The sequence below is a fragment of the Delphinapterus leucas genome, chromosome X (assembly GCF_059928025.1).
Source record: "Delphinapterus leucas isolate spDelLeu-1000000601 "Yukka" chromosome X, BTC_Dleu_Yukka2, whole genome shotgun sequence".
NCBI classification, from domain to species: Eukaryota; Metazoa; Chordata; class Mammalia; order Artiodactyla; family Monodontidae; genus Delphinapterus; species Delphinapterus leucas.
This window is the reverse complement of record NC_143150.1, coordinates 45,945,669-46,069,497: the sequence shown is the minus strand read 5'-3', so window position 1 is coordinate 46,069,497 and position 123,829 is coordinate 45,945,669. Positions and strand designations below refer to the sequence as shown.

The window sequence follows — 123,829 nt, the reverse complement described above, 5'->3', positions numbered from 1 at the left end:
ACTGGAATAGCTATATTAATAGTAGACAAAAGAGCTTTTAAGACAAAAATTGTAATTAGAATCAAAGAGAAACATTTTATAATGATAAAAGGGTCTATTCATCAGGAAGAGATAACATGCACTTAACAAAAGAGTCTCAAAATACATGACACTAAAACTGATATAACTGAAGGGAGAAGTAGATAATGCAACAATAATAGTTGTATATTTTAATATCCCACATTCGATAATGGGTAGAAAAACTAGTCAGAAGATCAACAAGGATATAGAAGACTAACAACACTATCAACCAAATCAACCTAACAGAAATCTAGAGAACGCTGTACTTAACAGCAGTGGAATACATATTTTTTCAAGTGCACATGGAACATTGTTCAGGATAGACTTATGCTAGGCCACAAAACAAGTATTAACAAACTTAAAAAGAGTTAAATCATACAAAGGCTGTTCTGTGACCAAAGTGGAGCTAAATTAGAAATCAACAAAAGAAGGAAATTAGGGAAATCAACACTATTTGGTAATTAAACAACACATTTCTAAAAACCTCATGGGTCAAAGAAGAAATTCCAAGGGAACTAGAAAGTACTTTGATCTAAATTAAAATAAAAACACAAGTATCAAAATTTAGGGGATGCAGCTAAAGTAGTGCTTACAGGGAAATTTATACCTTTAAATCCCTATAACATCAATAACCTAAACTTTCACCTTAACAAGCTAGAAAATGAAGAGCAAACTAAACCCAAAGCAAGCCAAGGAGTGATATAACACTGCAAAGATTAAAATGACTATAGTACCCAAAGCAACCTACAGACTCAATGCAATCCCTATCAAATTACCAATGGCATTTTTCACAGAATTAGAACAAAAATTTTACAATTTGTATGGAAACACAAAAGACCCCGAATAGCCAAAGCAGTCTTGAGAAAGAAAAATGGAGCTGGAGGCATTAGGTTCCCTGACTTCAGACTATACTACAAAGCTACAATCATCAAAACAGTATGGTACTGGCCCAAAAAGAGACACATAGATCAATGAAACAAGATAGAAAGTCCAGAGATAAACCATGCACCTATAGTCAACTAATCTATGATAAAGGAGGCAGGAATATACAATGGAGAAAAGACAGCCTGTTCAATAAGTGGTGCTGGGAAAACTGGACAGCTACATGTAAAAGAATGAAATTAGAACACTCCCTAGTACCATACACAAAAATAAACTCAAAATGGATTAAAGACCTAAATGTAAGGCCAGACACCATCAAACTCTTAGAGGAAAACATAGGCAGAACACTCTATGACATAAATCACAGCAAGATCTTTTTAGACCCACCTCCTAGAGTAATGAAAATGATAAACAAAAATAAACAAATGGGACTGAATTAAACTTAAAAGTTTTTGTGCCGCAAAGGAAACCATAGACAAAATGAAAAGACAACCCACAGAATGGGAGAAAATATTTGCAAATGAAGTGACCGACAAGGAATTAATCTCCAAAATATACAAACAGCTCATGCAGCTCAATTTAAAAAAAAAAATCAAAACTGGGCAGAAGGACTTCCCTGGCAGCACAGTGGCTAAGAATCCTCCTGACAATGCAGGGGACACGGGTTTGATCCCAGTCTGGGAAGATCCAACATGCTTCAGAGTAACTAAGCCTGTGTGCCACAACTACTGAGCCTGAGCTCTAGAGCCCACGAGCTACAACTACTGAGCTGGTGTGCCACAACTACTGAAGCCCATGTGCCTACAGCCCATGCTACACAAAAAGAGAAGCCACCACAATGAGAAGCCCATGCAACGCAAACAAAGAGTAGCTCCTTCTCGACGCAACTAGAGAAAGCCCACACACAGCAATGAAGACACAACACAGCCAAAAATAAATTAAAAAATTTTTTAAATGGGTGGAAGATTGAAATAGACATTTCTCCAAAGAAGACATACAGATAGCCAAAATGCTCAATATCACTAATTATTAGAGAAATGCAAATCAAAACTATAATGAGTTATCACCTCACACTGGTCAGAATGGCCATCCTCAAAAAGTCTACAAATAAATGCTGGAGACAGTGTGGATCAAAGAGAACCTTCCTACACTGTTGGTGGGAATGTAAATTGGTGCAGCCACTATGCAAAACAATATGGAGGTTCATCAGAAAATTAAAAATAGAGTTACCATATGATCCAGCAATCCCGCTCCTGGGCATATATCTGGAGAAAAACATGATCCAAAAGGATACATGCATCCCAATGTTCATTGCAGCACTACTCACAATAGCCAGGACATGGAAGCAACCTAAATGTCCATCGACAGAGGAATGGATAAAGAAGATGTGGTACATATATACAATGAATATTACTTAGCCATAAAAAAGAATGAAATAATGCCATTTGCATCAACATGGATGGACCTAGAGATTGCCATACTGAGTGAAGTAAGTCAGAGAGAGAAAGACAAATATCATATGATATCACTTATATGTGGAATCTAAAAAAATGGTATAAATGAACTTATTTACAAAACAGAAATAGAGTTACAGATGTAGAAAACAATCTTATGGTTACCAGGGAGGAAAAGTGGGGAGGGATAAATTGGGAGATTAGGATTGACATATGCACGCTACTATATATAAAATAGATAACTAATAAGGACCTACTGTATAGTGCAGGGAACTCTACTCAATACTCTGTAATGACCCATATGGGAAAAGAATCTAAAAAAGAGTGGATATATGTATATGTATAACTGATTCACTTTGCTGTACACCTGAAACTAACACAACATTGTAAACAATTATATGCCAATAAAATTTTGTTTAAAAGAAAAAAAGATTAGTGTGGAACTAATTGCCTTAGATAATAGAAAAACAATAGAGAAAATCAGTAAAACCAAAGTTGGGTTTTTGGAAAGATCAACAAATTAACAAACATTTAGCTAGACTGACCAAGGAAAAAAGAGAGAAGACTCAAATGAATAAAATCAGGAATGAAAGACCACACATACTATCAACTTTAGAGGAAAAAAGTATGATAAATAAGGGAATACCATAAACAATTGTATGACATCAAATTAGATAACCTACATGAAATAGACAAATTCCTGGAAAGACACAAACTACCAAAACTGACTTTAAAAGAAATAGAAAATCTAAAGAGATTTATAAAAAGTAGAGTCTGAAGTAGTAATCAATAAACTTTCCACAAAGAAAAACCCAGGTTCAGATGGCTTCACTGGTTAATTCTATCAAACGTTTGAAGAATTAATACCAACCTTTCACAAACTTATAGGAGAAAACACCGAAAAACTAATTCTGAGACGAGTATTACCCAAATCAGACAAAGACTTCACAAGAAAACCACAGACCAATATCACTTATGAATATAGCACAAAATTCCTCAATAAAATACCAGCAAACTGAATCCAGCAATATATAGAAAGGTTTATACACCGTGACTAAGTGGGATTTAACCTAGGAATGTAATGTTGGTTCAACACATGAAAATCAATCAATGTAAGATATCACCTCAGTTGAAAAAAAAGACAAAAACCACATGATCATCTGACTAGATGCAGAAAAGGCATTTGACAGCATACAACACCCTTTCATGATAAAAACATTCAACAAACTAGGAATAGACGGGAATTTTCTTAACCTGATAAAGGGCATTACATCATACTTAGCTGTAAAGGCCTGAAAGTTCTCCCTAAGATCAGGAAAGAGATAAGAACACCTGTTCTCATCACTTTTGTTCAACATTGTACTGGATGTTCTAGGAAATAAGGCAAGAAAGAAGTACAACTATCTCTATTTCATATGACATAATCTTGTATATAGAATATCCTAAGGAATACACAAAACAAAGCAGAAGTACAGTAAGGCCACAGAATACAAGATCAGTAAAGAAAATTAACTGCATTTCTGTGCACAGGCAGCAAACAATCCAAAACTCAAATTAAGAATGTAATTTTATTTACAGTAGCATCAAATGAATAAAATTCTTAGAAATACCTTTACCAAACAAAGCACAAGACATATATACTAGTAATTACAAAACATTACTGAGGGAAGTTAAAGAAGATTTAAATAAATGGACAGGCATTCCATGTTCTTGAATTGGAAGACTCAGTATTGTTAAGACAGTAATTCTCCCCAAATTGATTTATATATTCAATATAGCCCCTGAAAAAATTACAGCAGAATTTTGCAGAAATTAACAAGGAGAGCTCAAAGTTCATATGGAAATGTAAGGAATCCAGAATATCTAAAATAATCTTGAGAAAAAGAAAAAAGTTGGAGGACCCTCACTTTCCAATTTCAAAAGTTAACATAAAGCTATAGTTATCAAGAAAGATAGTGTGGTACTGGCATAAGGATAAACATAATGATCAATGGAATATTATTAAGGGTTCAGAAACGAATCCTAATGCTTAGAGTAAACTGACTTTTGACAGAGGTATCAAGGCAATTCACTGGGGGAACGAATGTTCAACAAATGGTTCTGGGATAACTGGACATGCACACGTAAAAAGATTATCTTAGTGCCTTATCTCAGGCCATACACAAAAATTTACTCTAAACCTGTCAGACTTAAATGTAAGAGCTAAAAATATATGACGGTTTTAGAAGAAAATATAAGAGGATCTATGGGACCTCAGGTTAAGCAAAGATTTCTCAGACGTGACACCAAAACTATGGTCCATAAAAGACAAAAATATGATAAATTGGACCTCATCAAAATTCAAATATTTTGTATTTCAAAAGACACCATTAAGAAAATGAAAAAGCAAACAAATCTAGGAGAAAATATGAAACACATATCTGATAAAGGACTTGTATCCAGAATACACAAAGAACTCTTACAAGTTAATAAGAAGACAACCCAGTTTTTTAAATGGACAAAAGAAATGAACAGACTTTTCACCAAAGAAGATTTATGAATGGCTAATAAGCACATGAAAAGATACTTAACATCAACAATCATTAGGAAAATGCAAATTAAAACCACAGTGAAATGCCATTTTGTGCTCACTAGAATGATTGTAAGACAGACGATACCAAATGTTGGCGAGAATATGGAGAAGTGGGAACCGTCCGTCGCTGGATGTTGATGGGGATGTAAAATGGCACAGCCACTTTGGAAACAGTTTGGCAGTTTGTCAAATGTTAGACATAAAACAACCATACAACCCCGCAATTCCACTCCTAGGTATCTATTCAAGAGAAATGGAAACATATGTCCACACAGAGGCTTGTATGGAAATGTTTCCTGCAGCATTTTTCATAATAGTCAAAAATTGGAAGCAATCTAAATGTCCACCAACTGGCAAATGGATAGACAAATATGGTATATCCATACAATGGAATACAATTCAGCCATAAAAAAGAATATACTACATCCATGTTAAATCATGGGTGAACCTCAAAAACATTTTGTGAAGTGAAACAAGTCAGAAACAATAGACCATATATTGTATGATTCCGCTTACATGAAATGTCTAGGAAAGGCAAATCTATGGAGACAAAGTATATTCACAGTTGCCTAGGGTTAGGGGTTGAAACAGGGATTAACTATAAATGAACATGAAGGATCTCATTGTGGGGATGAAAATGTTCTATGATTGATTAAGTCACTGGATACACTTGAAATGGATGAATTTTATGATTCATAAAATATATCTCAATGAAATTTTTAAAAATTGAAACTAACATTTATATAGCATTTACTATGTACCATACACTGTGTTAAGTGCTTAGCATCTAGCAACTCATTTAATTCTCATAACAGCCCTACGCAGTAAGTAATATTATTTATCCCTCTTTCATAAATTAGGAAACTGAGGCATGAGAGATTAGGTGACTTGCTGAAGAGCACACAGCCAGTAATTAGTAGAGTTGGGGATCCAAACCGTCAGTCTGACTCCACAGTCTGTGGTCTTAACCATGGCTTCCATTTGTGGGAGGGAAAAAAAAAGAATATACAGATACACTTGTATACGGCAGGCAATATGTGGAAGGAATCACCAGGAAATTTCTTTTTTTTTTTTTAACATCTTCATTGGAGTATAATTGCTTTACAATGGTGTGTGAGTTTCTGCTTTATAAAAAAGTGAGTCAGGGCTTCCCTGGTGGCGCAGTGGTTGGGAGTCCGCCTGCCGATGCAGGGGACGCGGGTTCGTGCCCCGGTCCGGGAGGATCTCACGTGCTGCGGAGCGGCTGGGCCCGTGAGCCATGGCCACTGAGCCTACGCGTCCGGAGCCTGTGCTCCACAACGGGAGAGGCCGCAGCAGTGAGACGCCCGCATACCGCAAAAAAAAAAAAAAAAAAAAAAGAGTCAGCTATACATATACATATATCCCCATATCTCCTCCCTCTTGCGTCTCCCTCCCACCCTCCCTTTCCCACCCCTCTAGGTGGTCACAAAGCGTCCAGCTGATCTCCCTGTGCTATGCGGCTCCTTCCCACTAGCTATCGATTTTATATTTGGTAGTGTATATATGTCCATACCACTCTCTCACTTTTTCACAGCTTACCCTTCCCCCTCCCCGTATCCTCAACTCCATTCTCTAGTAGGTATGTGTCTTTATTCCCGTCTTACCCCTAGGTTCTTCATGACATTTGTTTTCTTAAATTCCATATATATGTGTTAGCATATAGTATTTATCTTTCTCTTTCTGACTTATTTCACTCTGTATGACAGACTCTAGGTCCATCCACCTCACTACAAATAACTCAATTTCCTTTCTTTTTATGGCTGAGTAATATTCCATTGTATATATGTGCCACATCTTCTTTATCCATTCATCTGTCGATGGACACATGGTTGCTTCCATCTCCTGGCTATTGTAAATAGAGCCTCAATGAACATTGTGGTACATGACGCTGTTTGAATTATGGTTTCCTCAGGGTATATGCCCAGTAGTGAGATTCCTGGGTCGTATGGTAGTTCTATTTTTAGTTTTTTAAGGAACCTCCATACTGTTCTCCATAGTGGCTGTATCAATATACATTCCACCAACAGTGCAAGAGGGTTCCCTTTCCTCCACACTCTCTCCAGCATTTATTGTTTGTAGATATTTTTTTTTTAAAGAAGATGTTTGGGTTAGGAGTTTATTAATTTATTTATTTATTTTTGCTGTGTTGGGTTTTCGTTTCTGTGCGAGGGCTTTCTCTAGTTGTGGCAAGCGGGGGCCACTCTTCATCGTGGTGCATGGGCCTCTCACTATCGCAGCCTCTCTTGTTGCAGAGCACAGGCTCCAGACGCGCAGGCTCAGTAGTTGTGGCTCACGGGCCTAGTTGCTCGGCAGCATGTGGGATCCTCCCAGACCAGGGCTCGAACCCGTGTCCCCTGCATTAGCAGGCAGATTCTCAACACTGCACCACCAGGGAAGCCCTTGTTTGTAGATTTTTGATGATGGCCATTCTGACTGGTAAGAGGTGATACCTCATTGGAGTTTTGATTTGCATTTCTCTAATGATTAGTGATGTTGAGCATTCTTTCATGTGTTTGTTGGCTATCTGTAGATCTTCTTTGGAGAAATGTCTATTTAGGTCTTCTGCCCATTTCTGGCTTGGGTTGTTTGTCTTCTGGATATTGAGCTGCATGACCTGCTTGTAAATTTTGGAGATTAATCCTTTGTCAGTTGCGTCATGTGCAAATATTTTCTCCTGTTCTGAGGGTTGTCTTTCCACCTTGTTTATGGTTTCCTTTGCTGTGAAAAAGCTTTTAAGTTTCATTAGGTCCCATTTGTGTATTTTTCTTTTTATTTCCATTTCTCTAGGAGGTGGGTCACAAAGGATCTTGCTGTGATTTATGTCAGAGTGTTCTGCCTCAGTTTCCTCTAAGAGATTGATAGTGTCTGGCCTTACATTTAGGTCTTTAATGCACTTTGAATTTATTTTTGTGTGTGGTGTTAGGGAGTGTTCTAATTTCATTCTTTTAAATGTAGCTGTCTAGTTTTCCCAGCACCATTTACTGAAGAGGCTGTCTTTTCTCCATTGTATATTCTTGCCTCCTTTATCAAAAATAAGGTAACCATATGTGTGAGGGTTTATCTCTGTGCTTTCTATCCTGTTCCATTGATCTGGATTTCTGTTTTTGTGCCAGTACCATATTGTCTTGATTACTGTAGCTTTGTAGTATACTCTGAAGTCAGGGAGTCCGATTCCTCCAGCTCCATTTTTTTCCCTCAAGACTGCTTTGGCTATTCGGGGTCTTGGGTGTCTCTGTACAAATTTTAAGATTTTTTTGTTCTAGTTCAATAAAATTGCCATTGGTAATTTGATAGGGATTGCAATGAATCTGTAGATTGCTTTGGGTAGTATAGTCATTTTCACAGTATTGATTCTTCCAATCCAAGAACATGGTATACCTCTCCATCTGTTGGTATCATCTTTAATTTCTTTCATCAGTGTCTTATAGTTTTCTGCATACAGGTCTTTTGTCTCCCTAGGTAGGTTTATTCCTAGGTATTTTATTCTTTTTGTTGCAGTGGTAAATGGGAGTGTTTCCTTAATTTCTCTTTCAGATTATTCATCATTAGTGTATAGGAATGTAAGAGATTTATGTGCATTAATTTTGTATCCTGCTATTTTACCAAATTCATTGATTAGCTCTAGTAGTTTTCTGGTAGAGTCTTTAGGATTTTCTATGTATAGTATCATGTCATCTGCAAACAGTGACAGTTTTACTTCTTCTTTTCCAATTTGGGTTCCTTTTATTTCTTTTTCTTCTCTGATTGCTGTGGCTAAAACTTCCAAAACTATGTTGAATAAGAGAGGTGAGAGTGGGCAACCTTGTCTTGTTCCTGATCTTAGAGGAAATGATTTCAGTTTTTCACCATTGAGAATGATGTTGGCTGTGGGTTTCTCATATATGGCCTTTATTATGTTGAGGTAAGTTCCCTCTATGCCTACTTTGCAGGGTTTTTATGATAAATAAGTGTTGAATTTTCTCAAAAGCTTTCTCTGCATCTATTGAGATGATCAAATGGTTTTTATCCTTCAATTTGTTAATATGGTGTATCACAATGATTCATTTGTGTATATTGAGGAATCCTTGCATTCCTGGGATAAACCCCTCTTGATCATGGTGTATGATCCTTTTAATGTGCTGTTGGATTCTGTTTGCTAGCATTCTTTTGAGGATTTTTGCATCTATGTTCATCAGTGATATTGGCCTGTAGTTTTCTTTCCTTGTGACACCTTTGTCTGGTTTTTGTATCAGGGTGATGGTGGCCTCGAAGAGTGAGTTTGGAAGTTTTCCTCCTTCTGCTATATTTTGGAAGAGTTTGAGAAGGATAGGTGGTAACTCTTCTCTAAATGTTTGATAGAACTCGCCTGTGAAGCCATCTGGTCCTGGGCTTTTGTCTGTTGGAAGATTTTCAATCACAGTCTCAATTTCAGTGCTTGTGTTCGGTCTGTTTAAATTTTCTATTTCTTCCTGGTTCAGTCTTGGAAGGTTGTGCTTTTCTAAGAATGTACCCAGTTTTTCCAGGTTATCCATTTTATTGGCGTATAGTTGCCTGTAGTAATCTCTCATGATCCTTTGTATTTCTGCAGTGTCAGTTGTTACTGCTCCCTTTGTATTTCTAATTCTATTGATTTGAGTCTTCTCCCTTTTTGTCTGGATGAGTCTGGCCAATGGTTTATCAATTTTCTTTATCTTCTCAAAGAACAAGCTTTTAGTTTTATTGATCTTTGCTATCATTTCCTTCATTTCTTTTTCATTTATTTCTGATCTGATCTTTACGATTTCCTTCCTTCTGCTAACTTTGGGGCTTTTTGGTTCTTCTTTCTCCAATTGCTTTAGGTGTAAGGTTAGGTTGTTTATTTGAGATGCTTCCTGTTTCTTAAGGTAGGATTGTATTGCTATAAACTTCCTTCTTAGAACTGCTTTTGCTGCATCCCATAGGTTTTGGGTCGTCATGTTTTCATTGTCATTTGTTTCTAGGTATTTTTTGATTTCCTCTTTGATTTCTTCAGTGATCTCTTGGTTATTAAGGAGTGTATTGTTTAGCCTCCGTGTGTTTGTATCCTTTACAGATTTTTTCCTGCAATTGATATCTAATCTCATAGTGCTGTTGTCAGAAAAGGTACTTGATATGACTTCAATTTTCTTAAATTTACCAAGTCTTGATTTGTGACCCAAGATATGACCTATCCTGGAGATTGATCCATGACCACTTGAGAAGAAAGTGTATTCTGTTGTTTTTGGATGGAATGTCCTATAAATATCAATTAACTCCATCTTGTTTAATGTATAATTTAAAGCTTGTGTTCCCTTATTTATTTTAATTTTGGATGATCTGTCCACTGGTGAAAGTGGGGTGTTAAAGTCCCCCACCATGATTGTGTTACTGTCGCTTTCCCCTTTTATGGCTGTTAACATTTGCCCTATGTATTGAGGTGCTCCTATGTTGGGTACATAAATATTTACAATTGTTATATCTTCTTCTTGGATTGATCCCTTGATGATTATGTAGTGTCCTTCTTTGTCTCTTGTAATAGTCTTTATTTTAAAGTCTATTTTGTCTGATATGAGAATTGCTACTCCAGCTTTCTTTTGATTTCTATTTGTATGGAATATCTCTTTCCATCCCCTCATTTTCAGTCTGTATGTGTCCCTAGGTCTGAAGTGGGTGTCTTCTAGACAGTATATATATGGGTCTTGTTTTTGTATCCATTGAGCCAGTCTATGTCTTTTGGTTGGAGCATTTAAGCCATTTACATTTAAGGTACTTATTGATACATATGTTCCTATTACCATTTTCTTAATTGTTTTGGGTCTGTTATTGTAGGTCTTTTCCTTCTCTTGTGTGCCCTGCCTAGAGAAGTTCCTTTAGCATTTGTTGTAAAGTTGGTTTGGTGGTGCTGAATTCTCTTAGCTTTTGCTTGTCTCTAAAGGTTTAAATTTCTCCATCAAATCTGAATGAGATCCTTGCTGGGTAGAGTAATCTTGGCTGTAGGTCTTTCCCTTTCATCACTTTAAATATGTCCTGCCAGTCCCTTCTGGCTTGCAGCATTTCTGCTGAAAGATCAGCTGTTAACCTTATGGGGATTCCCTTGCATGTTATTTGTTGTTTTTCCCTTGCTGCTTTTAATATATTTTCTTTGTATTGAATTTTTGGTAGTTTAATTAATATGTGTCTTGGCGTGTTTCTCCTTGGATTTATCTTGTGTGGGACTCTCTGCATTTCCTGGACTTGATTAACTATTTCCTTTCCCACATTAGGGAAGTTTTCAGCTATAATGTGTTCAGATATTTTCTTAGTCCCTTTCTTTTTCTCTTCTTCTTCTGGGACCCCTATAATTCGAATGTTGGTGCATTTAATGTTGTCCCAGAGGTCTCTGAGACTGTCCTCAATTCTTTTCATTCTTTTTTCTTTATTCTGCTCTGCAGTAGTCATTTCCACTATTTTATCTTCCAGGTCACTTATCCGTTCTTCTGACTCAGTTATTCTGCTATTGATTCCTTCTCGAAAAGTTTTAATTTCATTTATTGTGTTGTGTTGTTCATCATTGTTTGTTTGCTCTTTCGTTCTTCTAGGTCCTTGTTAAAAGTTTCTTGTATTTTCTACATTCTATTTCCAAGATTTTGGATCATCTTTACTATCATTACTCTGAATTCTTTTTCAGGTAGCCTGCCTATTTCCTCTTCATTAGTTTGGTCTGGTGGGTTTTTACCTTGCTCCTTCATCTGCTGTGTGTTTCTCTGTCTTCTCATTTTGCTTTACTTACTGTGTTTGGGGTCTCCTTTTCGCAGGCTGCAGGTTTGTAGTTCCCCTTGTTTTTGGTGGCTGCCCCCAGTGGCTAAGTTTTGTTCAGTGGGGTTTGTAGGCTTCCTGGTGGAGGGGACTAGTGCCAGTGTTCTGGTGGATGAGGCTGGATCTTGTCTTTCTGGTGGGCAGGACCATGTTTGCTGGTGTGTTTTGGGGTGTCTGTGGCCTTATTATGAATTTAGGCAGCCTCTCTGCTAATGGATGGGGTTGTGTTCCTGTCTTGCTGGTTGTTTGACATAGGGTGTCTGGCACTGTAGCTTGCTGGTCATTGAGTGGAGGTGGGTGTTAGCGTTGAGACAGAGATCTCTGGGAGAGCTTTCGCCGTTTGATATTACTTGGACCTGGGAGATCTCTGGTGGACCAGTGTCCTGAACTCGGCTCTCCCACCTCAGAGGCACAGGCCTGACACCCAGTCAGAGCACCAAGACCCTGTCAGCCACAAGGCTCAGAACAAAGGGAGAAAAAAAGAAAGAAAGAAAAAATAAAATAAAGTTATTAAAATACAAAATAATTATTTAAAATTTTAAAAATTTAAAAGTAATAAAAAAAGAAAAAAAAGAAGAGAGCAACCAAGCAAAAAAAAAATCCACCAATGATAACAAGTGCTAAACAGTATACTAAAAAAATAATAATAACAAGCAAATGGACAGACAGAACCCTAGTACGAATGGTAAAATCGAAGCTATACAGAGAAAAATCACACAAAGAAGCATACACATACACACTCACAAAAAGAGAAGAAGGAAAAAAATATATATATCGTTGCTCCCAAAGTCCACCGCCTCAATTAGGGATGATTCCTTGGCTATTCAGATATTCCACAGATGCAGGGTACATCAAGTTGATTGTGGAGATTTAATCCGCTGCTCCTGAGGCTGTTCGGAGAGATTTCCCTTTCTCCTCTTTGTTCTCACAGCTCCCGGGTTTCAGCTTTGGATTTGTCCCTGCCTCTGTGTGTAGGTCGCCGGAAGCCGTCTGTTCTTCGCTGAGACAGGACGGGGTTAAAGGAGCCGCTGATTAGGGGGCTCTGGCTCACTCAGGCCGGGGGGAGGGAGGGGTACAGAATGTGAGGCGAGCCTGTGTCGGCAGAGGCCGGCGTGCTATTGTACCAGCCTGAGGCTCACCGTATGTTCTCCCAGGGAAGTTGGCCCTGGGAGGTGTGGATAGTGACCTGTGCTCGCACACAGGCTTCTTGGTGGCGGCAGCAGCAGCCTTAGCGTCTCATGCCCGTCTCTGGGGTCCGCGCTATAGCCGCGGCTCGCACCCCTCTCTGGAGCTCCTTTAAGCGGCGCTCTTAATCCCCTCTCCTCACGCACCAGGAAAACAAAGAGGGAAGAAAAAGTCTCTTGCCTCTTCGACAGGTCCAGACTTTTTCCCGGACTCCCTCCTGGCTAGCTGTGGCGCACTAGCCCCCTTCAGGCTGTGTTCACGCCACCAACCCCAGTCCTCTCCCTGGGATTTGACCTCCAAAGCCCGAGCCTCAGCTCCCAGTCCCCGCCCGTCCCAGCGGGTGAGCAGACAAGCCTCCGGGCTTGTGAGTGCTGGTCGGCACCGATCCCCTGTGCGGGAATCTCTCCGCTTTGCCCTCTGCACCCTTATTGCTGCGCTCTCCTCCGTGGCTCCGAAGCTTCCCCCCGACCAACCGCTCCCCCATCTCCCCCATGAAGGGGCTTCCTAGTCTGTGGAAGCTTTTCCTCCTTCACAGCTCCCTCCCACTGGTGCAGGTCCCGTCCCTGTCCTTTTGTCTCTGTTTATTCTTTTTTCTTTTGCCCCACCCAGGTACATGGGGAGTTTCTTGCCTTTTGGGAAGTCTGAGGTCTTCTGGCAGCGTTCAGGTGTTCTGGAGGAGTTGTTCCACGTGTAGATGTATTTCTGATGTATTTGTGAGGAGGAAGGTGATCTCCACGTCTTACTCCTCCGCCATCTTGATGGTCTCCTTCCCACAAGGAAATTTTATCAGTAATTCCCACTCTGAAAAGTGGGAATGAGGGTGGGCAGGAAAGGGAGACAAATTTGTTACTTTATTACTTTATACCACTTGAACTCTGAATTTTTTATACATTTTATAATTCATGCATTCGGTTGGTAGATAAGAAACATCTGTTTTTAAATCAAAACATTGGTTATCTTTGATCTGTCAAATTTTTACATTTTTAATTTTCCCTAAACTTTTTGATATTTTCTGAATTCTTCTGGGTATGTCTTCAGGCCTTCAGGCCAAGTTCTCAAATAATTACCATGGCATGCTTTCTGTTAGGTTTCCTTCTGCCAGTGTCAGAGGCCCAGCATGGGCTCAAGGCCAAGAAGGGTCGGGGTGGGGGCTGAGGAAGACGATGAAAGAAGGGCCTGTGTTGCTTGTTCCCCTGCTTGGGTCAGACTGCGACTGGGCTGAATTCAAGGCTGCAGTGAGCTGTGGTGTGCAGCTCTGAACTCCCTAGACGCCCTGGGGCGCACCATGAGGCCTGTCGGTCTTGGAAATTGCTGCTGTCCAGTAGGGGGATAGATTATCCGCGTGCATGTGCGCATGTGCAAACAAACCTATTTGCCAAAAGCAAGGTTCGGATTTCTGCCTGCAGAGTTGAGAGTGAGTCTGCCTCCAGCATGTGTGTGTCTGTGTAGCGGAGGTTTGGGGGAGGGGTTCCATTTAATGTTTAAAGATAGTTGCAAGAGAATATGTTATGAAAGCAGCTGAGTGTTGTGGAGTATCTTTACTAAAGTGGGAAATATTAGCTTATGCACTTTAGGAAGCCTCTGGCGGTATGAAAAGATGCTTAAAAGACAATGGGAGGGGTTAATGTTTAGACTGTGATTAACTCTTTGTAGTCATTTCTTTGATTCAATAACGTTGTGGAGACAGGGAGTAACTACAAATGTGTTTGTTTTTAATATGTACTTATTGTATGCTAACACCCTACAAGAGCATGTTGTGAGAAAATAGGATACTCTTTTTCATGAAGTTTTCCTTTTTAAAGATTTCATATTCAGTAAAGACTGATTAAATGATACTTGGAGGAGAATTGCTTTTCTTACTCCTGTTCTCTGGCCATGGACCAGCATCACATAATCCCTAGAGCCTTTTTGTTATTAAGGTGCAGCATAATTCAATGAAAGAAGCATGGGCTTCAGAGTCAGATCCTAGATCTGCCACTTACTAGCTGTGTGACCTTGGACAAGCTATTGAACCTAATCTTCAGGTTTTTGGTGGTTTTTCTGAAAAATGGGGATAGGTCTACCTCCCTGCACAGGGTAGTTTATTGAAGCACCTTACAAAGTGTTGGGCAATTAGTAAGTACTCAGTAAACATTAGTTATCTTACCTTCCGGTGGCTGGGGATGGGGGGAGTAAGAAACTGAGTAGGAAAAATAACTCTTTGGAAAGGGTCTACCTCCTCTTAGATGCCATTTTCCTTCTAAGGAAGGTCAAGACATGCACTTAGAGAGAAAATCTCTCAAGTCCCTCACCTCTCAAAATCTTAATCTGTACCCCAGGTGTGTTGCCCTGTGTCCATACCTTTCCAACGATGATTCTGAGTATTTGTATTACCTACTTACATACTGTGTGCACCCATTCATGAATTGATTGTCTATATCCAGGCAAGCACATACCAGTTTGATTTGCTTTGAGGATGTTGCTACTGAGATTGTCTTTTCGCAGCAAAGGTGGTGAAAAACTTGTTGGAAGAGAGAAATATTTACAAGTCACTACTTCAGTTTTTTTTTAATAAAAACTTTGAGGACGTGGTAATGAGAGCACCACCAGATCAAGTATAACAGTCTTACCCAAAGAACTCATGTTCATCTGATGAGTGCATGTAGCAGAGCCAATGATAAACTCTCAGAGCAACTGGCCTATTTTCCTCGATTGCCATAAACTGTGTTATTCCTGGTGAAGGAACCAGTTCAGTCAGCATCAAATGTGCCTACTATCCATGCACTACATGTTATAGGAGGGGTTTTTGAATTTTTAAATGTTCAGAATGCTAAGCTTTGGGGTGTTGGAGGGAGAGGAGGATACAAGCAAGTCACAATTACCAACACACAACTGAAGTGTTATCTACATTCAGTTCCTCCAAGGTCAGCATAACCTAAGAGCAGAAAGCCAAATGCAAGGCTTTGGGGGGCAGCCACACTTGAAAAGTAGGAGGAAATTAAAACAGCAAAGTAAACCAGAAACAGCAGTAAAAGGGAAGAAAAGCAGGATATTACAAGGTCAAAACAAAAACCAAGAATCTTCGGTGGCCTCGCATGTAGCAAAGACTTCAAAAAAGAAAAGCAGCAAAAAGTGATTTGACAGGGAGGAAGTTAGCAGTGGTTTCCGAGGTTAAGTGGTTTCTGACTGGGCAGGTGGTTTCTATTATATAAACAGTGGCTTATATAGAATGAGATATTTAGATCAACAACTTATTTCACACAGAACATTAAGAAGCCATTGTAATTAGATTCACTCCCTCATTCATTTCATTAGCATTTGCTGTGCTCTCATAAGTGCCAAAGTCTACTAAGCTCCACAGGGTAGGGGGTACCTAATAGAAAAGCCATAATTAAATCATAATGGCTTTTCTCTCATGAGGAATCTGGGTGAAGCTTTAGACCCATGGCTTAAAAATGAAAGTCTCATTTCCCTGAAAGTGTTTTCAGTTTATGTATTCTTTTCTGATATATTCGCCTTTTGTTTTCCTTTTTGAATTAAAAAAGATTGGTTTGCCACATCACAGGCAAGGTGTCAATCTTGAAGGGCAGCAAATTTTAAAAATATCAAATCTCAACGTATCTTATGTATGCATGAGGAATGGTAGTTACAGCTTGTGTTAGATTTTTTTCCTACAAATACAAACAAAAGCCATACAGAATAGTCCAAAGGAACCAAAGTTTCCTCAGTTTCACACACACAAAAGTGCATACACTGCTTTGCTTCTCATAATTAAATCAGTTTGGCTGGCTGGCATCACTGTCAAAGTACCAACTTGGATTCTGACAGGAGGTTAAAAACATCATCTCAAAGAATCCTGTGTGAACTCTGAGGGAAAACAGAAATGGCATTTATACCTTGTATTAGGGATTTATTTTCCATAAAAGTTTGATGCCTACAACATAAACCCAACCCCTTACAGGAATAGGCCAAAGCTGCCAAGCTTTCCACATTTTCAGAAAATATACCCTGTGGAGCTCTGCTTCTCAAAGTGGAGCTCAGAGCCGCCTTGCAGTGGGCAACCTGGTGCCTGGAAGTGAGACAACCCACAGGATAGCTTTGGCACACTGCAAAGGTGGAGGTGGATTTTACAGCCCAGTGTGCACATGCACACCTTAACTAGAAGGGACTTTTGTAATTGGCCATCCAAAATAAACCCACCTTAAAAATAAATACACCAACCCACCTTAAGGGCAAGGCAGTGTGTTTTTTCTCTTCCTACTTTCCATATGTCCTGGGTTTTTTTTTCTTTTTAATAATGAGGAAAAATATTTAACTTTTAAAAAAACTAAAGAAAACTTTAAAAGGTTCTTCTAGGCCACCCTAGTGAAAAACAGCTATTTGAAAATTGCTGATTATCCTTAAAATAAATCTGATTGTCCTTTAAATCCTTCTTTAGCTTCACTTATTTCAATAACTCTGATTCACTGCATTTGGAAAGCCACTAGTTTTCAATTGTTTTATCCCTATACCTTATGTCAAAAGTTACCCATCAGGGTTTCCATGGTGGCACAGTGGTTAAGAATCCGCCTGCCAATGCAGGGGACACGGGTTCGAGCCCTGGTCCGGGAAGATCCCACATGTTGCGGAGCAACTAAGCCTGTGCACTGCAACTACTGATCCCGCATGCCTAGAGCCCGTGCTCTGCAAAAGAAGCCACCGCAGTGAGAAGCCCGCGCACCACAATGAAGAGTAGCCCCCGCTCTCCACAACTAGAGAAAGCCCGTGCACAGCAACGAAGACCCAACGCAGCCAAAAATAAATAAAACATTAAAAAAAGTCACCCATCAAATGTTTTAATGGAGAATATCCTTTCTCTGTAGTAACTCCAAGTACTTTAAAACATGTACCCCAAAATTCATTATTAATCTTTTTCAACTAGTAGTTTTTATCCACTTTCCTTATAACTGTGATTGATCCCCCTTTACCATCAAATTCAAGGACTGTGTGAATGTGTGGCAATCAGATGAGCTAGGTCCTACTAATGGATATATAAAGAAACTCAAAACCAAAGAAAGAATTCCCCCATTCCAACTCCAATTTTAATTATTAATTTCCTTACTAGCCTGAAGGTACAAGTTATACCTCTCCCTATCCAACTTCTTAATGTAAACTATACAACAAAGAGTCTGATCTCTAGGAGAATGCTAAGCATATGCTATTTCATAGCAAGGAATGTAATCCTTTCACAGGGAATAGTTTATGTAAACAGGGACTTTTTTAAAATGAGTCAAGACCTCAGTTTTATATTTCATATCTAAAACTGTACTCCAAGTAGAAATATGGGGCTTAGCTTTCTCAGTGGAAAACAACCACCCCAGATTTTCCAAAAGTTAAACACAATGACTTTAGAGGAAAACACTATTTATTGTGTAAAAGATTTATATTTATTAATCAAAGGCACAAAACAAAACTAAGACTATTAAAAGTTAACCTTAATGTTGACAATTCTTATCAACCTGGTAAGGAAATACCAGCTAAAGCTAATGAAGATGAGTTGCTTTAAATTCCTAAGGAGAATACAATAGCTCTTGGCACCATTAAGTAATAATTAGAACTTTTCAAACAATAAGGGAAATATAAATGTTAGTATAAATACCTAAATTTCGAGGCAAAGAAATGTAAAGTGTTAACTGTGTTGCAACCTGGTGTATCACAGAGGACTGGTAGTGCCTTTTATAGTCTTGGGTGCCTTAGAGGTCAGAGACTGTCGTTACTACCGTTTGGCAACTCTGATGATGGGTGTTATTCAACTACTGGCTGGAATTAAATTACACAATGTGACTCTCTGCCTATCAGCAGAACAGAGACTAATGAAAACATTTTAACTTCTTGATGCAAATTATACAATCACACCAGATAACCCTGGCTGGGAAAAGGTCCAGTTTGGAGGGATCAATTTTCGATCACACTACATTGACAGCAAACTCACAGTGACTTTCAAAAGCCACACACTGAAAAAAAAAAAAAAGTCAAGAGGAACACAGTATTGCTTCATTTACAATTTACTAAGCTCTTCCAGTGTTTCAGAGTGACATGGGGATTTCAACTATCTAACATGAATGGGACAAAAGGTGGACTTTGAACATATCAAGCAAATGTCTTGATCGAATCAGACTACTGGTATAGTTTTTCAATCTCTCTGTAATAAATGTCGGTCTTCCATCCAGGCGATCTTGTAATTCACAGGGTTGGGGGTGGGGATGTTAATATCCTAAAATTAAAGAAAAAAGTTAATTTATTTATAATCCAAATTTCAATATCTGTATTCCTTTCCACACATTTTAATCTAGTCTGCTAATGAAGACCTTCACGTGTTCCCAGTCAGTGGCTCAATTCAAATGTGAAGGGCACCCCAGGGATTAATTCTGCCAGCTACAGTTCTCACGTTTTACCATTCAAATACTGAAGTTATTGAAGCACATGTTTCTCCAAAATCTAGTTAAGCTAGATGAGTTTATGGCTCTAGTAACAGTCCACCAGAGGACTGCAATAAATGAGAATTAGGTAAAAGACCAGGGGAAAATGCCAATATTGACCAAGAGCAGAGTGTACTTGCCAGGTCACTACTGGGATTCTTCACTTCTCTACACTAGGTCCAAATCTGTTAGAAAGGGGACCACTTAGGATCTTTAGGCTGACATGTGCAGGTAAACCCAGAGAGGCCCTTCTGTCCTTTTTGGCCATGACTTGTGCTGAGACACAAGTGCCTATGCAGGGTTACACAGTAACAATAACATTTGAATGCACTGCTGGACATGACCTTCTTGGCAAACTCAGTCCATCCATCACATGTATAGGCTGGAGTAAACACTAACACTGAGAGAGCTGAGGATCAAAATGAACATACCTTAAAGTTGGAGAGGAACAGGCCCGTGTTATGCTGGTTACACTATCTCATACTGGTTATTTGTTATGGCACGAGAGAGGCAGTAGGCTAGAAAGATTCCAATCAGCTGGAAACAAAATACAAGCAAAATTAAACACACATATACATACAAAGCTTAAAGACCTCAGGATACAGGTATATTCTCCTTTCACTTCTAATTCACTACCAATTTTCTTAAGTTTTTTTCTAGAGTAAGCATATAAGTGAAGTCTAACTACTACTGTGATTGGAATTTCACAACCACCACTGACAAAAATCACTCAGGAAAATCTTGAAGTTTGGGGAAACTTTCCTTACTCTTCCTCTCAGTTATCAGAGCAAAAAGGATATGGCTTAGAATATGCATCTCATCAAGTAAAATCTCCATCTATCAAGGCAGAGATTCTCTTGGAGGATTCTAAAACAATGCTGTGATGATGAAAATATTCTGTAATACCTGTTCTGTCCAACACGGTGGCCACTAGCCACATAACTTTTGAAAGGTGGCTAGCGGCTGTTAGTGCAGATTCAGACAGACCTAGCAGGGCAGGTCTTAGAGAGCTCTGTAGTTGTAGAAAACAGTGTGGGAAAACATACGATGCAAGACAACCAAAAATTGGAATGAAAAGAGCAAAACTACTACATCTCTACTGTGATGAGCAACTGAGAGTTTTGTGAAAATATGACTTCTCTAAAAATGCCCTTGCTAACCAGGGCCCTGAAGCCAAAACTGAAGCCTTCAAAGTGGAAATCTTGTAGCTTACACCTAACAAGAGTGATGAAACATTTCCTAACTACAAGGACTTACCTGGAAGCAAGCAACTCCAAAAGAAATTCCCGCAACAACTCCCATTTCTGACTCTATAACGGTCATCACCTTTATAAAACAACCCTAATGGAAGAGAAAAGAAAAACATTAAGTACAGCTCAAACCATAATAAATACTTTGATCACACATCTCTGCGAAAGATGAGCTACCTTAGCCTTTGATTGTTCTTTTATTAAAATTTATTCTTTCATAACAAATCCTATCTCCTTTGAGGAACACAGGTTCCACCTTTTGGATTATGCATTTAAGTGTGAAATCAAGTCACCAATTTTCTGAGCTTCAGTTTCCTCATTTATTCAATGAGAATAACACCTGCTCTACCCTATTTCAGATTACATGTATTGTGAGTAAAAATTAAATTCTTTTTTTACTCCTTACTTCATTGTTCACTTTATCTGCATCTCTCTGAGGAGAACAACCTTCAAGTTTACAGCAGCTCTTGGGAAATCCTTTTTCTGAGTAATAATTAGTATCCTTCCAATCTCTATAGTCGGTGACACCACAACAATGCAACTGAAAAAAATCCAACAGAAGCATTTATAGTTCATATTACCACTTTGTAGTCAAACAATTAAACCATCATCTTAGATTATACTTGGTGATCTCTAGCTTAAGACATATTTTAAAGCAGCTGTTCTCTATTGGCATTATAATTCATGAGATTAGCACTTTGGGACTAGCCTTACTTTCACTGCTACAGTACAAATGGACAACGTCTGGTAGGCAGGGCCCTATCCTCTTCTCTGAGGGAATAAGGAATATGTTCCCCTCTTGAGAAGCCACCACCTATGACCACTTACCGTAGTTTGAATCTTGTCTACTGCATCACTTCTGTAATCTCCCGTAGCGTTATATTGCTTTAAAGCTTTCTCATAATTATTCTTAAAACTGTTCTTAATCTACAGCAAGGAAACACAAGGCCAGTAAACAAAGATTTTAGAATGTTCTTTTGGTTTCTAGGTCAAATAAGAAATTCCCACATCTGACCAAATGGTCCTATCTTTGATAGCAGCAATGTGTATGGTAATTAACTTCTATGGTCCAATCCTGTCTTCTAAGCAATGTAAGTTTAGCTAAGGGGATTCCTAAGCAAAACATTCCAGTAAACGATGATAACGACTAGAAGTTCAAAGTGCTGTGGGAACATGTATTTATTCAAGTGGCAGCTTCCTTCTGCTGTATCTCCTCCCACCCTCAATCTTTCTTCACTTTCAATTGAGTACACATTTGATGCCTATGGGATTTTTAAGCTACAAAATCTCACTCTGGGAGAATGCACTACCACTTTGCACTACCACTCTCATTGATGAGCCTTCAGTACTCATTGAATGACTTCCTAACCCCAAATTTATTAAGGTTTTGATGAATGGAGGAGAAGGTATCAATTTTCTGTTATCAATTTTGTGCTTTAAATAGTTTCCTATCACTAAAGTTATAAATTGTACTATCTACACTTTAATAGGTACTTATACACAGAAAAATGACTGCAAATACAAATAATTATGGGTACCTTCAATTTTCTTCTGGTGACTGTCAGTCTTTACCAAAAAAGTGGGCTAGGTTTTTTTTTTTTTACCAGAAAGTCATTACTGTCAGCTACAGGTTGAAAAAGGTCAGCTTTAAACACAGCTGTAAGTGATTTTTTAAACTAGTGAAAGCTGTCGCTTAACTCTATTACTTAAATTTATCCAGCTTTATCTCTTAGAGGATAAATTTTCACATATTAAGGTTCCCAAACTCAGGCTTACCTCATGTCTGAAAACAAATCCTACGATGGCAGCGACCAGTTCAACCAAAAAAATGAGAGTCAGAAACATTGCATACTGCAGGATAAGAAGAAAAGTCCAAGTCAGTTTACACATCACAGCTGCAAAGGGAGTCAATGTTCACATTTTTATGGAAAAGGGCAGGGAAAACACAAAGGTGGGAATTGGCAGCTACACTGTTACTTGCTAAGTTTTCATAAGGAAGAGGAAAAATCAAAAAGGGCCATGCCTAGTTCCAAGAAACAAAGCCTACAACATATAAGCCTTTTCAAAAACCAACAACCAATTCTAAGAAAGCAAGGACTCACCAGTTTTAGCATCCATGCAGAAGCTCGGCAGGTAGCAAAACAGCCGAAGGTGCCCAAAAGAATAATGACAGTGCCAGTGCCAATGAGCACGAAGGGGACATTGGTGGCCTTTTCATTTAAAAGGGAAAAATAATTCTCTAGGCTCACCTTGCCCCAAATGCCAACAGCAAGAAGGATAACACCAGTGATCTATGTGGGAAATCAGAGAATTGAGAGTTACACACTGTATACAGCTACATCTTCAAACCACAAACCACTAGGTGTTTAAGAAACAATAGGTGTGAGAATTGATGTAGCAGTCTGTGGCCAAAGAGCTGTGGCTGGGATATGGTAGACAAGCGGGGTGGGGCTGTACACAAGAACAGGCCTTGATAAATCCACACGCTGGATCACTGTGGCCAGGACAAAACCAAGGGGCAGCTAGAGAAGGCACCTTGACAAAATTCTTAGACTTTATCTGTTTTTTTGCCCTAGGGATCAAAACTTAACTGTTTTACACCCGCCTTAGGAAGAAAACCTTTCCGCAGGTGGGGGTGGGGGGCGGGGGGAGTGTTTCTAAGAGTTCCAGAAACTTTCCCCTTCCCCCCAGTTCAAAGATGAGCACAGGGTACAAAGGGATGGTACACAAAGCAAGCCCAAGGACAGACTGGCGGGAGTGGAGCCATTACCATACTTACCTGCGAAATACTCCCCTCTTATGAAGCAGTGGAAAGAAAAAGACTATTATGCAAGCGAGCCCTCACCGGGGCCGGGCAAGCCTTGCCTCTCCAATGGTCCGGGGACACCCTCTGTTTGCTCTGGGGGGATTCACTCCCTTACTCGCCCCCCGCATCGAATTCCAAAGCTAGGCACGTCTGGGTCCCGGCTCAGCCTCTCGGCTGCCGTCGCCCGACACCCCGACCCGCGCGGGCGAGATGCCCGAACCCGAGCTCGAGCCCCAGCACGTCGTCACCAGCGCCGGGGTCCCAGCAGCGACCGCCGCCCCAGCCCCACCAGCGCCTCCCCTCCCCACTCCCGATCCGAGCTCCCTCCGCACGACCCCAGCCCGGGATCCCCTCCCGTCCCCGGGCGTCTCCGTGTCTCACCCAGAAGATGAATGTGTAGATCAAGAGGACGCTCTTGAAACAAGTGATGACCGGTTTGGTCTGCAGCCTCCGAGACGGGGACGCCATGACTAGCCCAAGACCCTGCCCCGCCGCGCCAGGCGATCGGAACAGAGTGAGCGAGGCGCGGAGCCCCCGAGTCTCCCCGGAAAGTGCCGAAAAGTTACGAGCGTCTGCGACTGAGAAGAGCCGGAAACACTGTACAGTTTTCTAGAGGGCAAGGTCCGGGAGGCTGTCCGGAAAGTGACGGCAATTTCCGAGCGCCCCCTGCCGAAGGTTGCCGAAAACTCGACACAAAAGGTTCTAGTGTCGGAAATTTCTTAGATCTTCAAAGGGGAGCTTGCTTCATTTTTTCGCTCAAGGAATCTTTCCCGCCCGCCACCCCTCCCCCTGACCTTATAACTATCATATTGTTTCTAGCACCAGCAGCACCAGCAGCGCTCTGAGATTCGGCCTCGCCGGCCCCTGGAACCCTAGAAGGAGAAACAGAAATGGAAAGAGGTTTAAAGTGACCTAAGAATATTTTATGACATAGCAAAATACTCTCAAGATATATATTTCCAAAGAGAAACAAAAGCAGATCGCAGAGCGATACGTGCAGTCACATGTTTTTAGATAAAAACCGAAAGGAAAAGTGCAATTTACCTGAATGGTAGAATTACGCTGATTTCTTTCTCCTGTTTTGTGCTTTTCGATTTTTGAACATTGTTATATGAGGTGGGGAGGGGGCATAAGAATAATAAGAAATAATCACTTGTACGAATTCCAAAGGTAGGTATGAAAGATAATGAATTTTAGAATTTCTCTACAAGAATTTGCCAAGCTCCTTTATCCCTCTCCTCCCTTATCCTCTGAGTAACTTGGGAGTTGAGGAAAAGTGTTTTAAAGTACTTAATCCTGAAATGCAAGTTCAGCTATTAGCTACAAACTTCAAAAAGGGAAGGCACTACAGAGAATACAAGGTAAATGTGACCCCCTTTTAAATGTTAAAACTGAAAGGCACTGTATTATTCCAGCCTTCTGGTTTGTCAGATCAAGAACCAGCTGATCACAAAGAGGCTGAAATCATAGGTCATACAACTAATAGCAAAGCCAAAACTAGAGATAACTGTGCTTTGCAATCATCTCCCCTATTATACGAGCTGTATATGGTATTTGGTGTCTGCTTATCCCCAAGAAATTCTCCCAATTGCTTAGATCTTCCTAGAACTTGAGACCATGTGTTCCTAAGGACTTAAACTGCTAACAGGATGAGAATGAATCACCAGAAAGTTTCCAGTCCCTTATATCCACAGGCAGCCCGAAGTCAGACTTTGGGATAAAGTGGAATGAAAAAAAAAAAAAAAAACAGCCCTCTTCACGGTCTCCTAAATACTGGAAACCTCAGGAGAGGGATTTTTTTTTTAATCTATTAAGGCCTGGTTTCTCAACTAAAGTATAAGCTCTTTGAGGAAAGAAACTGTGTCGTGTGTGTGTGTGTGTGTGTGTGTGTGTGTGTGTGTGTGTGTGTGTGTGTGTTATTTCTAGAGGCGTGGGATTAGAAGACAGTATCAGTTTCCTAACCAACCAATTTACATCATCATTGACACAAGCTTAACATTACAAATGGGCATTTACTGTATTGCTATGACAATAAGTCCTGCATTAGTGAAGAAGAGATGGATACCTAAACTTTTTGCTCAAAACCTTGCTTTAGGGCTTCCCTGGTGGCGCAGTGATAGAGAGTCCGCCTGCCGATGCAGGGGACACGGGTTCGTGACCCGGTCCGGGAAGATCCCACATGCCGCGGAGCGGCTGGGCCCGTGAGCCATGGCCGCTGAGCCTGCGCGTCCGGAGCCTGTGCTCCGCAACACGGGAGAGGCCACAACAGTGAGAGGCCCGCGTACTGCAAAAAAAAAACACCTTGCTTTAAACATATACCACAGAACCAGAAAACAGGAAAGTTCCATTAACTTGGTCACACAGAGCTTCCCTGTGCTTCAAATATTGACCTAGGACCAGCTCCTATAGCACCATGCCAGATGTCTGAGGTCCAAGAGAGCAACTACTGGAGAATTATTGCACTGCCACACTTTATACTAAAATCTTATCCTAAAATTAGAAAAGCCTAACACATAAATGCTTGGAGAGAATGGGTAAATGATACATCTATACATCTTGTAAACACTAAGCCAAGGTCATCAGGCATAAAGCAGACATCAACTTTTAAAGTACCACATATGCCATAGCTACAGGAAATGAGGTTGAGGGGGGCTCTAAGTATAATTAAAGCTGTCGCCCTAAACTAAATAGCACTATCTGAGGGCTTCTCATATTAAAACAAAAAAGTATCAAGGGAAGTCTTGCTAAATTCTTGTCATCTTAAATGGAAGTTTTATCTGAAGCTTAGGTTTGTACCATGTCCTGAAAGGGATTTTCACTGTGAGCCTGAGAGCAAATAAATACTTCTGTGGCTGAAGAAAAAACAAAATAGTCAAAGCAAAAGCCACATCTTATTTCCAAGAATGTGTTGATTTTCCTCCTCTCCCTTCCTCTGCCACTCACAACGCTGCTTTGTTTGAATAACAGTCGGTGCCAAATTAAACCGAAAGCTGACATGGAATTTAATATTCCTATGGCCACAACACCTTGCACCAGAGCCTCCCACCCTGCTACTCGCCCCCACCCCGCCCCGTTGCCATGCCACCAAACCCAGAAGTTCAGTTTAGTTCAAATTTAGGCCTGGGTCTGGGTCCAAACCCAGACAAAGGGGCATCTCATCCCATCTAGGCAATGTAACAAGTAATTCTCTAGGTTATAAGGTTATTCTTTAAAGTATTAATAATGACTGCAATATCGAGCATTGACTATGTACCAACCACCGTTGCTAAGCAATCAACAAGCGTTGCCTCATGCTTACGTTACAAAAGCCCTTATTGTGAGGTGAGGACTACCACTGCCCACATTTTACAGATGAGGAGACAGGTTCAAAGAGGCTAAGTAACTTGCCTAGGACTAAGCCCTGGCAACTTCTGTTTCCCTCATCAGAAATGGGGCCCACTCTGTGATGAGACATGGCTGCCATTGTACATTTAAACACAAACAAGGGCTCTTTGGAGCCCCTGAAGCACAAGAACCTCAATGGTTTCCCCAATTCTGCCTCATACTTGGGGTGTTTTGTTGAATTTTACTTTTGCCTTCACTCAATAGCCCAATCACCTAGGAGGTAATCCTGTGCATCCCAGAGTGGTAGAGAGTTCAACAGTTCTTCTGGTTCACCCTCTTAATTTCTCCCTCTTTTCTGAGCACAAGAACATGTTTGATGCCGAAAATGTAGGAAAAAAGGAAGATACCTTTCTTAAGTATTGTTGCTGCTTGTTTTACATTCAATATTTAGTATAGATTTGTGTCCCTTCCCTATTAACTTCCTGTAACTTTCAAGATTAGATTTAAATGTTTTTCTTTGGCATTTAAATGATGCCTCCCCCAGCACATGTATTAACTTATTTCCTACAGCTTTTCCAAAGTGAATTTTCTGTTCCACAGTAAGCCAGTATGATTATCTTCCCCAATAAATAAGATCTGTTTCCTACTCACTTCCCACTCTCCAAACTCAAAATTCCTGCCCCCCAACTTAAGGTTCAGCTCAACCCCAACTCAATGAGAGCATCCTCCCCCCAACCCCCCACCCCAGCCCACACACATACCTTTTTCTTTAACATCAGTGCTTATACTCTGACTACTCATGTTACCTCATACCCTTAGTCCATTACTACAGTACCCGCTTTCAGTACCTGCTTTTTCTCTACTTACCTGTCTTACATCCTGTTGTTCAGAAACTACTGCGCCCCCTTTTATACTCTCCAGAACCCTAGGAGGCAATGCTCAGTTGTTGAGCTCCTTTGGTGCTCAGCCAACCCCTGTTCAGCTCATTAGTCATAGCTGGTCTCTGAGGCTAACCACTTAGTAGTCACTCAAGGTTTGATTAAGTTAAATGAAATTAAAAACTAAATGTCTAAGCCATCCCAGTGTCGCACTGACATAAACCAGAAAAATTAAGTTGATAATGTCTTGGGACATTACTACCGCTTGTCTTAGGCACCAGTAAAAAGACATTAGGCATTTTGCACAGAATGCATCTTATCTCTTATTCACATAATGATCTTACCATTTTCATTTTCTAATACCTTTTCTAGAATCCCTCCAATTACCTTTGGCTAAGTGCCTATCGTAAAATCTTAAAGCACCTTCTACTTATTTTCTTTTTTTTTTTTTTAAAGGAATTTTGCCTTTTATTTATTTATTTATTTATTTATTTATGGCTGTGTTGGCTCTTCGTATTTGTGCTAGGGCTTTCTCTAGTTGTGGCGAGTGGGGTCCACTCTTCCTCGCGGTGCGCAGGCCTCTCACTATTGTGGCCTCTCTTGTTGTGGAGCACAGGCTCCAGACACACAGGCTCAGTAATTGTGGCTCACAGGGCTAGTTGCTCCGCAGCATGTGGGATCTTCCCAGACCAGGGCTCGAACCCGTGTCCCCTGCATTGGCAGGCAGATTCTTAACCACTGCGCCACCAGGGAAGCCCTACTTATTTTCTTAAAGTGTCATATTTTACATTACAGCCATCAGATAAACATCATTTAAACACATAATTTAAACATCATCATTTAAACAGATAATTCATAGGTATAGTTTTAAAAATTAGTTTCCTGAATAGGAATATCTTTTTATTCCTCTTGTCTTTTCGGATTCTTTATGAATCCTTTCTTCCCTTTCCAGCCTTGATCTTGCCTCTTTCCAAAAGGCTCATAATATACTGTTTGAGACACAGAGAAATGAGAAATACTCCTAAATGGTATTAAAATTTACATTTCCATGTCAATTTGTCTTAGTCCACTTTCTAAGAAAATTGTTTCAAGTCTAGGCTTGTTGAGCTTTGCTGAGATCTCAACTAGGCAAGTCAGTTTCCATATCTAATATTTCTTAAAACAATATCTTATTGACTGCTGAGGGGCTTCATATTAAAAGTCTTGAAGTTGAAAATGATACTGAACTTTAAGAATCTTAAAACGTTGTATTTGTATGCATGAATGTTGCCAGTCTTTGTCTTATCTTCCCAACCAAATTATAGGGAAAGGTGTTTTGTTTAATTTTATATCCCCACAGTGTCTAACATAGTGTTACCCACACATAGTAGGTGCTGAAGAAATGTTGGTTTTTTAAATTGACCCCACCTATTTTGAGCAAGGTCTTCATGTTACCCATCCCAGTGCTTCATACAAATTCTGCCCCTCTTGTCTCATTTATCCCCTTACTTTGATCTCCCTATGATTTCCATAATCTCTCCTTCATTTTCTTCTTTAATCTCTCTCTGCCAACCCTCTGCCCTGCTCCTTCCAGCCCTAAGTGGGACATGAGGCCTTATGCAGCATCCTCACCTTAGCACGCGCTGGCCTCTGTGTTTGGTGCTGGGGGAATGAAGAAGACTAAGCCGTGGTCCCACTCACAGGCTAGTAGGGGACAGAGATGAGACTGAGATGAACAGACTAGTAGAATAGGGGACAGAGATTGTCATATATCAACAGTGACAATAAGTGTGATAAATCCTGTAATTGAGACATGTACAAAGTGATATGATAGAAAGGAAGGTGAAGTAAACCAGTTCTGGCTGGGGTGGCCTGAGGGAAGCTTCTCAGCAGCAGTGATGGATATGGTCTCAACAGCCCAGGAAAGAAGGGAAAGGGTTACAGGGTAGAGTAAATATATCTGCTCCAAGCTACCACAGTGTGAAAGGAAGAGCAAGAGGTTCAGTGTGTCCAGAATGAGGAGTCATGGGGTGAATGTTTAAAACTAGGCTGAGGACATAAGTGAGGTTTGCTTGTGCGGGGTACGGTGTGCCCTGCTAAGACCTGGGACTATACTCTTTGCCAAGAGGGAGCCAGTGAAGGGATTTTTTAGAAAGAAAACAACCCTGGTAGAATTTATTCCTCTGCTCATTCACTAGCTCTCTCTCCTCTCTCTCCATCTCTCTGTCTCTCTTTCTCTCTCTCTCTCTGTCACACACACACACACACACACACACACACACACACAATCGCTCATTTAATAGATTCACTATTTCCTAACACATAAGTTTAATGTAAACTCCTATATCTGATTTCAAGGGCCTCACAATCTGGCCCTACTGTATTTATTCAACTTTGTTTCCTACTGCTCCCCTGAACCCATCTCCCCTCTGAGCTAACAATGAGCCCTTGTACATGTCATTTCCCTTGCCTGAGAGCAGACCACAGCCCATGTCTTCCCACAGAGACCTCACAGTGTATTCCATAGCTTTTGGAAATTTATATGGTCTTGTACAATTTTCTAATTGTTTGTGTCCCCCTTCTCTCCCGTAGTAAACATAAACCCTCTGGGAGCTGGAGAGTGAACTCCATAAGATCAAGAATCACACAGTTTTTACTCATCACTGTCCTCCGGTTCTTAGCTTATAATAGACGTCCAATGAAGGTTGGTCCACTAAACACACACAATTGCAGTTAAGAACATTGTTGTTACAGCCACTATGGAGAACAGTATGGAGGTTCCTTAAAAAACTACAAATAGAACTACCATACGACCCAGCAATCCCACTACTGGGCATATACCCTGAGAAAAGCATAATTCAAATAGAGTCATGTACCACAGTGCTCATTGCAGCTCTATTTACAATAGCCTGGATATGGAAGCAACCTAAGTGTCCATCGACAGATGAATGGATAAAGAAGATGTGGCACATATATACAATGGAGTATTATTCATCCATAAAAGGAAATGAAATTGAGTTACTTGTAGTGAGGTGGATGGATCTAGAATCTGTCATACAGAGTGAAGTAAGTCAGAAAGAGAAAAGTACCATATGCTAACACATATATATGAAATCTAAAAAAAAAATGGCTCTGAAGAACCTAGAGGTAGGACAGGAATAAAGATGCAGATGTAGAGAATAGACTTGAGTACACGGGGAAGGGGAAGGGCAAGCTGGGATGAAGTGAGAGAGTGGCATCGACTATTTTTACATTTGGTATTTTACACTACCAAATGTAAAATAGATAGCTAGTGGGAAGCAGCCACATAGCACAGGGAGGGCAGCTCGGTGCTTTGTGACCACCTAGAGGGGTGGGCTAGGAAGGGTGGGAGGGAGACACAAGAGGGAGGGGATATGGGGATATAAGTATACATATAGCTGATTCACTTTGCTATACAGCAGAAACTAACACAACAATGTAAAGCAACTATACTCTAATAAAGCTGTTAAAAAAAAAGAACATTTTTGTTGAATGTGTGTCTCCTCCAATCCATGAGGGCAAGGATTATCTCCATTTTACACATTGATGTCTATCAGGTATTGATGCCTCGAAGAGTGTGTGGCACATAATAGATGCTCAACAAATATTTGTTTAATTAATTATGGATTAGAATGTCAGGGATTTTGTCCACCATCCTTAACACAGTAGATGTTTGATAAACTTATTAAATGAATGAGGCCAAGACCATGTCTTTGTCTTCTTTATACAATGATCACACTGTTGAACACATGATTAACACTCATTACATATTTTTGATCGGTGGATGGGAAATGAAATGGGCTTGCTACTGAACTTTTTATTACTGTAAACACAATTCTTCCCTTCATGACTGAGAAGGGGTTACCAGTTTGCTTACACACACAAGGAAGAAATCATTTCTACAGAAGCTAAAAAAAAATTCTTCCAGGACAATGCATTTAAAAGGATGGAAATTAAACTCTAAGGGGAGGGAAAGTATCAGGAGCTGTTCTGCACTGTGGTAGAACAGTCTCATTATCAGATACTAAAATGAACAAAGCTTGCTTAGTGAGAAGAAACACAGCCCTCCATAAGAGATCATTGGGAAACAGCTTAGCAATGGCCACAACCTTGCCATGCAGAGATAGATCATCTCAATTGGCTTAAACAACCTCCCCCTAAAGCTTCTCTAAGCATGCTTTGTCTCCACTCTTATTACAGGAAATCAGTTTTGATTCTGCAGGCTAGAAGTGCATGGTATTTTTTGTCGGCAACATAATCTTATCAGAAACTGAAGTCCATAGGAGTTAGGTCATCAGAGAGGGTTTCAAAGTGGATCTGACCCTGTACATAGGGATGGCAGGGCAACTTGGGGATGGAGAGTACTAAGGAATTACAGGGGAAATCTGCAGGGAATGTCAAAATCAGCTCCACTCTTCCCCTCTCCTATGAGTTTGTGGAATTCCTTTTCATTCAATCCTGAGGTCATGCTGAGTCATTTTATAAAAAAAAGTGTTCTTCAGTGCACCACATCTCTGGAAGCCCTTTAGCCAGCCTGTTAGTCATTACTATACTCACAGGCTTGGGGCCAGCACCATTCACACTTTCCTCTGCTCTGCAGCAGACGGATTGAGCTCCTCTCATCCTTGAGTTCCTTCTCCCCCACCTCTCTAAAACTCTTTTCCGAGGGAGGAACGGCTATAACTTTGGGGATAATATAGCTTTAAGGAAACTTTTGGCAGATGCTGATGTCCTAACATCTGGGCAGTGTTAACAGAATCCCGGAGGCCCGGACAGACCAGGAGCCACTCGTTCTAGGAATGTAAAAAAGTAGAAGTTTTTCCGACTGATGAGAAGAGCAGAGAGGAAGGAGAAAGAGAAAGAGAAGGAGAGAGAGAGAACACAAAAAAACCATACAACAGGTAAGATCTGCCGCTTCATCCGTCCACACCACACTACCCCATTTCACAACCCGGGAGGGTAACGAGAGCCAGGACTTGGGCAAAATGGCTTGGGGGGGGGTGGGGGGAGGAAGAAGTTCTTTTATGAAACCGGACCACATGCTGCTTTCCATTTGAGCCGTGACCTGGCTGCAGACACAAGTTCCCACTACCTTCCCGGCCCACAGCAGAGGGATGGCTGACCCCAGTGATGAGTCAAGTTTTCAGTCCGAGATTGGGGAGAAGGTGGGCAGGGAAGGGGTCACAGGCTGAGAGCACTGGGTCTGCAAAGGAAAGCCCCTGCTCCCAAACCAAGGAACTGGGTGGAAGCTGCATGTGGGAGAGGGGTTGATGATTAGGGCATCTAGCTGTTCATTTTCCTGAATCTCTCTTTAATCTCCTCTCTCTCATCCTTTCGCTCCCTCTTTCTGCTTTTATCTCTTGCCTTCAGCTCTGGCAGATTGTCTTTTCTTGCTAAGCTTCCTTTCCACATCTTTCCACTTTCCTTGCCTCCCCTGCTTGCTCTTACTTCTTCTCTATCCTGCTTCCTTGCCACTCTCTAGACAAAATCTGAAGCCATGGAGTAATGAACTGGAAACTGAATTTTTGCCATTCTTGGACTTCTCACGCCCCTTAGGGAGGCTGGCCAGAATCTGCCATCTTTTTGTTCCTCCATTTCTGGGACCGACACCTCCCCCGAGCATGGCATTTCATTGAAAGCCTGTGGGTGCTTGCTGAGAAGTCCAACAGCCAGTTTATACCAATGGGCAGCAAGTTTTAATACTGTGATTTATGAAGCATTTGCCTACTGGGAACCACACAACTCTCATCCCATTAGAGTGAGGACAGGACGGGAAGTAAGAGGGCAGTGGGAGCTTGCTTACCCTCTCCTCACGTACCTCAGTAGGTTCTTTCCAACCCCACTGACTTCCTGCTGGCTCAGCAGGGTAAAACTAGAAGGTTAGGCTGGACTTGAAAGCCAGAAGCCACTACTAAGCCACTAAGCCTCAAAGCCCAAAGCTAAGAACAGAGCCAGGGTATAGTCAGCACCTGAGAGACTGCAGAAAGGAGACATCCAGTCCTGTTCAAGATGGAGTTGGTAATAATAATATCTAATACACATGGATTGCTTCCCTATGTGCCAGGCAATAGTCTATTCTATAAGGTAGATACTATTATTATTCCCATTTTATAGATGAGGAAACTGAGGCTCAGAGAAGGTAAGGAATTTGTCCAAAGCCCCATAGCTAATAGGGATAGAATTGGATACACATGCAGATCTGTGTAACTCTAGAGTTCAAGTTCTCAGTCCATATATGCTAACACTTTCCCAGATTTGTGGTTAGGAAGTACTAGTTAAGTGGATGAAACCATCAACTGGTGCCTTTAGATTGCAGGATTCCCATTTGGTTCTATATGACTTAATGTTGGCCCTTTCCTGGTCTTTGTACCTCACTGTCCCTCTCTGTAACTTGGAACATAGAACATTGGCATCAGCTATCACCAGGGTCAATTGAGAACTGGTTGTTTTGTGCCCTCTTCCTCCTGGGAGGGAAAGACCAAAATTAACAAACAGAGTGTTGTTATTCCATAAAGTGGAAGATCCTTACAAGGGGGACCATATAACAGGCATTCATTATTTTAAAAATCTCTCTTCTTCCTTTCAGATCCTGCATTTCTGCTTTCTCTCACTTTTGGAAGTTCATTGATGACTGATTTCTGAAAGTCATCCTCCTTTGCCCTGGTGCTCCTGGCCACATAACACTATTCTTGTCTCCCTAAACCACCCTCCCACTCCCCCTTCTCCCCCTTTCAAGGATGGCCGTTCAACTAACTCGAAGAGGAGCTCTCTCTCTGCTGCTCTTCCTCACTCCAGCAGTGATGCCAACCTGGTATGCAGGTAAGCTCTAGGAGCTGTTGCCCATTATTTCCAGGAAGGGCAGGGCTTAGAGCAAGTGTTAGAGAAGGGAAGGGTTAGACCGCAATAGGAGACACTTAAATTAGATACAGAGAAGAACTATCCTCAACAACAAAGATGGTTAAACATTGCAAAAGGCTACCGAGGGAGGTTTTTGAGGCAAACAGATAAGAGATTTTTGAAAACAGGCTGCACCAGCATAAAAACGATGTTGGTCAATATATCCTTGTAGCTTATTTGTACTACACAGGGAATATGGCAAATATTTTATCATAACTATAAATGGAGTATAATCTTTAAAAATTGTGAATCACTATATTGTACACCTGTAATTTATATAATATTATACATAAACTATACTTCATAAATATAATAAATATAAATAAATATTAAAAAATAAGGTTGGTCAACATGGCTTTTGAGGCCACTATCTTACCTGCTTCTCCACTTACTTTCTCTCTCTTTCTCTCTCCCCTCCCAGACCTTGTTTATAGGATGAGATTTTTATAGCCCTTTTCTGCTGAAGATTGTTAATGACAATTCAGACCACATTCTCTTAAACAGGAATCCCTCAGTTTCTTCTGGCTTGTTTCTTATTTTGGAAGGGATGGGCATTTCTAGATCCCTGAATGTTTCATCCTTTGCCCCTGGGGAGACATAGGGAGCTCAAGAGAACAGACCCAGCGAGGAGATGGGAGAGGGGAAGGGGAGGAATGAAGGAAGGATAATGAGGTGCCAGACAGGGGTTTTTGATGGGGTCCAGCTGGCATTCCAAGTGCTAAGAATATTCTGTGGCCTGCAGCATCTGCCTTCACGGGGGCTGGGGGGAGTAGGGGCAGGAGACAGGCCCAACTAATGGAGTTAGAAAAACATCCAGAGATGAGTAAATAAGAAACTGCTTCCATCACAGCTGCAGTCATTGTAGCTAAAATTTTCCACATGCCCTTAGCTCCTGGTGGAGGCTTCTGGCAGTAGCTCTGTTTGGAACAGCTGCATCAAGCTTTCAAACAAATATGCGCACTTCTTCCCCTCCTTGGCTTAACCCGGCTCTGTAGGGGGTGAAGCATAAGGGCTGACGCTGAGATGAAGAAATTCAAGTCAAGCCCTTGGAAGAGTGCACACTGCTTGGGGTTATAGGAGCCCCAAGTCCCCAGGAGATACCATGTGCAGCCGTCCTCCCCAACCTCCCCCCAGCTTCAGTTCAAGTACATGAGCCCAAAATCCGGCCAAAGACCATGAGACTATGGAGTGGAGGTTAGATGGCTCAAGCCCCATTTTGAATAACTATAAGAAACCTCATGGCACACAAAGGCCTTGACCTTTCCCAGGGTGGAAGCCTGAGCTGTTGGAGTCTTAAGGACAGTGCAGTTTTTTTTAAAGACTTGGATTCACTTGAAACTCTCAAAGGGCTGTTTTCAAAGGTGGCTACTCCCCACTTCTCACAAGAATCACTATGGTCATCACTCCTTCTCAGGAGCCCAGGCTGGTGAGGTCTCTGACAGCCCTGCAAGCCCACTCATTCTGCCTTTCTCTTTTCTTAGGAAGCTACGTGATGAGAGAAATTTGGAAATTTCCCAATAATCCTCCCCTACATCACTAGCTCAGTTGTCGGAGCTTGCTCCATCCCACCTGTTCATTTCTTCATTCAATAGATATTTAATGACCACTCTCTATGCATTCAGCACTGTTTTGTTCATGACTATAGCTTTGTCCTCCAATGGGAATAGTACAAGGAAAGCAGCCAAGTGTGGATTCCTGGCTAATCAGAAAAAGGATCCAAGAATAATCAGCAGGGGGTGGGAAGCGTTAAGAATATAAATCAAGCCAACAGTGGATTAAAAGTGCATATTGGCATATCTGTGCAGTTCAGGAAGTCAGACAGTATTTCTTATCATAATCCAAGCATTAGGGGGATCTTAAAATTGTCATCAACTATCAGTTACATTTCCAACCACACCTTTGTGAAGGGTAGTGCTTAGAGGGTCTGACTGTACTATGGAAGTTGGAGGAACCCAGTAACAGACCACAGAGTAACCACTGATCAGCATAAAGGAACAAGGAATGCTGCCCAAAGCTCTCCCAACCAGGGCTGAAGAGGGACACGCAGACAGAGCAAGGTGGGAAGGGGGGACCCTCTGGTTTCCCATATCTCATCTCAGTATGTTAATATTTGCCCAAAAAATACCCAAAGACAGGCAAAGAGGAGAAATGGAAAGGCTTAAAGTGGTAAGGTGGCCCCAACTTATTCCTGTCACAAAGCAGACTTGGCACTGGGCCAGCCACCTCTGTGCCCTGGCAAAGACAGTAATTATCTGATTGAGTCTTCCCCTCAGCTTTCCCACATCCCCTGTAATTCTGGAATGATGTGAAATGCTTGGTGGCCTTCGATCCCGCACACATAGAGTGAAAAAAGGCTGAATTGCGAGAAAGATTTTGGATTTTTATTCCTGTTGGGCGTTGTCCAAAGCTCTCCCCTACCGCCATCTTCAGTGGAGTGTCTGAGTTTGGTCTCGAGGGGATCAAACCGCCCTGGGCTGGAATACCCATTCTGCTCCTTACTAGCTGGGAGACCTTGGGCTACTCCCTGAATTCCTCTGAGCCTGTTACCTCAAGTGTATATGAAAGCAATATGGGTGTCTACCTCACTGAGATGTCAGGGTGATCTAACGAGATGACGTATGTAACGCGCTGAACCCAGAGTAGGTGTTGAGTGATGTTAGCAGTCGTTGTTATTGTGGTTGTTGTTATCCAGCCACAGGCCTTGGACACTCCTGTCTGCTCTTCTGGTAAACAGAGGCTTGCTCCCTGCTGGGCATTTCTTCACAAGCAAGCTCTGGAACAAGGGTAGGGGGACCAAAGCGTTTAGAGAATCGTGCACATCTGTCCTCCTGTTTACAGGCGCTGTAAGGGTTTGATACTAAACTGAAACAGCTGACAAGAATTCTGTTTCCCACCTCCCTACAAAGAAACTTCCCAGGTGGGGAAAGAGGGAGCAAGGGAGAGGAGGCCTAAGAAGGAATAAAGGAAATCCAGGAGAAGAAGCAAATTGGGAAACCAGGAAAAAATAAAGGGAAGGAGAAAAAATGAACTCTTTCCTCTGGAATGAGGGCAAACCAACGAGGACATGATTTCATAAGGCAAACTTTCAGTTTGATTCATTCCCTTGTTCATCAAGCTGGACTGGTTTCCCAACACGCCCCCCCACCCGCAGCCTATGCCTGCGGGGACTGGAAGAGCCTCGTCATCTGCGCTCTGCTCCACCCTTTAGTGCAGGGGGCCTTGTGCCTCTGTGCAGAGAGGAGGCAGGCGAGCTTGTGGTCGGAGTGTTGACACAGGCCAAAGGGCTTCAGCACTAAAACCCAGCCCTGTCCTGGAAGCACACTCTCTCCTGGGAATGCAGAATTGTCTTCTGACTCCAGCAGGGCTGGCTGCTCTATTCCTGTGTGTGCTTTAGGGCTCTGGGAGGCTGGAAAGAGAGCTTCCGGCAACTTCCCTCCGGAAAGGACCAAGTTGTATTCCAATTAGTTTGTATTCATGACCCATTTCCTGCCGTCTGGTGGAACGCACTGTTTAGTCTCCCGGACAGCCATAGACTGGCCTCCACCGGGGAGTGGCCCACTTAGCGGGATGAGGGTGGTTGTGGAATGTTCTCTAGCTCAGCAGCCCCCTACTAAGGCTCCTGCTGATTAGAGGAACTAGGTATCTCTCCAAAGCAGGACAAACTGCTCAGGAAGTGAAACCCTTCTCATGCCCCCTCGCCTTTTGAGCCCTCCCTCTTTGCCTTCGCATGCCACCCCTAGCCCTGGCAACCAGGTGGCAAAAGGCTGGTGCCCTGTGGGCTGGTGGGAGCTTGAGGAATTATTTCCCTCTGAGGATTGTGAGAAGGCCCATCACTAGTGGAAAGACCCTTGCTCAGGCTCTATGTTTTCCTCCTACCTGGGACAACAACTGTCCATCCTCAGAGCTTGGTCATCAGTGTCTCACCAAAACTCATGTGTTACATCAAGGAAATGGGTCATTTCTAGTCCAGATGGGCAGGATTCATGGCTGGTCAAGAATTTTGATTTTTTTCTTTTGAATGGAGGTTTCCAGTGCTACCAGTAAGCCACCCACCTCTCCCCCAACATGAGTTCACCCTCTGTGCACCTGAGGTGTGGACGTTTGCCCACAATAATTCTGCTGCTTCACAAGACAGGATTTTCCCCACTAAATAGCCACCTAGTTCCCCACCCATGGAGTGTCATGTCCTCAGAAAGGGACCAAGTTGGAAAGGGGAAAAGGTTGGGAAGGACTTGCATAAGAAACCAATATGTCATCTTGATATATTCTTCATTCTAGGTTCAGGCTACTACCCAGATGAAAGCTACAATGAAGTATATGCTGAAGAGGTCCCACAGGCCCCTGCCCTAGACTACCGAGGTAATCCTCTCTGCTTCTCAGGCTCAGGAAGGGCCTTATCTGGCCTAAGGCCTAGGCCCTGCCTGAAGCATCCTCACCCAGCTTGGCTCATTTGTGCCAAAGCTGCAGCTCAGGGAAGCAGGGGCTGTGGTTTCCAGTCATGAATTTGGTTACTGACTTGCTGTGTGATCTCACCTGTCTAGAATTAAGGTTGCCCATCTATAATTAAGTATTGACTGAGTACCTACTGTATGCCTAATCCTCTGTAACGGAAGCCTTGGGTGATATAAAATCTAAGGTAGGGTTTTGTCCCCCTCAAGAAGCTTACATTCTGCTGGGGGATATGGGTGAGGGCACAATAAAATTAGCAGGCTTAGGGCAAGTAAGCGTGAAACTCTGTGCTAGCAGTAAATGCGATAGGGGTTAAGAAAAAGAAGTCATGGGAGGGGTCATGAAAGATGACATTTAGACTAGGCTTTGAATGATGTGTGGATCTGAGAACTGGAAAGGGGATGGGAGGGCCTTCAGCATAGCAGATGGCCACAGATATAGAGGTGAGAACAAACGTGTAAGAGGAAGGAGCTAGGAAGAATCCAGCCTCACTAGAGGAGATGGGATGTGGAGGGAGTAGTAGGAGGTAAATATAAAGAGTGAGACCAAATTTGGAAAGGCTCCATGATCTAGGGACCCTTCTAAGGAGAGGCAGGAGGACTATCTGTGAAAAATGCTGAATAGCAATTCCTGCATTAGAAGGAAATTTAGATCACACAATGTCTGATATCCCTTCCACTTCTAAGATTCTTTGTTTCTGTGCTTTGCAAGCCATGCTGAAGAGTTCAGCTGTTGTGCTAGAAGTTATAAGGAGTCATCGTATGTTTTTGCAGAGGGGAGTGAGATTGTAAATAGTAATTTCAGAATATCAATCTCATTACTGTGGACAGAAAGTAGGAGTTTGGGAGGGGTAGAGCCTGGGTCAGGGAGATTCTCCAGGAATCAGTAACAGTGATGTTGGTAAGAGATGATTGAGGCTAGTGGAAAAGAAATGGAGAGCAAGGATGAACCCCAGAGATGTCTCAAACAAAGAGATGACAAGACCTAGTACAGATTTGATGCACCAAAAGGGTAAGAAACAAACGACCCTCTGAAAGCATCCAGTCTGAACACCTGGGAGAACTGTAAGACCCCCCTCCCACAGAGACAAGGTTAGAAAAGAAAAGTGGTTTGGGGCTTCCCTGGTGGCGCAGTGGTTGAGAGTTGGTCTGCCGATGCAGGGGACACGGGTTCGTGCCCTGGTCCGGGAAGATCCCACATGCCGCGGAGCGGCTGGGCCCGTGAGCCATGGCCGCTGAGCCTGCACGTCCGGAGCCTGTGCTCCGCAATGGGAGAGGCCACAACAGTGAGAGGCCCGCGTATCACAAAAAAAAAGTGGTTTGTACCCTATAGACAGTGGGGAGCAGAAAGATGGAGCTTCGTGAGTCAGGTCGTTAGCTTAGATGGATGAGCTGTCTGAGGGATCAGAGGGCCAAGGTCAGAGCCTTAGAAGACATCTACGAATGTGATCAGGAGAAGAGGAACCAACAAGAAAAAGAGAGATCATTAGTGGTCCGCCATGTAGGAGGAGATTGGGGTAGCACCTATCAAATTACAGAAGCCACGAGGGAAGAGAATTTTAAGGAAGGGGAAGGGATAACAGATCTACTGTGTCAAATATTGGAAAGAAACAAATTGAGGGTATAAACAATATATTTGGCAAGAAGAAGGTAAATGGTGACCTTTGAGAAAACAGTTTCAATAGACAAATGATCGGAGTTTGGGGTTCCTCTCTGCTCCTTTCTAGCTACCTTCTACCTGTCTTCTCACTGCTAAATTGTCCAGACCCACTGCCTCTCTGTCCCAGCACTTGCTAACTCCCCAACTCCCTATGGTCTCTTTCCCACTCACCCACAGATTTCCATGCTGGAATGACAGCCCTTGAAGATCAATCACAATTCTCTCCTCAAGCCCAAATCATATGGCCCCTTCTTGAGCTCAACCTCCCCCATCTCTCAGTAACAGTGGACACCATCCCTCTCTTCTCACCCCGCCCCCTTCCTTGGGCTCCAGGACATTTCACTATTCTGGCCATAGCTGAAGCCAAGAACGGAGATGCGTTCTCTAGTGGTGACAAGAGGGAGCCTGAGGCATGGATCTGAACTTTGAGTGACCCTGACCTGTCCCCTGAGCTTCTGGACTACATCTCCAATTGCTGCTGGACACTTAAATTTGGAGATATCGAAAACTAAATTCTTTCTGCTTCCCTGAAAAAGGTTTGACATCTGGCCTTCAAACTTTTGATAATGATACCATCATTCTCTTAAAAAATACCCTAATGGCACCTTTAATAGCCCCTTTTCCTCATCACCTCTCACCAGTCATTCACCAAGAATTGTCATTTGTTTATTAATCCATGGGATTAAAACCTTTATTACCTCACACATTGATAATGACAATTGCCTCCTGACTGGATTCTCTGACTCATGTTTCTCCTTTCCCCAAACCTAGTGGCCCACTGTGATCATTTCTAACAGAATTTGGTCTCAGTCTAGCTGTCTGGCCTAACAACTCATTACCCCTTCTCCCCACATGAAATCGATGAGTAGCCAGATTAGTGGAGCTGTACTCTGTTCCCTAACTGCTTTGGCCCATGCTGAACTCTCCCTCATCCATTCATTCTTTCATTCATTTATTCAATGGCTATTTGTTGAGTACCTACTGTATACCTATTCTGAAATAAATGTTTATTGTCTGGACCACTCGTTCGGCATTCATTATATACTGCCTCTTTGGTTTACTTTTTATTACCCTCAACAAAATAGTTACCTGTTTAACAGAAGGAGCCACGTATGACACCCCATAGAGCTATGTCAAAAGTAGATGCTCAAGAAATGTTTACTGCTGGTTGGCATTCTGGGAGCAGAAGCCAGATTGTAGGAGACTGTAGATGGGAGAAGTAGATAGGAAAAAGCAACAGGTGCAGAAGGTACTTTCGGGGGGGAGGGTCCAACAGCCCTATGATTAATATTAATCTGCCTCATTGGTTATTTTTAAATGTGTATAAAGCCATTAAAAAAATAAGCCACATGGTGGCCTTTGGCCTTGGGGTCAAGTGTCTCATGGCTATCTTTGGGACTTAGTCTCAGGGCATAAAACTAATTCAGTACGGTTATCTATGTTGAGGGGGGAGGGGGGGCCAGGAAAGTACAACCTGAGGTTCCAGCATTCCTTGTAAGGTCTTGTGACCTCATAATCCACAGCTCTGCAACTGTAGTGTTTAAGAGACTTTCTGTAATTTGGGGATGGCATCTCCAGATGGCTGCAGCGTTTTGTTGCTTGAGATGGGATGAGCCAGTGGCTCAAACCCAGACACTGATTCAGGGAATATCATTCCCATTCCCAGGATTAGATATATTTTACACATGCATTTTCATTTGATTCTCAAAACAGTCCTATGAAACTGGTTTATTATCCCCACTTTACAGATCAGGAAACTAAGCTCAGGGAATTTCAGTTTAGAGAATCATAGAGCTCAGGGGTGGCAGAGCAGGAATTTAAGCCCAGTTCTGTCTGACTTCAAAGCCATGCTTATTCTATTTCTTTCATAAAAAAGGTGACCCTTTTTTTTTTTTTTGCAAAGAAGTTTTAAAAAAAAAAAAAAACAAGAGTTAACCAGTAAAAAGCAGATCAATATTTTAGAGCAAAGTGTGCATGTACTTTGGTACCATTTTCACTAATCTTGAACTTTCTTTCATTCCCTTAAACTGACTCCTAGCTTGGAGTCAGAAACCGTTCTCTGAGGTACGTCCCAATCCTCTGGGCCACCACTTGCTCCCAGATTTCTGCAGCTCTGGGCAAGCTGGTAACTCTGCCTGAGTTATCTGAAGGTAATCACGAAGAAGGCGCTTTCAATCCTGTTGTCAGCACACTGTTTTCTTTATAATCTCTAGAAAGAGATATGTGGATCGCAGAGGCCACAGGCCTGAATTCAAATCCCAGCTCCTCCACCTTCCAGCAGTTTTGACCCTGGACAAACACGTATTATGTGCTAGTCACTGTGCTATGTATTTTATAAATGTTATTTCATTTAAATACATTTCGTGCTTGCTCTGGAGTGATAGGGGAAGACCTCTAAAACACATTGTTAAGTTTATTTTAAAAAACATCGGTGGGAACAGTGGACGTAATATGCTACTCTATGTGATAAAGTGGAGGGGAAAATAAGATTCGCTGTATATGTGTAAAGAAACTATTAACAGTGTTTCCTGATGGGGGGACTTAGTGGGGGTAGGTGTGGGAGCAGGGGTGAGAGGGAGAATTTTACTGCATAACTTTTATACTTTTGGGGTTTTGAAACATATGGCTATAGTACCTAATCAAAAATGTAAATGTATACTTCAAAACAGCAGCCTAACATGCTGCAATGACAGATATCGTAGTTAGAAAAAAAAATGGCTTTTAGAGCCAGACAAACCTGGGGTTCAAATCCCAGCTCTGTCCCTTACTTGCTGAGGGATCCTGGGCAGGTTACTTCCTCATCTGCAAAATAGGGATAAATACCTACATATTGTACCTTACAGAGCTATTGGGAGAACTATATGAGATGATGGGAAAATGAAAATATAAAGCATGGTGACTAGCACACCATAGCTACTCCATAATGACTAACAATTTTCCTACCACGTTCTTAGTTTCAATTTCCCATCAGTACTCTTTTGTTCAGCCAGTTATGAATCTCCATAACTGTACTGTCACCTCTCCCATGTGGAAGTATTTCTTCATCTCATCCACATCAATGGCATGAAAGGCATTGTCACATGCCTCACTGACTTCCACATAATGCACCTACCATTTCCCCTGCTCTACTAGTCTGGTGACCATACCCAAAAAGGAAACAAGGTCAGTCTTCAATTACTTGTTTTTGGGGTCACTTGGAGATCACCACTTCTTCTCCTAACTGCTCATAAGCCTATGTTTAAATATTCTAGAACACTTTGCTATCAGTGCTGTCAGTCTCACCAGGCTATAGTTCCCAGGGGCTGCCTTCTTCTTCCTTCTGGGGCTCTAATGTACAGCATGGTGACTATAGTTCATAATTCTATGTTTCATAGTTGAAATTTACTGAGAGTACATCTTAAGTGTCCTCACTACAAAAAAAAAAGGTAACTATGTGAGGTGATAGATGTGTTAATGAACTTGATTGCAGTAATCATTTCACAATGTATACATATATTAAAACATCACATTGTTCACCTTCAATATATACGATTTTATGTGTTGATTATACCTCAATAAATCTGGAAAAATAGAAAATTGGGATAGTGTTTTTGCTCTTTCCAGCCTTCCAACATGTTCCTTTTTTTTTTCTTTTGGTAAACTGCTGTGCCTCGTGGTTCAAGTCTTTATTTTCTTTTCTTCCAGTTTTATTGAGATATAACTGACATACAGCACTGTATAAGTTTAAGGTGTACAGCATAATGATTTAACTTACATACATCATGAAATGATTATCACAATAAGTTTAGTGAACGTCCATCATCTCATATAGATACAGCATTAAGGAAATAGAAAAAAATATTTTTCCTTGTGATGAGAACTCAGGATTTACTCTCTTCACAACTTTCACATATAACACACGGCACTGTTCATTGTATTTATCACGTTGTACATTACATCCCTAGCACTTATTTATCTAACAACTGGAAGTTTGTACCTTTTGACCACCTTCATCCAATTCCCACTCCCCCCACCCCCTGCCTCTGGTAATCACAAATCTGACATGTTCTCTTTATGCCAGTATTCCTCGAGGCCAGCCAATTTGGACTTATTTACAATAGCTAGACCCTCTATTACTGTCTCAGCATTTATCCTGAGGTATATATTTCCCTTTACTATTGCTTGCTTGTTCTATCCATTCCACTTTTATGTGTATTTTCCTTGACAGAATATGGGTGAAAAATAGGATGAGAGTGATTGTTGAGGTCCCGGCCTCGAATGTAAAGTCTTGATGATATGTGTTGTGACCATATAATCAACAGCTCTGCCACTGTAGTGCTTAAGAGACTTTCTGTCATTTGGAGATGGTGTCTCCAGATGGCAGCTGTGTGTCACAGCCACAGGCTCAAAGCTAACGCTAGAAGCCATAAGGCTGTTGTGGCTTAAAGGCTAGTTTTCTCACTGTCATCTGTCTTCATTCTCCAGCTGCCCTCAAACAGAGGCTCTAGCCTTTCTTTGTTCCTTTAGCTCCTGTTGAGCTTTTTTTCAAAGCCCCCCTTTTTTTGTCTCTTAGGATTTGGGAACCAAATTAGCTCATACGGGGCTTTAGCCTTCCCAGCCCCAGGCTAAGAAATCTGTGTCAGCCTATGTATGTGTTCTTGGGCAGGTGGCCCTCTGCTTGTTTATATGTTCCCCTTTAAAATCTGAACCCACTGAAGAGTCATTTATTTTGTGTAGCAGATGAGGCATCTTTATGATAGCTTTATGATTTAACAGCCCTATTACCTTTTGTGCTCAGTATTGAACTGGGATTGGACTTTCATTCCAAAGCAGCCTACTTTGACATGGCATTCCCCTCCTCTCTCTAGCTTACATCTTTGTGTTATTTTTAACAGTTATTGTAAATGTACACACTGTAAAAATTCACTCTTTTTGGTGTTTTGACAATGCAAAGAGGTCACCAGTACCACAGTACCAAAACTTTGCCCAGGGCTGCCCCTTTGAGGTTATCCAACCCTCTACCCCTGATCTCTGGCAATCACTGATCTATCCCAATATTTCTGCCTTATCCAGAATGTCACATACATGGAATCCTACAGCCTGCAGCCTTTTGATTCTGGCTTCTTTCATTTCACAAACTGAATTGGAGATTCCTCCAAGTTGTTGTATGTATCAGCACTTCCTTCTTTTGTATGGCTAAACCACAGTTAGTTTAAACATTCACCCTCAGAAGGACATTTGAGCTGTTTCCAGTGCTTGACAATTATGAATAGAATACTTTAAACATTTGTGTACAGGATTTTGTATGAACACGGGTTTTTATTTCACTTGGGTAAATACCTAAAGTGGGACTGTGGAGTCACCTGGCAAGTGTACATTTACCTTTCTAAAAAACTACCAAATAATTTCCCAAAGTAGCTGCATCGTTTTGTATTTCCCCCAGCGATGTATGAGAGTTCTAGTTTCTCTCCATCTTCACCAACACTTAGAATTGCCATTTTTTTTTAAGTTTAGTCATCCCAATGGGTGTATAAGGGTATCTTTTTGTAGTTTTGATTTAGCATTTCTCTAATGACTAACGATGCTGAACATCTTTTCATGTGCTTATTTGCCATCACTATATCCTCTTCAGTGGCATATCTGTTCATATCTAAAGCTTATATTCTAACTGGATTGTTTGCTTTTTTTTACTGTTGAGTTTTCCAAGTTCTTTATATAGTCTAGATACGAGTCATTTGTCCCATATATGGTTTGCAAATATTTTCCCCCAGTTTGTGGTTTGTCTTTCACCTATCAACAGTGCTTTCCACAGAACAAAAGATTTTAACTTTGACACGGTTCAGTTTCTTGATTTTTTTTCTTCTATGAATTGTGCTTTTCGCATCATGTCTAAGATCTCTTTGCCTAGCCCTAAATCCTAAAGATTTTTCTCCTATTTTTTTTCTAAAAGTTTTATAATTTTACTTTTTTCTCTGAAGTCCATGAGCCATTTTGAGTTAATTTTTGTTTAAGGTATGAGGCACACTTAGGTCAAGGTTCTTTGCTTTGCTTTTCCTTTTTTTTTTTTTTTGGCCTATGGAAGTTCAATTGCTCCAGCATCGTTTGTTCAAAAGGTTATCTTTCCTCTATTAAATTGTTTTTGTACCTTTGTCAAAAATCATTTCAGTATATTTGTGTGAGTCTGTTTCTGGGCTCTCTGTTCTGTTCCATTGATCTATGTGTCTGTCCTTTCACCAATACCACGCTGTTTTGATTACTGTACTTCTAGCTTACTTTTCTTCTATTGCTACAGTCCCCCGATGGTGTTATACATTAAATATCCAGGATGGAGAAGCCACATGCTACTCACCAAGAGGAGGAAATTATCACAGCAGCCTGGGCACTCGCTGTGAGCTCTCCTGTGACCGGGGCTTTCGACTGATTGGACGGAGGTCGGTGCAATGCCTGCCAAGCCGCCGTTGGTCTGGAACTGCCTACTGCAGGCGTAAGTGGTATCTGTGCGTGCATATGTTGACATGAGCGTGTGAGAGAGGCTGGCCGGCCAGCCACCCAGGGTATATGCCTGGAGGTGTTACTCTGACCTCTGTCAAGTGCAAATTGAGAATCTTCCACAGGCTCCCAACAGGGTCTTTCCCCATCCCAACATTCCAGCTCATTTTCTCTCCCTGTGGTTATTGGTCAAGCAATAGGGGCATTAAGTAGCAACCAGCCCTTCTGGCACAGGAGGTCGAGGAGTGCATGGAAGGCTTACGCCTGGGGCCTGATGTAGACTTGGGCCTTCCTCTGGAGCTCTGAGCATATGTGGTCTCAGACTCATTCCCACTTGTGGTAAACTGCTGTACTTCCTGACCTAAGGCCTTAGAAGGCCTTGGCAATGAAACTATAAGACATCCACTAGTCTTCATTTTCTTCTGAAAGTCAAGAAGAATCCCTAAGGCTGGAATGTGGGTGTGTTAACATGCACGTTTCACGTCATGTCCCCCTTAGCTCCCAAATCCCTGCCTCTTATTCAAGCCCTACAGCCTACCCCATTTTGGCAGCTGAGCTTTGTCTGTCCCTATGTCCATCACTGAATGCCATTTGTAGAACACCCATGTGTGCGGGGCCTTGTACTGGTCACTTCAGAAGCCAATCCCTCAGTTACCAGGCTGCTTATAGACTAATGGGATGGAAACACAAATGTGTGCACGTGAATGGAGTGTAAGGGGATGCAGAATGCTGAGCATTCAGAGAGAAATGGGGTTGGTCAGAGAAGATGCTGTGGAGGACAGGAGAAGCTTGATAGCCAGAAAGAGGGAAGCTACCATGTCCCTCTAGGTGACTGTAATGCATTTGTTTTAGGACTTAGACACCATCATTTCCAAAATGAATTTGAATTGGCCTTACAGATAAGTCTACAATGAACATAAAACTTAAAATAAGTCTACAAATGAACATAAAACCAGTTAAAAATTGGAGATGTACATATTTCCAGGTGCCTAGAATGAGTTAATTACTATATTTAAACACTGAATCTGGCTGTGTCCTACCTCATAAGAGACACAAGGGCAAACACTTCGGATCTATCATTTTCACTGTCATGTAATACTAAGAAAACAAATTCAGCTGAAAAGACAAACCTTTTTTTTGGACCTGATTTCAAGGAGGTCATTTTTTGCCTAGGTCTTTATATAAAGGAGACTGGAAAAAATAAAAGGCAATCATCCTCAAGTCTGGTTTGACCAAGAAGCAAAACAAACATAGCTCATAGAATCTTTATTCAAAGCTCCAATAATGGAAGTTAAGGAGGGTTAGAACTTAGACAACCTAAAGGAAGGTATGGCTGGCCTACTTCTTTCAGGTATCAGGTATTTCAAACTAGACTTTGGCAAGCACAGGCTCACAATCAATTCATGGAAGCTGTTTCCGCTTCTGGCACACGTGATGTCTAAAGCACGTGGACTCGTCTTTAAGCAAATGCCACCAAAGCTGGCCCTCCAGGCACTGGCCTGACTTGTATTCTCACTGGCACAGAGGGCTAGCCTGCCTGTAAGTGAGCCTCAGCCGAGGAGTGCTTGTGGTAGTACCAACATTATACTCAAAGAAGGAGCCTTAAATTTGTTCAAGGGCGTCTAGCATTTGAGGAACAAGAGAGGAAAACTATCAGCTGCTGAGGCTCTGAATAAGCCCAGAGGTTTATATGCATTGTCTCTTTAATGGGCACAGCAATCCTACTTCATGGTACGCACACTTTAGTGACGAAAGCACTGAGGCTTGGAGAGATGAGGTAACTTGCCCAGGTCACAGAGCTAGTAAGTTGTGGAGCTGGGATCCAAACTCAGGTGAGTTTCTCAAATCCATGCACTTGGATGAGTAATTTACTTCTTTGAGACCACCACCCCACCCCCACCCACCAAGAGCAGTACCATACTTCATAATATCAAAATAAGAAGGCAATTAGGAAAAAGAGGCAATCAGGCACAAAAATGTCAGGGCAGTTTGGTGTAGGGTTTTCTGTATTTTCTGCTGTTTCCCATACGGTTCTCCCTGTGCTAGATGCCCAGGCATCACCTCGACATAAACCCCACAGGCCACTGAACTTGCCACTTCATTCTCTCTTAGAGATGAGATGCCACGCATTGCCATTCATCACGAGTGGCACCTACGCATGCACAAATGGGGTGCTTCTTGACTCTCGCTGTGACTACAGCTGTTCCAGTGGCTACCACCTAGAAGGTGACCGCAGCCGAATCTGCATGGAAGATGGGCGATGGAGTGGAGGCGAGCCTGTATGTGTAGGTAAATGCTGGTTGCTCCCAGCTGTCCTGCTGCAAAGAGCCAGCCTGGCATTATGTCCACCACAGAAGGCATTCCTGCTCGCTGCAAGGGTGGCACCCTGGGCATGGGCTTAACAAAGTGATCACTTCCCGTGGAGCTGGGCCTCCAGTTTTGTTGAGCATCTAGAACTGAAAGTGCATCTTTTACCTACCCAGTGGTGTGGCATTGTTTCTATGGGTTCCCTCCAAGGAAGGCAGGGGACCCACGAGTCAGCACTTGATTTCTGACCTTGGCAGACATAGACCCCCCCAAGATCCGTTGTCCCCACTCCCGTGAGAAGATGGCAGAGCCAGAGAAACTGACTGCTCGAGTATACTGGGACCCACCCTTGGTGAAAGATTCGGCTGATGGCACCATCACCAGGTGAGTAATGGATGCCTCCTATGCTTCCCACCAGCTTCTCCCAGGCACTCAGGCTGCCCACACTGAACCGCACAGACTGAGGGTACAGTGATAATGTGCCCCAGACCCCAGTTCTAAGAGTCACTTTCCTCAGTGGCTCTCTCACTTTGTCCCATGCAGGGTGACACTTCGGGGCCCTGAGCCTGGCTCTCACTTTCCCGAAGGAGAGCACGTGATTCGTTATACTGCCTACGACCAAGCCTACAACCGGGCCAGCTGCAAGTTCATTGTAAAAGTACAAGGTTAGAAAGAAGTCTTCCATTTCTACATTGCTTATTATTCCTGCTCTTCCCTTACCCTCCAGATGCCCATCACAACCCTCTCCTCTCTATACCTAAAACAGACACTGCATATATATTGGGAGATGGGGAAAATAAGTTCACTAAACAGGTCATTCAGGAAGCCTGCACGACATGTGCATACACATGTTTCAGAAACTCTGTTTCCCAACAAGACTTTCTCACTCTCCTAAATCTACATAAAATCCACAAAGGTACTCTTATCCATTTCTTTTCTTGGCCTTCAAATTAATGATTAAAGCTAATCAGCCTTCATTCTCCAACTTCCTCCTCTGCTGAAATTGGTGGTGTTGGCTGCCTGATTCTTGCTTTTTGTTTTGTTTTGTTTTCATCATAAAATTAATTCATGCTCGCTGTTGAACATATGGGAAATAAAGAGATATATAAAGGGGAAAAAACCTATTACTCTATCATCCAGAGGCAATTGTTGTTAATCTTTTGGTATTTTCCTTCCAGTCTTTTATTCACACATACTTTAAAAAATATATAATTGAGATCATACTGCATATCCAATCTTATGTCACCCTTTTTTACTTTTCATTATAACACAAGTACTTTGTTTTTGATTTTGTTTTTTTTGCGGTACGCGGGCCTCTCACTGTTGTGGCCTCTCCCGTTGTGGAGCACAGGCTCCGGACGCACAGGCTCAGCGGCCATGGCTCACGGGTCCAGCCGCTCCGCGGCACGTGGGATCCTCCCGGACCGGGGCACCAACCCGTGTCCCCTGCATTGGCAGGCGAACTCTCAACCATTGCACCACCAGGGAAGCCCCCTTCAGAAGTATTTTAATGACAGTATAATAATCTGCTTCTAAGAATATATCATACTTTGCTTAACACTTCTCCCACTGATGGATATTTAAATCTCCTCCAATTTCTTTTTGCTATTAAAAGTAATTTGTATGGTAGTCATCTTTATGCGGGGTGTCCCCAAAGTCTGAAAACAAAAATGGCAATTTCTTTTTACAGATTGATACTCTTTTGATGACAATATATATACTCACCTGTGCGTCCACATTTTATGAACACCTTTGCCTACATTTTAGATTTAATTCCGAAAGGAAGGAAAATTCTGGCTCTAGCTCTGGCCATTGGAAACACAGACAAGTCATTCATTCTGATCTTTCTGGGTCTGCTGATCTAGAAAACCCAGGATAGGCATCCTCTTAGCCTTTTTTTTTTTTCTAAAAGAGATAACATAGCCCCTAACTTGAACTCCTCCCTGATAGTGAGACGCTGTCCGACTCTGAAACCACCGCAGCATGGCTACCTCACCTGCACCTCAGTGGGGGACAACTATGGTGCCACCTGTGAATACCACTGTGATGGAGGGTATGAGCGCCAAGGGACCCCCTCCCGGGTGTGCCAGTCCAGCCGCCAGTGGTCAGGATCACCACCTATCTGTGCTCGTGAGTGAAACTAGGAAATGGGGAGAGTGGACATATTGATCAGGGCTACTTTGGGGAATCTCCCATTGTCTATGACTCAGGGGCCAAGAGCAATGTGTCTGATGTGGGAATGGGGGATTCTGAGATGTTTCAGGGCCAGTGTTCCCCCTTAGCATACTCCACCTCCAAGAAAAAGGGTTTAAAATCTCCAAGTGTTCTTTCAGGATTTCCCCCAAGGAAAATGGAGAATGGACTTGAGAACACGGGGAGGGAGAAGGGTAAGCTGGAACGAAGTGAGAGAGCGGCATGGACATATATACACTACCAAATGTAAAATAGATAGCTAGTGGGAAACAGCCGCATATCACAGGGAGATCAGCTCGGTGCCTGGTGACCACCTAGAAGGGTGGGATAGGGAGGGTGGGAGGGAGGGAGACGCAAGAGGGAAGAGATATGGGGACATATGTATATGTATAACTGATTCACTTTGTTATACAGCAGAAACTAACACACCATTGTAAAGCAATTATACTCCAATAAAGATGTTAAAAGAAAAAAAGAAAGAAAGGGAGAAACAACCAAAAAAGGTTAACCCGAAAGGCTGGAACACCTCAGGATGTTGTTATCCATGCTGGGATGAAGGAGCAGGCCATACTCTGACTGGCCATGTGCTTCTGCCCTAGCTATGAAGATTAATGTCAATGTCAACTCGGCTGCTGGCCTTCTGGATCAGTTCTATGAGAAACGGCGACTCCTCATCATCTCGGCTCCTGATCCCTCCAACCGATATTATAAAATGCAGATCTCTATGCTACAGGTGAGAGCCACTCCTCTAACCAGGGCTTAGCTTCTTTGCATTCCACCTACCCCACTCCGTTACTCTCCTACCGCTTCTCAAAGACTTGCTCTTTCTGCAGCACAAATGCTACTTCCTCAGACTCTGTGGACAACATTTGATCAGTTTTACTGTAGACAAATTTAGCACATTTTAAAAACCGCTGTTTTTACTGAAAAGACAGTGAGGTTACTGGAATGGTGGGTTACAGGAGGCTTGGTGAAGCATGAGAAGGCTGTGTGGCAAAACACTCTGGAGAGACTTGTAAGATGGATGATCAAATGTAAATGTGGGGAATTAACTATGTTTATGTTTTCAAGGTATAATAGCACTAACAGGCAGACAGTAAGTGCTGTATAAGGACCAGGTATACAAGTATGTGCTTTACACATATTCACTTAATTCTCACAGCAACCCTTATGAAATAGGTACCATTACTATCTCCATTTTTTAGGTAAGGAAACTGAGGCATAGAGTGGTTAATGATTTGCCCAAAATCACTAGCTAGTAAGTGGCCGAGCCAGGACCGAACCCAGACAGTCTGATTCCAGGATCTGTGCTCTTAACCACGACTAATAGCAGACGAGAAGGAAAAGTGTTGTGATATTGCAAAGTAATATGTGGGAATTGCGTGAGGATTTTTAACATTCTACCAGATATCTAGTTAAAGCCACTTGTGGGGGAAGGAGAAGTGGAAAGGACAGAATAGATCTGACCATTGGGACTTGTGAAAGGAATAGACCAGATTCTATCACTATGTTGTACACCTGAAACTTAAATAATATTGTAAATCAACTATACCTCAGTAAAAAATAATATAATGTTAAAAATAAAGAATAGACTAGGCTCTTGAAGAGAATTCAAGTTATGCTGACAAGACTTGGAGAACCAGCTCTGATAAGCTGAAAGGGGCTGGATACCCAGGTAAAAGAAGAAGTTATTTAGGGGGGTTCTAAAAGTTGAATCTTACAAGTTGCCAAGTCAATATTCAGAGGCCCAGGATGAAAGCAGCTGTATCAAGAGAATGACCCTGGGTATCTAGACCAAAAAGGACCTAGTTCCTCCAGGGATCCCAAAAAGGCAGACAAAGGCAATACCTCAGCTTGAGCAGAAAGCAAGAACAAGAACAGAAACCAGCCAGGGAGGACTGTGACTTTGAGGGCCAGGTCTAGAGGAGTAGCCCAAAGATTAAACAAGGGGTGGGCACCAGGCAGTGCTCACTGCTACTTTAAACCTCCCCCCAGGTAACTGGCTAAGAGGCGCCCCTGCTGGATGAGGCAGGACAAAGAGCCGGGGTAGGGTTACATGGTATCCAGCCCAGTGCAGAGGAACGCGAGAAAGGGTAATGGAAAGAGCACTGGCACCATTTTGGAGAAATTCTGGAGACTGAGAGAAGGCCATGTAGCCTAGTGGTAAGGAGCACACACTTGGGGCAGGCAGCCTCGGCCCTCATTTTGAATTTTGGCTCAGCATCTTATTGTCATGAAAATGTGGGCAAGTTACTTTCTCCTTTACAGAATAAGAATGATACCACCTACCCTGTTAGGGGTGTTGTGAGGATTAAATTCAATTATTCCCGCGAAGCATTAGGTATGTGTGTTCGATGAACAATAGTCACTGTTATCCTATCACAATAGCTATCCATTAAGAACCTATGTAGCTTCCAGTTATAAAATAAATAAGTCCTCGGGATGTGATGTACAGCACGGTGACTATAGTTATATCGTATGTTTGAAAATTGATAAGAAAGTAGATCTTAACAGTTCTCATTGCAAGAAAAAAAATGGAACTATGTGTGGTGATGAATGTTAACTGGACTTATTGTGGTGATCATTTTGCAATATAGACAAATATCAAATCATTATATTGTACACCTGAAACTAATATAATGTTATATGTCAAATAATATCTCAATTTAAAAATGAACCTATGTATTTAAAAACCTATGCAGGGGCTTCCCTGGTGGCGCAGTGGTTGAGAGTCCGCCTGCCGATGCAGGGGACACGGGTACGTGCCCCGGTCCGGGAAGATCCCACACGCCGCGGAGCGGCTGGGCCCGTGAGCCATGGCCGCTGAGCCTGCGCGTCCGGAGCCTGTGCTCCGCAACGGAAGAGGCCACAACAGTGAGAGGCCCGCGTACCGTAAAAAAAAAAAAAAAACCTATGCAAAACTAAGCAAGGAGAGATGATGTTCCTGCAATTTATCAATTACATTTCTCTTTTCTACCCCACATGGTGTAACCAGTGTCTCACACTTCAATAGAATAAAGGAAACACTGTTAGGGCAAGTGCTTCAGGAATGACAGAGGAAAGAGGTCGTAGACCCCCTGGTGTGATGGTTGGGGAAGAAGCCCCTCCTTTCCCACACTGCCTCCACGTGGTCCCAGGAGGAATCAGCTAAGTAGCCTTAGGTTTGAGTCTGATAGCCTATTACAGAAAACCTTCTTCTCTCCCCTCCCAGCAATCCATCTGCGGACTGGACCTGCGGCACGTGACCATCATTGAGCTGGTGGGGCAGCCACCTCAGGAAGTGGGGCGCATTCGGGAGCAACAGCTGTCAGCCAGCATCATCGAGGAGCTCAGGTCCAGGCTGCGAGGCCACAGGGAAGGGCTGGGCGGAAACTCTAGGCAGGTCATTGGCCACAGGAGGGCTGTGGGACAATCAGCAGACACTACTCTCTTAGGGAATTCCTTGTGTTTGAACTCTTTGGATGTATTAGGTAAGGTCAGAGAGTGGCAGGGTGTCAGAATTAAATTGGGGGTTGGGCGGTGCTTAAAATACAGATGACCGCCCCAAACCACCTCAGGACTGTGCTTTTAGGAGGCACCTGAGGTGACTGAAGCACAGCCAGGGCTGAGACACAGACCCAGACATGACTCAGATAAGCCTCTGATCCTGTTGCCTTATGGCCTTATCCCTTTGCCCTCAGTCTCCAAAGGAGCAAAACACATTTTAGGCATTGAAATCTGAATCATACCCATCTGCCCCTGGGGGGAGAGAAGACCATAGGCAACAGGTGGTAGAAGTTGACTTTTCTCATTATCTATCTATTATCACCCTTCCAATGCCTCCACATATACTCAGAGCCAATAAAGCCATCACTGATCTCTGTTCTAGAAACAATACCTGCCCCTAAAGCTCAGTCTCAGTAGGGACAGAAAGATTCAGTCCCAGATAGAAGAGAGACTGGGAAACACTCAGAGGAAGGAGACTGCAGACTTGGTGATATTGCTCAACTTCAAGGTTGACTAGGTGACATTCATCAACCTCAGGGCTGCCACGTTTGGTTGTGCAGGCTGTGCCCAGCCCAACTCTAGGAAACACTAGTCGCAGCATAGTGCATGTGACCAGTACTCCCTGGAGTTATTCCATGCAGCCCGCATTGCTGTATGTGATAGCCCTGCTTAAGGGGGCCTGTGAGGCAAACACAGCTTGGTAATAACAAAGCTGTTCCATCTGGAGTGAGGAAGGGACAGCTTAACAGAGCTAGACATGTAGGGGCAGCAAGACTCAGGTCTGAGCAGAGAAAAACAAAGGGACTTGAGACAGGTAGTGGAGGGGATGGGGCAAAGGGATTGGGTGGGGAAAAAAGTAGTCCATTAGTGGAGCTGTGAAAGGTCAGAGGGTAGTAGAGCCTGGTGGGGTGACGCCAATACAAGGTCTCAGACCTCCCTGGTCTCTTCTCTCTAGGCAATTTCAGCACCTCACTCGCTCCTACTTCAACATGGTGTTGATTGACAAGCAGGGAATTGACCGGGAACGCTACATGGAACCTGTCACTCCCGAAGAAATCTTCACGTTCATTGATGACTATCTACTGAGCAACCAGGAGCTGACCCAGCGCCGGATGCAAAGGGACATATGCGAGTGAACTTGAGCCAGGGTATGGTTGAGGTCAAGGGCAAAGGTCCCACAGTCAGCCGAAACTGGGGCCTAATAAAAGGAGAAAATGCTTTTTCCACAGCTCTAGGGACAGGACTCTGAAGTGGGTGAGGTTCCCGGATCCTGGGACATTTCCAGGCACCTTTTTAGGGCTGTGGAATAGTTTCCTTAAGCAAGTCTCTGCTTTAGGTAGCACTGGAGGAGCATAAGAAGCTAGGGAGGGACTGAGGACAGGCCCTGGGCAGCAGGTTGTGGACAGAAGGTCTTGCTTTCCTAACCTGGGCTTCTGCCCAGCTCTCCAAAGTCTTCCAGATAAGTAAATTCTAAATTCATTCACTAACCGGCTGTGTTTTAAATGGTTTCTCTACCCTGAAGTGACAGCAGAGGGCAGCACCATCACAACAGACAACCAGGACACCAGCAAGTGTGGCTGATCTTCCTTACAGGTTAACTGTGTGATTGGAGGTGGGGGGAGCACCAAAACATTCTTGAACTTGTTTGTCCTTTCCCTTTTTAGGGTATTGGGCCACAAATGTTCTGTTAGCCATCACTTCACCTAAGAGTTAGCAAACTGCTGCGGGGGGGGGGGGAGCTTGGGAAGTAAAATCAGGCCAGAGCAGAAGGCTTTCTCCTGCCCCTCCAACTAGCTCATGGGCAACAGTCTCTCTCCTTACTGAGCCTCCAGTTCTCATAGCAAAAAGGGAGCCAATGCTGCCCCTTCCTCAGAGAAACCCCCAGTTCGTGATCTAGGAAACCTCAGAACCACCAACTATAAACTAAATCAGGGAGAAGGAAAAAAGACAGCCTCAGCCTCATGTATTAACTTACTCAGACACCCACTTTGAAGAGATGGCCACAGAGCAGGTGAGAGCTACAGCAGCACAAAGGCTAGCCTTAAGGGTCAGGCCTGCAAGGAAATGTGGGCTATTTGAGCTCTTGGGAAGCAGAGCCACACTCAGACTCCCTGCTCTGGCTTTGGCCGCACTCAAGCGTGCATCAGTGTTTGAAAGAAAAGCGCTCTTCCCCAGGCTGCTGGGAACCTTCTTTTCTACTCTCTTGGAACCCAGTGTCATGGTTAAGACTCAGCAGCCATTCACCTTCCACCTTCCCCAGGGGTTCACTGGTGGGAAATTAGAGGGGAGAAGGAAGCAGGCTAGGTGGAGAGGCAGAGCTAAAATGCTCGAGCACTCACTACGTGCCGAGTGCTGTTCTAAACACTCTCAATTGACTGAAATCTTCACAAGAACCCTGTAAGGTAGGTCCTGTTATGAGGCCCATTTCACAGCTGCAGGGATGGAAGCACAGGGAGGTTAGGCAACTTGCCTAAGATCACACAGCTCAGAAGTGGCAGAGTCGGGATTTAAACCCCAGCAGCCTGGCTCCAGAGTCAGTGTTCCTAAACACAATGTTATACTGCCTCTACTTCTTTTTCTGCTTTTCATTTAAAGACAGCTGACAGCTCTAAGTAAGGAGAAAGGTTTTATCTTCTGTAATCCCACTCAGACAGAACACTCAGAGTGTGCCCAGGAGGAAAGAGGGAAAAGAAAAGGTCTCAACCCAAGAAAACACTCTCCCAAGCAGAGTGATGGGATGGAAATTGAGAGCCCAGGACCGATGGGGTAGTAGTGAGTCACAGAGAAGCTGTTATACTGGGCGGTTAGTGGAAATCTCATTTGTAAAATGCAAAATTAAAAGGCAGTTTCTGGGTGGAATGGGACATGGAGGAAATGATCAAACTTGGAGCACAAAGGTCCCTTCTCTCACTTCCCTCCAGAGAAATACAGGAGCTCTGAAAGGCAGGAAGCAAGTTATGGGCAGAAGGCAAAATACAATGAGTTAATGTGGGAAATCTCCAATCAGACAGGGTCTGTGGTTCCAGAGGCAAAGATTGCACATCAGGCAAAATGAATGCCCTTCCTTGTCTTTATCACTAACACTTCATGTGGCAAGCCAGGGCACGTCAGAGGGTCAAAGGCCCAAGTGATAACACGAGAAGGCCCACTGCCTCTCAAGCAGAGTTCCCACCTGGGCCTGACTCTTGCATATAAATGCTCCTCTAGCTTAAAAAAAATGAGAAGCTTTTGTTTTGTTTCATTTTATTCAGTAGTCAAGACAAATCAATCTTGCTTTCTTTCAGTCAAGTTTTACGGCTATGAGTAAAGTCAGCATTATGAGTCAGGAAATCCCAACTCCTAAAACAGGGGAAGGAGACAGCAGTGGGATCAGTCTGACAGCCAGACCCAAAGGGGCTAGCCCAACCCGACCCTGTACTACTTGTTTCTGTGTTTCTCTCTGCTCCTTCTTTGCCCCAAACGCTCCTCCTTTCCCCCCTCCTTCCCTTCCCCTGCCCCCTCCCCCCATACAAGCTATTCCGTCAGTCAGCTGACTAGGTAACATCCAAAGCATTCCGATTGTCCTACCCCGTAAATGAAACTTATTTCTTTGAGATATTTTAGAAGAGAGGAGTCACCCCTTTCTTTGAATCTTGGCCCATGCCTCACAGGAGACAGCATGGTCCTGTAGAGTCAGACCTTGATTCACTTCCCAGCTTTATGCATGATAGTGGGCTTGACTTTCCTCACCTGTAAAAAGGCAAGGTTTCCTATTTCATAAGGTGCTTGGAGAAATGAAGGAAATAATATATGCCTAGCAGAAAGCTTTGTACACAAAAGGCATTCAATATATTTTAATACCCTTTTATACAAGAGGTCAAAAATCACTTGGGCTCTACCTAGAAACCCAGAGCCTTATTTCTGAGATGGGTTACTTGGTATCTGGGTTATTTATCTCTCAAAACTGAATAGTGGTAGTAGGAGTGAAGGAAAAGGCCCTACCTCCTAGAGAAGGTGAAGGATCCAGAAAGAAACAGCAGGGGATGTCTTCCCTTCCCTGTGCACTTTTCTCTCCTTCCTGCAGTTGCAGAGGTGGGATGGGGGTGGCTACAAAGGTAAAGGAGGAGTTTCCCTTGGTACTTTAGAGAGAGAAAGAAAAGTGTTAGCACTTTTAAGATGGGTTCTCATTCTCTCCCTCAGTACCAATCACAGAGGTCAGTGGATCAGAGCTCGGCAGAGCTATCAGGCACCAATGTGGGGACAGGGAAATTTTCTTCAAGTGAGCACAGTATGGTTAGGGAAGGGCATTTGTCACTTTGGTTCCTATCCTTCAAGCCACATGAAAAGAAACAACAGTAAGTCAGGACATCAGAGACGAACGCATCTATAAGACTAACAAATGCAAACGCTTGACAAGGAAGAAAGCTTTATTGAAGCACACACACATTTCAGGGGGTGGAGAACAAAGGAGCAAGTGACAGTCCAGGATCCCAAGTTATGCCTTCCATTACAATATCAATCCACACCGAATAAACCTTTTTAAAACACTCTTCCGTTCATTTCACACATACAACAGAAACTGCAGTGGCCACCTTCAATCCAGTAGCCTTATAGGAGAGTCCGCTAGCAGTCAACTCTACTGAAAGGGATTTCTTCTCCGGTACAGACTCCTTTTACAAATGACTTTGTGAAGATAAAACTGTGAGAATAAGAAGGTCAGTTTGGGAGAGTGAGTTTCAGAAAATGAACCTTAGATCGCTAGACCCTTCTTAGAAAGGTCTCAACCCACCACACCCAGGTTACGTCTAGGTCAACTTTAGGAAACAAGAGAAAAAATAGGAACTGAAACCACTTCAAGAAGGAAGCCAGAAAACCTGGGAGATTCTCTGAACACACTCTCTTGGACACTAACAGTGCCCAGCCTGGAGAAACACTGGACTGGTTTAGACCATACGTGGCCATTCTGGCTGACATAACAGTATGTAGACCCTATTCTGGGTGGTAACATATGGCGAACACAAACGCTAAGAAAAGTGTGGTGCGTGAGAGTGAAGATGTCTTGTCTTTCATTAGAGAAATTAGGAGCTCTTTAACAACTGCTGTATCAATTTAAAATGCAAAGAATTCAGCATGGGCTGGGAGACACTCAGTCACTGGTCCTCAGGGACCACTGAGAAGCCCTTACTGGGCATGCCCATGACCCAGTCCAAAGGCCATTATCTAATTAAAGTGCTCTCCTAAAGCAGCTCTGTTATAAGGGTTCCCCAAAGGTCTAGGGAAGGTTTTCAGAACTGGAAGCAACTTAGACATTTTCTTAGCATTTCCAAGAAAAGCATTTGACCCAAGCAAGGTGGAAACTGCTACAAACAAGAAGAGTTAAAAGCCAAGTTCCAGAAATGTGTCAAGGTAGAAATGGAGTTAAAAGCATAAATTGGAGAAGGCGGGATGGACCTACTCACCTCTCTCCCATCTTCTGTCTTCCACCCCATCTTCTGTAACCCACCCCTGCTTCCCGGAGCCTTGGCCTCAGACCAGGCACACCTTGAAACACAGACCAGTATGAGTGCCAAAGGCAGCCGGGGCTTCCTGGGGAAGGAAGAACCAGGATAGCAAGACAGGTGATAAAAAGTTGTTTTAAAAGATAAGTTAATTAAATCTCATAAAGATATAAGAAACATGGACTCTGAAAATATATAGTACTTTATGCACAAATAAAAACATTTTGAAGAGACGCTTATTTTTGAGCCTGCTTTAAAAAGGGATAGTCTACATCACTCTAGCATAATGAGATTTGTAGAAATACACGTTTACACACACACACACACACACACACACACACACACTAAATTATAAATCTTCACCCTTGGTTTCTTTGCTTCCTCTGACTTGCCCTAGACAAGGTTGGACCTGCAGAGGATAGGGGCTCACAAGCCCAGCTTCTGCTTGGCCATCGAGGAACGGAGCTGCAGAGTCCCTTCCGCCCAAGACCCTGGGTACTGTCGCATCTTCTGCCATAGGCTTACTTCTTCCCCAGTCGAGTCCATCCAGTCCACCACTTCCCCATTACTGATCCCTAAGGAGAAACACCAGGGGAGGCTGAACAGGGACCCCATTCCTCAGCCTACTGAGAAATATGGGTTATGCATTAAGGATAGCACCCCATAAAAGACAGTGCGCTATGAAGATGGGCTGATGGGGACAGCAGTCTGAGAATGGCTCCCTGTTGATTTTGCACAGCTATTTCTGTGCTCTTGAGACTCCGTCAAGAGACTTAAAGTTGATGAAATGAGACTCGAAACAGCACACGGTAGCTCGAGACTTCTTATTCTAAGGCTGTTACAGCTATAGCCCTTCTGTTATTGCCAACTTGACAAGGGAAGGGAGGGGAGGGGAAGGGAGGGGAGGGGAGGGAGGGAGGAAGAGAGGGGGGAGAGGGAGGAAGAGAGGGGGAGAGGGAGGAAGAGAGGGGGAGAGGGAGGAAGAGAGGGGGGAGAGGGAGGAAGGAAAGAGGGAAGAAAGGAGGGAGGGAGGGAGGGAGGGAGGGAGGGAGGGAGGGAGGGAGGGAGGAAGGGAGGAAGGAAGGAAGGAAGGAAGGAAGGAAGGAAGGAAGGAAGGAAGGAAGGAAGGAAGGAAGCTGAACACCTTTATTTTCTGGCTGTAGACTCCAGGCTTGAAGTTCAGATCATATGGGGCCTCATTTCTATTCTCTTGTATATTCATTCATTCGACAAACATTTATCAAGTGCCTACTGTGTACCAAGTACTCTTCTAGGCTCTGGAGATACAGTAGTAAACAAAGCAGAAAAAGTCCTGCCCACAGGCAGCTTACATTTGAATATAGAAGACAGAAAATACACAAGTAAATCAACAACAGTATTCCAGATAGTGAGGTACGTGTCATGAAGCAAATAAACAGGGTGACTTGTAGTACCTAGATCAAGGCCTCGCTTAGATTAAGTGATCTGAGAGCCCCTCTGAGAAGGAGACATATAGTCAGGAGCTGAAGGACTGGAAGGAACCAGCCTTCCCAGACAGAGGGAGCACTAATTGCAGAGGTTATGAAGTGGGGAGAAGCTTGGTATACTTGGAGAAAAGAAAGCAAGTCATTGTGTTTGGAGCATAGTGAGCAAGTAGTACTATATGATGGATCATAAAGGAACAGAGGGTCTAGACACAGGGGCCTATTGGCATGGTGAGAACTTTGGATTGCTTTCTAAGTGCAGTAGGAGCCCCTGAAGTGTTTGAAGTAGGGGACTGACATGAACTGGCTTACATGTGTAAGAACATCATTCTAGATGCTTTGTGTTAAATGCTTTGTATGAATTATTAATATACAAGTAATATTTACAGCCACAGGAATGCAGAGACTGTAGAGAAAGAAAGGAGAATTCAAGACTAAGCCTTGAGAGCACCAATATTTAGAGTTTGGGTAGAGAATGAGGATGTCCCAAAGAAAAGTGTGGTGTCAAGAGAAGCAAAGTATTTCAAGAAAAAGGGAGTGATCAGCTATGCTAAATAGCATGAGAATTCTAGGATGATGAAAACAAAATTTTGGCATAAGCAGTTACTCAGTGGAATGGTGGGACAGAAGTCAGATCACAGTGGATTGAAGACTAAAGGAGAGCTGAGGCCATGGAAACCACTCTTTAAGAAATCAGAGGGGAGACGTGGGGTCAAGGGAAGGTTTGTTTCTGTTTATTAAGACTGGAAATACCAGAGTATATGTACTTTCTCCTCCAATAGGGAGGTAGAGAGAATAAAACTGGTCAGATAGGATAGATAGGAGATTCCAGAAGTAAGGTCACTGAGAAGGAGAGGGTGTGATCTAGAACACTTGGGAAGAGCTTGGCCCTTGCTAGGAAGGACCCTTCTTTCATGTAACAGGATGGAAGGTGGAAATCAGAGGTACAGATATATGAAGGCTTTTATATGTTTTCAGTGGGAAGATGATGGCATTCCTGGAAATCAGGGTCCCATTTACCTGTACACATGAAAGTGCAGGAGCTCAGCCTCCCCCCAGCCCTGCACATAATAGGCCCTCAGTAAACACTGGCTGAATGTTAACTGAAAGAAGACAACTCCTGACATAGTGGAGCTGTGTAGGGAGGGTGATGGGTCTATTCAGAGTGAAATATCTAAGAGACCTTGAAGACAGTGAGGGTGGGGGAGAGGTTCTCACCAGTGCCAACACCCAGCCTGACTCCGCCCAGGAAGTCATTGCTGGCCAGGGGCTCCCGGTCCCACACAGTCAGTTCCAGGCACATGTGTTGGAGATCTTCCAGCCTCACACCATTGTAGACAAATGTATGGTTGTAGTGGGGATTCAGGGTCTTCTTCATCACAGGAGTTTTACGCTTACTGGCCTTGTTCCTCATGGGAAGGAGGTATCTGGCAGAGGGTGCGGAGGAATCAACAACCTACTCAAAGCTGGCGATATCTATCTAAATTTCCCTTTCCCCTCCCACAGGCCTAGCCCAGGAAGTTGAGTCAACACTCAGATCCGAGGACACACTCTCCCTCCTCTGAATCTGCTGAAGCATAGTTCCTACCACCTCCACTAGATCATTCACCCGATTCAATTCCTTTTACCTGGAGAGAAAATTAATACAATATTATTAGGGAGCTATTGTCTATATGCCATCAAAAATAGGTTTTGAATATTTGGTTCCACTTCTATTGGGAAAAGTCCTGTTTAATAAAAACAACAGTAATAAGCATAGGCATAGCCAGACATGATTTGCTAGAGAACTTAAGTCAGTAGGTTGAGCTGTAACTTGGGGAAAGCTGCCATTGCTTAAATATTGTGGGGAACAAAGTCCTGAGTCCCCAGGTCTTGACAGTCAGGGAACACAGATTTTTATTCAGGATTAATTAAGAGCATAAATCTATAACAAAGGAAAAGTCAGACCTAACTGTCTACCACCCTCCTTTTTGGAAATCAACACTACAGCCCAGCCCAAACTGAGCTCAGACCAGTGGAAACGTGGTAGCGGAGGTTGTGCCATTACCTAATTTCAGGAACAAGTTGGTTGCTGGAGGTGGCAGGACACACAGGGATAATATCTACAGAGAAAGGTTAAATTGGGTTCCTCTCTTAACTCTCATGTCCTGAAACTGGTTAGTTTGGTGCTGGTCCAGGGACTCACCCCTTCACAAAGCTGTCTGAAGTCCCTCCTGATTTGGCAGCTGTCAGATTCTTGGCTTCTTTGATCCACACCTGGAGCTCTCCCCCTTCCCCACCTGTACCTGGAAGGGATGTCAGACATAGCAAGTGAGTTCTGACACCTCCACATTTCTCTCAAGCTTTATCTACATAGCACTTCCTCTCCTTGTTCCTGAAGACAGCAACTTCCATGATAAGTGGACCACACCTGTCTTGTATTCTCAGTACCTAGCATAGCGCCTAACAGCGAGAAATAGGTGCTCAAGTCATAACAATAGCAACAAAGGCTTATTGAAAACTGGCTATGTGCCTGATTCAACATTAAGCATTTATTCCTCAAAACAACCATATGAGATATATACCATCATTCTCCTCATTTTACAGATGAGAAAATTGAGGCATAGAGAAATAAAGTTTCCTGATGTTTGCTGAATGATTGAAAAAAGGGAACTCCACCACTTGTGTTCTGGATCCCATCCCCACATCAACAAGACCCATCAGGCATCATCAATTTCAACCCCCACCTCCCATTTTTAATATCTCATTCTCTACTGGTCCCATCCTCTCAGTCTAAATATATGCTAATCTCACCTCTGGCTTTAAAAAATCCTTTTAAAAGTAAATTTCCCTTCAACCTTATCTCCTATTCAAGCTGTCCTCCCTGGCTCTCCTTTCTTTCACCATCAATTATCCTGGAAAAAAAGAGTCCACACTCACTGCCTCTATTTCTTTGCCTCATTCACTCAACCTAGTTTCTAGTGAAATCTGGCATCTGCTTCCACTGATCCACTGAAAATGTAATCTAATGCCGATAAGCTGTGTCTTCTCATTGGGCCCGACATGCCAGTGGTATTTCAATACTGTTGACAACACCCGCTCCCTTCTTCAAGCTCTCTCCCGGCATTGCTCTCCCCTGATAAGCCTCCACCTCACTGGCTTCTCTTCCCATCTTCATTCTCTAAAGTGTTCCCTCTGGTTCTATCCTTGCCTCTCTTCTCTAGTTATCCTGCACACCCTCCTTGGGAATCTCACTGACTTCCCCAAATCCTATAGATTAGACTTTGCTGCAGGTAACTTTTTAAGAACTTGGCTTCCCGTTGCCAAAGTGTCAAGTTCAACTCCTTACCATTACATTCATGGCCCTTTTCAGCTAGGCTGCAGCCTCACCAACAATTCCAGCCCTACTTCCACATCTATATACCATAATTCTAGCCCCACTCAACTAAGAAGTTCACTGCCTCACACTTACATACAACCCCCCATTTACCATGCCTTTTTCAAACCTTTGCTCATGCTATCTCCTCTTCTGGAAATGCTCTTCTCACCCCATCCTCTTCTTTTTCTTCCTGGTAAAGTCTTAAGTCCAGTATCATCATTACTTCCTCTTTAAAATTCTCCCAAATATAACCAGACAGAATTCATCACTGCCTTATCTGTGTTCTTTTAGCAGATGACTATATTACTTTCTAAAATAAACTGTGCAAGGGAGGGCAAATATAGTGTCTTATTCACCTACATATCCACAGTCACTATGCCTGGTATGTTGATTTACTCTTCCTCAGCCTTCAACTTCCTGTCCCTTATACTTATACACCACCCTTTCCAACCACCCTCTCTCAGTCCTGAAGTTTCTGTTCTGTTCTGACCTCTTAGTAGCCTGTCAGAGCTGGACCAAGACCAAGTTAGTTTAATGGCATCAAAAACAAAACAAAACAACAACATAAAAACAAAAAAGAGAATCCAACTCTTAAGGCATTCCCTTCTGGTTGAAAAACAGAAATGGCTTACTTAGTAAAGGAATCTTCCCTAGAAAATGATCCAGTGTGCATCGTAATCTGGTCTCTCCAATAGTGCTAGCCACTAGCCAGCACCACCTCGCACAGATCTTGTGCAGAAAACTAAGAGCTAAATCCAGGGCCCCAAAGAAAACTCACTCTTCTTCCGGTCACCTCCAACAGGGAGTTTGGAGGCTGGGATGTATTTCAATGATACCACCAACTCGCCTTTGTGTGACGGCAAGCCAGTCGAGGACTCAGCACTGATCTGAAACACAGGGAAACCCAATAGGTCAAGCTGGGCTGTTCAGGAGTTGTTGAGACCTCTCGCTGAGGAGATTCTAAAATTACCCCCAAGAACAGTTTCACAGCATAAAAGGATCCTTCTCCTTATGAATACCATCCACGATCCCTAGGCCATGGCAGCCACAGGATTCTAAGGCAGTTTCTTCCGAAGGAGCTGAGGAAGAACTAACAAAGAGTCTTCCGCAATGCCTACTATTTTGCTACTTTGGGGATACCATTACTAGATTCCAAATACCCTCAAAGGTCTGCCAGCAAAGTTACCATACAAACTGACAGGGGACTGACACCATGACAAAGAATCTTGCTACCAACATTGTTAGTGATAGCCCCAAAGTGGAAACAACCTAAATGTCAATCAGTACAGGAAAGGTTAAATGAGTGATTTTAATGCCATTGTATGGCATATGGTGTGCAATCATCAAAAAGGATGCAGTGAAACTCTACACACTGACATATAGAAAGATATCCAAGATGTACTGTTAAGTCAACAGGGCAAGATGCAGAAAAAGCATCCCACTTATATTAAAATATATTCATATTTGTATATGTAAATATATATGTATGTAAATAATGATTATTATCATTATCACTCATATAGTACTTACTATGTGCCAGGTACTGTTATAGTATTTTAATTATATCATTTTGTTTAATCCTCAAGATAGTCCCTATGACATGAGTACAATTATCCCCATTTTACAGATTATGAAACAGAGGAACAGAGAAGTTAAGTAACTTGCCCAAGGTCACCCAGTAATTGGCAGAGCCAGGATTCAAATTCAGACAGACTGGTCCCAGAATCCATGGTTTTAAGCACTATACTACACTGCATAGAAAAACCCAGAAGCATACAGACATAACACCTGTATCTTCTAAGGAGGGGAGTAGAATGGGGAAAAGAAAGAGGGCTTTCACTTTTTACTCTGTCTATATCGATAGTGTCTTTTTAATGAGAATGGCATGTATCACTTGTATGATTTTCAAAGATAAAAAGTCTTTTTTAAAAGAGAGCTTGCAAAGATTTGAGGGCTAGGTGAAACTCTGTTACAAGGATTTGAATATGCCGCAATTTTTAATGTTACATTTGTTTAGGTTACTTTTGATTAATGACTGCATCTACCACTAGAATCTAAATGCCAGGAGGACAGGAATCAAGCCTTTTTGTTGTTGTTCATCCTAGTATGCCCAACACTTAGCAATGTACCTGGCACATAGTAGATGCTCCACAAATATTTCCTGAATGAATGCAAGAGTGAATGAGTGGATATGTGGGATGAGCAGCAAGTGGCCGTGGGCAGCAGGACTGCTTCACTCTACTGGCTCTCTCAGCATGGCTCTGTCCCTTAGGCCTTGGTACCCAGAGCATGAGCTGGTGCAGATCAGAGGTGCTCTTTCACTGCCCGTGTTCACTGGGGCTCCTCTAACCTAAGGCCTCAACTCTGAGCATGGCAATGCAAGGAAGGTATAATCCCCACTGGTTTGGAAAAATGTACCACATACCCAGAATGCACAGAAGTGTAGTGTATGGGAGAGACACAGAAGAACAGGGAGGTGGATGCCAGGAAGAGAAAACTGAATGGGAGCAAACGGATCACTAGGGCAAAAAAAGAAAAATCAGAGACAATAAATGTAGAATGTTTTCAGTTAAAATAGATATGTAATACTGGAGTGGTCTTTTTGTTGTTTATAAAATGTCTACACAATTTATTAGTCTCTAGATTGTGAACTTTAGTGGACTCTTAAAAGTTGGAGTTTAGCCTTAGCTGGAAATTGGCATAATTGGCGTATTTGTTTCAGTAGCATATTTTCATTCTGGCTCAAAATAATTGCAAAGAGCAAACAGCTCCATTTTAGTGCAGGTTTTTCTTTTTATATAAGACATTTTTTTATTGGCAGTAGTTCATGATGGCTTACAGTGACATTTCCAATATAATTATATCAACTGTAGGCCCAGAGAGAATATCTTATATGCCAAATGCTTCAGAAATTCTAAATTTCTAATAATATGCTATAGTTTGGTGATAACTGCTTTCCTAGGGACATTTTTAATATTGCTACTATTTTTTGGAGGGAAGTAGCTATCAAAATACTGGATGTACATTTCCTTTGACTCAGCAATTTCACCACCAGAAACTTCTCCTACAGTTACACTCACAAAAGAGGATCGAGATATATTATAGCATAGTTTTAATAGCAAAAAAAGAGGCAAACAATTTAAATACCCATTGGTGGGGGGATTGTAAATAAATTATAATATAGGTACATGAAGAATACTATCCAGCAGTTAAAATGAGATAAATCTGTAAGTGATGGCATAGAAAAATGTCCATGGTAAATGACACATTGTTAAATGAAAAGTCAAGATATATATACACAATGATAAGAGCCCATTTGTGTAAAAAGGAAAAATATAAATCCATATGTATATATATCTGTGCTGCTTAATACAAAATTTCTATAAAGATATCCAAGTAGTTGATAACAGTAGTATTTCTATGGAATGGAAATAACCTATTTTTCTTTTTATACACTTCCATGTTGTTTTAATTTTGAATCGTGCACATAAATCCTTTTATTCTTAATGTTCTTGATAAGCAATATACGTAGACCTGATAAAAAGTTCAAACGTTATAAAAGGGCATATAGAGAAAACTAAACCTTCCCACCTCAGTCTCTCTTCCTAGAGGCAGCCACTACTACTAGTTTCGTGTCCATCTTTCCAAAGGCATTCTATGTAACATGTACTATTTTTAGCATTGAAAATGCTAGTGTAAAAAAAGTTTTACAGAAGAACCTTGCCATTGAACAGTTCTGATAATCAAGAAGTCCTAACTCTGTTTTAGCATTTCATCTTAACCAGGGTGACAGTAACCTATTGAATGTCTTTTATGTGCCAGGCACTGATTGGTATTCTGTATATGATCCTGCAGAAGAGCAATATTATTATCATTTCCACTTTATAGGTGAAGGAACTAAGGCCCACAGAAGTTAGGTGACTTACCTAAGTTATCTTTTTCTTTTATTTCTTAAATATTTATTTATTTATTTAGGCTGCACTGGGTCTTAGTTGTGGCACTCGGGATCTTCACTGAGGCATGTGGGATCTTTTAGTTGCGGCATGTGGGATCTTTTAGTTGTGACATGCAGGATCATAGTTGTGGCATGCGGACTCTTAGTTGCAGCAGGTAACCTCTTAGTCGCGGCATGCATGTGGGATCTAGTTCCCCGACCAGGATCGAACCCAGGCCCCATGAATTGGGAGCGTGGAGTCTTACCCACTGGACCACCAGGGAAGTCCTGTAAGTTACCTTTAATTTAGGTGATTTACCTAGCTGGTAAATCACAGGGCCTGGATTCAAATCCAGGTCTGCACTCAGATCCCAGGTACTATTATGCACACTGCCACACTCTCACCCGAGATGCCATCTCCAAAGTAAAACTGTCCCTGGCTTGTGTGACCAAGAGCACAGCAATTGGAACTCCGTGAGTTGCTTTACTTCCCACTTCTTTAGTGAAAAGGGTAGTTTGGAAAACCAGTGCAGATTAGGATACACCCAAAAAGTTAGCTTGGAGAAGAGGCACAAGTTAGGATGTTAGGATACGCCCAGACTCTGGAAGATCAGGAGGCAAAGCTTGGCACACATATGAAAGACTTCAAAGGAAAACCATGGCATCTGAAATTACTGTTAAACTCAGTAACCCCAGCAGGGTGTGCTAGAACTCCACAGACTGCATTCAAAACTGTCCCAGCAGAAGTCACTGCAGGCAATTCTACCTCAGATCCAAACTCTGTTAAGGAGTTGTTAAAGCAGACTACCTTTCCATGTAAAGGTAGGCAATGATCCAGTTTCTTATCAAGCTTCCAGGAATCCATCTGGACCTCTGCCTCTCCAAGGAAAGTGTTTCTGCCAAAACGACCATGATGCCAAACCGAGAACTGCAAAGTCGTCTGGGACAGGAGAGATTCTGGGATCTCATACTGTGAAAGGAAAGAAGAAGCCCAAGATGATTAGTTCACGGTAATTCCTCAGAAAAAGATTACTCCAAAATCTGAGCAACCATACTCAAAGTCCATAGTCTTGAATATCAAATCACTTTAGTCCCTAAGCACTTTGAGTTTCCTCCCTCAAAGCCTCCACTTACCCCGTTTCACAAAAACCTACCATATTCCATCGGAGGACCTGGAATATGAATTTTTCCTTCAGTGGGGGAGAGAACACTGGAATATTCAAAAAGAACTGCCAGGGAGACTCCTGATCGCAAATGACTCTTTAAAATGAGATTTGTGGCCACGTGGACCTCCAACTTCACAATAATCCAAGAAAGTCAGATCAGCTTTGTTCTCTTCTCTGGGGGGTCAGGACGTGAACAGATATGCCCATAGTATATCCTCAAACACAGACATGGCCACTGAAAACCATGTCGACCACCCACGTAGCAGAGGAATAGCTACAGCTTAGCACACGAGACAGATCAAATTCTCATACCCTCTCGGGCTCTAGATACTTACTTTGAGGATCTCATCATATAGCGGATTAATGGTGTCCCGCTTGACGCTGGTTTTTCTTTTTCCTTGGCGGGATTTGTCAGGCAGAAGATAAGTCTTCACATATCTAAAAACCAAGGAGAATACTGAGTAATTTGCTGTCTTTTTGGAAGCCCATTCCTTATTTTCTTCCTCTCCATATACATATGCCATGATGAAATGAAAATGTCACATCGAGTCCTCTTAGACCTGCCATTCTTGCATTTTCCCAATCCTGGTCCTTTTCCCACATCTCCCCTAACCACTCTCAATCACACCTCCCTGTCTGCCCAGGAAGTGAGAGCCTCGATTCAAGGGTGCCCAGAGAGATGCTGGGGTCTGATCATCTCCAAGCACCGCGCAGGGTCCAGAAGCACTCACGGGTTCGAGCGCTTCTTGGCTTCGTCAGCATAGGCCAGATGGTGGCACTCCTTCACGTGAATGACCAGAGCCTGTGTTTGCTGCTCATACTTCAGGGAAAAGGAAATCTTGCCAGTCACAAAGATGTTCCCGAAATCGCCAGCTTCGCTATAAATGCTCATCATGCTGCCAATCGTACTCTGAAGATAAAGCACCCACATGGCAGATGGTAACTAGACTTACCATGGTGATCGTTTTGAAATTTACAGAAATATCGAATCATTATGTTGTGTAACAGGAACTAACATAGTGTTGTAGGTCAATTATACTTCAAACACAAACGAACAAACAAAACTCAGAAAAAGAGATCAGATTTGTGGTTATAAGAGGCAAGGGGTCAGGGGAGAAGGAATTGTATGAAAGTGGTCAAAAGGTATGAACTTCCAGTTATAGGATAAATAAGTACTAGGGATATAATGCGTAACATGATAAATATAATTATCACTGCTGTGTGTTATATATTAAAGTTGTTAAGAGAGTAAATACTAAGAGTTCTCATCACAAGGAAAAAAATTTTTTCTATTTCTTTAATTTTGTATCTATATAAGATGATGGATGTTCACTAAACTTACTGCAGTAACCTTTTCATGATATATGTAAGTCAAATCATTATGCTGTATACCTTAAACTTACACAGTGCTTTATGTCAGTTATATCTCAATAAAACTGGAAGAAAAGAACAAACAGGGACTTCCCTGGTGGTCCAGTGGTTAAGACTCTGTGCTTTCAACGCAGAGGGCACGGGTTCAATCCCTGGTGGGAGAACTAAGATCCTATATGCCGTGTGGCGTGGCAAAAAACAAAACAAAACAAAACAAAAAACCAACCAAACAAAAAAAGATAAAGCACCCACAAACATCTGGCGAAGGCACACTCCCCCCGCCACATTGCTAACATTTTCCCTCATGAGAAAGCCATAGTCACTGAAGAAAACAAAAGCCCCCTGCAACCAACCAGCCAGTACTGCCAGTCGTCTTGTACCCAGAGTATAAGAGACAGCTAAGGGCACACGCACAGCTGCTCAGGTTCATCAATCAGCTCACGGCTCACCTAGGCTCCGAGCTGCTCTTCTCCCCTCTTTTTACACATTTTACTGTTAATTTTCAACTGCCCCAGAAGGTGGGCAAGGAGTAGAGGTAAGACGCAGCTCAGTCCAATTTTGGTGTATGTTATATATGCTACAATGCTGGCTAGAAGGGGTCAGTTACTAATTAAAACAAGGGGCCTTAATTATCTGTGCGTTTCTTTTATCCACCTTATGTCTGTCAAGACCTACAGAGAAAAGTGATTGCATCAGAATTGGGGGGAAAATCCCAACAGAAGTGAAAAGATACCTTCCTCTCAGGTAATAATTGACTCTGCAAGCCCACTGTTCTCTTCTTATGTGTGAGTGGGACCATCTAATCACCCTGCTTTCTGATTCTGTTTCCCCTAAACATCAATCTTCACACTTATGACAGAACTAGGCCCTGATTCTTAAATGTCCCTTTAACTTCATGATTCTGATTGATGCTGTTGTTCCTTAATCATATCCTGATGCCAATTAACCCTGCCAAGGCCCTTCTCATGGCACTCACTGCCCTTGAATGTGAGACTTGGTACATGCTCTGATGAAGAAACCTGATCTTGCTCACTTCATGGCCTGGGTACCTTTTTTTTTTTTTTTTTTTTTTTTTTTTTTTTTTGCGGTATGTGGGCCTCTCACTGTTGTGGCCTCTCCCGTTGCGGAGCACAGGCCCCGGACGCACAGGCCCAGCGGCCATGGCTCACGGGCCCAGCCGCTCCGCGGCATGTGGGATCCTCCCGGACCGGGGCACGAACCCGTGTCCCCTGCATCGGCAGGCGGACTCTCAACCACTGCGCCACCAGGGAAGCCCCTGGGTACCTTTTTAAGGGAGAAGTTATGGGTTACTGTTCACAAGGCTATGATGAACATCTCTAGCTCTAACTACCTGATGTAAGAATCTCCAGGGCAGAGGCTGAGAAAGCCACCTAACTGTGCACTAAGCAACTATGGTCTAAACTGAGGAAAGGAACAAACAAATGCATCTCACTTAGCTAGAAAGAGTGACTAGGAGAATTTCCCCAGGTCCTGATCCTGCTCTAGGGAGGCACTTCCATCCTTCCTGGTATCCCAACATGTCCATAGCCACAGAACTAATAGAACTTACCATGGAAGAGCCACTTCGCATGCTGCTTCTGGCTAGCTTCTGACGATGCAACTTCACCAGGTGGTCAATGTCTTCTTCTTCTTCCTCTTCCTCTTCCTTGAAAAATAAATACAGATTCAGAGTTAATAAAAATAAGAAAAAGTTCAAAGATGAATATCCTTCCTTTAGTAGGGGCCATAATTGTTGATAAGCTCTGAGGTGTCATATGCACACATATATACTTATCTTTATGTTTCCCCATTTCAGGCTTCCAAACTATATTCCAACTACCCTTCTCAAATCACAAAATAATAAGATAAGAATATCTCTTTCTCATTTGACTGCCCCAACCCAGCCATCTCTTTACATTATATTCAAGATAAGTATTTATTTGAGCCCCCAACCATATATCAAGCAATGTTTAGAAAATAAAAGAGACAGTGAAAGATAGTCTTTTTCTTCAAGCAATTCAGCAACTAGATTTACTTTAGAAATTGAGGGGGATACTGAAAAAAAAAAAGAAATTGAGGGGGAAATCAAGATTCATGTTACCTTTTCCTAAAGAAACAGGTGAATTGAGAGTATCAGGCAGTAAAGTCAACTTTAGATATATAAAATTTCATATAGTGACCAAGTGAAATACAAGGGTACTTACCATATCCACACTGAGACCTGGGACAGATTTGCTTCTGTCTCCCAAGGAGCCACTTTCATGCCCCACATCTTCCGGGCGAAGATCAATCACAGATTTAGTGTATTCTGAGTGGAAGGCCGAAAACCAAATCAAAAGAAACCTACTCTTCTCCGTACGAATAACCCACCAAGTACTCAGAACTTCAATCTCAAAAGGCCATGAAGGGAAACCAGCTACCTGAAGGCCTGAGGATTTTTCTGGTGTTCTTCTTGAATATCATTTCACCCTCGTCCACAGATACCACATTTTGACCCCCAGGCTGAGCTTCCTAGGAAGAGGTAAGGGCAAGGAAATGGAAAAAGACAGTTGAGTAGGTGGAAGAGTGGAGTAAGGAAGAAGGCCCAGATTTTCACTAAACTATGACAAACTTAAAGGAAAGATTACTCTTAGGACTTAATCCTAGGAAATTGTACAAAACCTATTTTCTCACATGTTTCAACCAAAACTTTAGAAAATGCTCCCAAGGGAATCTGAACTAAAATTTGTTTGAACTCTTGATTTAAATTCTTCCTGAGGAAGGTAAAAGAAAGACAGAGAGACATACACAGACAAAGACAGACAAAAGAGAGACAGAGATCGACCAACCAATAAATAAAGCTTACCTTTTCTACTTGAGATTTGGGGGCAGACATCTTCTTCCATTCTGGAAAGAGGCCAGATTTATCCAGAGAGTCTCTCCTGGAGGCAGATACAGAAGCTATAATAAAATCACCTTCTCCCCTTCCCCTTCTGTCTAGGGACCCAAGCTCTATGGAAAGAGAGCCACTGGCTTGAGGCCATTGCCATAACCAAATCCAGAAGGTAAACTTCACATCTGATTTACTTTGAAGGAATGTAGATGATTAGATAAGCAACTCTGTACAAACACAAACACTCAAACCCCCAAGCCTAAGGGATAGCAGCATCCGTTGCTGCTGGTCCAGGAAGACTCCTCCAAGGTGCAGCAGCCTGTGCAAGTTAGCATGTTCCAGAAGGCTGTGCTCAGAGCCAACAGTAGAAGTGCTACTGGAAGACTTGTGGCAACGTCAGAGAAAATACTTCATTCGCCTTGCTGAGGACAGAAGTCAGGAACACTGAAGGCAGTGGATTCCCGCACCCTGGCGCTAGAGAACAAAATGGGAGCTCGGCTGAGCAAAGCAGCAGGGACTGGGGGCATCTCACCTGGACGTGCTATCCGAGTCAGCCATGTAGCTATCCACACTCTCACTCTCAGCCTCCAGGGCACTCTTTCCACTTTTCAGCTTGGGGACTTCAAATGGAACACTAGAATAAAAACCAAGAGCCAACACATAAAGGAAGTGGGCTCTCTTGCCGGGAGGCAGGCTTCCTTCCAACCTTTCACAATGGTAGCCTAAGTGATCTTTCTAAGAGCTGAGTATGCTTTTAAAACTGCCCAGTGGTTCCCCATTGCTCTTGGGATTGAGTTCAAACTCCTTAGCATGGCAAGAAAATCCTTATGAGTTGACCCCTGCTCACGTCTGCAGACTCATCTTTCACCCTCCACCTCTCCTTATACTTTACATTCCAGAATGATGAAGCTCTTTTGGTTCCCTGAATGTGCCAAAGCTCTTCTTCTTCCCTCTTTTCTCTGCCTGGGATGGCCACAATGGCCATTTTTCTTGTTTACTTGAAACTTCTGGCTAAATCTATTGCTTCTTCTGGTCTCTCCTTATATGTCAGTTTCTGGAGATCTCTCTGACCATGCCCCCACCCCAAGTCTGGATTAGTAACCTTCCTAATATGCTCCTAAAGCACCCTGATGCCTTGGTAGCAGTTATCATATATGTAACTTTTTATGTCTTTTATATAAATTACTTAATTTGTTCAATAATTTAAACAAATGATTTGTTTAATGTCTTTCTCCTCCATTAGAGTAAGTTCCAGGAGATCAGTGACCACATATTTTGTTCACTGCTGCGTTCCCAATGCCTAGAAGAAAGACTAGCATAGAGTGGGCACTCAATTATTTTTTGACTGAATTTTTGACTAAATGCCCTCAGTGGGGCATAAAGTGTATACATAAATAAGCAGTATGCTTTGAAGATATTATTCAGAAGACCAGAATTCCTTTTCAGCTTAATGAAGGATGACCCTGGGCACTCAAAACAGCAGCCCTCATCTCTAAAGGGAAGGACACAATTCCTGGATCCCTTACCTCAAGGAATTTGTGAGAACAAGAAAAGGAAAAAAAAATCATTCTTCCTGAAGTGTCTCAAGTAATTTCACTTGGCCTCCAGGATCCCACACTCTCCTGGTCCTCTGACCTCACTGGCTGCTCCTTATCAATCTCCTTTGCTGGTCTCTCCTCACCTCCTAGACCTCTAATCTTTGGATTGTGTCCACGCTTATTCCTTGGGCTGCTTCTCTTCACTATCTAGAATTATCCCTAAATGATCTCATCTAGTCTCATGGCTTTAAATATGCTCTATAAACTAACAATTCCCAAATTTCTCTCTTACTCAAACGCCAGACTTCTATTTCCAACATCCTACTTGACATCTCTGCTGGGGTGTCTCAAACACAGCAAGTCTAAAACCAAAGCCCTAATCCTCCCCCAAACCTGCTCTTCCCTCAATTTCATCAAATGGCAACTCTGTCCTTTCATTTCTCAGGTCAAAAATCTTAAGAATCACCCTTGACTCTGCTTGTTCTCTCAAAATACATATCCAATGTGTTAGCAAATCCTCTTGGCTCTGTCTTCAAAGTATATCTAGAATATGACCAGTTCTCTCCCCCTCCACTGCCATTACTCTGGTCTAAACCACCATCACCTAGCTCCTGGATGGTTGCAGTAGCCTCTTAACTGAACTCCCTACTTCTGCCCTTGTCCTCATACAATCTATCCTCAACACAGCAGCCAAAATGAGTTTTTAAAATATAAATCCAGGGAATTCCCTGGTGGTCCAGTGGTTAGGACTCTGCGCTTCCACTGCTGGGGGCTTGGGGTCAATCCCTGGTCAGGGAACTAAGATCCTGCAAGCCTCGCAATGCAGCCAAACATCAATCAATCATATATATATATATATATATATATATATATATATATATCCCCAATACAGAACTGAAAACACGTGTCCACACAAAAACTTGTACACAAATGTTCATAGCAGCATTATTCACAATAGCTAACAGGTGGAAACAGTCCAAATGTACATCAACAGATGAACAGATAAAGGAAATGTGGTACAGCCATATAATGAAATATTATTGACAATAAAAAGGAATGAAGTTCTGGGCTTCCCTGGTGGCGCAGTGGTTGAGAGTCCGCCTGCCGATGCAGGGGACACGGGTTTGCGTCCCGGTCCGGGAAGATCCCACGTGCCGCGGAGAGGCTGGGCCCGTGAACCATGGCCGCTGAGCCTGCGCTTCCGGAGCCTGTGCTCCGCAACGGGAGAGGCCACAGCAGTGAGAGGCCCGCATATCGCAAAAAAAAAAAAAAAAAAAAAAAAAAAAAAGGAATGAAGTTCTGACACATGCTACAACATGGATGAACCTTGAAAATATTATGCTAAGTGAAATGCCAAACACAAATGGCCATATTCTGTATGATTCCATTTGCAGGAAATGTCCAGAATAGGCAAATCCATAGAGACAGAAAGCAGATTAGGGGCTGAGGGAAATGGAGAGTGACTGCTTAATGGGCACGGGGTTTCTTTTTGGAGTGATGAAAATGTTCTGAAGTTAGACAGTGGTGATGGTTGCACAACATTCTGAAAGTACTAAAAGCTACTCAACTGTATACTTTAAAACTGTTAAAATGATTAATCTCATGTTATGTAAATTTTATCCCAATTTAAAAAAAGAAAAAATAATATCCTGTCACTCAGAGCCCTCCTTCTCACTCGGAGTAAAAGACAGAGTCCTTACAAGTGCCAACAATATCTTACATGATCTGCTTCTCACCTCACCTCTGTCTTTATCCCCTACCCTCCCCACTTGCTCACCAGTTCCAGATGACTCACACGTGCCAAACACAAACTCACCTTAGGGTCTTTATACCTGCTGCTTTCTCTGCCTAGAAAGTACCTCTTTCCCCCAGATACTCTAAGGGTTTGTGCCTCTTTGCTTCCTGTCTTCTCTCAAATGTCATCATATTATTAAGACTTTTCCCCTGCTGTCCTAGATAAAACAGCTTATATACACATATGCTTTCCTGGCACTCCCTCCCTTTAATCTACTTCATTTTTCTCCATAGCGCTTGTCAACATCTGATATACAATATATTTACTTGATTATTCCCTTATTGTCTGTGCCCCCCACTCCCAATCTAGGCTCCTCAAGCAAGGGACTTTGTTGTCTTCACCAGTGTATCCCACTGCCTAAAACAGTGCCTGGAAAATAGTAGGCATTCATAGACATTTATCAAATAAATGAAGGAACTAATAACAAATGAGCAAAGAATGAAGTAACCAAAATGTATAACGTCTTAGGCAGTAGAGACTAAACTTTCCAAGTTAACATAACATGATGTTTGAGATAGCTTTATGAAAACAGACAGCTGGGGTGGAAATCCTAAGGCATGCCAGAGGTGAAACAGCGGTCATTTCTTGAGAGATGCATTAGCTTTATAGGTGAAGACATAGCAGGGAGTTTGATTTCATTTTTATTTTAGAACCATTCTTTTTCCCCATTTGCTGCAAAGAATAAAGAACCTAAAGCAGAACCATTCCTCTAGAGAGGTAGTTTAATAATGGCCCATGGAGAGTGTTTCTGCTTGTATTTTTTCCCAAAGATTAATACGTACTGATCCAAAGCTGATACAAACCACCGTAAGGCAAAAAAGCAATTATTTGACATCTGTGCAGTAGAAAAATACACTAAGAGACAGGAGTCCTGGGCTCTAACTATCTGTATGATCTCAGGTAAATCACTTATCCTGCTTTCTTTTCTGTAAAAATAAGGGGGTTGAATTAGATTATCTCTGAGGCTCCATAATTTTATGGAAAAGATCATTTATGGCCACTTAATCTGTTTCCATGTTTAGGATAAATAAGAGTCTTCTGAACCCAATGAGACAAGAGGTCATAGACAGCCAGAAGCAATGGGCTTCAGAAATTACATTCTGACCAATGATGCCAGATGTATTAATCAGGTTCAGGAAATAAAAGCCATCCTTATGCGCAAAGGAAAAAGGGGGGCCTCATTACCTAAAACAGATGAGTCACCCACCCAAGGCTGTGTGGATAAAATCACAGTACATACATACAATGAAACACCATACAGAGAGCAAAAAGAATGAGGCAGACCCTTGGTGCTGACATGGAAAGATGTCAATGTTATATTTTTCTGTCATTTTTTCCCATTTGCACCTTGAGTTATAACTGACATAAATAAACTGCACATGTTTAAGTGTGCAGTTTGATGAGTTTTGACATATGTATACACTGGTGAAACCATCACCACAATTAAGCTATCGAACATATCTATCACTCCCCAAAGCTTCCTTGTGCCCCTTCATAATCCATCTCTCCTTCCTCATCCCATCTCCAAGTAAGTGCTGATCTGCTGTCACTGAAATTTAGCTTGCTTTTTCTAGAATTTTACATAAACAGAATCATACAGTATGTCCTCTTTTTGTTTGGCTTCTTTCACTCAGCATGATTATTTTGAGATTCATCCATGTTGTTGCATGTATCAGTGGTCCATTCCTTTCCACTGCTGAGTAGTATTCCACTGTATAAACAAAGCACAGTTTATCCCTTCACCTGTTGATAGACACTGGGGTTGTGTCTAGGTTTTGGTGATCACAAATAAAGCCACTATGAACATTCATGTACAAGTCTTTGTATGGACATATTCTTTTATTTTTTTTCTAATACATTTTTAACACCTTTATTGGAATATAATTGCTTTACAATGGTGTGTTAGTTTCTGCTTTATAAAAAAGTGAATCAGCTATACATATACATATATCCCCATATACCCTCCCTCTTGTGTCTCCCTCCCACCCTCCCTATCCCACTCCTCTAGGTGGTCACAAAGCACCGAGCTGCCCTCCCTATGCTATGTGGCTGCTTCCCAACAGCTATCGGTTTTACATTTGGTAGTGTATATATGTCCATGCCACTCTCTCACTTTGTCCCAGCTTACCCTTCTCCCTCCCCGTGTCCTCAAGTCCATTCTCTACATCTGTGTCTTTATTCCTGTCCTGCCCCTAGGTTCTTCAAAACCTTTTTTTTTTTTTAGATTCCATATATATGTGTTAGCATACGGTATTTGTTTTTCTCTTTCTGACTTACTTCACTCTGTATGACAGTCTCTAGCTCCATCCACCTCACTACAAATAACAATTTCATTTTTTTATGGCTGAGTAAATATTCCATTGTATATATGTGCCACATCTTCTTTATCTATTCATCTGTTGATGGACACTTAGGTTGCTTCCATGTCCTGGCTATTGTAAATAGAGCTGCAATGAACATTGTGGTACATGACTCTTTTTGAATTATGGTTTTCTCTGGGTATATGCCCAGTAGTGGGATGGCTGGGTCGTATGGTAGCTCTATTTTTAGTTTTTTAAGGAACCCCTATACTGTTCTCCATAGTGGCTGTATCAATTTACATTCCCACCAACAGTGCAGGAGGGTTCCCTTTCCTCCACACCCTCTCCAGCATTTATTGTTTCTAGATTGTTTGATGATGGCCATTCTGACTGGTGTGAGATGATATCTCATTGTAGTTTTGATTTGCATTTCTCTAATGATTAATGATGTTGAGCATTCTTTCATGTGTTTGTTGGCAATCTGTATATCTTCTAGGACATATTTTTTTGCTTCTCTTGAGTAAATACCTAGAAATTTAAAGGCTGACTCACAGGTAGGTGCACATTTAACTTGAGACACTACTAAACTGTTTTTCAAAGTGGCTGCACCATTGTACATTCCTACCAGCACTGTATGAGAATTCCAGTTGCTCTATATCCTCATCAAAAATTGGTATGGTCAGCGGAGCAGCTGGGCCCGTGAGCCATGGCTGCTGAGCCTGCGCCTCTGGAGCCTGTGCTCCGCATGGGAGAGGCCACAACAGTGAGAGGCCCATGTACAGAAAAAAAAAAAATTGGTATGGTCAGGGGATCGGATCAAGATGGCGGAGGAGTAGGAAGTGGAGCTCACCTCCTCCCACAAATACATCAAAAATACATCTACATGTGGAACGATTCTCACAGAACATCTACTGAACGCTGGCAGAAGACCTCAGACTTCGAAAAGGGCAAGAAAATCTCCACGTACCGGGGTAGGACAAAAGAAAAAAAAGAAAGAAAGGAATAGGGATGGGACCTGTGCCCCTGGGAAGGAGCTGCAAAAGAGTAAAGGTTTCCACACACTGGTAAGTCCTCTCACTGGTGGGGAGATGAAGCCAGGACAGATGGGGAGCTTCGGAGCCTTGGAGGAGAGTGCAAGAACTGGTTTATGGAGGGCAAAGCGGAGAGAGACCTGCACAGAAGGTCAGTGCCACCATCTGGCACTCCCCAGCCTGAGACGCTCAGCCGCTGGGGCAGGTGGGGGCTGGGTGCTGAGCCTTGGGCTTCGGAGGTCATATCCAGGGAGAGGACTGGGGTTGGCTGCGTGGAGACAGCCTGAGGGGGCTAAGATGTGGTGTGCCACAATCATGGGAATACAGGAATAAGCATGGGCCCGCCGGAGAGGCAAGGCGCCATTGTTGGGGGGTGTGCTAGGAGAGGGGTGAGCTCACCATAGGAGCTTCTTTCTCCGAGCACACACTCTCAAGCAGCAAGGCACTGTCTACACAAGCTCCAGGGGTGGGCGTGAGCCACCACTGCCGTCTCAGACCCCAGAGTTGGGCACAGACTACTGCCACCATCAAGGGTCCCAAGATTCAGTGCCAACCACTGCCCCCACCTCCCCAGGAAGGTGTGCAGCCCACTGCCACCAAGGGTCCCATGGCCAGGCACCAGCCACTGCCCCCACTTCCCTGGGAGTGCGTAAGACCCGCCACTGCCAAGGGTCCTGTGACCAGTCACCAACCTCTGCCTCCCCACCCCTGCCATCTCCCCTGGAGCATGCACAGCCAACACACGCTGAGGAAAGAGATGGCAAACAACCAAACCAAAATCAGCCCTCATGCCAAAAAAATTTTAAACCCAAACGACCTACGCAGGAACACTCCTGCATATAAATAGCCCTCCAAGAGATAACAGTTTCTCCTAAACTCACAGGGTAAGAGAAATATAAGCAAAATGAAGAAGCAGAGGAACCATTCCCAGTTAAAAGACCAAGAAAATTGTCCTGAAAGAACAAACAATGAAACAGACCACTTCAGTTTAATAGACATGGATTTCAAATAGGAGATAATGAAAATACTAAAGGAATTAAGAAAGGCTATTGACAGAAATGCAGATTACTATAAAAAGGAACGAGAAACTATAAGGAGGAACCAAGAAAAATTAGAAAATTCATTTGCCGAGACAAAAGCTGAGCTAAAGGCAATGAACAGCAGAATGAATAATGCAGAGGAAAGAATAAGTGATCTGGAAGATAGAATAATGGAAATTACCCAATCAAAACAGCAGGCAGAAAGCCAAATGAAAAAGAAAAAAAGTGAAAGCAATATAAGAGACCTACGGGATAATATAAAGCATGCCAATCTATGCATAATGGGGATTCCAGAAGGAAAAGAAAGAGAAAAGGGGATTGAAAATGTATTTGAAGGGGACTTCCCTGGTGGCGCAGTGGTTAAGAATCCGCCTGCCAATGCAGGGGACACGGGTTCGAGCCCTGGTCTGGGAAGATCCCACATGCCGTGGAGCAACCAAGCCCGTGCACCACAACTACTGAGCCTGCACGCCACAACTACTGAAGCCCACACACCTAGAGCCCATGCTCCACAACAAAAGAAGCCACCACAATGAGAATCCCACGCACCGCAACGAAGAGTAGCCCCGCTCACCACAACTAGAGAAAGCCTGCATGCAGCAACAAAGACCCAATGCAGCCAAAAATAAATAAATAACTAAATTTAAAAGAAAAAAGAAAGGAAATGTATTTGAAGAAATTATGGCTGAAAACTTCCCAAACCTAAGAACGAAACAGATATCCAGATACAAGAAGCAGAGGGTCCCAAACAAGATGATCCCAAAGAGACCTATGCTAAGACATATTATAATAAAATGGAAAAAGTTAAAGAGAGGATTCTAAAGGCAGCAAGAGAAAAACAGAGTTAATTACAAGAGAACCCCCATAAGGCTATCAGCTGATTTCTCTACAGAAATGCTGCAGGACAGGAGGGAATGGGAAAATATATTCAAAGTCTTGAAAGAGAAAAATCTGCAACCTAGAATGCTCTACCCAGCAAGATTATCATTTAGAATGGGAGGAGAAATAAAGAATTTCTCAGACAAGCAAAAACTAAAAGAATACAGCAATACTAAAGCTATCCTAAAAGAAATATTGAAAGGTCTTCACTAAATTGAAAAGAAGCAAGAAGATATAGGAAGGAGGAAATCACAATTGGAAAGTAAATCACTTAAATTAGCCAGTATACAGATCCAAAAGAGAAAAAAAACCTATTTGTGCAAGCGATGATAAACACAAGGAACAGCAAAAGGATAAACATGAAGATGTAAAAGAGGACATCAAAATCATAAAATGTGGGGAAGGAGAGTAAGAAAATGTAGATTCTTTTTTTTCAGAATGTGTTTGAGCCTATATGTCTATCAGTCAAAAGCAAGCAGATATAGGTAGAGGTTAACATACTTGAAAAACAGGGCAACCACAAATCAAAAATATATAACAGATTCACAAAAAACAAAAAGAAGAGAACACAAGCATAAAATAAAAGGAAATTATCAAGCCACAAAAAGAAAAACAAAAAGAAAAAGACAGGAACAAAGAAGAAACATAGAGTCAACTGGAAAACAAGGTTTTAAATGGCAATAAATACATACATATCTGTAATTACCTAAAATGTCAATGGACTGAATGCTCCAATCAAAAGACATAGAGTGGCAGCCTGGATACAAAAAAACAAGAGCCTACAATATGCTGCCTACAGGAGACCCACCTTAGGGCAAAGGACACACACAGGCTGAAAGTGAGGGGATGGAAAAAGTTATTTCATGTAAATGGAAATGACAAGAAAGCAGGAGTTGCAATACTCATATCAGACAAAATAGACTTTTAAACAAAGGCCATAAAGAAAGATAAAGAAGGACACTATATAATGGTAAAAGGATCAATACAAGAAGAGAATTTTACACTTATCAACATACATGCACCTAATACAGGAGAACCCAAACACATAAAACAAACACTAACAGACATTAAGGGAGAAACTGATGGGAATATAATAATAGTAGGAAACTTTAACACCACACTCACATCAATGGGCAGATCTTCTAGACAAAAAATCAGTAAGGCAAGAGAGATCCTAAATGATACAATAGAACAGTTAGACTTAACTGATATTTTCAGGATATTACATCTAAAAAAAACCCAGAATACACATTCTTTTCAACTGCACATGGAACATTGTCTAGGATTGACCACATACTAGGGCACAAAACTAACCTCAACAAATTTAAGAGTATAGAAATTATTTCAAGAATCTTTTCTGACCACAATGGCATGAAACTAGAAATAAACCACAGTAAAAGAAATGACAGAAAAATGATTACACGGAGACTAAACAACATGCTACTAAAAAACCAATGGGTCAACAAGGAAATCAAAACGGAAATTAAAAAATACTTTGAGAAAACAACAAATGAAAACACAACCATACAAAATCTATGGGATGCAGCAATAGCAGTTCTTAGAGGGAAGTTCATAGCAATACAGGTCTTCCTAAAAAAACAAGGAAAATCTCAAATAAACAACCTAACATACCACCTAAAGAAATTAGAAAAAAAGAACAAACAAAACTTGAAGTTAGCAGAAGGAAGGAAGTAATAAAGATCAGGAAGGATATAAACAAGAAACAGATTTTAAAAGACAATAGAAAAAGTAAATAAAACCAAGAGCTGGTTCTTTGAAAGGGTAAACAAAATTGACAAACCTCTGGCCAGGCTCACCAAGAAGAAAAGAGAGAGAACCCAAATAAACAAAATCACAAATGAAAAAGGAGAAATCTCAACCGATACTGCAGAAATACAAAAAAAAACATAAGAGAAAACTATGAACAATTTTATGACAACAAATTTGACAACCTAGAAGAAACAGACAACTTTCTAGAAACATAAAGCCCACCAAACTGATCACTAGAAGTGAAATAGAATCTGTAATTTAAAAAAAACTCCCTACAGAGAACACACGGCGTGCCTCAGGGTGTTGCAACCTCATGCTGGCCTCTGCTGCCACAGGCTTGCCCCACATTCCGTACCCCTCTGTCCCCCCAGCCTGAGTGAGCCAGAGCCCCCTAATCAGCTACGCCTTTAACCCCATCTTGTCTGACCGAACAGCAAACACGCTCAGGTGACCTACATGCAGAGGTGGGGCCAAATCCAAAGGTGAACCCCAGGAGCTGTGCAAACAAAGAAGAGAAAGGGAGATTTCTCCCAGCAGCCTCAGGAGCAGCAGATTAAATCTCCACAATCAACTTGATGTACCCTACAACTCTGGAATACCTGAATAGACAAGGAATCATCCCAAAATTGAGGTGGTGGACTTTGGGAGCAACTGTAGACTTGGGGTTTGCTTTCTGCATCTAATTTGTTTCTGGTTTTATGTTGATCGTAGTTTAGTATTTAGAGTTTATTATCACTGGAAGGTTTGTTTATTGATTTGATTGCTCTCTTCCTCTGTTTTTATATATATAGATAAATATTCTTTTCTCCTTTTTATCTTTTTGTGAGTGTGCATGTGTATGCTTCCTTGTGTGATTTTGTCTGTAGAGCTTTGCTTTTACCATTTGTCCCAGGGTTCTGTCCATTTCTTTTTTTTTTTAATATAGTTTTTAGCGATTCTTATCATTGGTGGATTTGTTTTTTGGTTTGGTTGCTCTCTTCTTTCTTTTTTTTTTTTACTACTTTTTAGTTTTTCATAATTTTTTTAATTTTAATAACTTTATTTTATCTTATTATTTTTTTCTTTCTTTCTTTCTTTTCTCCCTTTTCTTCTGAGCCGTGTGGCTGACAGGGTCTTGGTGCTCCAGCCAGGTGTCGGGCCTATGCCTCTGAAGTGGGAGAGCCGAGTTCAGGACACTGGTCCACCAGAGACCTCCCAGCTCCATGTAATATCAAATGGCAAAAGCTGTCCCAGAGATCACCACCTCAATGCTAAGACACAGCTCCACTCAACGACCAGCAAGCTACAGTGCTGGACAACCTATGCCAAACAACTAGCAAGACAGGAACACAACCCCACGCATAAGCAGAGAGGCTGACTAAAATCATTATAAGGTCAAAGACACCCCAAAACACACCACCAGACGTGGACCTGCCCACGAGAAAGACAAGATCCAGCCTCATCCACCAAAACACAGGCACTGGTCCCCTCTACCAGAAAGCCTACAAAACCCACTGAAACAACCTTAGCCACTGAGGGCAGACACCAAAAGCAACAGGAACTACGAACCTGCAGCCTGCGAATAGGAGACCCCAAACACAGTAAGTTAAGCAAAATGAGAAGACAGAGAAACACACAGCAGATGAAGGAGCAAGGTAAAAACCCACCAGACAGGGGGTTCCCTAGTGCTGCAGTGGTTGAGAGTCCACCTGCCGATGAAGGGGACGCGGGTTCGTGCCCGGTCTGGGAGGATACCACATGCTGCGGAGCGGCTGGGCCCGTGAGCCATGGCCGCTGAGCCTGCGTGTGCAGAGCCTGTGCTCTGCAACGGGAGAGGCCACAACACCGAGAGACCCACGTACCGCAAAAAAAAAACCACACCAGACCAAACAAAGACTTACAAGAATTAAAAACCAAACAAACAATGATGAACAACACAATAAATGAAATTTAAAATTCTCTAGAAGGAATCAATAGCAGAATAACTAGGCAGAAGAATGGATAAGTGACCTGGAAGATAAAGTAGTGGAAGTATCTACTGCAGAGCAGAATAAAGAAAAATGAATGAAAAGAACTGAGGACAGTCTCAGAGACCTCTGGGACAACATTAAATGCACCAACATTCGAATTATAGGGGTCCCAGAAGAAGAAGAGAAAAAGAAAGGGACTGGGAAAATAACTGAACAGATTATAGATGAAAACGTCCTTAATACGGGAAAGGAAATAGTCAATCAAGTCCAGGAAGCGCAGAGAGTCCCATACAGGAAAAATCCAAGGAACAAGCCAAGACACATTAATCAAACTATCAAAAATTAAATACAAAGAAAAAATATTAAAAGCAGCAAGGGGAAAACAACAAATAACATACAAGGGAATCCCCATAAGATTAACAGCTAATCTTTCACCAGAAAATCTTCAAACCAGAAGACAGTGGCAGGACATATTTAAAGTGATGAAAGAGAAAAACCTACAACCAACATTACTCTACCCAGCAAGGATCTCATTCAGATTCAATGGAGAAATTCAAACCTTTAGAGACAAGCAAAAGCTAAGAGAATTCAGCACCACCAAACCGGCTTTACAACAAATGCTAAAGGAACTTGTTTAGGCAGGAAACACAAGAGAAGGTAAAGACCTACAATAACAAACCCAAAATAATTAAGAAAATGGTAGTAGGAACATACATATCGATAACTACCTTAAATGTAAATGGATTAAATGCTCCAACCAAAGGACACAGCCTGGCTGAATGGATATAAAAACAAGACCCATATACATGCTGTCTACAAAAGACCCACTTCAGACCTAGGGACTCATACAGACTGACAGTGAGGGGATAGAAAAAGATATTCCATGCAAATGGAAATCAAATTAAAGCTGGAGTAGCAAGTCTCATATTAGACAAAATAGACTTTAAAATAAAGACTATTACAAGAGACAAAGAAAGATACTACATAGTGATCAAGGGATAAATCCAAGAAGAAGATATAAAATTGTAAATATTTATGCACTCAACATAGGATCACCTCAATACATAAGCCAAATGCTAACAGCCATAAAAGGGGAAATCGACAGTAACACAATCATAGTAGGGGACTTTAACGCCCTACTTTCACCAATGGACAGATCATCCAAAATGAAAATAGGTAAGAAAGTACAAGCTTTAAATGATGCACTAAACAAGATGGACTTAATTGATATCTATAGGACATTCCATCCAAAAACAACAGAATACACTTCCTTCTCAAGTGCTCATGGAACATTCTCCTGGATAGATCAGATCTTGGGTCACAAAGCAAGCCTTGGTAAATTTAAGAAAATTGAAATTGTATCAAGTATCTTTTCCAACCACAACGCTATGAGACTAGATATAAATTACAGGAAAAAATCTGTAAAAAATACAAACACAGGGAGGCTAAACCATACACTACTAAATAACCAAGAGATCACTGAAGAAATCAAAGAGGAAATCAAATAATACCTAGCGACAAATGACAATGAAAACATGACGACCCTAAACCTATGTGATGCAGCAAAAGTAGTTGTAAGAGAGAAGTTTATAGCAATAAACTCCTACTTCAAGAAACAAGAAACATCTCAAATAAACAACCTAACCTTACACCTAAAGCAATTAGAGAGAGAAGAACAAAAAAACCCAAAGTTCGGCCATTAGCCAGGCTCTTCAAGAAAAAATGGGAGAAGACTCAAATAAACAGAATTAGAAATGAAAAAGGAGAAATAACAACGGACACTGCAGAAATACAAAGGATCATGAGAGATTACTACAAGCAACTATATCTCAATAAAATGAACAACCTGGAAGAAATGGACACATTCTTAGAAAAGCACAACCTGCTGAGACTGAACCAGGAAGAAATGGAAAATATAAACAGAACAATCACAGGCACTGAAATTGAAACAGTGATTTAAAATCTTCCAATAAACAAAAGCCCAGGACTAGACGGCTTCACAGGCGAAATCTATCAAACGTTTAGAGAAGAGCTAACACCTATCCTCCTCAAACTCTTCCAAAATATAGCAAAGGGAGAAACACTCCCAAACTCATTCTACGAGGCCACCATCACCCTGATACCAAAACCAGACAAGGATGTCACAAAGAAAGAAAACTACAGACCAATATCACTGATGAACATAGATGCAAAAATCCTCAACAAAATACTAGCAAACAGAATCCAACAGCACATTAAAAGGATCATACACCATGATCAAGTGGGGTTTATTGCAAGAATGCAAGGATTCTTCAACATACACAAATCAATCTATGTGATAAACCACATTAACAAACTGAAGGAGAAAAACCATATGATCATCTCAATAGATGCAGGAAAAGCTTTCAACAAAATTCAACACCCACTTATGATAAAAACCCTCCAGAAAGTAGGCATAGAGGGAACTTACCTGAACTTCATAAAGGCTACATATGACAAACCCACAGCCAACATCATCCTCAGTGGTGAAAAACTGAAACCATTTCCTCTAAGATCAGGAACAAGACAAGGTTGTCCACTCTCACCACTATTATTCAACATAGTTTCGGAAGTTTTAGCCACAGGAATCAGAGAAGAAAAAGAATGAAAAGGAGTCCAAATCAGAAAAGAAGAAGTAAAGCTGTCACTGTTTGCAGATGATATGATAGTATACATGGAATCCTGAAGATGCTACCAGAAAACTACTAGAGCTAATCAATGAATTTGGTAAAGTAGCAGGATACAAAATTAATGCACATAAATCTCTTGCATTCCTATACACTAATGATAAATAATCTGATAGAGAAATTAAGGAAACACTCCCATTTACCACTGCAACAAAAAGAATAAAATGCCTAGGAATAAACCTACCTAAGGAGACAAAAGATCTGTATGCAGAAAACTATTAAGACACTGATGAAAGAAATTAAAGATGACACAAACAGATGGGGTGATATACCATGTTCTTGGACTGGAAGAATCAACATTGTGAAAATGAGTATACTACCCAAACTAATCTAAAGATTCAATGAAATCCCTATAAAACTACCAATGGCATTTTTCATAGAACTAGAACAAGAGTTTTCACAATTTGTATAGAAACACAAAAGACCGCGAATAGCCAAAGCAATCTTGAGAAAGAAAAATGGAGCTGGAGGAATCAGGCTCCCTGACTTCATACTATACCACAAAGCTACAGTAATCAAGACAGTATGGTACTGGCACAAAGACCGAAATATAGATCGATGGAACAGGATAGAAAGCCCAGAGATAAACCCACGCACATATGGTCACCTTATCTTTGATAAAGGAGGCAGGAATATACAATGGAGAAAAGACAGCCTCTTCAATAAGCGATGCTGGGAAAACTGGACAGCTACAAGTAAAAGAATGAAATTAGAACACTCCCTAACACCATACATAAAAATAAACTCAAAATCAATTAAAGACCGGGCTTCCCTAGTGGTGCAATGGTTGAGAGTCTGCCTGCCGATGCAGGTGACATAGGTTCGTGCCCAGGTCCGGGAAGATCCCACATGCCGTGGAGTGGCTGGGCCCATGAGCCGTGGCCACTGTGCCTGTGCGTCCGGAGCCTGTGCTCCGTAACGGGAGAGGCCACAATAGTGAGAGGCCCACGTACCGCAAAAAAAAAAAAAAAAAAAAAAAAATCAATTAAAGGCCTTAATGTAAGGCCAGACACTATGAAACTCTTAGAGGAAAACACAGGCAGAACACTCTATGACATAAATCACAGCAAGATCCTTTGTGACCCACTTCCTAGAGAAAAACAAACAAATGGGACCTAATGAAACTTAAAAGCTTTTGCACAGTAAAGGAAACCATAAACAAGGTGAAAAGGCAACCCTCAGAATGGGAGAAAATATTTGCAAATGAAGCAACTGACAAAGGATTAATCTCCAAAACTTACAAGTAGCTCATGCAACTCAATATCAAAAAAACAAACAACCCAACCCCAAAATGGGCAGAAGACCTAAATAGACATTTCTCCAAAGAAGATATACAGATTGCCAACATACCACATGAAAGAATACTCAACATCACTAATCATTAGAGAAATGCAAATCAAAACTACAATGAGGTATCACCTCACACCAGTCACAATGGCCATCATCAATCTATAAACAATAAATTCTGGAGAGGGTGTGGAGAAAAGGGAACTCTCTTGCACTGCTGGTAGGAATGTAAATTGATACAGCCACTATGGAGAACAGTGTGGAGGTTCCTTAAAAAACTAAAAATAGAAGTACCATATGACCCAGCAATCCCACTACTTGACATATACCCCAAGAAAACCATAATTCAAAAAGAGTCATGTATCACAATGTTCATTGCAATTCTATTTACAATAGCCAGGACATGGAAGTAACATAAGTGTCCATCGACAGATGAATGGATAAAGAAGATGTGGCACATATATACAATGGAATATTACTCAGCCATAAAAAGAAATGAAGTTGAGTTATTTGTAGTGAGGTGGATGGACCTAGAGTCTGTCATACAGAGTGAAGTAAGTCAGAAAGAGAAAAACAAATATCGTATGCTAACACATATATAGGGGATCTAAAAAAAAATGCTTCTGAAGATCCTAGGGGCAGGACAGGAATAAAGACACAGATGTAGAGAATGGACTTGAGGACACGGGGAGTGGGAAGGGTAAGCTGGGACAAAGTGATAGGGTGGCATGGACATATATACAGTACCAAATGTAAAACCAATAACTAGTGGGAAGCAGCTGCACAGCACAGGGAGATCAGCTCCGTGCTTTGTGACCACCTAGAGGGGTGGGATAGGGAGAGTGGGAGGGAGACGCAAGAGGAAGGAGATATCGGGATATATGTATATGTATAGCTGATTCACTTTGTTATAAAGCAGAAACTAACACACCATTGTAAAGCAATTATACTCCAATAAAGATGTTAAAAAAAAAACCTCCCTACAAACAAAAGTCTAGAACCAGATGGCTTCACAAGCGAATTCTAGCAAACACACAAAGAAGAACTTATACTGATTCTTCTCAAACTCTTCCAAAAGACTGAAGAGGAGGGATCACTCCCAAAGACATTCTGTGAAGCCACCATCACTCTGATACCAAAACCAGACAAAGATACCATGAAAAAAAGAAAATTATAGGCCAATACCTTTGATGAGTATAGATGCAAAACTTCTCAACAAAATACTAGCAAACCAAATCCAACTATACATTAAAAAATATCATACACCACGACCAGTGGGATTCATCCCAAGTTCACAAGGATGGTTCAACATACGCAAAACAATCAATTTAATACACCGCATAAACAAAAGAAAAGTCAAAAACCACATGATCCTCTCAGTAGATGCAGAAAAAGCCAAAATTCAACATCCATTGATGATAAAAACTCTTACCAAAATGGGTATAGAGGGAACATATCTCAACATAATGAAAGCCATTTATGACAATCCCACAGCCATTGTAATAGTCAATGGTGAGAAGCTGAAAGCCTTCGTGCTCAACTCTGGAACAAGACAAGTATGCCCACTCTCACCTCCTCTATTCAACATAGTATTGGAAGTCCTAGCCACAGACAAGAAAAAGAGATAAAAGGTATCCATATTGGAAGGGAAGAGGAAAAATTGACACTATATGCAGATGACATGATACTATACATAGAAAACCCTAAGGACTCCACACAAAAACTATTAGATCTAATAAATGAGTTCAGCAAAGTAGCAGGATACAAGATTGACACCCAGAATCAATTGCATCTTTACAATGACAATGAAATATCAGAAAGAGAATGTAAAAAAAAAATACCTTCTAGAATTGCACCAAAATAAAATACCTACGAATAAACCTGACCAAGGAAATGAAAGACTTATATGCTGAGAACTATAAAACATTAATAAAGGAAATTAAAGAGGATTCAAAGAAATAGAAAGATACCCCATGCTCTTGGATTGGAAGATTTAATATTCTTGAAATGGCAATACTACCCAAAGCAATCTACAGATTTAATGCAATCCCTATCAAATTACCCATGACATTTTTCACAGAACTAGAACAAATAATCCAAAAATTTACATGGAACCATAAAAGGCCCAGAAGTGCCAAAGTAATTCTGAGGGAAAAGAAACACCTGTCTGCAGGTGACATAACTCTCACAGACTTCATAAAACACTACAAAGCTACAGTAATCAAAACAGTGTGGTATTGGTACAAAAAGAGACATATGGATCAATGGAACAGAATAGACAGCCAAGAAATAAACCTACACACCTACAGTCAGTCTTTGACAAAAGAGGCAAGAATCTAAAATAGTAAAAAGACAGTCTCTTTAGCAAGTCGTGCTGGGAAAGTTGGACAGCTGCATATAAATCAATGACATTAGAACACACCTTCACACCATGCACAAAAATAAACTCAAAATGGTTTAAAGACTTAAATATAAGACATGACACCATAAAACTAGAAGAGAACCTAAGCAAAACATTCTCAGACATAAACTGTAGTAATATTTTCTTAGGTCAGTCTCCCAAGGCAATAGACATAAAAACAAAAATAAACAAATGGGACCTAATCAAACTTACAAGCTTTTGCACAGCAAATGAAACTATAAACAAAACAAAAAGACAACCTACAGAATGGGAGAAAATATTTGCAAATGATGCAACCAGCAAGGGCTTAATCTCCAAAATATACAAACAGCTCATACAACTCAACAACAAAAAAACAAACCACCCAATTGAAAAATGGGCAGAAGACTTTAACAGACATTTCTCCAAAGAAGACATGCAGATGGCCAACAGGCACATGAAAAGATGCTCAACATCACTGATTAGAGAAATGCAAATCAAAACTATAATGAGGTACCACCTCATACTGGCCATCATCAAAAAGTCTACAAGTAACAAATGATGGAGAGGGTGTGGAGAAAAGGGAATCCTCCTACACTGTTGGTGGGAATGTAAATTGGTGCAGCCACTATGCAAAACAGTATGGATGTTCCTCAGAAAACTACAAGTAGAGTTACCATATGATCTAGCAATCCCACTCCTGGGCATATACCCGGACAAAACTATAATTCAAAAAGATACATGCAACCCTGTGTTCAAAGCAGCACTATTCACAATAACCAAGACATAGAAACAACCTAAATGTCCATCGACAGATGAATGGATAAAGAAGATATGGTACACACATACAATGGAATACTACTCAGCCACAAAAAAGAATGAAATAATGCCATTTGCAGCAACATAGATGCAACTAGAGATTATCTTGCTAAGTGAAGTCAGAAAGAGAAAGCCAAATACCATACGATACCACTTATATGTGCAATCTAAACTATGGTACAAATGAACCTAGCTACAAAACAGAAATAGACTCACAGACATAGAGAACAGACTTGTGGTTGCCAAGGGGGATAGGAGGAGGGAGAGGGATGGACAGGGAGTTTGGGGTTAATAGATGCAAACTATTACTTTTAGAATGGATAACAACAAGGTCCTACTGTATAGCACAGGGAACTATATCCAATCTCCTGGGATAATTCATAACGGAAAAAATATTTGAAAAGAATGTATATATTGCATAACTGAGTCACTTTGCTGTACAGCAGAAATAAGCACAAGACTGTAAATTGACTATACTTCAATAAAAAATTTAAATTAACAAAAACTGTTATAGTCAGTCTTTATAATTTTAGCCATTCTAGTGGGTACACAGTAGCATCGTATGATTTTAATTTGCATTTCCCTAATGACTAATGATGTTGAGCATCTTTTCATGTGTTTATTTGATATCTGTATATTATCTTTGGTAAAATGTTCAAATCTTTTGCCCATTTTCCATATTATCTGTATTCTTGAGTTTTTTAAATTCTGTCTCATTTTTTCACTTAACATGTATACAGTACGATCCTTTTGTAAAAAGAAATTAAAACTTGAAAAATCCAACCCATATTTGTACATTTAGGCAGTCTGGTAGTCCATATATCAAAATTATTAATGACTGGTAACAAGAACTGTCTGGGGCAGAGGAAGTGAGGTTACTGGGGACTCATTTGATATACTTCTATATTGCTTTTCATCAATCATATAAAACCTGATAAAGTCATTTCTCTTTGGCCAAGAGAAAGTTAGGGGAAAAAAACACAAATAAAAAGTCAAAAATTCACCAGCAGCAGCCAAATGAGGAAAGGAATAAAGCCTCAAGTCATAAAGTTGAAAAAGTCATGGCTAAGAAAACAGAAGAAAGATCTAGCTCAGCAAAACTTCCAATGTGGAGATGTACAGATTAAGTGAGCAGGCAGTCCTGGGGTAAGACAAGGAAAACAAAAATCCTCAAGATTTGCAGCCCCAGGTATCACTGGGAGACCCCAACAGAGGCAGACAAGCCTGCTGGGGGACATCATCTTTCAGGGTCACTGGTATGAACTAGAGGATGCATCCAGAGCTGGACTGAGTGAGCCCAGACATTTAAGAGACTTTCAGGAGACTGAAACCCAGGATCCTCAAGTTGTCTTTTGCCCCTCCCGTCGGGTTACAGAAAAGAAGTATATAGAAAGCAATTTCTTTTTTTCCCAAGTATTGTATTTTATTTTATTTACTTTTTATTGAAGTATAGTTGATTTACAATGTTTCAGGTGTATAGCAAAGTGATTCACAGTTATATGCATATATATATATATATATATATATTCTTTTTCAGATTTTTTTCCATTATGGGTTATTACAAGATATTGAATATAGTTCCCTGTGCTATACAGTAGGTCCTTGTTGTTTATCTGTTTTATATATAGTAGTGTATATCTGCTAATCCCAAATTCCCAGTTTATCCCTCCCTACCCCTTTCCCCTTTGGTAACCATAAATTTGTTTTCTATGTCTGTAAGTCTATTTCTGTTTTGTAAATAAGTTTATTTGTATCATATTCTAGATTCCACATATAAGTGATATCATATGGTATTTGTCTTTCTCTGTCTGACTTACTTCACTTAGTATGATAATCTTTAAGTCCATCCATGTTGCTCCAAATGGCATTCTCTTTCTTTTTATGGCTGAGTAGTATTCCATTGTATATATGTACCACATCTTCTTTGTCCATTCATCTGTTGATGGACACTTAAATTGTTTCCATGTCTTGACTATAGTGCTGCTATGAACCTCGGGGTGCGTGTATCTTTTCGAATTAGAGTTTTTGTCTTTTCTATATATATGCCCAGGAGTGGGATTGTTGGATCATATGGCAACTCCATTTTTAGTTTTTTAAGGAACCTCCATACTATTTTGCATAGTGGCTGCACCAATTTACATTCCCACCAACAGTGTAGGAGGGTTCTCTTTGGTCCACACCCTCTCCAGCATTTATCATTTGTAGACTTTTTGATGATGGCCATTCTGACCAGTGTGAGGTGGTACCGTATTATCATTTTGATTTGTTTTTTTCTAGTAATTAGCAATGTTGAGCATCTTTTCATGTGCCTGTTGGCCATCTGTATGTCTTCTTTGGAGAAATGTCTATTAAAAGTCTTCTGCCCATTTTTTGTTTGGGTTGTTTGGTTTTTTGATATTGAGTTGTATGAGCTGTTTGTTTAGTTTGGAAATTAATCCCTTGTCAGTCACATCATTTGCAAATATTTTCTCCCATTTTGTAGGTTGTCTTTTCATTTTGTTTATGATTTCCTTTGCTGTGCAAAAGCTTTCAAGTTTAAGTAGGTCCCATCTGTTTATTTTTGCTTTTGTTTCCATTACTCTAGGAGACAGGTCCAAAAAAATACTGCTGCGATTTACATCAAAGAGTGTCCTGCCTATGTCTTCCTCTAGGAGTTTTATAGTATCTGGTCTTATAGTTAGGTCTTTAATCCATTTTGAGTTTATTTTTGTATATGGTGTTAGAGAATGTTCTAATTTCACTCTTTTACATGTAACTGTCCAGTTTTCCCCACACCACTGACTGAAGAGACTGTCTTTTCTCCATTGTATATTCTTGACTCTTTTGTCATAGATTAATTGACCATAAGTGTGTGGGTTTATTTCTGGGCTTTCTATCCTGTTCCACTGATCTATGTGTCTGTTTTTGTGCTGGTACCATACTATTTTGATTACTGTAGCTGTGTAGTATAGTCTGAAGTCAGGGCACTTGATTCCTCCAGCTCCATTCATCTTTCTCAAGATTGTTTTGGCTACTCAGGGTCTTTTGTGTTTCCATACAAATTTTAAAATTTCTTGTTCCAGTTCTATGAAAAATACCGTTGGTAATTTGATAGGGACTGCACTGAATCTGTAGATTGCCTTGGGTAGTATGGTTATTTTAACAATATTGATTCTTCCAATTGAAGAACATAGTATGTTTGTGTGGTCTTTAATTTCTTTCATCAGCGTCTTATAGTTTTTGGAGTACAGGTATTTTGTAGAAAGTAACTTCTATCCTTAAACTAAAGTATAATTGAGTGTGGAGAAGAGATAAATTGTGTCAAGTTGAGATGAAAAGCCTGTCAAGAAGAATTCACACACTATATCAGAGCAAACAAAAAATACAGATAGAACCTCCCATGTTAAACATGAGTAGAATGAAAAGAAGTGGTCTAGAAGATACATAAATATGACATGGGGTGGGGAGAAATAGAAAGAACTTGCATGATGAACAAAGAACGAATTGTGGAGAAGAATATAATCATAGGAAAATAAGTAGTTTTGTGAATGCTTTAGACTTACACAGGAACTTAATAAGAATATAGATTTGATAAGGCACAAGAGCTCAATACAAGATGATGAAACAACAAAATTAGAGAAAAAGGAAAACTGAGAGCAAAGAATAAATTAAAATGTAAATACGATCATTCATTCAAATCAGTAAATTAGATACAGCAAAAAGAAAGAGGGGAGGGAAGAAGGGAGGAAATGGAAAAAAGAAAATGGCTGAAAATCAAAGTAATAGCACAGAAGAAAGGGTTGGGCTATTATGATTAATTGCTTTCACCTTTCTACTTTTCTTTTGCATTTGACAGTAAAAGGACAGAAATGGAAGATGAAGAAATCCAATGTCCCTGAAGTGGAGAGCTTAACTAGTGAAATAGAAAGAGTTCACAGGATACAATGCAGAAAAATTTTCCATCAATGAAGAAAGAATTCATCAAGGGTATACTGTGTATTAGGGAAAAATGAAACAGGATGATCACCATTGAGATCTATCCTTGTTAAGTTACTAAACTTCAAGAAAAATAAAAGGAAATTTTCAGGCATATTCAGACACACATGTGTGCGTGCATGTATGTGTGCACGCACACACACCACACACACACACACACACACACACACACACACAGAGTGTGTTACCTACAAGGGAGAAAAAGAAAAGGCTAGCTGGCCTAAGACTCCTTCAGTTACATTCAGTGGCAGAAGACAATGGAGTAATGTCTACAATATTCTAAGGGAAAGAAAGTGTAACCCAAGAATATAATATCCAGCCAAGATATCATTCAAATTCATAAAGGGACTAGGCAGACATTCTTAACATGAAAGAGTGAAATGAATATAGCACCCACAAGCTATTCTTGAAGGAACTTCTCAATGATAAAATCCTGACAATCAAGAAATAAGTCAGGGCTTCCCTGGTGGCGCAGTGGTTGAGAGTCCACCTGCCGATGCAGGGGACACGGGTTCATGCCCCGGTCCAGGAAGATCCCACATGCCGCGGAGCGGCTAGGCCCGTGAGCCATGGCTGCTGAGCCTGCGCATCCGGAGCCTGTGCTCCGCAAAGGGAGAGGCCACAACAGTGAGAGGCCCGCGTACGGCAAAAAAAATAAATAAATAAAAATAAAAAGAAGTCAAAGTAAAGGATTCAGAAATATAGACGAACCATGGGCCAAAGCCTGGTTGTAAGCATAAGATCCTTTTAAATATGAACTAAAACTAAACAAACAGATAAAACAAGCAGATGGTTTATAATTGCATAACAGAATGTAAATGTTGTAAGCCCTGACAAAGTAAAAATAACTTGATTAATAAAAAGTGGGAGTAGAGGAAAGTGTTAGGAGGAAGTGTAAGCAAGCTAATCTCCTCCTCCTTTTTCATAGTAGAGTCCACTGATAATGTTTAATATTGAAAAAGGTAGATTTGCAAAATGACTAAATGATCATTTGACCCAGCAACTCCACGCCTAGGTATCTTTCTAAGAGAAATGAAAACATATGTCCACACAAAAACTCAACACAAATGTTCATAATAGCATTAGTCTAAAAAGTGGAAACAATCCAAATGTCCATCAACAGATGAATGGATAAACAAATGGGGGTATATACATATAATGGAATATTATTTGGCAATAAAAAGAAATGAAGTACTGATACATGCTTCAACATGGCTGAACCCTGAAAACATTATGTTAAGTAAGACAAGACAGTCACAAAGGACCACATATTGTATGATTCTATTTAAATAAAATGTCCAAAATAGGCAAATATATAGAAATTAAAAGTAGATCAGTGACTGTTTAGGGATGGGAAAGATATGGAGGTTGGGGAGTCACTGATAGCTAAAGGGTATAGGGTTTCTTTTTAATGTGACAAAAAGTTCTAAAATCAATTGAGGTGATGGTTGCACCGTTCTGTGTATATACTAAAAACCATTGCATTGTACACTATTAATAGGTGAATTATATGGTGTATGAATTATAGCTTGATAAGGCTGTTACCAAAAAGACACTACAAAAAAATGACTAACTGCTCAATGGTTTTCATATTTTTTCTTAAGCTTAAATGGATATTAATGACTAATATCTTTTATGGTAAAGAAACATTCATCTGAAGATTAGCAATTCCTGTATTTTATTTCAGTGTTTTATTCTGTCAAGTTCAAGTAAAATTAAACAAAGCTTTTAATTTAATATATTATGACCCAATATTATAAAGGCTTTCCAGTCTATCCATCCACCCATCCCTCTATCTACATATATGCACAAAAGATATCTGAAATAATTTTCACATAATATGAATACTGGGGTAGTAAGAATTTGGGTGATTTGTTGATTTCTTTATTGTTTCCTATACTGGTTAAATGTTTAATAATGAGTATGTGTTATCTGTATTTGTCTTCAAATTGTTCTTATAAAGCACAAAGTAAATATACCAAAATCTTAATGTTTATATGTGGGTTGCAGGATTAGGAAGTTTTTTTTTCCTTCCTTCTTTATTCTTTTCTGTACTTTCCAAAGTTGCCTACAATGAGCATCTATTATTTTACAAATAGAAGTAAAAAAATAAAAGAATTAAAGGAATGTGTAGCAGTTCTTTAAATGATTGCTGGTTCTTACCTGGGTTCCTTCTGTTGCTCCTGAATGATCTTTCTTCCTGGCCAGATATTGCCCATCTGTGACTGATGAAGGAGGGGCTGTCCCACTGTCTCTCTTTTATTCACTTCAAGACAAACAAAAGCATGGCAGAGGGGTGGTGATGAGGGGGGCAAGGGAAACACAGCATGCTTGCAGAAAGGATCAACACAATCTTCATGTTCCCTACAAACAGGCTGAGCTCATGGAGTGAAGACACCACCAATAAGAATACACTAAGATTCCACAGCAGAGGGTCTATCAGCCACAGCAGAGGGTCAAGCACCTCAAGGAACCATTTCCCGACAGGTCCGGTACCTGCAGGTTTGTGGCGCAGGGACATCCTGATTATCTCACTGCCGGTGCGGTAAGCAAAGCGATTCACTTTCTGGTCATAAAACCAGTCTCCAGTTGCCTTCTTCAGCTCTCTGCAAAAGAATAAAAGAAAATGACATATGGATTAAAAAAAAAATGCCCTTGACATTCAACCAACAAAGGATGAGGGGAGAAATTCTAACCACAACTGGGGCCCCATTTCTTCTCTCTACTCAGCCATAAGTTAACACTCACATTTCCTTGGCGCACACCTTGCATCTCCAAATACCATTGCTTTCCTGGATACGGCAGTCCCGACACACCAGGTGATTACAACCCCGACAAGTGTTGGTCTTGGGAGTCAAACGGCCCAGGCTCTCCTGGCACCGGGCACAGGTCCGATCACTATAGTGTTGGCTGCCCCTTTTGGCCCCTTTCCTTTTTATCTCCAGTAACTCATTCTTCAGTCGTCTGCCAAGACCAAAAAGAGAAACACAAGTGATTTGAAATCTGCATAGGCTGGATGGAGAGGGGTTGAGGGGTAGAGACAGTAAGACTATTTGGTTCTGTGGAAGCAACCTCAGAACCCAACCTGACCCACTGAGGAGTTGTAAACCTCATACACAAGTTCCTCTGAAAGTCAGATGAGAAGTATAAGGAAAAGTCCAGGTATCGTTGGTTAAAGGCCTGGGAGCCCATGGTTTTTCTGGGACTCTTACCTAATCCTTTTCTCATCTGCTTTTCGGAGCTCCTCATCTCGTTGTAGAACACTGAGGATCAAATCCCTTTCCACCTCAGACAGAAAAGAGAGGTCAAGTATCTCCGACATGACTTATTCTAGTTTTTCCTTCTACTCTTCTTTCTTCAAAGCTACCAGTCCAGGAGAGCTACCCCAGAGTTGCCTGAAATAAGATAAGAACTAATTTCGCACAGGTAATTTACTCCAGAAGAGGCCCACAGCCCTAGAGCCTTTCGGTGGGCTACCTCCCCCTTGAGCCAGGCTAGAGATAACATAGAAGTATGTGACCAATTTACCATTCCTACTCCCAGGTGAATCCTACCCTGAAAATGAAGAGGCTTTGATTTTTCAAGAAGAAACACTTATTCATGACTCTGCCAAAGGGTTGGGTCTTTCAACATAAGTCTGGAAAGAGCACAGAACAGCTGAGTCAAATTCCCCCTCCACCAAAGTGTATCCTCAATCATCCAATTTTCAATTTTTTTAATGTTCTCAAGTAACAAGTCTATTAAGCCAAATAATCAGACAGCTGGTCTCTGTAGTGGAGAAAACCACACAGGGACCTCTGCCAGTTGAAACCCATTTCCCCTTTCCTGACCAGCATTTATGCTCCCAGGATGCAGTCAGCTTTCTGCTACACTTCAAAACTGCTGTCACCTACTCTATCTCCCAAAGTCCTTATTGCTAACACTACCCAAGAATATCTTCACCTATTTCACGCACATTTGTTGAGAACTCAATCACAGGTATTGGGCAACATGCTGGGGATACAGAGATGAGTAAGGCACAGTTCTTGTCTTTAAGAAGGTCACAGAGTAGTAGGGGGAGACAGATACATAGCACAGTGTACTAAGTGCTATTAAAGGGATAACAACTTGTTATGGGAACTTACAGAAGGGAGTAACTACTTCTATCTTGCCTAGAGAGGGAAGAGAGAGAACTATACATGTGGAAGGTTTTACAAAGCAGGTGGATTTTACCTTATAGAACAGAGTATATGTTTGTTGGTTGGGGAGAATGGTAGGAAATACAGGTTGGAACCAGGTTATGTAGCTCTCGAATACTCTTAAAAATTAAGAATTTTAAAACTGATGACATAGACAATAGAAATCCATTGAGCATCTTTGTTGTTGCTTTGTTTTTGATATTGGGAAATGACATACTCAAATTTGTTTTACAAAGATCGCTCCAGCTATAGTATGGAAGACTGATTCAAAAGACAAATTGAAGTACAGTTAGTAACACACTGTAAAATATGCATACTCCTTAGGCAAGCAATACCACATCTAAGAACCTACCCAATAGAAATATTCACATAAATGTGTATGCAAGGTATACGTACAAAAGAGTTACTGCAATATTATTTGTAAGAGCAAAAAGAAGTTCTTTAACAGAGAAATCATTAAACAAAACAATACTTCCATATGATGGCATACTATGTATCCATTTTAAAAATGTGGTAGATCTGTATGAAAATATGTTCCTGAGTGGGAAAAAAAGTCATTTCAGGACTGCACTTGAATGATCTCTTTGGTAAAGTATTTATCTATACATTTGTATATGCAAAGAAAAAGGTCTAGAACAAAACCTATTATTATTGGTTTCTCTTGGGAAGCAGAACTGCAAGGGGGCAACTTTTACTTTTTACTTTACATAGTTCTGATTTTTTTTTTACAAACATGTCTTACTTTTAAATTTCAAAAAAGATAAAAGTTCAAAGGAGACAGGGGGATTATTATAATAATCCAGACAAAAAGACAATCTAGGTTTACTTAACTATGCTTCTAACCAATTAGGCAAAGTCACTGTATTTCTGTCATCCTCTGGTTTCTCATCTACGAAATGACCTACCTCTCAAGCTTGTCAAGAAAATTAAATAATGTGTGTTAAAGGTCCCATCACAATGTTTGGAACACACGTTTGGAGTACACGTACTCACTGAATCTGCTGCAGGGCAGGCCTAAACCAGAACAGGAAGACAAAAGAACACAGAATAGGTTTGAGAAGTAGAACTGACAGAATGGAGTGACTGATTGAGTGGAGAGGATGAAGAAGGTGAAGGCAAAGATGCCTACTGTGTATGTCAAGGTTAAACAACTGACTAGTAACAGTCCTGACAGTGATAAGGGCTGTAAGAGAAGAAACAGGTGTGGAAATAAGGCAAGAAGTTTCATTTCAGTCATATTGAGTTTGTGCTGCATACTGGATATCCAGATAATTAGGTTCTGGAAGTAATTGGAGGCATAAAACTGTACCTCAGGAAGAAAGACTGCATCTGAAAATATAGATTTGGTTGTCATGAGAGTCAAACAGCCCAGGATGGACAGAGCATGAGAAATGAAATGAGGATCATACTTACCTTCTCTGCTCTCCCTTGAAACTACACAACAAGCACTTGTCACTTTTTAAAACTAATTACTGACAATACAATAGAGAGTATAAACAACACAGCAAAGTGACACAGGTTCCAGAAATCTCAATATTTTCTTGACTTCACTATTTCTTGGTCTTTATTGAACTATAAGATGCTAAGCCTCTTTCATAGGCCCTTTCTTAGGTAGTCTTGAGGAAATATTCTTAATTCTTATCCCTGAGGAGAATATATACTCTCCATGAGAACAAGGACTTTTTCAATATTCTTCTATGTATCTGGCCCAGCACTTAACACTGTATTTGGCACATTGTGTTGCATATGCCACCACTACTGTTGATCATCGTCACTGTCATCATCACCCCAACAGTTCCGTTTACTGAGAATTTATTACATGCCAGGCAACAAGTACTTTACATATATTAACTAATTTAATCCTCACAACAACCCCAAGAATGAGTACTATTATTATCCACATTTTATAGATGAGGACTCAGGAGAGGTTAGGTTAACTTGCCCAAGAATAAACAGAAAGTAATTGCAGTTGCTGGGATTCAAGCCCAAGCAATCAGATTCTAGAGCTAGTGCTCTATTGGCTCTGTCCAGGCAGGATCACGGCCAAAGCAATTATAAAATAAGCAATTATAAAATATTGAACAGAGCAATCAAAAGCATTGTGGAAATGAATTCCCATATGTGTGATTATGGCTGAAGAACTGGCAAAAATTCAGCGGCTCCTAGATAAAATAGGTATCACCAATTGCCTGTCATTTAAAGACCAAGAATGGCACAGGCATACTGGAAATGAGAGCAAAACCAGATTTATTAGAAAATTGATGTTTGTGGAAAGGCAGCAGAGTTCTGTGATGAGACAAGCACATTGGCACAATAATGAGACCAAGTAATAGTAAAAGCCAAGGAAGTAACAGCATCATTGAGGAAACAAAGACAGCACCATAACAAAATGGAACTGCTAATACTGTACATCTTCCCTTTATTTTTCACTCATGGACTTGACCAACCAGAATTGCCCCCCTCTGGAATCTTAAATTCAAGAATCCCTACTTTTCAATTACAGCTTACTCCCACTACACCTGTTCTTCAACCTCATCAAGACCACAGTCTCTTGAGCCCACCCTCCATTTTCTCTTGGTCTGCTTGCCTCCTGTTGATCTATCTTCCTTCCCTACCCATCCTGGACTCCAGATGGCTCAACATTTGAACCACTCTCACCAATATCTTCCATATTCATGCACCTTCATCTCTCTGCAGCAACTGTCCATCAAAATTCCAAACCTGCACCAATGCTATAGTAGTCTGCCTTTTCTGCTCCTATACCCAGGTCCTACGTAATTCCTGGTCTACAATCTCAGCTGGACCCTCACTGTCACCCATAAGTCTTTTTACATGCCTTTAGTTCAGTTCCCTTACCTAGTCCTTTCAGGTTCTATTTTAAGCCTTCATTCATCTCACATCCCCACTTCCCTTTCCCCTAGTTCCCATCAGACATCCTTGTTTCACCCTTGTAAAAAAAAAACAAAAACGTTTTTAGAATCCATCAGCCATGACCTCCATCAGCTCCCTGCCTCCTCTCCCCCATCACTTGCCAATGTGACTCCTTTTAGAAAAGCCACATCCCATCCCCAACCCCACCTTGGACCACAGGTTGCTATTTCCAATGTTAACCCTGTTACTAGCCAGCTCACTTGAGATGCAATCTTGCAGAGTCAGTAGTGGGGAAAATAAAACAGAATAAGAAAAAAAATTTTAAAGGCAAGGAGAAAAAGCATAGAAAAACTGAAACAAATAGAAAGCAAAACATAAGATGGTAAAAACAAGCTCCAACATCTCAACAAACAAAAAATATATGAGTAAAACTCATCCTTTTAAATATAGAGGTTAACAGACTATATAAAATTTAAGAATCCAGGTATGTGCCATTTCATGAGGGACACATCTATAACATAAAGATCAGGAAGGACTGAAAGTAAAAAAGATGGAAAAAATATACCAGATAAATGTAAACCTAAATAAAGTTGAGGTAGTTATATTAATATCTAAAAAATAAAACTTCAAAATAATAAAAGCATTATATAAAAGATAAGACCACTACATAGAGTAAAAAAACCTAGTATGTTTTATTAATAGGCACTAATAAAACACCTCCAAATATATAAAGGAAGATTATGTACAACTAGAGAGAGAAATTGAAAAATGGACCATCAAAATGGGAGATTATATAAAATAAGCTACAAGGATACAACACAGGGAATATAGCTAATATTTCACAATAACTATAAATGTAACCTTTAATAATTGTGAATCATTATAGTGTACACCTGTAACTTACATAATATTGTACATTAACTATACTTCAATTAAAAAAGGAAAAAAAATGATGTAATCTATGTAAATTATCTAGCACTATACCGATAATTGTAGTCAACAAATAGTCTAGAATTTGTTAAAAAAAAAGGGGGGGAGATTAACATACTTCTTTCAATTATTAATAGTAAAAGCAAAAAAAAAAGTACAAGCAGATAAAATATTACTAAGTATGTAGACAAGTTGAACAAAATAAGCTTGATTTAATGGCCATATGTAGAATTCTATATCCAATTGGAAATCATATTCTTTTTAAGCACATATGGAACATTTACCAACCCCCCACCACCAAATGACCATGTACTAGGTTATAATGCAAGTCTCAGTAAATTTCAAAGAAACCATTCTCATACAGACCGTGGTCTCTGACCTCAAGGAAATTAAATATGAAATCAATAACAAAAGATAATTTTTAATCCTGATACTTTTAGAAATTTAAAGATACTTCTTAATAACTCATATGCCAAAGAAGAAATCATAACTTCATAATTGTACTAAATCTATCATTAACATCTTAAAGAAGAAACTTGCTGCCTGCCTCACCACCACCACCACCATGCCCATACCATACAGTAGAATGTTTTCTAGAAATTCAAAAAGGAAAACATGGGATAGAAATACTTCTTTTATATGCAATGAGTTAAGTGATATATTTTTATGGTAAATGGCACATCACGTTTTGAAAAATGTAACTCAGAAAAATAACAGGGGCACAAATAAGAAAACCAGACAAATCTGTGGTTAGAAAACCTGTCACTTTTCATATTCTCCCAACTGACGGATACAGCACTAGGATTTAATGGCAAAACCAAAGTCCAAGAAAACTCGTTAAGGCCCTTCACTGAAATTCAGTCAGAGGTATATAGTCAAAAGGGTAAGGATTATCTACTGAGAAGACCACAGCTCAGATAACATGAATGTCCGAACCCAAGCTCTGATGGACAATTTGTTCCATGTTAGTCGCGGGGTGTCAAGACTCGAATGAAATGTCTTAATATAGCATCCTTGTGGGGCCTCATGCCCACAAGAAGATATTTTAGAAAAGATGGTTTGTTGAGTTAGAAAATTACATATATTTATTGCTCAGGATAATATTTTAATGCAAATACTTACAAAGGCAAGAGGGAACTGAAAAATCTACCATCAGAATGGGAGGTTAATATACCTCTGTCTACTGATAGCACAAGCAGATAAAAACAGTATATATACAGACAACTTGAACAACACAATAATCTTGATATAATTGTAGAACACACGAACATGTGTAGAATTATTTATCCAAATGGATATATCCATTTTATACCCTAATCTTGTAGATTAAAAGATAATAATAATTAATAAATGAACATTAACACCAACACTAACACAGCTAGTTTTCAAGAAGGGGTGAGGGGAGCTCTCTCAAATTATCTTAAATTCTGAAGACCAGTTCAACAGAGCAGCGATATTTATTAGTTATATGACCTTGGGCAAGGGCCTAAAATATAAAAAAGATTATCAAAGATATAGAAGTCCTTGTAAGAACAGTACTTGACTTTAAAATCATTGTGGTGTCCCCAAAATGGAAACTGGTGTGAATCAGAAAAACATCAAATAATATCCCTGCACTGGGCAGCAAATAAAACATATTTTTCCATGTTTAATTTGCTGGGCACACTGGTAACCTTCCCTCTCCCAAACATGCAATGCACATATAAATGTGAAGATGGTAATACTTATGCTCAAACTAGCAACTTCCACCAGATGTGGCCTTCTTGAAGGGAGGCACTGTATCTGGACTTCATACCCCCAAGAGCTTACTTGGCATAGTGTCTGATACACAATATGAGTTCAATAAATGCTTACTGAATGTCTTCACCCAGAAATCTATTTGTATTTATATGTTTAAACTTAAACTCACAGAAACTGAAGAGTGGTACTAGAGCTGAGAGCAAAGTATTTTTATTTTCCTGAGGCAGACTGGTGTCATGGTTAAAAGCATGGCCTCTGGACTCAGACTGCCTGAATTTGAATCCCAGCTTCATCAATTACTAGCTGAGTGACCTTGGGCAATGACTAAACCTCTCAGTGCTTCAATTTCCTTATTTGTAAAAGGAAGATAATAACTATACCTACCACCTTGGGCTTGTTATAAAGATTCAATGAGTTTTTTAAATATGTAGTGTTTAAAGTAATGTAAACACAGAGAGTGCACTCCAAGTTTTAGCTATTTTTATTTTTGTCAGTTTTTATATGTGCATTTGTGTTTTAAGATGTGACTGGGTCTTACAAAGTGACGTTTATTTTCTATTAAAGAATACAGATGAAGTGTGAGGTAAACTGCATCTAGACACCATTTAAAGTTTCAGGCATTTTTTTTAAGTGAGAAACTATGCTGACAACTTTAGAGGTGACAGTGAATTCCAGAAAAATTGACCCATGCTCAAGGGCACAAAGGCTGAATTGGTATTTAATTAGCCCTCTAAACCCACAAGTAATAATGATGTGCTGGTTTTGCACATAAATTCTATTCCATTATCAGTCATGTCCCACTTAAGTGATATGACAAAAGCATTTTGCTGTTTGGACCAAGGGCAATGGACAATTTTGGTAAAGTTTATACCTCACTGAAAATGAAAAAGTAAACCAGTGTCTTTCAAAGGATATTAGTTTAACCAAGAAATCCTGAATCAAACTGCTATTATTAAGCAAATGATAGTATGTTTTACACAGAAACTGATGAGTGATATGAAAAGATCTGCATCACTGCATGTCAGATTCTGTATACTTTTGAACAGATATTTAGAACTGATCTACCTATGTCAAGAAGCATGATGGTATGCACATTTTTGAAAAATTAGAATTGAAATTGGGCTACAAATTATAATTGGTCATGAAAATTTGGGATTATAAAATGTCAGTGGCCTTCTATTTCTGGCCAAGAATGGATGGATTTTTACCCTGCCTGGACCCCCCACCCCCCAAAATGGATAAAATACATAAAACAATGGTGATTTTCAAGACACTGAATATCAGGCAATGGAGGACTGTGATCCTTGGGAAATAGGAAACAAATAGGGTGAGCCCTCTGATTTTCCAGGCTCACTGTCTTGAGAGAGTTTCCAGGCCATGGTGCAGGGAGGACGAATACAGGCAGAGCTTGGTGAACTCCCCGAGTGGAGGTGACAGAGCTAAAAGTCTGGCTAGGGTTCATAGGACAGAGTACCTGAGAGAGCCACACAGAGTGAGGTCTTCAGAGACCTGCAGAGGGTCTCCCTCAAGTATTCAGCAAAGGACTGATCAGCACATGGCATGCCTGTGAGGAAATTACCCTAGGCCAGAGAAAGAACTCTAGCTGAACCGATTCAAAAGAACAGTGCCTGTCACTCACACATGACCAGGAGTAGTGCCTGTTCCACCAGTCAAACTGGAAAACCTCATGATTCACAGGGCACTGGGCAGAGTACTCAGAAGGGTCTTGCCTACATAATGGGAAATAATGAGCCCTAGACTGTGCACTGCTTTGGTCCTGCCTAACAAATCTAAACAGAACCTGAAAGGATCAATCTCTTTCAAGTAATTCAAGTGCATCCCAGAACAGAGCTCAAGCTTATTTCTAGTAATATAAAAATATGCAGCACCCAACAAGGTAAAATTTACAATATCTAGTACCCAATAAAAAATAAACAGTAATGCAAAAAAGCAAGAAAATACATGCACAATGAGAAGAAAAAGTAATCAAAAACTGACCAAGAACTAACACAAATGTTAGAATTAGCAAAGTCATGAAAGGTGTTAAAAAGACCCAAATCAAACCTAGAGATTAAAAAACAATGTCTGAGATGAAAAATACACAGAATTGGATTAACAGCAGATTACACATTTCAGTAGAAAACATTATTGAACTTGAAGACAGCAATAGAAGCTATCCAAATGAAACAGAAAGAAAAATTACTGAAGAAAAAGAACAGAGCATTAATGAGCTATGGAACAAGTTTAAGCTGCCTAATATGCATGTCATTGGAGTCACCAAAGGAAATGGGGGCACTGAAAAAATATTTGAGAAAATACTGGCCCAAATTTTTTTCTAAATTTGATGAACACTATGAATCCACAGATCCAAGAAGCTCAATGAACTTCATGCACAAGAAACAGAAAGAAAACTGCAGCACATGGCACAGCATAGTCAAAATTTTTAAAACCAGAGATAATGAGAAAATCTTAAAAGCAGCCAGCAGGTGGGAGGCGGGAGGGAAACAACACATTAGATACAGAAGAACAAAGATAATGATGAAAGCAAATTTACCATTAGAAACAATGCAAATGAGAAGGCAGTGGAACATCTCTAAAATACTGAAAGAAAAATACCTGTCAACCTAGAATTCTAAACCCAGTGTCATTCAAAAACAGAGGTGAAATAAAGACTTTTTCAAACAGGCAAAAATTGAAAGAATTAATCACGAGCAGACATGCAACTATAAAAAATGTTAAAGGAAGTCCTTCAGGCAGAAGAAAAATAATACCAGATACAAATAATAGAAATATGGGTCTATAAAAAGTAATGAAGAACACATGCTATAGTAAATATGTGGGTAAAAATATTATTTTCTTATTTAAATTTCCTTTAAAAATATAATTGACTCCTTAAAGCAAAAAATTAGAAAACAATATATTGTGAGGTTCAAAACATATGCAGAACCAAGTTAGAAGACTTACACAATCTGTTTTCAAGACATTATAAACCTACAGTAATCAAGGGAGTGTGGTAGTGGCATACAGATAGACACTGGAAGAGAACAGAATCCAGAAATAAATCCTTATGTTCATAGTCATTTGATTTTTGATAAAGATGCAAGAGAATTCAGTGGAGAAATGATAGTCTTTTCAACAAGTGGTGCTGGGAAAACTGGATATCCATATGCAGAAAAAGTAAAGATTTCTTAGATATGACACCTAAAACATGATCCAGAACTTGCTAAAATAGACTTTATTAAAACTAAAAACTCTGTGCTTTGAAAGATGTTAATAAGAAAATAAAAAGACAAACTATATAGACTGGAAGAAAATATTTGCAAATAGTACATCTGACAAAGACTTGTATCCAGAACATACAAAGAACTCTCAAAACTCTATAATTAAAAAAAAAAAAACCTAAATTTTTTAAATGAACCAAAAATTTAAGCAAATGCATCACCAAAGAAGATATATAAATAACAAATAAGCACCTGAAAAAATGTTCAACATCATTAATCATTAGGGAGACGCAAACTAAACTCACAATGAAATACCACTATGCACTTACCAGAACAGCTAAAATTAAAAGTGTAACAAATGTTGGCCAAGATTTGAAGCAACTGGAACTCTCACACACTGCAATGGGAATGTAAAATGATACAACCACACTGGAAAACATTTTAGTAGTTTCTCAAAAAGTTAAACATATATCTCCCATATGACCTAGACTTTCCATTTCTAGGTATTAACCCAAGAAAAGCAAGAGCATATGTCCATGCAAAGACTTGCATGTGAATGATAGTAATAGCATTATTTATAATAGTCAAAAACTGGAAACAACCCAAATGCCCATTAAGAGGGGAATGGATTTTTTTTTAATTGTGGTATATCCATATAATGGAATACTGTTCAGCAATAGAAAGGAATGAACTACTGACACACACAGCAATATGGATGAATCTCAAAATAATTACGCTAACTGAAAAAAATCAGACAAAAAAGAACACACAGTAGTACATGATTTCATTTATATAAAACTCTAGAAAATGCAAATTAATCTATAGTGACAGAAAACAGATCAGTGGTTGTGGGAAAAGAGGGATATAATACAAACAGGAAGGAAGGATTACAAAATGGCATAAGGAAACTTTTGAAGGTAATAGATATGTTTAGTTTCTTGATTTTGGTAATGGTTTTATGGGTACAGAGAGATGTCAAAATTTATCAACTTGTATACTTTAAATATGCACAGTTTATTGTATGCAAATTATAACTCAGTAAAGTTGCTTTTTAAAGTTTTAAGATTAAATGTAACTAAACCTTGCAATCAGCAGTTTTACACTCCTAGAATACCTATAAGGCAGTAGCAGATTTTAAATGCATTCAAACAGTAAAATGTTTTACATCAAAGGGGCTTTTTATAAAGAATAAATAATACAGAGTAGATATGAAAATGTTTCTATTATTATTTTTGTTTCTTAAAAGATGCACTTCAACGTCTAACTCTTCCAAATGAAGAAGAAGTTCCACGAGTTTTGAACCACTTGTTAAAAATGGGAAAAGACAGCATGCTGAGAGCTGAGAAGATGGAACAGCAACAAAACGTTTGTATAATTGTTACCTGAAACTACAATATGTGTATTGTTATTTAGTAAGTGCATCCAACAATGCACTTTTTTATTTTTAGATTTATGTTTTGTGAGGTATCCTTTACTCAGCTACAACAGTCATTAAAATCAAGTATAAAAATAAACAACTTAGAATCAGACCTTCAGGTAGCTGTATCATAAACCAAGATTTTGTTTAAACGAAGCGCACAATGTCACTGTTCTCATCGAAATGAGAGCAAACGTTGTCACACTATTAATAAATATTAAAATAATCTAAAAAGCGTTCATTTCATCTCATATCCTTCTTTATTTCTATTTTTGTAAATGCTTTATAATAGATAATATTAGGACAGTGGCAAATATATAGTTTGTAAATAAATATATGTATATTAGGGGTGATTGAAATTTTTGGTAGTAAGGGAGAGTGATCAAAAAAGTTGGGAAATGCTTTGCTTAAAGAAGGGTGAAGGGAAATCATTCTTATGAATTGACATGTATTATTGTGATTCTGCTTGCATATAGTTATAATATATGTTAATTAGGAAAGAATAAATCATTCTGATGACTGTAATATAGTTGGCCTGATGCAAGTAGGGCAACTTAATGAATAAGGATTTGTGCTGCCATAAGGTACATTCCAAAGTGGACTCTATTAACTAATTGTGACCAAGGCAATTATAGTGTCTGAAGCAGACCAATCTAGCACTGTCAGAATTAATACCTATTACATGTGTGGGTTTCTAAAACATGAATGAAGCATAGCTAGCAAAATCCAGCCCACTTTGGGAAAAAAAACTAATTATTTGAAAATCTAAAGGTAAAAGAGAGTGGATCTTAGAGCATAGAAAAATGAAACCAAAACAGGTTATGTGGTGAGTCTGCAGAACTCAAAACAAACAAACAAACAAACAAAAGAACTCCATGTAGTAAAGAAAGCTTCCAGGGATGCAGGGCTTCCCTAAATCCCCTTGTTTGGATCCAGCCACCTATGCACAAAGGCACCAACTGAGAACATCGTTTTGGTTGGTAACCAGCTGAGTGAGCATGCAACATTGCTTATAGTCAACAAAATGTTTACATTGAGATACTGTGTTGGTTATTTTATCAATTGTCCCTTTCAACTCCCATCTCCTCAAGTCCCTTCTGGATCCTAGATTAAATAATGTAAATGTATCTGGTCCCAAAGATTCTTCTGTGAGACCTCCCTCTCCTGTGCTGGTAGTTATCTCTGAATGTCTGTGTGATTTCAGGCCTTCAAAATCCTACTTCTTCCCCTGACCTGGAGCTCTGCATTCTGCACTGTTTACAGAATGCTCACTAGTTAAGAGGGCCAACTATGTGCTAAATGCTGTGCTAGCTGGCTAAGGACGAAACAATGCAGAGTACCTGCCCACAAAGAACACACAGTCTATCAAAGGAGATAGTTAAATAGATAATCATAAAAGAACATGGTAATCAAAGAAATATACACACAGGGTATTATGGTAATGCTAAGGTGGGACACCTATTCCAGCTTGGGGAAAGGGGACTAGAAAGAAACACCAACAGTGGTACATGAACTAGCTGTAAAAAAAGTCTACCAGTTAGTTAACCAGGTAGAGGGCACAGCATTTACAAAAGCAAAAGCAAAAGCATGGAGGCACAAAGCAATGTGGTATAGGCAAGGAGTGCACTGATACTGTATATCAAATTGTAAGGAAGGATGTGGAAGAGGTAGGTGGGGATCAAAGGAGGAGCTTGATATGCTATGCTCAGAAACATGGATAATTAGCCTTTGACCATGGGAACGACTGAGGACTTTTAGGGAAGGCAAGGACTCATTAGATCACTCTGACAGTTTTTCAGAATATAGATTTGAGGAGGCTCTGGTATAAATCCAGGGGGAAGATAATGAGAGCCCTAAATAGAGAGCAATGGTAGTAGAGATGAAAAGGGGCATACTGAAGAATTAACACTGGTGTAAAATCTGCAGGACCTGTGAATATTCTGTAACACAGAACAGTCTCTTCTACTAGGACTTGGAGTTCTGATGTGCTAGATTTCTTTTTTTTTAATTAATTAATTTTATTTTTGGCTGCATTGGGTCTTCACTGCTGCGTGCGGGCTTTCTCTAGTTGCAACAAGTGGGGGCTACTCTTCATTGCAGTGCGCAGGCTTCTCATTGCGGTGACATTTCTTGTTGTGGAGCACAAGCTCTAGGCACACGGGATTCAGTAGTTGTGGCACGCGGGCTCAGTAGTTGTGGCTTGCGGGCTCTATAGCTCAGGCTCAGTAGTTGTGGCACACGGGCTCAGTTGCTCCACGGCATGTGGGATCTTCCCGGACCGGGGCTCGAACCCATGTCCCCTGCATTGGCAGGCGGATTCTTAACCACTGTGCCACCAGGGAAGTTCCAATGATGTGCTACATTTCTAATTAAGAGCAGTATGGCATAGAAAAGTACCTACAAGCACTGGGTCTGGAGCCAGGTTCCAAGCACAGCTTCACTACTTTTTAGCTGTGTGACCTTGGGCCAGTTACTCAACCTCCCTGAGTCTCAGTTTCCCAATCTGTAAAAACGGTGATTAATAATAACAGCTCTTGCTTAAGGCTGTGAGGATTCAAATATATGTCATGATTAAAGGGCATAGCATAGTGCCTGGTCTAGAATAAGCAATCAATTTTGGTAGCTGTTTAATTTTATTATAATTAACCATATGCTTTAGAAAATATATGAGCAAATTGCAGTTTTGACATCTTACTATGAAATTTGAGAAATCGAATCAGTATTCTTGCCCAGATGGAAAGTCACCTCTCTGCAGGGAGGTAGCTGACAAGCGTAAATATTAAGCAAATATTAGTAATTAGATATGATCAGTTTAAAAGATATTTATTTATACACTGTTCCAGACAGAGTTTAAAGTGACTCACAGAGATGCATAAAACATAACAAAATAGCATAAATTTAAAAACTAGGATCAAAAAGAAGAAAAGCAAGAGTGGAGACAAAATAGAGGTGTGAGAATCAAGGCTACAAAACAAAAGGGCAACTGAGGCTTCCCAGTGGTCGGCTGGGGTCCAGGCCCCCGCAAGCCCACCCATGGAGCAAATCTACAACTCAGACAACATACCCAGGCCTGCCCGCACTGGGGTCCTTTCTCAAAAGCGTTATGGTAGCCAAGGTGTTTTTCATTTTCCCCTAACAATGAGAAATGAATAATAGCTCTCAATTTTACAAGATTCTGATTCTGGGTTTACAGTAAGGTTCTCTTGCCCCCCACAGTCCTTTCCAAAATAGGTTCTGTAAATGTGGAGTTTGCATGTACTGAGGCATTTTGCAGTTTTACCTCCTTTTAATATATCTACCAACTGATGAAGATGAAGATGAAGAAGAAGAAAGGAAGAAGAAAGCAGCTAACACTTCTATAATGTTTACTATGTACCAAGCACTTTTCTAAGCACTTTACATACACGGAGTCATTTAGTCTCACAATCATATTATGAGGTAGGTACTATTATTATAATTCTTTGCAAATGAGGAAAGTGAGACACCCATCGAGCAAATAACTTGCCCAAGGTCATATGCCCTATAAGGAACAGTCTGGTTTTTGAGCCCAGGCAGTCTGATTCCAGAGTCTGAGCTCTTTATGCTATAGGGTCTCTTCATATTCTGAAAACACTGCTTGTACATGGTAATATTTGGAAAAGGGGACATCCTTCCCACAGAAGCTGGAGGTACAGTTTTTTAAAAGTCCTCAGCTAATATCAGATGAATGTTTGAAAGGCCAGTGGTCCAGCTTACCTTACCTTACCTTCTCACCCCTGACCTCCCCACACAATAACGTGCACCAGGCTCAGAGCAACTCTACACATGGGAAAGGACCCATTCTCCTCATCCAGGACACCCCTTCTAAATGATGGTAGGAGTATATACGGGTGGAGTAACTAAAATATAATCTCTTTTGTTAGCTCTTAGAAACACAGGTGGGGAAAATTTCCTCCAGATTGAATCCACATGGTTACCTTTCAATACCACCAAATTCTGTTCATAAACAGTTTGAAGAAATTCCCACTTAAAATAATATATATTAATACTTCTCTAAAGTAAGTGCCAGAGGGAAGTGGGACGTCTTAAAATATATATATTTCTCCTGCAGAGTGGTTATTTTGATACATGGAAATGTGGTCTTATTTTCATGATTTCACACTTTTCCTGCTCCTCAGCAATTCCAGGCGTCTTAAACCTACCACCGATCCTAGAAGGCAGATCTCCATAAACGTGGTACATAGAAGTAAGTAGAAAACAAGACCATGTGTCTAAACACTCCCCTCAGCAACAGGAGAAATGCATTTATTAAGACAAAGCCCATTTGGCTTTCCAGCTTGCAAGATGTACACTTCTTAGAAGCTTCCTCTCACAGGAGCCAGACAGGCTCACTAGAACCCCATGAGGTTAATGGGGAGAAGGATGGCCTGTTCATCCCCTCCTCTGCCCAAGTCAGTTTCCTTAACAGCCCAAAAGCTTTTTTAAAAAGATAAAAAATCCACAACTAAAAGAACAGAATGCTTTAAAATCCAGGTTTATATGCATAAAACACTTTATTTATAAGTCTGGTGATAGCCAACACATTGCCATTTTTCAATAAGCCTCATCACCCTGTGAAACTCCATTATCTTTCCTTAGTCAACAAGCTTTGATAAACCAGCATCCCCCCAGGGAAGACCCTCTTCTCCTGCCTGGGTCACAGATGGTGGGGATTTCTAAACTGAACTCTAGCTAGCATCTAATTCTTTCTTGTAGGCCACATCACCTAAAAATCACTCACACAGTCCCCTTAAATAAGAAATCACGATGGTTCATGACTAATCCAGCCCATGTTCACACATAACTGTGATTTCATGCATTTGGTTTCTTTTTTAATTTTAGGGATGCTGTGATCTAGCTATGGCCACAGAAACCTTAAACACAGTGAAATAACCTGTAGTTGAACTTAAATTGAACTATATATATGGCAGATAATTTTAAGTTGTTATTTAAGGCCTGTAAGACATAAAATAAATGCTAATTTCTTTCAAATAAAACATTAATCAATGTATACATGAGTATATGTACACAAAAGAGTAGGTAAAAATTGGAGAATATAAAATAAAGTGTTAACATACAAGCTCTCTTTCCCTCCTAAGCTGCTTAACCATAATTACTTGACACATTACATCAAATCCCTAGAACAAGGTTAGTACATGTATTATCAACATCTGGTCTATAGCTAGAAGCAATGTCCTAATATTAAAAAAAATACTGAAGTATTATAAAAAATTTAAAACTGCTAAAATGTTCAAATTGCATGTATTATATATTTGTTTTGTCTTCAATTCTGACATAGCATATAAAAGTACCTTTAAAAGTTCTAAGCGGGGAAGATATATGAATTTTCGTAATTCAGTTAATATAACTTACAATAAATCAAGGCACTCAAAATGTCTAGATGGACTTTCCTAGCCCCACATGCATAAACATGTGACCTTAGTATTACACATTCAGTAATCAGCATATCAATGAGGATGCCCTTTTATTTTATAAAAATTAATAATCTCCCCCACTAGACAATAAATTGTTTGAGAGAAGGGACTTTGTTTTGTTCACTTCTGTACCCTTCAGTGCCAAGAGTGCTGTCTGGCACATAATATGCACACAATAAATATTTGTTGAATGAATGAGCTGGCATCAAAAATACTATATATCGGGCTTCCCTGGTGGCACAGTGGTTGAGAGTCCGCCTGCCGATGCAGGGGACGTGGGTTCGTGCCCCGGTCTGGGAAGATCCCACATGCCGCGGAGCGGCTGGGCCCGTGAGCCATGGCTGCTGAGCCTGTGCGTCCGGAGGCTGTGCTCTGCAACGGGAGAGGCCACAGCAGTGAGAGGCCCACGTACCGCAAAAAAAAAACAAAAAAAACAACTATATATCATATTCAGCCACACCCAAGAACTTATCACCCAGGACTTCTCCACATTTATATCATTAATTCAAATATCCCACTCTTAACTACAATCCCCTGTCCTTCTGGCCTGTTCACTCAATGACCTCCCCCAGCCCTACACCAGTTCTCAGACCTCATGGCAGGGAAGTAGTCCTCCACAGACCTTTCACTCCCACCGTGTCAGCTCCTTCCTGTCTTCACTTCCTTTCCTAGACAGTTTGGATTCTATTGTTTCAACTGCACTCTTGTCAATATCCTCAATAACCCATTTTCATTGCAAATATCTAACAAAAATGTAACCCTAGGAGAGCCCAACTGTTGTGCGTTATGCCTGCACTGGGACTACTGATATCTACTGAAGAAAATAATCACAATCTGGTAGATTATGATCAATATGAGTTCTTGGTTGCCAAGCTCACTTCAACACTGCCTGACACTCCAGCTATGCTTCCCTAGTCCTAGCTTGCTCTCCTGCTCACCACAGTATTTCAAACCTTCCTCAAGCACCTCAATACTCCAACCCAAACCCTGCTCCACTTCAACCCCTGCTCTAAGAGGATGACCTTTCCTCTTCCATCATAGGGAAATATAAACACTCTCAGACAAGTTCCTGCCACCAAATCTATAAACCTATTTTCATCTGTATCTGTTCACTTTTTGTTCTTCCCAACTGTAATGTCCTTCCTCTTGTTTAAGGGTAATCTCTCCATTTCATCCTGGATCCTCTCCCATCTGGCATGAGGACTTTACTCGGTAAGGACTTTGCTCTATCAATTACCTCTTCCTTCCCATCAGCCTTTAAAGACATCTAAGTCCTCCTAAATTTAAAAAAAAAAGAAGAAAAGAAAAAATTTCTCTGGATCTCAACCCTTCCCCTACTACCACCCTTTCCTTGCTCTTCAGAGCCAAATTTCTCTAAGGAATTGTCCATATCCACTGCCTCCACTTCCTCATATCCCCAAACATTTCTCAGCCCACCAAAGTCCAGAATTCCTCCCTCCACTCCCCTGAAATTGCTCTAAGGTCAACAAGAACCTCCTAAATCCAATGGACAGTAGTCAGTTTTTATTGTCGTAGACCTCTCTGAATCTTTAGCAACACTGACCATTTTTCAATGGAGCCATTCCATTTTGAAAAACTTCTCCTATTGATATTCAAGTAGATGCACAAACATATATCATAAGGATGCTCAATGTTTAAACCAGCAAAAAAAATTATACAATTTAAGCATCAATAAGAAACTGATTAAATAAACTATGGTACATACATAAAATGGAATACTATGTCACTGTTAAAAAGAAAGAGGTAGAAGACTTCCCTGGCAGTCCAGTGATTAAGACCCCAAGCTTACACTGCAGCACTGCAGCAGGCACAGGTTTGATCCCTGGTTGGGGAACTAAGACCCTGCATGCCGGGGGGCACAGCCAAAAAAAAAAAAAAAGAGGTAGTTATATATATATTGACATTGAAAGCATGCCAAAAATATTAAGTAAAAAATACACTGCAAAACATATATACTATAATTCCATTTGTATTTTGTAACATATAATTGCAGACAGGATGGATGGATGGATGAATAGATGGATGGAAGGAAGAAAGGAAATATTTCATATGGGCATGGAAAATGTCTGAAAGGGGATACAAATTTAATATTGTTACCCCTGGTGAATGGGATGCAGAGAAGAGAATGGAAGACTTATATGTTATCTTTTATTGGGTCAAGTAATAAAAATGTAGTCAGATTCCTAAGCACACCAACATTTCCAAAGTAGGTAAGAAAGAAGTTCAAAGGAGATCAAAAGGGAATGGCCAGAGAGACTGTGTAAGATATATTTTAGTGTTCCAGAGATAAGGGAGGAGAGAAAGGTGGTTAATGGTTTCAAACATGGAAAAATAAAAAGAAGAGGTAAAAAATAAGAAGAGGTAAGTGTCCAATAAACCAAGAGCATGAACAGATAATTCTTGAAGGAGGAAGATCAAATGGCCAATAGATGTAAAAAAGAAAAAGTTTCACTCTTACTGGTAATAAAGATTATTTTTATCTTTGCCTATCAATTAAGCAAAATTTTAAAGACAATATTTAATTTTAAAAGGGAAGATGTAAGAAGTACTCGCATACTTTGTTGGCAAATGCAAATCAGTTTTGAACTAATAAGGACCTACTGTAGAGCACAAGGAACTCTACTCAATATTCTGTAATAACCTATATGGGAAAAGAACCTTAAAAAGAGCGGATATTTGTATATGTATAACTGATTAAATTTGCTGTACAGTAGAAACTAACACAACATTTTAAATCAACTATATTCCAATAAAAATTAAAATAAATAAATAAATTTAAATTTGATTTCTAAAAAGCCGAACTTCAACTTCTCACAATTGCGATTAAATCACTGATTATATATTATGTTCTTTTTTTTAACACATACCTCCCCTGCTGAAATAAGTTCTACCAAAAAAAAGGCCATCGTCTACCTTCTTCTCCACTATATCTCAAGCACCTAGCCTAGAAACTGGCACATTGTTGGCTCTCAGTAAATCAACCCATACTTTCTGAGAAATTACAAACAATAGTTTAAAGACACTGATACTAAAGCTATTCTGATGCCTGAGTTGACAGAAATACAAACAAGAAACAGTGTAGAGGTCATGGAAATTTTCCATCTCTTACGAATTACTCAAGTTCAAGGTAGGTTTAGATAGACACAGATATGAAAGCCACAGTGGTCTGTCATTTCAACTATTCTGGCAGCACTGTCCAGTCTCCTACCCTCTTATATGTCTGTCACAGCACCCAGAAAAATCCCCCAAACTAGACTGACTCCACTCTGTCTCTACACCTGGGCTGATGAGTGCTGTTGGAGAGAATGGATACAGGGTTCTGTGACTTGGTGAGAGACAAACTCAAGTTATCCAAGCCTTTCTAGGCTCACTATGATGTGGCAATCTGGATGGTTTGCCTCTAAAGAGCTCCTCTATTCATCCCTCTCAAATGCTGTTCCAACCCCTCAATGCTCTCATCAGTTGGAACCTCCCGCAAAATCCTGTCCTTCCATAGCTCCTTCCTCCTCCACAGCTTCACCAATCCTGCCCTCTTTCCCTCCTGTCTCAATGGAAGAGCTACCTCCCTTTCTCTAAACCTGTCTTTTCACCTCTTTCACTCTGAAGTCCCCACCCTCCTGCTTCCTCAGCGACCTTGCATGGATCAGGCTCTGTGCCATCTACACATAAATGGGCTCATCTCTCTCCTATATTTAAAAGGGAACGAAATTAACATTTTCTTCTCCCCTGTGCCCCACTGTCTATAGGAAACACTGTCCTTCCTATCATAGCCAAGCCTCTTCCAAATGTATACTGTATTCCTTATCAGTCCCTCTAAGTGCTCTCTCCCCAAACCTCTACAATCTGCCTCTCTCCTCCTACCGCACTGATGTCATCACTGAGATCCTAACTGCCAAATCTAATGAGCATGTTTTTAAAATGTTTTATAGTATGTTTTATCTGATTATGAGAGGGGTACACATCACGAACAAAGTTACGACATACGGCAGACTAAAGAGAAAAAAAAATTGCACTGTATAATAGGCAATGGTTAAATATCCCTAATAATAGTGTTCTTATAAACAAATGAAATATATAACCCAAAAGAAAAATGTGCAAAGGATATTAAGGAGCAAGTCTCAGGAAAAATACAAATAGCTAACACACATGAAGATACTCAGCCTTACTAGTGACCAGATAAATGAAAGTTAAATCAGTTAGATACTATTTTTCACCTATCAGATTGGCAAAAATTAAAGACTGTCCATTCAAGGGCATGAGGAAAAGCACTCTCAATGGTGAGATTGTAAATCCTCTTGGATGACACTTTTGTGATGCCTATTCACATTTTTTAAATGTGCATATCCTTTGACCCAACAATTCTTCTACTAGAAAGCTATCCCACAGAAATATTTCTGTGTGTCTATCTAGATCTACATACATCATTGAGTACTGTGCAAAGATGCTTATTGCAGCATGTCGTGGCTTGGACTAGGGTGACAGAGGAAATGGAGACGTGACAGAATATAATGACATGGGGCTTCCCTTGTGGTGCAGTGGTTAAGAATCCTCCTGCCAATGCAGGGGACATGGGTTCAAGCCCTGGTTTGGGAAGATCCCACATGCCGTGGGGCAACTGAGCCCATGCGCCACAACTACTGAGCCTGTGCTCTAGAGCCCATGAGCCACTACAGAGGCCACGTGCCGCAATTACTGAAGCCCGCACGCCGAGAGCCCGTGTTCCGCAACAAGCCACCACAATGAGAAGCCCACACACCACAACAAAGAGTAGCCCCCTCTTGCCACAACTAGAGAAAGCCCGCAAGCAGCAACGAAGACCCAATGCAGCTAAAAATAAATAAAATAATTTTTTTAAAAAAATTAAAATAAAGAATATAATGACATGGTTGGAAGTTCAGGTCAACAGGACTTACTGATGAATTGGGTGTGGGGGGGGTGAGAGAAAGACAGGAATCAAGGGTGACCCTAGGTTCTTGGTTTGAGCAACTGAATAGATGATGGTGCCATTTTACTGAGATTGGGGAGGCTGAGGGAAGGGGCTAGGGATTTGAGAGGACTCAAGAGTCCTGTTTTGGAAACAAAATCGTGGACATAGAGAACAGACTACTGGTTGCCAAGGGGGAGGCAGTTGGGGAAGGGATGGATTAGGAGTTTGGGATTAGCAGATGCAAAGTAGTAAATAAAGGATGGCTAAACAACAAGGTCCTACTATATAGCACAGAGAACTATATTCAATTATCCTATGATAAATCATGATGGAAAAGAATATTAAAAAAAAGAATGTATATGGAATTCCCTGGTGGTCCAGTGGTTAGGACTCTACACTTTCACTGCTGAGAGCATGGGTTCAATCCCTGGTCGGGGAACGAAGATCCTGCAAGCCCCATGGTGTGGCAAAAAATATGTGTGTGTGTATATATATGTGTATGTATGTATGTATGTATGTGTATATATAAATATATATACATATATAAATATACATGCACACACACACATATATACACATGTATATATAATTGAATCACTTTGCTATACAGCAGAAATAAATACAACATTGTAAATCAACTATACTTCAATTAAAAAAAAAGAAAGAGTCCTGTTTTGGCCAAGTTATGTTTGAGATGTCTATTTGATATCCAAGTAGGAATGTTGAATAGGCCATCGGATATATAAGGCTGTAGCTTAGAAGAAAGGCTTGGGACAGAGACATAAATTTGGGAATGATGAGTGTACAGACAGATGGCATTTAAAGCCATGGGGCTAAGACACTATAAAACTCTTAAAGGAAAA

At 40.9% G+C, this 123,829-nt stretch overlaps 3 protein-coding genes across 5 annotated transcripts; 1 reads left to right on the top strand and 2 right to left on the bottom strand.

Moving 5' to 3' along the window:
- Positions 1 to 18,312: 18,312 nt before the first annotated feature.
- Positions 18,313 to 24,140, bottom strand: TSPAN6 (tetraspanin 6). 3 transcript variants are annotated; one of them, XM_089904289.1, is made up of 8 exons: positions 23,820 to 24,140; positions 22,882 to 22,923; positions 22,409 to 22,483; positions 21,461 to 21,559; positions 21,039 to 21,173; positions 20,640 to 20,723; positions 19,814 to 19,919; positions 18,313 to 19,177 (listed from the first exon to the last, which is right to left on the bottom strand). In XM_089904289.1, the coding sequence occupies exons 1-7, from the start codon at positions 23,904 to 23,906 to the stop codon at positions 19,851 to 19,853; spliced, it is 591 nt and encodes a 196-aa protein (XP_089760415.1). In that variant the 5' UTR covers positions 23,907 to 24,140; the 3' UTR covers positions 18,313 to 19,177; positions 19,814 to 19,850. The 3 variants fall into 3 exon arrangements, with proteins under 3 accessions (XP_089760415.1, XP_022436497.1, XP_089760416.1); XM_022580789.3 differs by having other exon boundaries at positions 18,314 to 19,177; positions 22,735 to 22,923; positions 23,820 to 24,137; XM_089904290.1 differs by lacking the exon at positions 22,882 to 22,923 and having other exon boundaries at positions 18,314 to 19,177; positions 23,820 to 24,136.
- Positions 24,141 to 34,135: 9,995 nt separating this feature from the next.
- Positions 34,136 to 60,062, top strand: SRPX2 (sushi repeat containing protein X-linked 2). Its single transcript, XM_022580708.2, has 10 exons — positions 34,136 to 34,459; positions 38,816 to 38,896; positions 46,917 to 47,108; positions 49,226 to 49,402; positions 49,678 to 49,804; positions 49,964 to 50,085; positions 51,371 to 51,550; positions 52,213 to 52,346; positions 54,825 to 54,946; positions 56,055 to 60,062. The coding sequence occupies exons 1-10, from the start codon at positions 34,378 to 34,380 to the stop codon at positions 56,233 to 56,235; spliced, it is 1,398 nt and encodes a 465-aa protein (XP_022436416.1). The 5' UTR covers positions 34,136 to 34,377; the 3' UTR covers positions 56,236 to 60,062.
- A 469-nt stretch (positions 60,063 to 60,531) lies between these two features.
- SYTL4 (synaptotagmin like 4) lies at positions 60,532 to 105,428 on the bottom strand. The gene is made up of 16 exons (XM_022580778.2): positions 101,421 to 105,428; positions 100,957 to 101,172; positions 100,705 to 100,814; positions 100,372 to 100,474; positions 75,273 to 75,374; positions 74,714 to 74,789; positions 74,289 to 74,379; positions 74,073 to 74,176; positions 73,439 to 73,534; positions 71,229 to 71,407; positions 70,833 to 70,935; positions 70,140 to 70,301; positions 66,176 to 66,284; positions 64,225 to 64,324; positions 63,258 to 63,466; positions 60,532 to 61,151 (listed from the first exon to the last, which is right to left on the bottom strand). Exons 1-16 carry the CDS (start codon positions 101,528 to 101,530, stop codon positions 61,003 to 61,005), a joined length of 2,019 nt encoding a protein of 672 aa, XP_022436486.2. The 5' UTR covers positions 101,531 to 105,428; the 3' UTR covers positions 60,532 to 61,002.
- Between the last annotated feature and the right edge of the window lie 18,401 nt (positions 105,429 to 123,829).

What these genes read in the sequence shown, in the direction of transcription:
- TSPAN6 (XM_022580789.3), bottom strand. Translation starts at nt 23,906, where the DNA reads ATGGCGTCCCCGTCTCGGAGGCTGCAGACCAAACCGGTCATCACTTGT. An exon ending in CTGCATGGATGCTAAAACTG is followed by an intron (nt 22,484 to 22,734) that starts GTGAGTCCTTGC and finishes CTTATCCTGCAG; the next exon opens with TATGCAATGTTTCTGACTCT. An exon ending in TAGACAAGATTCAAACTACG is followed by an intron (nt 21,174 to 21,460) that starts GTAAGTGGTCAT and finishes GATTTTTTTCAG; the next exon opens with TTGCATTGTTGTGGTGTCAC.
- SRPX2 (XM_022580708.2), top strand. Translation starts at nt 34,378, where the DNA reads ATGGCCGTTCAACTAACTCGAAGAGGAGCTCTCTCTCTGCTGCTCTTC. An exon ending in TGGAACTGCCTACTGCAGGC is followed by an intron (nt 47,109 to 49,225) that starts GTAAGTGGTATC and finishes ATTCTCTCTTAG; the next exon opens with AGATGAGATGCCACGCATTG. An exon ending in GTTCATTGTAAAAGTACAAG is followed by an intron (nt 50,086 to 51,370) that starts GTTAGAAAGAAG and finishes CCTCCCTGATAG; the next exon opens with TGAGACGCTGTCCGACTCTG.
- SYTL4 (XM_022580778.2), bottom strand. Translation starts at nt 101,530, where the DNA reads ATGTCGGAGATACTTGACCTCTCTTTTCTGTCTGAGGTGGAAAGGGAT. An exon ending in AAGGTGTGCGCCAAGGAAAT is followed by an intron (nt 100,815 to 100,956) that starts GTGAGTGTTAAC and finishes ATTCTTTTGCAG; the next exon opens with AGAGCTGAAGAAGGCAACTG. An exon ending in GCCTACCTTTACATGGAAAG is followed by an intron (nt 66,285 to 70,139) that starts GTAGTCTGCTTT and finishes CCTGTGTTTCAG; the next exon opens with ATCAGTGCTGAGTCCTCGAC.